We start from the raw sequence: 114,646 nt of genomic DNA, 5'->3' as shown, positions 1-114,646 counted from the left end.
GTTTTGCGAAGAAACAGCGTGGTTCAGACCCGAGAGAACTGATGAGTTGATTGAGAAACCAGCAAGGCATTCATTTACTGTGTTTTTTTCAAAGCAGTATACCTCTATTGAATAAATCATATGTAATAAAATAATATATAATAAAAAGGAATAAACAGAAAAGGAAAATAAAAAGACAACACCAAAAAGTCTAACAAAGATTTTTTTTTTTAAAAGCCTCTGTCCCACCACTGCCCAGAGAAAACACGGTCAACCTTATGCTGTACGTCTTTCCGGTGTTGTTGTTTTTTTAAGTTTGTTTATTTTGAGAGCGAGAGTGCGTGCCTGCGAGCAGGCGGGGGAGGGGCAGAGAGAGAGAGGGAGACGGAATCCCAGGCAGGCTCTAGGCCATCAGCACAGAGTCCAACACGGGGCTCGAACTCACGAACGCAAGATCGTGATCTGAGCCGAAGTCAAGAGTCCCGACCCTTCACTGACCGGGCCACCCATTTTCAAGGGGCCATGCCATTTTCCCACCTGCTGTACTGTGTTACGGACAGCTTATTGTATCAAAAGCAGAGTCCCACGTTAGCCTTTTTGCTTGCCGCACAGTTGGGGTGGACAGGCGCTCTGGGCCGTGGGACACGTGGGGCACGCCCCGCGACTGCGGCCTAGGTGAGGCCGCATGACCTGCCTCAGCTGGCAAAGTGCTTGCAGAAGCATGGGACTGCAGGTAAGCGGTTCAGCCCCCGTGGGTGGCCCACGGTGGTCGCAGAAGTACGTGTTGATGGAGAACGTCCCGTGGAGCCATTTGATGAGGGAAAAATAAATCCTTGTTCTAGTCCTCCGAGGTCGGGGGGGGGGGGGGTGCGCGTGTGCAGTGGAACATCGTCCAGCCTGGGCTGCAGTATCCCCCTTGTTCCATCATGCGGCTATTTAACCAATGTTTACCACGCTGGAGTTACGTTACGGATTTTTAGAATATAATTTTCATGAATACGCTATTTAAAAACTTTCAGGCACCTGGGTGGCTCCGTCAGTTGAGCATCTGACTTCAGCTCAGGTCATGATCTCGTGGTTCCTGAAGGTGAACCCTGCCTGGACCCTGTGCTGACAGCTCGGAGCCTGCTTCCTACATCCTCCCCCCCCCCCCCCCCCCCCCACTGGCTCACTCTCAAAAAATAAAACATTAAAAAAAAAAATACTAAACTCTGCACGCTTGTATGCTCGTTTTTGCCCACTTTTGCAAGTATTTTCCCAGGATAAATGCTTAAAAGTAGGAATTACTAGGTCAAAGAAGATGCATATATATTCTTTTAAGTTCACCTATTTTGAGAGAGAGAGCATGGGGGAGAGAGGCAGAAAGAGAGAGGGAAAGAGAGGGAATCCCGAGCAGGCTCCACGCTGTCAGCACAGAGCCTGACGTGGGGCTCAAACCCGCGAGACAGAAATCATGACCTGAGTGGAAACCGAGAGTTGGACACTTAACCTTGGCTGAGGCACCCGTGTGCCCCGAAAGAAGATGTAAGATTTTAAGCTTTTTATGCTTCTTTTTTAAGTTTGCTTATTTTGAGAGAGAGAGAGAGAGAGGAGGAGGGGCAGAGAGAGAATCCCAAGCAGGCTCTGAGCTGTCAGCGTGGAGCCCAACTTGGGGCTCGATCCCATGAACCATGAGCCCATGACCTGAGCAGAGATCAAGAGTTGGACACAACTGACTGAGCCACCCAGGCGCCCCGTTATTGTATTCCTATTGCTAATATCCTCACGCCATTGCCAACATTTGATTTTTTTTTCCCCTTTGAATAGGGAATAAAAACGTGTATCTTAGTGGCTTAATATGTGGAATTTCAGTTTGTTTACAATGAGAATTCTGTCTGCCAAGCAGACCATCTTTCTTTAGGACGGTCTAGTTAGAACCCACATCACCACTGAAGGCTGCTTAGCAGCCAAGGGCACAGAGGAAGAGAGGTCGGCCGGGATGACTGTAATGCCATCACGACAAGCTGATGTCACGGCTGCTGGGGAGTCGACTGATCTCTTAGCACTGGGAAAGTAGAGACACCAGCCCGTTTTCGTTGCTGGCCTCTTTAGACTTCACCTAGCTTACCGTTATGTCAAAAGCATTCTCAGGCAGGTAGTTCAAGTACTTGATTTCCGGCCTTCCTCTCCTTGACTCTTCAGGCCCTGAGTCTCCTTGGCCATACCTGAGATCTCTCTAAATCTTTGCGCTGGGCATACAAACCATCCCTCAGGAGGCTCATTACATACTGGCCCATACGGTTTCTCATGAAAGCGGAAAAGCACATTCTGGGACCACCTTCAGGGTCATCTGTGGTATAAAGTGGGGCCTGGGACGATGCCCCAAGGCAAACCCGAGTGCAAAACTGAAGGTTCCAGCCCAGTGTGTCTGGCCTCAAAGCCCAGGCTCCTTTTGTCTTACCCCATCTGGCTCTTTCAGATTTGAAGACATTTTAGATCCTGAATTCGACATTCTGGAGAAGGAGTAATGGAAATTTCTTTACAGCATCAGCAGGGCAATGTGGCATATCTTCCCACAGCCTAGAGTCCAAGTGGAACTCTATAACAGATAACGACATCTAATATTTTGCTTCTGGAGTTCTATCAGCTATTAATCTATCAAATGGATCCCAACTTGCACATGTGTGCTGGAAACATGGGCAAGTTTGCAAACGCAAACCTCGGTACAAGCTTATGGGCTGTACCTTCAGAATGTATCCCAACATGGCCCCTTTGCATCACTGAGCTGCTATTGCCATGGTTCAGTCCAGGGTCATCTGGATGATTCCAGCAGCCTCCTAACCAGTCTCCCTGCTCCTGCCCCGGCCCCTGTCGGCCTGTTCCCGACACACTTGTTAAAACGTGACAGATTTTATCATGCCATTCCTGTGCCCCAAACCCTCACAGCTCTTCACTCAGTAGAAGCCCAGGTTCTAAGTCCAGGTCCCGTCATTCCTCCCCCGGTGTCTGTGTTCTTGCTTACTCCTATCCGCCCCCACAGTTCTTGCTTTCCTCCTCGTTTCTGTTGGGACGAGGAAGTTGCTCATACAATAGTCTTGAGCTCAGTGTCAGGCGCATAGTAGGCACTTAGCAAAGGAATGCCCGTATGTGTACAATTCAGGAATTATGTGCAAAAATGAAAAGGAACGTGTGTGAATCATCCTCGTGAGTTTGTGGTGGGGGATGGCTGTTCCCTCCACCACCCTCACCTGTACCCACCCCATCCCATCTACCTAGCCACTGTTCAGTTTCCAGAGGCTGAAAGGAGCAGATGGAGAAAAGTGTAGCGAGGGTATAGTGGATATACACACAAGGGGTGCGATGCGATGTGCTTGTCTTCCTGAAACATCAAGCACTCGTTCTGGGTGTCTGATCATCCTAAGGCCTACTTTAAGACAGCCTCCTTCACAGCTTCATGGTTGATGGGTGTAGGGGTTTTAAATATTTCTGTAAATTTATCGAGCAGTGGGACTTATGTTCCCTCCCCTTGAATCTGGGCCAAACTTAGTGACCCACTAATAGAATATGGCAGGGGCATCTGGGTGGCTCAGTCGGCTGAGCGTCTGACTTCAGTTCAGGTCATGAGCTCATAGTTCGTGAGTTCGAGCCCTGCATCGGACTCTCTGCTATTAGCACAGAGCCCACTTTGGATCCTCTGTCTCCCTCTATCTCTGCCCCTCCCCGTCTCTCTCTCTCTCTCTCTCTCTCAAGGATAAACATTAAAAAGAAAATATGTCAGAAGTGACTCCGCAATGTCTTAGGCTAGGTCAGAAAATGCCAAGCAGCATCTACCTGGTTCTCTGTGGGAAACCAGCCGCCTGAGGGGTTCTGGTCAGCAGCTGCACTGACCTTGCTGTGAGTGCACCATCTTGGATGTTCAGCCCAGTTGAGCTTTCAGATGCCTGCAGACCCAGCCCACAGCTGTGAGAGGAGAGGCCCCGGGTGAGGCCCCAAGCTGCCCAGGTGAGCCCTTCCTGAATTTCTGACCCACCCAAATTCCAAACAAAATAAAATGGCTGTTTTAAGCTGCTAAGCTGTGGAATGGTTTGTTACATGGCAATGGTAACCTGAGCAGAGGGCCACCCACTGGACTCAACTCATCCGGGAGCCAAAGGGCAGAGCACAGCCCTTCCCCACCATCTCCAAGCAAGAGAAGTGATGTGAACACAAGGTGATATCCTACCAGTGAGCTTCTTCAGAAGCAAGTGATCTTTCCATAAGGGTACTCTAAGAGCCTATAGCCAATGGGTCACGGTCCTCATTATCCACTTCAGACTTCCTCCATGTTTCTGTCCACCAAGGCCACCCCCCCTACCTCCTCTACAAGTTTTTTTTTGAGCGTTTCCTTTTGGCCACATTGAATTTGGTTTGAACTAACCCAGTCTGGACTAAGCATATTAGATTCTTATTTTGGCCATATTTAAGGGTGCTCAATTTTTTCCACATTTCTGCCCATTATGCAGATGCAAGTTGTGTACCACGATTAGGGCACGGAAACTTCGGAGTTGTGGAAATTTTCAGCTTCCAAGCATTGATGTATATGATGTGTATTATTTCGTTTATAGTGCTTTTGTTGATGTAACGCCATTCATCGAAAGATTATCAAGGACTTCTATATAGGTACCGTTTGAGATTCGTAGAAGAACATCAGTGAACAAAACAGATCCTCATTCTGGTGGCGTTCGCATTCTTGCACAGGGAGGAGGGCGATACTCCATAAGCCTAGGGAAAAGACAAGTTATGTAGCGTGTCAGAAGGTTATGAGTGCTATGGAGAAAAGAGAAAGCAGGCTACCGTGAGTGGGGCCAGTTTGCCAAATAGAGAGATCGGGGTGATACATGCTCTCAGAATTTGGAAGAGGTGAAGAAGATAACTGAGTGAAAATCAAGGAAAGAGGTCCCAGGCGAAGAGAATAGCTACACAAAAATGCTCCAAGACAGGAGTGAGCTTGATGCGTCTGAGGAAAAACAAGGGGACCAGAGTGGCTATAGGAGAGTGAGGGAAGGCAAGAGTTTTAGCACAGAGTATGAGACCTCAGTGGGGGCTAGATCATGTAGAACCTGGTAGGCCATTGGAAGGACCTTGGCTTTTACTAAGAGTGAAGGGGGGAGCCATGCAAAGGCTGTGAGTAGTGGGGTGACATTATCTGACTTGCACGTTAGGAAGGTCCCTCTGCCCTGCTGTGCATACCTTGTAGAGGCAAGAGTAGAAATAGGATGCCCACTGGAGAGGCTGGGGGGGTAACCCAGGAGACATGATTGCAGCTTGGCCAGGAGTAGTGACGGTAGAGAGGGTGAGAAGTGGTCATCTTCTGGACATACTTTGATGGAAGAGCCAGCGTGACTATTCATGCCCAGGGTGTGAGGTACAGGGGAAATCAGCAAGTCAAAACCGATTCCAAGGTTTGCCCCAAGCACCTGGAAGGGTGGAGCCGCCATATAGCTCAGAATGATTACAAAGATCAGTTGTTGAGCTAAGTAGATGCCTTGGAACTCAGGTCTCAACCTGTACTAGGAAAAGAACCCAGCAAATCCAGAACCGATCAAACACCAAGCTGACATTCCACTTCTCCACATGCATTTTTTTTTTCTTTCTTTCACCCAATGAATGAATGAGGCTGGATCTACCATTTACAGTGAAGGAAAACTACATTTAGTGAGCTTCTGATACGTTCAAGCTCAGAGAACTTGCCTGACCTGGTACGTGGAGGGACCAGGACTCAATTCCATTTGTTCCCCAGCATCTGTTATTCTTCACTCCTTGTTACTATTTGCTTGTTTGTTTCCATAATATGTTACTTAACTGTCTAGCTGCTGTAGAAGACAAAATTATTGCTGTCTCTCAAAGAGTGTCACTGCTTTCTAAAGTTCCTCTCTCTTGAATCAATAGATACTTCAGTATCTTTATACCTACAAATCCACTTGACTTGGTTTTCCTTAGTCATTCAATCTGAATGGCCTCTGTTCTTTTGTTTATCATCTGATATAGCTTGAACACCGTTGCCGCCAAAGACTGTTAAGGCCGATAGCTTTCGGTCCTATCTATAGTTTTCTAATTATAGATACAGAATTTCTTTTTTTTTTTTTCAACGTTTATTTATTTTGGGGACAGAGAGAGACAGAGCATGAACGGGGGAGGGGCAGAGAGAGAGGGAGACAAAGAATCGGAAGCAGGCTCCAGGCTCTGAGCCATCAGCCCAGAGCCTGACGCGGGGCTCGAACTCCCGGACCGCGAGATCGTGACCTGGCTGAAGTCGGACGCTTAACCGACTGCACCACCCAGGCGCCCCTTTTTTCTTTTCTTTTCTTTTCTTTTCTTTTCTTTTCTTTTCTTTTCTTTTCTTTTCTTTTCTCTTCTCTTCTCTTCTCTTCTCTTCTCTTCTCTTCTCTTTTCTTTTCTTTCTTTTTTTTTCTTTTCTTTTCTTTTCTTTTCTTTTCTTTTCTTTTCTTCCTTCCTTCCTTCCTTCCTTCCTTCCTTCCTTCCTTCCTTCCTTCCTTCCTCTCGCAAGCAAGCGCAAGCAAGGGAGGGACAGAGGGAAAGAGAGAATCTTAAGCAGGCTTAATGGTCAGCACAGAGCCCCATGCTGAGCTGTAGAGGTCAGTTTCGCCACCATAAGATCATGACCTGAGCCGAAATCAAGAGTCGGATGCTTAACCGACTGAGCCAATCAGGTGGCCCGCAAATATACCATTTTAGATCCGAAGGGTCCCCGGTTCCTTGATCATTACTGACTGATAACTTAAGCACTCTTTGGTTCCTGGGGTGCACGCAATGTCACAGCTGCTCCAGACTGTGCCTGCGGGCTTTTTAATCTTGGTTCCCTGTTTCCAATTATAATTTAAATGAAATGGAAGCTTGTTGGCCTTCAGTCACTTTCTGGTGTCATTAAACAATGTGAGAGACGCTCACCCCCAGGGCCCGGCAAGTGCAGGATTGATACTTAACTTGGCCTTGACTCCTTAAATTTTCTGTCCACCAAGACTCACAGGCTGCACCCTAATCCCACCCCGAGTCACATTATCCTGATTTTCTTTGTATTTGTCGTCATCTGAAACTATCTGCTTCATTTATTCATTGATGTGAATAATGGGAAATAGTTCTCTCTCCCATCAGACTACAAGGCTCCATGAAAACATAAACTCTGACACACAGGGCCTCCAAATCCAGTAGGTTTCGGGGATACAGTGCACAGAGTGCGTGATGCTTTCAGGGGCTCACACGAGCATCTGAATGTTAATTTCTTCTAATATCAGAAACGCTATTTTCATACGGCTTCATTTTTGTTACACTGTTACGCTCCTTAATTTTTGTTTAATTCTTGTTAACCTAACAGGTGAGAAATGGCATCTCTGTAATTTTAATCTGCATCTCTCATGTTCTGAGTGAAGTTGAACATCTTTTCATATGTTTAAGGGTCACTTAAGCTTGTGTGTGCGCACGTGTGTGTTTATGCCTTTTGCTCATTTTTCTATCAAGTGTTTTGATCTTTTCCTTCTTAAATCTGAGTCCTTTGTATGTCAGAGAACTAGCCCTTTATCTATGGCATATGTTGCAAATATTTTTTCCCGTTTTTCATTTGTCTTTTGACTTTGACTAGTGGTGGTTTTTTGTTTCCTGTCATAACATTTAAAAAAAAATACTTATTTGTCAAATTTATCAATCTTTTCCTTGATCGACTCTAGCTCTTTTTAGAAATCCCTTGGGACGCCTTGGTGGCTCAGCTGGTTGGGTGTCCGACTTCGGCTCAGGTCATGATCTCACGGTTTGTGGGTTCGAGCCCAGAGTCCGGCTCTGTGCAGACAGCTCAGAGCCTGAAGCCTTCTTCGGATTCTGTCTCCCCCTCTCTCCGCCCCTCCCCCGCTCATGCTCTGTCTCTTTCTCAAAAATAAATAAAAACGTTAAAAAAAAGAAAAAAAAAAAGAAATCCCTTCCCTATACACAGGTTAAAGAGAAACCTCTATGTTTTCTTCTTTTATTTATTTATTTAAAACAATTTTTTTTTATTTCTGAGAGACAGAGAAATGTCTCTGTTTTTTAAATGTTTTTTTTAAATGTTTCTTAACTGTCCTTGCATGTTTATTTTACATATAAACTTTATTTCTACTTGTCCTGCTCCATAAACAATGTCTTGGTATTTTTATTGGAACTGACATTTTTATAATGTTGAGTAATCCTATGCAAAACAGAGTATTTGTGCCCTTTTGTTCAAATCTTCTCTTGTGTCTTTCAGGAAAAATTTTTTTTCTCCAATAAGGTTTTAAAACACTTCATGCTAGGGGCGCCTGGGTGGCTCAGTCGGTTGGGCGTCCGACTTCGGCTCAGGTCATGATCTCGCGGTCCGTGAGTTCAAGCCCCGCGTCGGGCTCTGTGCTGACAGCTCAGAGACTGGAGCCTGTTTCAGATTCTGTGTCTCCCTCTCTCTGACCCTCCCCCGTTCATGCTGTCTCTCTCTGTCTCAAAAATAAACAAACGTTAAAAAAAAAAAAATTAAAAAAAAAACAAAACACTTCATGTTAAATTTATTCCCAAGTGATTTTTCCCCCCGTTTTTGTTGCTGTGGTAAATAGAGGTCTGTATACTTGATATGATATGATATGATATGATATGATATGATATGATACTATGATATGATATGTGGCTCAGTCGGTTGGGTGTCCGACTTCAACTCAGGTCATGATCTTGCGGGTTTGTGAATTCAAGCCCTGTGTCCAGCTCTGTGCTGACAGCTCAGAGCCTGGACCCTGCTTGTCTCCCTCTCTCTCTGCCCCTCCCCTGCTTGCTCTCTGTCTCTCTCTCTCTCTTGAAAATAAACATTAAAAAGAATTGAAAAAAAAAAAGAAAGAAATGCACTTTCTTGAAAATAAACATTAAAAAAACTAAAAATCTCAAATCTTCATATTTAATTATGGTAAAAAGTTTCAAAGTCCTTATTATGCAGTGAAGTCAAATTTGTGGCTGGTATCTGGTAATGTGAGGTATACTTTTTTCACGTGTCTCCTTACCAGTTTTCTTAGAACAACTTGAAACATTGTTTATAAACATCAAGTCAATTACACTTGTGTAGCTATGAACCATTTAAAACTTTAGTGATGTATTTGTACACTTTTCTGATTTCCAAAAGCAATAAGTAGACGAAAGTAGCTTCAAAAAAAAAATCTGATGTTTAATGTATTGAAATGTATTAACTAAGGCTAGTACCCAATGAAGCACCTAACTGTGTTGAGAATGCAATTGCACATTTAGGAAAATTCTCCCAAGTTGCAAAGTTGTGTCTGTGCTCCCATAATCGTTTCAATTGCCCTTTAATCTCCTACTGAAAATATTCATCTCATTCCTAATGAACGCAGTGGAAGCTTCTAATTAAGTGCGTAATTTATTTACACCTATGGCCTGGGTCTCCGAAGCGAGTCACAGCAGGATCCACAGGGGCATATACATCTCACAACATAAAATACCATTATAGAACTGATGCCAGTTTGCACCTCGTGCCTGGAAATCGAATGTTGAAAGGAACACAAAAGGAAGGGTGAGAGCCTCGTGTAAGCCTTGCAGCCGCTGTCTTTCTTCTGGCATCATGGGCTTTCTTAGAGTTAATTCAATGAAAGAAATATATCTCGTTATATTTTTCTATGCATCTCTGGTGAACTTTAGGAAAATTGGGTTATTACTTAGAGCCGATTGGTTATTTCAACACAGTCAGATTAAGAGGTAGAGTATTGGGGCGCCTGGGTGGCGCAGTCGGTTAAGCGTCCGACTTCAGCCAGGTCATGATCTCGCGGTCCATGAGTTCGAGCCCCGCGTCAGGCTCTGGGCTGATGGCTCAGAGCCTGGAGCCTGTTTCCGATTCTGTGTCTCCCTCTCTCTCTGCCCCTCCCCCGTTCATGCTCTGTCTCTCTCTGTCCCAAAAAATAAATAAACGTTGAAAAAAAAAATTAAAAAAAAAAAAAAGAGGTAGAGTATTGAAGAACCGGTTTCAAAGAGGATAAATATTGATTCATTTGTTCATTTACGTATTCATTCGGGTATTTTCTTCACCGTTCTCGGTTCTGGTTTGAGGGGAAGGATCGCTTATACGCAGCGAGTGCCTATTTTTTTTCTGACCAAGGTGCTAAATTCTTCACCGGGGTTATTTGATTTAACCTTTTAAAAAATATTTTATTTATTTTGAAGAGAGAGAGGGCAGGAGGGGCAGAGAAAGAGTGGGGGACAGAGGATCCGAAGCGGGCTCTGTGCTGACAGCAGAGAGCCTGACGCGGGGCTCGAACCCACAAACTGCAAGATCGTGACCTGAGCAGAACACTTAACCGACTGCGCCAGCCAGGCGCCCCTGATTTAAACTTTTTAAGGGCTCTGTAGAAATGGTCCTCAAATTCCAGATTTTCTGCTTCTGAAACACACCCTCCCACTTCCTGCCCAAATGGTGATTACAGAACCCCCAGAGGAGGCCAACAGGAAGTGCTAATGAATGCCTTCAGGACAGCGTAGGGTAGAAAGAGCATGGACTTTGGCTCCACGCTTATCTGGGTTTGAATTCCAGTGTGGCTACTCACTGGCCAAGTTAACACTTGCAACTTACGCAAACATTCTGGGCACTCATTGCTTTCATTACCTGTCACATGAGTACAATGATATCGTGTATGTAAACATTAAGGTACTTAAAGCAGGATAGCCTAGTATCCACAGTAGATAAAAAAATATTAGTTCCTTCTTTCTGCCTCCCTTCAATTAGAAATGATGCAGATGAAGCAGGGATTGAACCCACTTTGGGGACGTTGATGGAGGAAAAGAGAGCGCTGTGTGGGATGTGCCCCTTGAGGCAAAGCTCACTGTGGGGTGGAGTTGGGGTGTGTGGCCTGATCCCATTGGAGTTCCTGGTTCACGGCTTTTAAGAAAGGCTGATACTGGGCAATACCAGTTCTCTGGCCCAGTCTCTTCGGCTCTTGTTACCGGTTAAAGAAGGAACTTACAAGAAGGTCTGAATGAGCAGGATTGGGGATGTGGGTAAGGCTGACTTCCCAAGGGAAGCAAAGAGTGCTCTGTAGTCAAGGAGGGGAAAATCGCCCCAAGGGCCAGGGATAGAGCTGCTGACCTAGAGTCTCCTAATGTCTAGAAAGGAAGGGAAAGTGCTAGAAGAATCTGCAGCCTGGGAATGTTTCTCAGTGGGATCTTGAAGTGAGTTCTATTTTGATTCATACAAGCCTTCACTGGACACTGATTCACTGAGCCTGTGTTCGTCGGGCACCCGCTGTGCAGCAGCTACTGGAATGACCCTTAGGAGCTGTGTGGCCCCTGAGCAGCCATTTAACCTCTGGATTCGGATTTGCTCTCTCTGTGAGGTGGGGAGAGTAGTGACCTCTAGAGAGTCTCATGGTGAAGATTAAATGAGTCCATGCGTACAACGTAACACGTACGCTGCCTGCCACATACTCAATGTCCAGTAAATTTGACCTATTTTGATATGTCAAGCTGGGCCAGAAAACGGAATTTCGAAGACTGGTAAGTTCCAGAGGGCTGCAAGGCACTTAGAAGTCCCTCATCCCAGCAGGGGGAATCTGGGTATCCTTGTCAAGGCAAAGACAGGGTCGGGCCGATGCCAAACCCAGTTCCCAGCCCTGCTTTGATGAGGTGCTGTTTGAAAAGCCCAGGTGGCACCCCATGGCTTCAGGTCAGAATCATTCTCCCCTGGTTCCTGACTGGTCTTTTGGACCCATATCTTTTCTACCGCACACAGTGTAATGGGAGGGCCGAGCTTGGGGGAGGCTATGGGCTTGGATGAGGTGATATGGTGACTCTTTCAAGCCTGTGAAGTTGGGTGGAAGTTTTGAAAGTTACGAGCTTAGGGGCGCCTGGGTGGCGCAGTCGGTTAAGCGTCCGACTTCAGCCAGGTCACGATCTCGCGGTCCGTGAGTTCGAGCCCCGCGTCAGGCTCTGGGCTGATGGCTCAGAGCCTGGAGCCTGCTTCCGATTCTGTCTCCCTCTCTCTCTGCCCCTCCCCCGTCCATGCTCTGTCTCTCTCTGTCCCAAAAATAAATAAACGTTGAAAGTTACGAGCTTAAAGTAGCTGAAAAGTGCCCAAGAGAGCCCTGAATCCTCTCCTGTGCCTCTTCTGTGACCCTGGAACCTGGTGATGGTCAGTGACTCGACCACCCAAGCCAAAGGCAAGGCCAGAAGCCAGTCCCCGGTTCTGATCCCAGTCTCCTGGGATTATAGAATTGAAAAGGCCCCTGGGCTGTGTACTGTCCAAACTTTCTGGTTTTTTGTTTGTTTTTTAATGTTTATTTATTTGAGAGAGAGAAAGAGAGTGAACAGGGGAGGGGCAGAGAGAGAGAATCCCAAGCAGGCTCTGCACTGTCAGCAAGGAGCCCTACATGGGGCTCGAACCCACGAACCATGAGATCATGACCTGAGCCAAAACTGAGCCAGACACTTAACCAGCTGAGCCACCCAGGCGCTCCCAAACTTTCTGTTTTTAGAGATGATAACGCTAAGGCTCAGTGATGTTGGAAGACGCTGCTTACTGGTCCAACTTCCTAGCTCCACTGAATCTAAGCTGACTTCTTGTTAATTAAGTTGCATTGGGAAAGGTGGCAACTGATTATAGAATAAATAAGTTCCTAAGAATGGGCCTGGTGCATAAAGGACATTTTCCCACTTAACACCTTTAGATAGGAGAAAAAAAGGTTCATTCTGGTAGCTATTACTCAGACTGAACACAGGGGGTCTCCACTGTCTGGGCCTACAAATAGCTCAGTTTTCTGGTCTTCCTTGAAAACCTTACTACACCTCTCACAAAACTGTTAGGATCTAGTCTTTAAGTCTGGCAGGGATAGAAGAGGTTACTTACTGCTCTGGGAGCTTCATGTTACCAGAAATGAAGCTCTGAGTTAACATTCAGACTTTTCCTTTTGCCTGAAAGTATATAGGTTTAACGCCAGAGGACTATCTAGGCAAATGTTCAATAGTTATTAAATGGGAGCAATGGAAAATGTGGAACACTCCTAATCCACCACATTCCAAGGAAAACGATTTCTGGTGTTGGGGGGCTCAGGTAAGCAGATACCACGCTGCCATGACCTGAGAAAGATGACACCATTTATTTGAGGGGTGGGGGGCACAGTGAGCAAAGGGCAGAGAGAGAGAGAGAAGCAGGGCTCACCTGAAGCAGGGCTTATGTTTACCCAAAGCAGGGCTCGAGCTCACAAATTGTGAGATCATGACCTGAGCTGAAGTCAGAAGCTTACCCGACTGAGCCACCCAGGTGCTTAAATGACACCATGGAACATAGGATTCAGAGAGGAGAGAAGGGAGTATTGAACAAGTGTTCTGTTCATTCATTCCTTAATATGGGGAGCTCATCAGTGCCAGTTTGCTTAGAAAGCTAAAAGACGGAAGGAGGTTCTTTTCCTTAAAACATTCCAAGTCTTTAGCAGAGCCGACAAGACTTGCCCCACCTGGAACCAAGATCTTCTGGAGTGCTCTGCTCCCCATATGCCAACCACTCACCTGTCCTCTCCCATCTTGGTCACCTGGCTGACTCCAATCCAAGTCTCTCCCAATCCCCTTCAGCCTTCAGATTCAACGCCCCTTCCTTTAGGCCCCTTCTAAGTAGATTCCCCCTTATTCTCCATCACTGGTCCCTGGTTTTATCCACCATGGAATTCCTCCTGGTTTCCAATTATGCTTTATTACTGCTTTTGCTGGGGTACTGGTTTCCTGCTGGTTACTTCTCACAACAAAATCTGAGTTGTGCACCTCCATTTACATATCACCTCCGTATCACCTCCATTTACAGCTCCTCTACTGGCCTCAAGGGAGACAACAGTCCGAGTGAGATCTTTGTTTTTGCCTCCGACAAAGGTTCACAAACTTTGGTATCAACAAAAACTGTTAAATTTTCTTAAGCACTTACTACGTATAGGCACCATGTAAATAATTTTTGGGTATTCTTAAATTTTTTTTTAATATTTATTTTTGAGAGAGACGAAGAGAGTGTGAGCGGGGGAGGGGCAGAGAGAGAGGGAGACACAGAATCGCAAGCAGGCTCCAGGCTCCGAGCCATCAGCACAGAGCCCCCGATGCGGGGCCCCAACCCACAAACCGTGAGATCATGACTTGAGCGGAAGTCAGACACTTAACCGACTGAGCCACCCAGGCGCCCCTTAGGTATTATTGTTGTGGTTAATTCTCACTACAAAACTTTGCATGTTAATAGTATCTCCATTTATAGGTGAGGAAAAGGCACAGAGAAGTTAAGTAATCAGTTCAAGGTTGCAGAGTTAAGAAGTGGTGAGGTTACTTATTAAATCAAAGCCCTGTAGTAGAATCTATGCTTGCACCTATCTCCTTAGAAGCCCTTGAAGAGATCTTCTGGATCAGCATTTCTCTGGGCAGGGCTGGGCGTGCCTATCTTTAGCATGCTCCTTGGCGATTCTGTGCGCACCCAAGTTTGAGGCCCCCCGGCTCTAGTGAGAGGGGTCTAGAATTCTAACAGCTCCCATGGTCTCGGCAGGACTTTTGTCTAATCAGTGGGACCCCAACCCGTGTCGAGGGTGGTGACTCTAAACGTCAGGCTGGAGGCAGAAGTGTGAACACTGTGTGCAGGACAGAGAAGCCTCTTCATCCTCTTTTTTTTTTTTTTTTAATGTTTTATTTATTTATTTATTTATTTATTTATTTTTAATGTTTATTTATTCTTGAGAGCGAGAGAGACAGAGCGTGAGTGGGGGAGGGGCAGAGAGAGGGAGACACAGAATCCGAAGCAGGCTCCAGGCTCTGAGCTGTTAGCACAGAGCCTGACGCGGGGCTTGAACCCACAAACTGCGGGATCGTGACCTGCGCCGAAGTCGGACGCTCAGCCGACTGAGCCACCCAGGCGCCCCTTCCCTCTTCAGACTCTTACAAATGTTGCAAGGTTTGGCCAGAATAAATGCAGCCCAGTAAGTTGGGAATGCAGAGGATGAGAATAAAGGAAAGTTTGATAAAGTCTAGCTAAAGACTTTAGCTAGGTCTGGGTGCTAGGGTGCTGGGTGCTGAACGACAACCATAGTGGAAAGACCATGGACTTCAGGGTCCAGATCGCCCATCTGAGTTCCAGCTTTGCACCTTACGAGGGGGGTGACCTTCACAAGCTTAACCCTTCTGAGCCTCGGTTTCCTCCTCTATGCAAGAGGGATAATGACTTGTACACAACATCGGCAGCAACCTCAGTATTTTCTTTCTTTTTTTTTTTTTTCAATTTATTTTGGGGACAGAGAGAGACAAAGCATGAACGGGGGAGGGGCAGAGAGAGAGGGAGACACAGAATCGGAAACAGGCTCCAGGCTCCGAGCCATCAGCCCAGAGGCGGGGAGTGGGGCGCCTGGGTGGCTCAGTCAGTTAAGTGTCCGACTCTTGACTTCGGCTCAGGTCATGATCTCACAGTGTGTGGGTTCGAGCCCCACATCAGGCTCTGCGCTGACAGCACGGAGCCTGCTTGGGATTCTCTCTCTCTCTCTGCCCCTCCCCCGCTCTCTCTCTCTTAAAATAAATAAATGAACATTTAAAAAAAAAAGTTTAAAAGAAAAGAACGAGAGGATAGACCTGCACAGAAAACCTCCACTGCTGAGTGAATTCCTGCCAATTGTTTGCAATTCTAGATCAAAAGGGCAGAATGTTTTGCTTTAAAGATAAGATTAACAGCTAGTATCTATTACGCATTAACACTGCTTTTAGAATACTGACCCATACTAGAGAAGAGCCAGTATGAAGCTGGATGTTTATGATGGCAAAGTATTTGTTAAGGACAGAAATAAGAAGGAAATAAAGTTCTTGAGCTTTCAGCAGCAAAAGAGGAAGTATTGTCTCACACAGGATTCTGAATGTAGGAGGCAGCTTGCTGTCATTTTCTCAGGTGACAATTTCTGCACCCGTGTGCATTCACATGACTCCCCCTGCAGAGCCTTGGGACCATCTGGTCACCCATGCCCCTTGCTAGTATGTGCAGATCACCGTTCTGCACCATTCACTTCTTTCTCGAGTTTCGTGTGCCTCCCCTGGCCTGTGGCATGCTGGGGCCATCAAGCTACCTTGCCTTCCCGCTCAGCTCTCTCCCTTGCTTTGAAACATGGGAGTCGCGTTTTAACACGCTTTGGAAAAAGTATTTAGGTCCGTGAGTATGCAAGGTTGCCTTCTAAAAAAAATTTTTTTGATATTTATTTTTGAGAGAGAGTGAGACAGAGCGCTCGCAGGGGAGGGACAGAGAGAGAAGGAGACGCAGAATCTGAAACAGGCTCCAGGCTCTGAGCTGCTGGCATAGAGCCTGACGTGAGGCTCGAACTCGGGAATGGCGAGATCATGACCTGAGCCGAAGTCAGACGCTCAACTGACTTGAGCCACACGGGTGCCCCAAAGCTGCTTTTGTAATAACGTTAACACAAATGAAAATTTACTACTAATAGTGAGAAGAGCTGTAATTATTCAGTAGTGACTTTTAAATCCTGGCAGCATCTTTAGGAAGCATAAGAATTATCATTTCCATTTTACCGGTGAGGAAACTGAGGCACAATGAGGTTAAGCATCTTGCCCAAAGTCACGTGGCTTGTAGGAGGAGGAACCAGACCGGCACTCAGGACTTTTGATCGTAACTCCTCTCCTCCTGTAAGTCAGTCCCAGCACTCAGGCAGGTCTGCGGCCACGTTTCCATGGGCAGGGGTGAACTCTCAAACTTTGCCTGTCCCAACTCACTCGAGGTCTAGGTTCTCCATCTGTTCTCCATAGCCCTTCCTGCTCCCTGCCCCAAGTTTTGAATCACCAGCCTAGAGGTTTAGTTCCCTTTCCCAACATATACATTTATCTAGGGACTCTGTACTTATGCTCAGTCTATGCATGGTCACAGGATTGCATGGGGAGTTTACAACTAACAGCTATAGAACCAAAGACTGCTGTTCATCAGGGGCACCAGGGCTAACAGTTCTCTGGTTGACGTTGAAATTTAAGTATCTCGCAGGGAGGGGCACCTGGGTGGCTCAGTCGGTTGAGTACCTGACTTCAGGTCAGGTCACGATCTCATAGTTTGTGAGTTTGAGCCCCGTGTCGGGCTCTGTGCTGACAGCTCAGAGCCTGGAGCCTGCTTTGGATTCGGTGCCTCCCTCTCTCTTTGCCCCTCCCCTGCTCATGCTCTGTCTCTCTAAATTAATTAATAAATTAATATCAACCAGGGAGTTCAGCATATTCTGTAGGAGTCCGGAGGCTGGGAACATAGGACACCAGTGTGGCCTCAAGTTTCGGACCAACCTGAAGGCTTCTCGAATACGAGGGTATCTCCTCCTACCCAGCTATAAATCAGGCCCCCTCAATGTCACATCTCTGCCTTGGGTAATTCATCAGTGTCAGCACTGCATATGCTGAGCAGCCGGGGGTGTGGCCATCGTTTGCTTGTTTGAATCTTCAGAATTCCAAAGTAGGGTGGATATGAGTAGGGAGGAAATGGTGGCAAAAACCAGACAAACGTGGAATGCACCAGCCAGGAATGATGCCAACCCTTTTCCGCCAGGACCCAGAGTGGGGAAGGCGAGCCTAAGAACCCGGACTGATCAAATCAAAGGCTAGCCCTCACGTGAACGTCTCGGTTCTTTCGGAGGTACCCAGTCTCACCCGTGCGCTGACGTAGTCTGCGTTTTTCATGGTGATTGTAACTGCCAGCCAGTATCAGGGTTCAGCTGGATTCCATTTTCTTTCTGGTGTAGCAACGATAACCATCAGCCTGCCTTGTTGAAGTATCTCATATCTGACAACACAAAAGAGAAACCCAGGAGCTGCCCCATCCGACCCATTTTAGTTCAGTTGGCCCTTAACCAGATAACCATTATGATTGGAGAGAAAGACCTTGTTGGCTTCCTAACATGCGTCGTCTGATATCTTCAGTGAGTCTTGTGTATTCCCAAAGACTACGGCTCAGAAGGCAAGAGCCATCAGGAAGCATTTTGCATAATCACACACACGAGATGCATGCTTCACGCTCGTTTTCTAAAGAAAATCTGGCGTCTACAGTGTGAGGAAGTAACACTTGAAGAGTATGCATTGGTATATACATCATCTGGATAGATGATTACAACTCTAAGGCGGAGACGCAGGTCACTGCAGAGACATTCGTCTCATTCTGGAATAACGTCACATATGGAGCGAGGTGTTGACGTGTCTGTATGAATCCTTCAGCGTGTCCAGAAAAGATGATAGGGAAGACCACTCTTGGTACTATGTGTGTAGTGATGCTTTTAAAGCCAATTTGTGGTCTCTGGAGATAATGGATATAATCTACTTATGGATGGACCAAAAAGGCTTGGCACTCCAGAGCTTTCCCCAAAAGAGGGCGGGACCTACTCAAGGTATCTGCCAAGAAGAACACGGAGGAGTGACGATAAGCCTGCAGCATTTGACTTGGTGGCTTTCCTACCCTCTCAAGGCTCTGTCCCGACCCTGCCACATCTCTGGGTCTGGGGTTCGCACCCCTCTTTCCATAAACCCCACTGCACGAAAACCATGCCGGAAATACGTTCATGTGGAGATGGAAACAATTTGACAGTTCCCATACTGCCTTTCCTGGTGATTCAGTAAGTGATAAAGCCCATAACGTAAACGAACTGCATCCTTGTGGAGTTTCTGCCTTAACAGCAACGTGTGGGCGTGTCTGTGCGCGTGCACACGTGTCCACGTGCGCGTCTGTGAATCAAGTGACACGCACACTCTGAATTTCTTGGCCAGATTACTAGCTTCTTCTCAAATCTCCAGAAGTACATTTAAAGTCCCACCTGATTGAGCATGTTTGAACAGTTCCTTCGGACAGCGTGCCCTTATGCCCTGCGCCCAAACACCTTCTCAGGTTAATCTCCTTCAAGCACAGCTGTGTCCCAGCCACACGCTAACCCTTTCCGCTACACTTCCCGCCCCCAACATCCTCACCCTGCCGGAAAAAAAAACCCAATAGCACCTCACTGCGTCTAAAAGTAAAACAAGTTTTAACCGGCGGGCACCGGTGCCCTTCAAAACTTGGTCCAAACCTCCATCAGCAGCTTTAAAACACCCACTATCCTAACTCATGCCACTTCTCGGCCACCCCGGGGACTGAGGGTGAACACCGACCCTGGGTGGGCCAATGCTGAGAGCACTGGAGGGTGAGGGGGATTTAGCAAAGGCAGAAGGACACGGCCAAGGAAGTAAGAGAGCAGAGCCGATGGTGTCCCGGAGGCCAAGTACACAGAGTCCGGGAGGGGGTCGTGAACAGTTTGATTCCACGTTGCTAATGGATGGACCTGAGTGAAGATCAGAGCTACCCCAGTGGGTTGGACACTCTGAGCTCACTGGCGATCTGGATCAAAGCCGCTTGGCCAAAACCCTAATGGAAGTCGGTTCAAAGGAATGTGGGATGAGTAGATAGGAAGACAGAGCAGGGGCGAACTGTTTGAGGCATGACTGCACAGAGGAGCAGAGACACAGGTGGAGGCTAGCAGGGCATGTGGGGCCAAAGGAAGTTTGGGCTTATTTTCAAAAGATGGAGTATATTACCGCATGTTTAAACATTGCATGGGAGTGCGTCCGTGGAAAGGGGGGATGTGTGACACAGAAGAGGGTGGCCGTTGCAGAACCGGATCCTTGCTCTGTTGGGTGGGGGGCGGGGACCTCGTGTCCCAGTGGACGCCCCCCGGGGGCCAGCCAGCCAGGTAGTCACAGAGGGATGAGCAGGTGGCGGAGGTGGGGGCAGGCGGGAAGCCTGGGATATTTGGTGTTTGAAGGATGAGGAAGTTCTCTTTTGATTGCTTCCGTTTTCTCAGCACAGTAGGAGGCTGAGAGGGAGGCAGGAGGAGAGGGTGGAAAACATTCCTTCAGGAAAGGGCAGCCGGGTGACAGGGGAGCCTTCTCTGGACCCCAAAGGCCTATTTACATTTGTGAGCAAGAATCGGAGGTGAGACCAGCCAGCCAAGTTGCGAGTTTTCTCCAGCTAAATTCAGCTGGAACTTTGCTTACACTGAAATTTATTCTTCATTCAAGAGTTACACTGGGTATTTATTATTGCCAGGAGTGCATATCAGTGTAAATTGATACAATCTTTCTTGATGTATGTATATATACATCGTGTGTGTGTGTGTGTGTGTGTGTGTGTGTGTATATATTTCCAGAGAGAGAGAGAGAGAGAGAGATTGAGAGTCCTGAAAAAAGGTTTACTCTTTCAACGAGTAATTTGAATTTTATGGATTTATCCGGATTTGACCAGAAGCTTGGACCAAATTTGTATGTGCAAGATTTCCATTGTGATATAAAAACCAGAAACAATGTCAGTATTTAGTTGTAAGGACTTAGATTCCGAATATCAGTATGTATCAGTTATAAGGAAATAGAATATAACTAGTCCAAGAATGGACTCTTTATATGTCCTCTAAGTATCGTTGAAAAAGATTAGAAATTGGTTTTGAGAAATTCTCACAAAATAACACGAAGTAAAAAAAAACCCACCATCCTGGTAGGAGTCACAATATCATCTCTCACCTGAAATATTGCAAAGGCTCTTAAACAAGCCTCCCTGCGTCGTCTCTTGTCTGCCTCCAGTGTTGTTCTCTACACCGTCACTGTAGCAAATGGGACTATTCATAAATATCTATTATTTTATTTTATTTTATTTTATTTTATTTTATTTTATTTTACTTTTGAGAGAGAGCGTGCACACGCATATGCATATGGGAGGGATAGAGGAAGACAGAGAAAGAATCTCAAGCAGCCTCTGCCCCTAACACAGAGCCCGACGCGGGGCTCCCTCTTAAGACCATGAGATAGTGACCTCAGCCGAAATCAAGAGTCAGATGCTTAACCAACTGAGCCAGTCAGGTGCCCCCAAAACATCTTTAAAAGGCAATCTGGACAGTTCTCTGCTTGTAAGCCTTAAATGGTTTCTCATTTCTTGGTCTCATATTCGGAGCCCCTAAAGTGACCTCCAGGGCTCTATGTGATCTGCCCCTCCCCACACTCAAGCTTTCTTGCTCCAATATCATCCAGCTTCACCTGCTCCAGGCCCCTTGGCCAGCCACATGCTATCCTATCTGCTTCAATTGCACGCCTAACCTCCCTCCAGGCTTCGGCCTGCTTAACTCCCATTCAGTCTTTAGGTCACACCTTACACCTCCTGGCCTCAGGAAAACCTTTATACCCCTAATCACCTTAATTACCCCAAACCCTGATAATCCAAACTAGCTCAGATAACTATAAAACCCAAGGTCAGTTTCAGGTTTGATTCAGGTCAGAAAAAGTCACCAGCACCTGATTATCTCCCTACCTCTAGGCCCCATTTCCTTAGCGTTGCCTTCATGGAGAAGCTCAACCTTCATGGTGGCAAGATGGCTGCAGCTGGTCCGGCCTCCTCATTCACCTTCAAACCCAGTAGGAAAAAGCTAATATACTGCTTCGAGAGGATTCCAAACAGTGTCCCAGAATTCAGTCTCATTGGCTTGGGTTACTTGATTCCAGGTATTTGCTTATATTAAAACTAAACATTGTCACTGTGACAATGCAATGCTCTGATTGGCTAGGACTGGGTCATGTGTCACCTCTAGGGCTACCAGCTCGTGTGTGGGAGTACAGAAGCAGAGGCATGGATCCAGAAGAGGCAAACAATATACGTCCGACAGGAATTTTTTTTACTACAGGTTTGCATAGCACCTTATCCTTTCCTTTCACAGGATTTGTGATAACGGTATATTTACTTATGGTATTATTTGTTCAGTATTTGTCTTTACTATGACCCTCTGCACTTGCTTTGAGAGGGACTGCGCCTCCTGTTCTAACTCTCTAATGCCTGGGAGCCAGCATAGTTCTTGGCACAGAGCAAATGCTCAATTAACATTTGTTTAATAACAATGTTACTAAACAACCCCCAAAACAGCAGACTGTAAAACAGTATATATGCTAGGATTCCATTTTTTGTTTTAGCAACTACGCCTTTCCCCTCCTCTGTCTCTACAGATTGCAAACCTGAAATACACCAGATATAATAGGAGTTATTTCTTGATACAAGAATGGGGTTTTAAAACAACGCTTTTCTTGATTTCCCTAATCTACAATGAACCTACATTATTTTTAGCTGAAAATTTTCCTGAAAATATTCTTTAGAAATACGTTGGGTAAGGTTCTTCCTCTTGGAATAAAAAATGTCCTGTTTTGACAAGAAAAGGGATTTTCCAAAGAACATAAGGCCTTAAACCAACTGTTTAAGGACAAGGTGAATTCCTGTACACTGCAGAAGGGATTATTGGAGATGTTGATTACTTAGGACATTAATAGGAGGGCACTGGGGACCAACAGGGCCAGGCTCCAATCAAGTTTGTGTGCTGCAGTGGAATTGTTACATAAGATGGCTTTGAAGTTGGCCTCTCTTTCATTGCTTCCTTTATTTTTTAACCTTGTAGCTTGACCCCTCCCAGTTTCTGGAAAGTTAGTATTTTGGCTTACGGACTATCATGGTTTTACTTTTATTTTCATGTCCCTAATTTCTCCCCCTCCCCCACCTCCCCGGTTGGTGGTGGCTTTTACTGCTTTCTCTCCATCTTCTGTCACCCTGTAGTTCCGGAGCGATCTGAGAAGTGAAACTCATAAATCGAGTCGATCTCTTGCCAGGGCATTGTGTTGTGAATAAACGTGCACGTACAGAATTGCGTTCGCCTGCTCTCAACCTCATCCGAAGCACGTTAGCACACTGTGCACGCTGGTCTCTTTCTATAACAGTAAATTTCGAATCTAAAGACCCCATCTGGATTGCAGCAGGGGGCCTCTTTCTACAGCGGAACGTCTTGAGCTATAGGCCTCTGGGTCGTCCTTGGGGTCAGTCTCATTGTTGGCAGACCTGATGTGGAGTTCAAAAGGGAGCAAAGATGGGATAGAGAAGCAAGACCCCCAAACGCAAGTTATTCCTCAGGGGCGCCTGGATGGCTCAGTTGGTTGAGCATCTGGCTCTCGGCTTCGGCTCAGGTCGTGATCTCACGGTTCATGGGTTCCAGCCCCACGTAGGGTCTGTGATGGCAGCGCAGAGCCTGCTTGGGGTTCTCTCTCCCCCTCTTTTCGTCGCTCCCCCACTCGCACGCACTCTCTTTCTCTTTCTCAAAATAAATAAGTCAGCCTGAAAAGATGCAAGTTATTCCTCTGAGACACGTGGGCGTTCTGAATAAACATCGCTTACCACCCACTGCTGTGTCCCACTGTCACGTATGAGGCTTCGGGGGGAACCAGCTTGAGGCTTGGTGCCGTGAGACCAGCCTTAGCTCTCCCTCTTCTTTGCCGCCTGTGCCTGCTTCGGTCTCACCACGTCTGTGTTCAGGCTCTCATCTGGACAATGGGCACAGTACCCCCCAGTCCCAAGCAGCATCAGAGCCTGACATGGGGCTCGATCTCAGGAACTGTGAGATCATGACCTGAGCCAAAATCAAGAGGCAGACACTCAACCAACTGAGCCACCCAGGCGCCCCAAGATGAGTTTTGAAGTCAAACTCCCCTCATTTTCTAATCAAACGTTCCCTAACACAGGCTACTCTGCGAGGGAGCTTTCTCTCGCTCTAATCTTTTACCTAACCCTCTCGGCAGGAGCACGGGGATTTATCTTTCATGTACACCATTGATACTCCAGCTCTTTCTACTAGCAACAAAACCCTCAAAGCAGAGGGCGCTGGGTGCTTTTCATAGGCTCAGCAAGGCAGGTGGGGTAGGGCTGTGCGCCGCCCTGAAGTCAGTGGAAGGAAAAAGACCCGCAAAGGTTATGGTTGAACTGGGTGAAGTCGAAAGGCCAAAGATAGGCGGAAAGCACACCTCGGGGTGACAATCAGAAGTTCGAAAGCAGCTCTCCTGAATTCACAGTAAATCGTGGAGCATCTGTCAGAAGGCACACTCACCCCATTGGGATGGGGCATAAATTGTTATATATCCTCTTCCAGAATCCTCTGGAAGATGCCACAACACCAGGGAAGGAAGCCAACAGGAGGCGTGAAGCGTGATGGAGGTGAGCTTTCTGAGAACTTTGCAGTTGCTGTCTTGGGGGCTGTAAGCCCTGTACGTGATGCCCTAAAGCAGAGAAGGCCCACAGGCTTGTGGTTCCTGCCATCTCTCTGACGTCCTATCACTTAAGTCCAGCCACAGAGGTCCCCTTTGGGGTCTTTCGAAAAGGACAACTCTCTTCTTTTCCTTCCGAGCACTGGCTTTTCACCTCCAGGTCTTACATCACTGTCTCAGGGGCATCCTTCACCTGCCCCCCTAGGCTCAAGGTACGTAGCCTTCCCTGAGCCCATCCCAGCCACCTGCACCCACCTTCCTTAGAATCCTTTCACCCACTTAACACTCATCTTACTTTATAATTATTATCTTGAATCATCATTATTTATTTACCAGTTTATTATGTGTTGTCCCACAAGAGACTATAAGCTTCCAAAGACTGGCTGGCTCAGTCGAAAGAGCAGGTGATTCTTGATCTTGAGGTCATTGAGTAGGAGCCCCACGTTGGGTGTAGAATTTACTTAAATAAATAAAAATAAAAATAAAAAGCTTCATGAGTTCACGAGCCCCACATTGGGTGTAGAGATTCCTTACATAAATAAACATTAAAAAAAAAAAAGCTTCAGAAGAAAGACAGCTTGTTTCTTCTCAGCTGGCCCCCCATGCTCCTTCTGTAGGACCTGGCACAGAGTTAGCACTGATAAATGTGTCACCAGTGCATGGACGGATGGAGCATGCCTTCTAACCCATCTTCCCAGCCCACACCCCGTGGAAATTACACAGTAAATCCTAGGAAGGTCTTTTGGCCTCCAGGGAGCACCCGGGCAAAGGTTTTTAACCTTTCCGCACGGATCTCTTCAGGTATTTGATAAAACCAACAGCCTCTCCCAAAAGAACATACACACACACTAAAAACTCTGCTTACAACGTGGGGGTCTGGACACTCCTACCGCCCCAGGTAAACACTCCAGGCTTAAGAAACATCAAGCGGGGAAGGGATGAGACTGGACATTCGACGCCACCAAGTCTTAGGAGAGACGTCCTAAAACCGGGCCTGTATAAAATGACCTATGTCCTTGGATTGCAGCATTAAAAAAATACACAAAGACGGGAAGAAATCGGGAATGGGTGGGGTGGGGGGTGGTGGCAAGCGATCGCTTCTAGTTCCGGCTCTGCCAGCCGCTCCCTCCCTTCTCGGTTTAGGACAAGCCAGCAGCGTCTGCCACAGTTCCCTAAGGGTATCTGCAAGTGCTGGGGGCAAATGCACATTTCTGGAATACAGGAATAACATATTCCCCGGGGCAGAATCTGGAAAGCAGCCCCCTCGGGGGGTCCCTGCTCAGGGGTTCCCAGTGGCCCAGGGTGCAGAGGCGGGGGCAGGTGCTTCTGCACCTGCCGCAGCCTGCGCGCCGGGCTGGGAGGGCTGGGGGGGTGGTGGGGAGGAGGGAGAGGAGGTGGAGGAGGGAGGGGAGGAAGTAGTGGAGAGACGGAAGGAGGGGAGGGAGAAAGCAGGGGAGGAGGGAGTGGAGGAGGGAGAGGGGAGGGGAGGAGGGAGAGGGGAGGGGCGGAGGGAGGGAGGGGAGCCGCGCGGGGAGGAGTCTGCAAACTTTCAGTTCGAGGGCATTGTGGGAAGCAGCCATGGTCTGAGGCGGGCGCCTCACCTGTCAGCCTCCGGCTCCTGCGCTCGCCTTGCGCCCTGGTGACCCCCGCTCCACGCTCGCCGCTCGCTCCTGGGCGGCCGGGGGGAGGGGGCGGCGGAGGCCCGGCCACCATGGTGAGTGACCCGGGGCGCGCGCCGGCGGGAGGCACCTGCGGCGGCCGCCTGGGGGACTCCGGGGTCCCGGTCCGCCGCCCGACGGTGCGGACGCGCGGGCCACCGGGACGCCGGCTCCGGACCCTCGGGGCCACAGGCGCGCTCCTTCATTCATTGGCTCGTTCGCTGAGCGCGGGGTCAGTGCCAGGCGCGCGCGGCCAGGTGCAGGGTGTCGCGGGGGACGCGGGGGACCTTCGCTGGCAAGGGGGTTACCTTCTCGGAGGAGGGTGTGGAGACGAGATGGGGAGCCGGGTGGCAGACCGGGGAAGTAAAGGTAACCGCCGCGAGTGAGTGCTCCCCAAGTCTCCAGTACCACCGGATGGCGGAGGGGAGAGGCCACTCGGGAGGAGATCGCGGAGAAGGCCCTTTGCGGGAGGTGACATCTCAGATGCCGGAGATCCCGCGGGGGCCATGCAGGTGGTGGGAGCCGAGAGAGAGCAAAGAGGAGCGAGAAGAAATCCTTGCTTGTGGCAAAAAGAGAGAGAGAGGGGCCAGGTCCAGTTGAGGCGGGTTGTTAGAAGCCAAGTTAAGGAGTTTGGGTTTTATTCTAACTTAGTTGAGCCCTGGGAGCCTTTTAGCGAGATTACTGGTCTCATCTCATCCCTTCTACACGCAAAAAAAAAAAAAAAGTGCCTGTGGCTGTTGGCGGAGAGTCGCCTGAAGGACACGTGTTCGAGGAGGGGTTTCCATCAAAGTAGAAACAAGGCGACCAGTTCCAGAGCCCCAGGTGAGAGGTCGTGACCTGCCCTCGGGTGGAAGCAAGAGCTTCAGGCGCCTCTTCCGTTGCCTTCTGTCCAGGGCTAGCGTTTTGACAGTGAGGTGGCCTGAACTGTGCCAGTGGCACTTCCCCAGGTGAGCTCAGGTCCCACATTTAAGTAGGAACAGAAGCGACCCCCAGTCTGAGGGCTTGAGGGCCCGCTGCGGGCTGGGCAGGAGATAGTCAAGGACAGTGTGGAATGCTAAGCCCCTGGACGCAAAGACCACAGATCCTGGCCCCAGGGAGAGGCCTGGCCGCACAGGCCGGAGATGCCTTTTGTTGTTTGTTGAGGATTCCTTGTAAATACAGCACCTTGTAAAAAGGAGGCTGTAAATAATGGAGCAGCTCTGTTCGTTTGCTCGGGTTTCCCAAGGAACAAGGTGACAGCGTGCGGAGCTCGCCAGCATCACTTGCCTGCTGGAGGGGTGGAAGTGGGAATGAACTGGGGCAGGGTCCTCACTCTAGACAGCACTTGCCGTGGAGTTTTGTTTTTTTTTTCTTGCTGGTTTCGTATGATCAGGTAGTCAGAAATGTGTGCAGAAATGTGTGGCTTTACCACCAGGCCTCGCCCACCAGAAATGCTCATGTGATTGAGCACTTCGGATAGGCCCAGTGGGATGCTCAACCCTACCATTCACCATCTCGGGCAAATCCTGATGAAAGTGAGTGTTCTGCTCTTTGCACTTTACCTGCTCCGACCTGTTTTTAGCAATGTGGCCCTGGACGGTCTCTTGACCTCTCTATGCCATTTGGCTTATTTGTAAAGTGAAGATTGTAAGTGTTCCCGACTTGTTAGAAGGGGTTCTCCACGTGCAGTCTGGGGACCCTAAGGAGTCCCTGAAACTTTTCAGAGATCCACAAGACCCGAGGAATTTCATAAGAGTTTATAACAGCACCATGATATTATGTGCCTTTTTCACATTCATTCCTACATGACCGTGTGTGGAGTTTGCTTGAGACTAACATGTCCCGGGATTATGTGACAGATTGAATACGGACACAGCTAGGAGAGTCCAGCTGTCTTCTACTGAGCCAGACATTGAGAAGATTCGAAAAAAATGTACAATAGGGGCACCTGGGTGGCTCTGTCACTTGGGCTCAGGTCATGATCTTAGGTTCGTGAGTTTGAGCCCCACATCAGGCTGTCAGCACAGAGCCCATTCTGGATCCTCTGTCTCCCTTTCTTTGCCCACCCCCCCCCCCCACCATGCTCTCGCTCTCAAAAATAAAGAGAAAACGTTTAAATTTTACAAAAGAAAAACTATAACCATACATAACCTACATAAATAAAAGGTCTTTGGAGCTACCTATTTTTAAGAGTGTGAAGGAGTCACAGGCAGGTTCTGTGAGTCAGTGCAAGTGAATGCATTTAGGGCAGTAGTTTTTTGCCCCCGTCCGAGCTCGGGGACTATAACGTCTGCTCTGTTATCACTGCCATGTGCTGGGAAGAACCTTCTTGGTGAGGGCCACTTTGTGACCCTCTGTCTTTCTCCTGCTCCGTTCTTGACTCCTGCCAACTCTTCCCTTAGGAAACTGAAAGGTGCTTACGCTATCCTACTTGCTCCCTCCGCACGGGAGATGGTTCTTCATCCCTGTGCCCGCGGGCCAGGTTTCTAGCACAGGGATTCTATACCTCCTGAATCTGGGGACTGTTTTTTTTATCCGAATTGTCTTGTTTGAATCAACTTTGTACCTCGGCACCCTGTCTTTGTTTTAGAAACCTCTGCCCTGGGAAGCAATGAGAGGGTTATTGTGTTCCAGGCATCCCCGTGGCTTCTGAGCACAGCGTATTTAAACATCTTAGTGGGAAGCCTTTACTGTTGGATGGTTGATAATGTTGGTGGAGGAAGGAGGATTTTCTTTTATTTGTTTGTTTATTTATTTTTTTCCCTGGCAGAAGATAGCAGTGAGGATTTAGAGGGTGAAGTTTGGGGGCGCCTGGGTGGCTCCGTCGGTGAGCCTCCGACTTCAGCTCAGGTCACGATCTCGTGGTCCGTGGGTTTGAGCCCCACGTCGGGCTCTGGGCTGATGGCTCGGAGCCTGGAGCCTGCTTCCGATTCTGTGTCTCCCTCTCTCTCTGCCCCTCCCCCGTTCTTGCTCTGTCTCTCTCTGTCTCAACAATAAATAAACGTAAAAAAAAAAAATTAGAGGGTGAAGTTTGAAGGGCTGTGGGGACGCCTTTACTAAAAATGCAAGCGGACCTTGCTTTATGCAGTCCACATGCTTCGGATGAGCTGAAATGGCTTTTAAAACCACGTTGCAAACAAAATAGAGGAATTACCCATTGAAAGAAACTCCAGGGGTGACCCATTTTTGAAATATGAAGAATCATCTTCTTGTGATGCAAATGATCATAATGGACGCTGCTTATATCTAAAGGGAGATCCGCTTACGCTAAAAACAAAAAGACCGAAGATTCTTTGGTGTGATTTTAAATCTTAGTTTAGAGAGAGACTTTCCCGAGCTGAACTGGGAAGCCAGTTCTTGATCAGCGTTGACGTCAGTCAGTTTGAAACAGCACGAGGGCACCTTCTCCTAAATCAAGTACATCAGAGTTCCCCGTGTTCGTCCTAATCTCACTGTATCGCCTGGAAACAGGAAGGATGAAGAGGGTTGCAGAGGGCTGAGGAGGGAGAAATCTAACTATGAACCTGTAGATCCTGCCACGATCCCGCCTCCCTACCCAGTATATCAATTTAATCGTCCAAGGCTTAAGTGAACTGTAATAAGCACGTAGTTATTTAGGCAATTTAAGTTCTAGTTCCAGGGTGAAGTAGTTTATTACAGCAAGGAGCACTTTCCTGCTCCAAAGCCTCGTGTGAGCTGCTGGGCAGCCATTCGTGTGGGGGGGAGGGGGTTGGGAAGAAGGGAGGGAGGGCAACGTGGCCTCGGTGGTGGCCAGTTATCCCCAGAGGCGAGACCACAGACAGCCCTTCCCCCAGGTCTCCCAACAACACCAGTGAGACTTGTGTTTACCCCACCCCAGGACTGTGATTCCTGAGTTCCCATTCCTGAGTTTCCCATTCCCATTCCTGGCCAATAGTGTCAACAGCTTATGATTTTTGTGTGACATTTTACAAACAGCTGGAAGGAAATGGTCAGCAGATTGTGTACTCGCCACAGGGTATTTTCGATGTGTGTCTGTTTGGGACCCATGAGTGATTTCATTATTGACTGAGACGTAACAGATAAAGCGAAGCCCATCCCCCAACACAAAGGACGAAAACTCCTTGAAGAGCCCCCAGAGATAAGCATTTTGGGATCTCCCCATGACCCATTCCTTTGATGATATTTTGTTGTTACTATGGCCAGGCCAGAGGTTCTTGCAGTGATCGGAGACTTCACTGGGGTTACTTCTTCCCTGGGGCCTGCCCGTGCCTATCCTAGCCATTTACCTGGGAGAAACTCCCTTTGGACCATCTGGAGCCCCCAGATCCTGTGCTGTGAGAGAATGCACTGGGAAACCAGAAGCCAAGCCCCTCAGGCCTCCCAGGGCAGCTCTGACCTGTCTCGCCAGCACCCTGACCGGCCAGAGGAACTGTGCTGATTACGTGGTTGCTGATAGCAGGATAAATGGTGACTTTTAACAATGAAAAGGAAGCGCTACAAATCATTTAAGTTAGAAACGAAATGCCGTTGAATGTTATGAGGAAACTGGCCTTCGAAAAAGCTCCGACCACGTCCCGAGCCCGGGAACTTTCCGACAGGTAGAAGTGAGTTCTGAAAAAGCTCTGACTAGTTTCTGCAAAGCGCCCGGGGGAAAATGATCAAGTGTCCGGGAGTCTGTCAGTGCGATGGGCCACTGACCTGCAGTACAAGAATAAGGGCACTCAGGATTTCCTATGTTCGTGTCCTTGTGGGATCCTCTCTTAGTAGGGCTTCCGGGCTGGTGACAAAGGATGGGTGTGTGGTGGGGTTCGCTGCGTACTTAAATGCTGCAGGAGGCTTCTGGCCGCCCTGGGTTATTAAAGACGAGAAGCTAAGGCCATGGTTTGCGAGCTGGGGCGCCTTGTACTTGGTCTTGTAGAGAGCGGACGTCAAGGGATAATCATGACTTGCACAGATCATTTTAGATTTAAAACTTCTTTGCACTAAAACACGAATGGGGGTGCCTGGGTGGCTCATTGGTTAAGCGTCCGACTATTGATTTCGGGTCAGGTCACCTTCTCACGGTGTGTGGGATGGAGCAGCCCATGTCGTGCTCCGTGCTGACAGCACGGACCTGCCTCAGATTCTCTCCTCTCTCTGCCTCTCCCCCACTTGTGCGCATGCGTGTGTACGTTATCTCTGTCAAGAATAAATAAACATTAAAAAAACTCACAAATGCGTTTGAGTCCACGCTGCAGAATTCATACACACTTTAAAGATAGAAAAAAAAAAAAACCTAAGAAGTAGCTTGTGTATGGCTAGTTGCTTAAGACTAGCACTCTACATCTCACGAGGCTACCTGCCTTTTTTGCTGTTTCGGTGATTTGGGTCGAAAAGGTTGAGATGGTGTTTGAAGACGGGGTCAGAAAAATTTTTCTGCAAAGGGCTGGATCATAAGTATTTTAGGCTCTGTGGGCCCTAAAGTCTCTGTCCCTGTCACTTAACTCTTCTATTATAGAGTGAAAGCAGCCATGGACGAGATGCAAATGGGTGTGGCTATGTTTTAATAAAACTTTATTTATAAACACAGGGGGTGGGCCAGAATCCGGCTATCGGCTGTAGTTTGTTGACTTACGTTCTAAAGTAACTTCCATTCATTCACTATATATTTGACAAGTGTATTGGGCATGTGCCCCAGGACAGGCAGTGCACCAGGTAGGACAGGCTATATAATTTGTCACACCTAATACAAAATGAAAATGTAAGGTCCCTTGCTCAAAAAACTGTTGAGAATTTCAAGATGACTGCAGAGCATTAAACTAAGGACTTGCTCTAGGCAAGAACCCTGTGTCCACGGAAACCAGCCCTGGGTCTAGGCCTCAGGGCTTGTGTTAAATAAACCAGAAGCTCCTTGCTGTCCTGGAGCCCATGTTCTTGGTAGAAAGTTCTTGAAACTTTCTAAATATTTTGTACCAATGACACAGAAGAGGATATTATAAAGCATTCATAAATCATCCTCTCATTTTTTTTACTTGATGGAAGTTGCAGGTGTTTCTGATGTGGGCAATGTGGGACCCTGTGGGAGCATGTGGAATTGGGGGCAGTCCTGGTGTAGGTGGCCACTTCAGGCCCTGCAATTTGACCCCTTCTCAGCCTGAGGAGGTGGGTCCATTCATCGGGCCAACTCAGCTGGCCCTTGGTCACTTCCTGAAGCAGTTGTGACTGGGCAGAGAGTTCAGGAACCATGTCCTTCTCCCATATCCCCTTGGGTACAGGATATCGAGGCTTCCCCAGCCCGTTCCAGGTTTGCCCTAAAAGTCCAGGTGTGGTGTAGTTTGTCAGTGTAAATCCTGTACGTTAGTTCCCCATTTGTGGAAAATGAGACCGATACGCCCATGTATAAACTGGAGACTTCCAGGAGGATATGAAAGAAACAGTGATTATTCCTGGGAAGGGCTCTAAGCATCCAGTGTGATACATTTTCACTTCGTATTGTATGTTCTATTAGACACTTCAGTTCTCTCTATTTGAATGTTAATTATCTTCTAAATTATATGAAAAATCACTTTTAAAAATTCTCCATTTACATTAGTCCTCCAGCAAGACTCTGTTTGGTTTTTCCCTGTGTTTTGTGACTTTTTCTTAAAGTTTATTTATTTTGAGAGAGAGAGAGAGAGCACAAGCAGGTGAGGGGCAGAGAGGAGGGGAGACAGAATCCTAAGCAGTCTCCGTGCCTAATGGCACAGAGCCTGATGCGGGGCTTGAACTCATGAATAGTGAGATCATGACCTGAACCGGAGATCAAGAGTCAGACACTGAATTGACTGATCCACCCAGGTGCCCTGCGTGTTTTGGAACTTCTTAAGGTTGGATGTGTCTGGAATTGGGATGTAGGCAGAAGTTTCCTGAAATCTCACACACACACACACACACACACACACACAGGCTTTCTCTCTGACTTGAGCTCTTGGCCAGCCTTCTGAGACTCCTATTAGTACCTGTTTTCATATGAGAACTGAGAAAACCTGAGGGGAAAAATGTGAACCATCTTTCTCACTTCAGTAACTCTGAAAACTTTTGGTAACGACGTAGAATAATGTTTCTAGTCACTTCATAGAGGACTGAACGATTCAAGTACAGAGATGGGTTGGCAGATCACCTAGGGTTGGCCTTCCTGCATTCAGTAAAGAACTGAACATTCCAGCAAGATTAAGAAGTCGCGTCCCTGAAAAAGTCAGGAAGGCCCCATCAAATGTGGCATCAGATAACGACTGTCACTGATTTGTTCTGCCCCTGATTTCAGTGTCTGCTGCATATCCCCAGCTTCCCAAGCCTTCCTTAAAAAAAAAAAAAAAAAAAAGGACAAAAAAAAAAAGGCAGCAACTTTTCGTTATATGGAGGTGAAGCTGTAAAAGGCTTGAAAAAAAGGTTTCTTTGAAGAGAAATGTCCGAATTTCATCAGGTGACAGAACGTGTTATTGGAAGACACATCTCTCTTGTGAAAACGTTCAGCTACTGGTTCCCTGTAGAAGTGACACGCGGGGCATTTTGCCCAGCTTCCCCCCCACCCCCTAAAGCCTTCATGTGTTCATTTCCAGAGGCAGGTGTCAGATGTCAGTGCAATGTGTCCAGGAGGAGCACATGATGAGGCCGACAGCCCCAAGCCCTGCATGTGTGCCCTGTGACCTTGACCACTTGGTTTATCCCTTTCACACGGGGCCCACTTCCTCGGTTTACCTGCAGATTGGATGAGATAATCCAGTTCAAGCCCTTTGCACGCGGTCTGGCACCTGGAACACATTCCATAAACGTTAGCTAGGCTATTTTTAAGAGAAACAGGAAAAAACCCTAACAAAATGTTTAAAAAGGGTTATAAGTTGATTCCCGCCTCCCCCCCACCCCCCCAGGAAACTTATCTGAACCAATGAAATGAAGAAACAAAATATCATAGACTGTAAACACTGGGGAGATAGGAGAAGGTAAGGGTTTTTGTAGTATCACAGTGTTTTTCCAATGTGATTCAAAACCCAGTGTATGTATAGGACATTTTTCTTTTATTTCCTAAACAAGTACTTTCAGTTTCTTTACTAAGAAGCCGAAACCTCAATTCTAAGTGCACTGCACATGCATCCAACCTTTTAAAGTTTATTCGGCCTCGTGACTTTTATACTTTAAGGATTCAGATAATCTAGTCTATGTCAACAGTCTTGGTAAAAAAAAAAAAAATAAGTAAGTGGGAGAGGGAAGACTTGACTATATAGCAAGCCAGGTCTTTCTCTCAGATTCAACCTGAGCTTTGAAAGAGGATGATGGATGTGCCATTGCCCACCTCCTAACAAATTTTGTTCACCGGTGTAGACCTTGTTGTCAAGGTATAAAGGCGCGAGGGACAGCTTTTTATTGAGTTCTGAATAGTCTCCAGTAGGAGGAATATGGAAGTTCTTAATAAACATTGAAGTGGTCATTACCATCGAGGTTAGCATATTAAGCATAGCCTCTTTTTTTTTTTTTCAACGTTTATTTATTTTTGGGACAGAGAGAGACAGAGCATGAACGGGGGAGGGGCAGAGAGAGAGGGAGACCCAGAATCGGAAACAGGCTCCAGGCTCTGAGCCATCAGCCCAGAGCCCGACGCGGGGCTCGAACTCACGGACCGCGAGATCGTGACCTGGCTGAAGTCGGACGCTTAACCGACTGCGCCACCCAGGCGCCCCAAGCATAGCCTCTTAAACAAAGTTCCTGATCACAAAAAAATTCACATTAAGAATGACTGAATGAGCATCACTATGAAATACGAATAGGGTCCAAAGTTATTCATGTTTCGCTGGACTTCAAAGTCATACTGAATGTTGCCTGGAATTTCTACCCACTATTTCCAGTTATCTTTTTGGTCCTTAAATGATTTGAAACAGAACCAAAGGCCGGTCTGCCTCTCAAAAGACTCTAGAAGAAAATCTAATGGGAGTTATAGTTACTCTATGACAAAAATGAAGCAATTAACAGGTATTGTTGGTGTGTTCTAAATTGATTACTCTGCCCAGAGGAAGTAATAAATGGAGAAATCATACGTGCATCACTTCTCAGGCTTTTTTTTTTTTCTCCTCACTTGTGAACCCTTGAGCTCTTTTAGCTGGGGAGGTTATTAGAAAAGAAAACCCAGGGACTCCTCGGTGGCTCAGTTGGTTGAGTGTCTGACGTTGGCTCAGGTCATGATCTCACAGTTCACAAGTTTGAGCCCCGCATCGGGCTCTGTGCTGACAGCTCAGAGCCTGGAGCCTCTTCGGATTCTGTGTCTCCCTCTCTCTCTGCCCCTCCCCTTCCCCCCGCCTCGCTTGTGCTCTGTCTCTCTGCCTCTCTCTCTCTCAAAAGTGAGTAAACATTAAAAAAATAAATACAAAAACAGAAAAGAAAAACCCACAAGTGTAGATCTGTTTCTTGATTGCAAGATATGTGTGTTGTGGGGAAGAAATTTCTCACATGCACAGGAGTGGATGATTAAGCACTGAAGTATATTGTTCAGATTATATAATTGCTGCAGAAGCAGGACACAGTACGAGCTCATGGGAGACATGGGCACTGGGCTGAGACCAGAAGGGCAGGACGATCCTGCCTGCAGCTTTTCAGAAGAGCACGTACTGTAGATATGCTGGATGTGCATGTGAGTGGGAAGGGTTCGTAAGCAGACCGTAGAGACAGGCAGTTTGAGGGAAATGCAAGTCCTGGAGGAGAGCCTGGTTTCTCATCGACTCCACCTTCTCCAACTTTGCTCGTCCATCAGCCCCAGTGGGACAGGATTCATCCAGTATCATCTGGGAATGAGTGGATTTTCCAGAGAGCAAAATGGACAAACTTTTTTTTTTTTTTTTTTTTTGGTTGTAGAGTTCAAAAAGTGTTAATACCCTCCTCAAGCATTTGGGGAAGTTCATCAGAAGTAGTTTGAAGCAGCCTCACTTCCCTGCTTGGTTTTGGGGATGAGTTAGTTGCCTTCTAAGCAGCCAAAGTACAATGGTACAGAAATTGCAGGTGTATTTAGGATGCATGTGTGTGCGTGTGTGTGCGTGCGCGCGTGTGTGTGTGTGTGTGTTTTATCTCCGAGTGGGTTAGTTCCTTTAAAATACTGGGGTGCCTGGGTGGCTCAGTCGGTTAAGCGTCTGACCGGCTGAGGGCATGATCTCTCGGTTTGTGAGTTCGAGCCCCGTGTTGGGCTCTTGTGCTGACAGCTTACAGCCTGGAGCCTGCTTCGGATTCTGTGTCCCCTTGTCTCTCTGCTCCTGCCCCATTCATACTCTGACTCTCTCTTTCTCAAAAATAAATAAACATTAACATACCAGCTGCTGTTCCTTCCCTCCACTACCCTGTATGTCTGCCCCCAAACTCTCTTCCTCCAATCACTTTCATGTATGTTTCAAGAAGGAAAGTTCATTTTTTAAAAAAGTTTGTTTATTTTAAGAGAAGGGAGGGGCGGAGGAGAGAATCCCAGGCAGGTTCTGCACTGTCAGCATAGAGCCCAATGTGGGGTTCCGTCCCATGAGCCAAATCATGAGATCATGACCTGAGCTGAAATCAGGAGTCGGTCGCTTAACTGACCAGGCCACCCAGGCACCCCCAAGACAAGGGAAGCTCATTATAATAGCAGCTTAAGACAGACATCACTAGGAAGACAGAAGAACATAGCACTGGTAGGGGTTGCCGCATTGGGAATGAGAGAGCTCAGGGCCGTCACCCGGCTATACCAATGACTGTGACCTTCACTGCTCTCCTGCCTTCCTGGCTCTGTTCCTGCTGTCACGTGAAGCAAGCTTGGACCTGAGGCATGATCTTAAAAACTCTTTCTGGCTCTCACAGTCTGTTACCTGCTGCAAGAAAATCCCATGTCTCTCTAAACCTAACGTACACTGTTTTCTGAATGTGTCAGAACCAGAAGCAGGGCGGGGGTGTGATGTTGAGTTGTTGATCCGTGTGTCTTTACGTTGCTGTTGATGCCTGACATGTCCTAGGTGCAACTTGCAGGTGCAGTTTCCATGTCGGCAGCTGGCCTGAAGGTCTGATGGCCATCCCAACACTGAGGGTACATAACTAGGTGGTGAGTCATTGCATTCCTCACACATCTGTCTGTTCACAGCGCGTAAACATCACGAGTGCATCGTTAAGTGCACGATCGTAAGTGCAATTTTGGCTTCAGTCAGCATAAGTGTAAAAGCACAGCGTTATTATTCTGCTTTAGGTACAAATTTACTGAATACCTACTGTGGTCTAACCCCGGAAATGGAGATTATTAAGCGCTATAAGGGAAACAGAACTGATGATGCTTCTGATCCCATGGGGAGGGAAACCTATACATCGAGCAGCTTGTACTGCTAAACCGTGGGTTTCTTCAAAGAACGTTGAAAAATGAAGATGTGGTCAGGAGGCACTAGGGTTCAGAGGGAAGTGTGAATCTGGAGAGAGGTTTTGAAAGGATGTTACAGATGTGCTTTGGTGATGAGTGTATTTCAGACACGGGGCTCGAAGGAGGAGCCAGCTGCTGAGGTGGGTCCCAGTAACACATGTTCTAGGGCCTGTAAGCAGATTGGCATGGCTGCATGGGGGAATGGGTTGGAAAACACACACACACACACACACACACACACACACACACCCCAAATACTTGGGAGCTAGATATCTCCCAAGAAAAGGTAGAGTACTTGGGTGCTTTGGTGGAGGGCATTGAAAGACAGGAGATTTTCTCTGTGCCATTCTGGAGGACAGTCCTGAAAGGTCTGTCTTTTCTGTTTTCTGTTCAGAACCATCATTTCACAGATGTGGAGTGTGAACAGTGGACAGGCACTGCTTGAGACAAACACCTAAACGAAATCTCCATCCCTCTGTAGTATTTTTAGATGGTAGGGGGTAGCGTGTGCACATATAGGTGTAACTGATTTGAAGTTTTAAAGTGAAACAAAGTTTTTTGTTCATCTTGTTTGTATTGGTAACCACACCCATTTCTGGGAAGAATTTGAGCCTATCTTTGCCAATGATCATTTAAAAAAGTTTTTTTAATATGAAATTTATTGTCAAATTGGTTTCCATACAACAGTCAGTTTAAAAGAAATTCAGGCAATAAATATTTATTGAGCAGCTGTTTGTCCATACCTATTAAAATTCAAGCCATTACACTTGCTCAAAAGTAAAAAAAAATGTAATTTTATTTATTTTTATTTATTTTGAGAGAAAGAGGGGGAGAGAGAGAGTGAATAGGGGAGGGGCAGAGAGAGAGATGGAGAGAGAGATTCCCAGGCAGGTTCTGCAAGGTCCATGCAGAGCCTGACATGGGGCTCGAACTCATGAAACCATGAGATCATGAGATCATGACCTGAGCCCAAGTTAAGAGCTGGATGCTTAACTGACTGAGCCACCCAGGTGCCCAGGCACATAAGGGACTGAAAGTGAAAACTTCAATTCTGGCTCCTTGTGTAAAGCTTTGGAAAGGACTTTTATTCTTTGTCAGTTGCAAGATAAGTAACTACTGGTCTGAGAAAAAAAGTTTTTTAAAGTGTCCTTCTTTAAAATAATGCGCTTGTCTGATTAAGTGATGTTTATCCATATTTATCAGTTTCAGGGTCAAAATGCTGATACTCTAAAGACCACGCAACTAAATCTTTCCAACACAGTAATGGTGAGACTTTTTTTTTTTTAAATAAAACTACCCTTTCAATCCCATTTTCCTGAGCTCCTTCTTATAACCAGTGAGTTTAATCATATTTTATCAGTAAGAGTTCAAAGAACAGAATATTTAAGATCAATAGGTTTGCAATAATTATTATATTTTTAGCAAATATTTACAACGTGAATGTTTCTAAAATATACTTCCAATTTAGAATTATATTCTGTACTACAGTCTTGACTATGGAAGCTAAAAATTTTAGACCTTGAGCAAAAGCGACCAAAAAAAAAAGGTCTAAACTTCTTTTTTTGTTAACTGTGAAATAAGATAGTCATAAACACAGTAGGATTTCCTTTTTCTTACAAAGCATCTTTTTTTGCTCCGCAGTTTTATTGAGCTATAATTGACCAAAGCATCTTGGGGTGGTATTTTTTTTGTAACATCATAGAAAGATTTATAATTAAATATCAGTTTTACTGAAAATGCACACAATTATTTATGGGAGCCAATGACTTTAGAGTTTATTCCATAGCTACACGTTGCTAAAATTGGGTTTGATTTCTGAATTTTAAAGTAACTATTTAAAATGTTGCACAAGAAAAAGAAATGAGAAAACAGACTGTACTTATCTTACATTGCCGGTTTCTCTACTGAGTGGTATAAGGAATGGTGATTTCCAGCAAAAGGGACCGCAAAACATCTATTGTATTCTCCCGTAATAAAACTTTATGCTACATGGGAAGTCTAATAAAAAAGAAACAGGTGTTCAAAATGGAAGATGTTAAGCCCATCTTCAGCCCTACCTGCACATGGCTGATTGCTATGACCCCAAAATGGGCCAGTCCAGTGCAGGCTGTAGTCTGATGCTCCCTTTTGGGTAGGGAACTGAAGGCCACCAAGTAGAGAATAGAAGCACTTTGGCCAATGCATGTGCGTATCACCATCCACCCTTAATTACTCACGTCTTAAGAATAGAAGGAACCCGGAGAGGAATCATATAATGAGCTCTGAGCAGAGGTCAGGTTCACTATCAAGTAATTAGCACTATCAGCAATTAATATAGCGTTAAACTATTTGCCTGTGACTGAAACTTAAATTGGTAACAATTAAGTAATGTCACCTTAATGCATGCAGCCTGCACAAAATACCGTGCTGGTGGTTCTTAAAGTTTTCTGGGATAAAAATCCTTCTTAAAATCTGCTAAAATTTCTGGACCTGATTTCTAGAGTAATTGCTCATCTAAAAGTTTGCATTTAAAAGTTTGCATAGACTTTCAAGTCTACCAACACTCCTTTCCCTTTTAAATTACCCTTAGTTAGACCTTGGGGATTTATTATAAAGGTATAGAATCCTACCTGAATTCAATACCTAGCCCTGCCACCTATATTTTGAAGACTCCACGAAAGTCTTTGAAGTGTCAATAACTAATTTTTTTTTGTATTCAATATGATACGTCACCTAGGTATGTGGATTAAACAATACAATAGGACACACATATAAATGTGCCCCAAACCGTGTCTGCCATGCAATGGATTGTCTTTATTGATAAATAAATAAATTTGTCATGTGGCATAGTATGTTCATATGGGTTGGTCTGTTAATAGACTGGAGTCTTCCTGGAGAAAAGGGACCCTGAGAAGTTAGATGGTGATCAGAAAGTTTCTTGGGAGAGTGCAGGATCAGAGTAGCCACATGGGGGGCCAGTGACAGTGTCTGTAGGGTGATCCCCCTCATAGCTGTCGTATCTACCTCCACTCTAGGTAAACAAGTCAACAGATGCTACTTGGAGAGGCCACACAGGTGCCTTTGTCCCTAGAGATGTGTTCACAGATTCTTCCAAATTGTCCTATTTTTTCAAGAACTCTGAGCAGACCACTGCTGCTAACACAGCTTTCTTCAGACCAGCTCCTGTAGAATAGGAGCTGGAGGCCCTTTCTGGTTGTCATCCCAGCCGTGTCATCCTGTGACCACACTGTGGCTGATTGAGCTGTGTCTTCTGTAGAGAGCTAATCTCACCACTATGGGCTATTTTATTTTCATTGCCAGATTATGAGGGTTACCTGTAGTCTTTTGTGAACAGGCTGCAGTCTTGTGGACCAGAGTGTTATGTATCTGTTTAACAGAGATTCAAAAGCATCATGTAGTATGTCCAGCAGTCTCACGGGCGCTGTGCACGTTTGAAGACTGCCTTTGACTGGTGGATTGTGTGAGAAAACCTCAGGCTTTAGAGTCGGACGTATCTGTGTGTTGGAATCCCTCTCTGCTATTTACTGGCCTTTGAGCTGAGTCCCTGACATAGGTATCATAGAACATCTATCCATGACCTCATATGAGTACTATCTGTTCCTTGCTGGTGGTTATCATGATTGTGATGGCTTGTGGCTACTCACATTTCCTGCTTCTCCTAGCAACACTGCATGTTCATGGCCCGGAACCCTGGCTTTGCTCGAAAAGGACCATCTGATCTCTTGATTTGTTTTTGATGGGTTATCAGTTGAAGTAGTTTTTTTCCAAATGTATGGGGATGAAAAGAATAGTCATCCACTCTCTGTCATAGAGGCTTATCACCACACACGTCACACTACATTCCTAATTTAACCAATTAACCTGAGATGATAAAAGTTCACTCTGACAGTATTGTGTTCTGTGGAATGCAAAGCGATGTACCTATAAGATTGGTTTATGTGCTTGGATTTGCTGTGGTGTTAAAACCGTTTCAGATTTCTTAGGAACCTAGGACCCATTGCTTTAGGTTTTCTTACAAGGTTCACATGTTAAGTTGGTTTTACAAATCTGTGCATCATTTATTTTAGGTTAGTACTGCAGTCCTTAGGAATCTGATGTCGGTTCATAAAGTTAGGGGGAAAGTGATTGTTATCTGACCCTTAAAGCAGAAGCTAAAGATCTGTTACTTTGGGTCTTTCTGGAGTTAATTAACCCAGTCTCTCTGCTTTCCTTGGGTTGAATCCAGCATCAGCCCTGGACGGTTTTTCCCAGACTTACCTTCCCCAGACTCTCCCTCCCGAGGAATACGTGTCTTACACTGGAGCCCAGGACTAAAATTTACCATGCAAGGTGAATCCGAGACTGTCCTTAGTTTTATAGCAGAAGATACCCAAATATTTTCCAATGTGGCTTATAGAACATTTACAGAATCAATGGTATTGTTTCACTAACTCAGTCAATCCCACTGGTAAAATGGTTTAAAAGTCCAAGTCAAAAATTATATTGATGTTCATTTAAAATAAAATTGGGGGGGGGGGCGCCTGGGTGGCTCAGTCCATTGAGCGTCTGACTTCGGCTCAGGTCACGATCTCGCGGTCTGTGAGTTCGAGCCCCGCGTCGGGCTGTGTGCTGACAGCTTAGAGCCTGGAGCCTGTTTCAGATTCTGTGTCTCCCTCTCTCTTTGACCTCCCCTGTTCATGCTCTGTCTCTCTCTCTCTCAAAAATAAACAAACGTTAAAAAAAAATTAAAAACAAAAAAATTAAAATAAAATCGGGTCTTTGTTATTACTGTCAGCCTGAAATATCTTGCACAGTCTTAGAATTCTTGCTATAGTTTTTAGTTTAATGTGCAAGCCTCATTTGGATTGAGGTACAGCTAGGAGTTGCTGTGTTTGAAGCCTCAGATTGTTTTGCAAACGGTGGATGTTCACATGATCAGTGAGAATTTTATTCATGACGTTTGTTGGGGTCTTTGGAGAATCCGTCCTGGGCACCTGCCTCTGATTATTTTGGCCTAGGATGGTGACCAGGGATGGTTTAAATGTGACTTTTCAAGTACATTTGGTTTCAGAATTTGGTAATGTCAGTCCCTAGGCTGTAGGCTGTGAACCAGACAGAATGAAAAACAAAAGCAGAGAAGGGCCATTTCCTATTGTTAACAGAGCAGAGTGTAAGATTCCAGCTATTACCAGCTGTACCCACCACAGCTTCTTATCTATGATTTTTCTCAAACTTAGCATAGCCTTCCTCCTAGCGAGAGTCACAGGGAGTCAGGGCATGGATTGCGGGGGGTGGGGGGGCACAGGAAACGCAGGCTACTTCCATATTCTGAAGCCACCTGCACATGAAAAGAGAGTGCCCGAACAAGGCTGTGAACATTGTGGCACCTTTTCAAGCCTTAGGCTTAGCCAGTCAGCACAGACAGCATGCATAAAATACCGCGCACTTTCGTCTTGCCTTTTGCAAAATGTTTGAGGGATTTGTAAACAAAACAAAACAAAATATATTGATTCACTGTGTATGCCAGGAGCTTGGACTGGTAATGGGCACAAGCTTATGTCCTTATGAAGAACGTCTCTGCCTTTTGACCTCAGTGGGCCTTTTCTGTGACATCCTGAGTAGTATCCAATTTTAAGTTTGAGATCCTTTGTGGATGTGAGGCCTGCCCCTTCCTTCTAACCCCTTTCACTGAGATGGGTACCTCTGATTCTGAGGATGACTTGTGTGTCATTGCTGCCCCACTCATTGCCACTTAGGGTCCATGTGTTAGAAAATGGCTTACAGGAGGTCAGAATGGCATACATGAGGCGAGGGTGGAAGACAAGGACACTTTTTCGTTGGCTTTTTTTTACTAGTTTTGATTCCAGTTTACTTGTTTTTGTGACTTTGTGGCACATTCCTGATTTCACTCCCCCTCCTTTCTCTGTTATTTGAACAAGTAGACAGTAGTGGTCAAGCAAGGCTCCATGGAGACCCCCGGAAGCCTCCCACATCTCTTTCACCATAGCTGCTCAGATTTCTCTTTGACTCTTTGTAATGAACTTTTATTTCGATCTAGACACTCTGTGTTTTAAATAAAAGCACTCATGGGGCGCCTGGGTGGCGCAGTCGGTTAAGCGTCCGACTTCAGCCGGGTCACGATCTCGCGGTCCGGGAGTTCGAGCCCTGCGTCGGGCTCTGGGCGGATGGCTCGGAGCCTGGAGCCTGCTTCCGATTCTGTGTCTCCCTCTCTCTCTGCCACTCCCCCATTCATGCTCTGTCTCTCTCTGTCCCAGAAATAAATAAACGTTGAAAAAAAAAATTTTAAATAAAAGCACTCTTGAAAACCCCTTCTCTAAGGGCAAAGGATAGAAGAGAACTAAATTTTGTTGCACTTGCCTTATACCAGGTCAACAATGGCTCACATACCTACATGCATAAATGAGGGAAGACTTTGGTCAGTGAATGGGAGACTTTTGTTTTTCTATAACATTTGATTTCCGAAAAGTGTGCAAATATGCTTTATGGCTGCTGGTCTGAGAATCACTTTCTGCATTCCATTGTTTTAAATAATGTATGGGTATCATTGCCTTGTGTGATAGATAGATATCTAACGTCAGACTGTTGGGGTTGAAGGGAACTATGGAAATTATTTTAGGTCTAGCACCCCAGAGATACTGGTCAAGTTGCATAATCACATGGGACTAGTTCTTGGTTAAACCTGGGATTGTAACCACATTTTAAGCCTCTAGGCCATGCTGTTTTTCCTAAGGCTAATTATTTTACTGGCTCAAGAGTAAATAGGTAGAGAATAAGCAAGCCTTAAACTACTTACAGGGCACCTAAAAACTACCAAATCATGTATTCCAATTCCTACCGCTTATGTCCAGGAGACCCCAAAACATAAACACAACTCCCAAGTCCCAAATAACCATTGAATCAGAATGCTCCCACCATCTACAATTATATGTAGGTGGAATTGTTAAAAATGGAGCCCAAACAACTCAATGAAGAAATAGATAAAGACCTTGAATAGACATGTCTCGAAAGATGACATCCACGTGACCAATATGCACATGAAAAAAATACTCAGTGTCATGATTCACTTCACACCCATTAGATGGCAACTATTAAAAACAAACAAAATACCAAGTGTTGGCGAGGATGCAGAGGAATTAGAATTTTTGTGCAGTGACGGTGGGAATGGAAAACGGTACAGCTGCTTTGGAAAACAGCACGGTGGCTCTGCAAAAAAATTAAACATAGCATTACCATATGACCTAGCAACCCCCTTCCTGGATATGTACCCCCGAAAAATCGAAAGCAGGGACTTGAAGGGATTTGTGCACCCATGTTTGTAACAACATCATTCACGAAAAAGTGGAAGCAACCCAAATGTCCATTGATGGGTGAATGGATAAAATGCACTGTATATAAATGCAATCGGAATGTTATTGAGACTTAAAAAAAAAAAAAAAAAAAGAAGGCAATTCTGACACATGCTACCACGTGGATGAGCCTTGAAGATATTATACGAAGTGAAATAAGCGAGTCACAAAAGGAAAAATACTTGGTAATTGCACTTATGTGACATCCCTAGAGTAGTCAGATTCGTAGGGACAGAAAGTAGAATGGTAGTTGCCAGGAGCTGGGGGAAGGGAGGAGTGGGAAAGTGTTGTTCAAGAGGTACGGAGTTTCACTCTGGGAAAATGAAAAGGTTCTGGAGGTGGGTAGTGGTGATGATGAATGCACAACATTATGGATGCATTTCATGCCGCTTGAACTATACATTTAAAAATGGTTAAAATGGCAAATTTCAGGTTAGGTATATTTGACTACAATAAAAAATTGTAGATCATTAGAAATGGAGCCCAAATTTAAGCCATAAGAAAAGGATAAGGTACTTCTGGAAAGCATATTGCAGTGAGTGGATCTGTAAGAGAGGAATCTTTAATGGTTTATTATAAATAATGGCTGTCTAATTTATTGGGCATTTTGTATTCATCACAAAGTATTTGTGGAGTGTTTTCTGCATAGTAGTTTTTTGGTAAGTGGAACAGCAGATCTTTGCATTTAGGTAAGTAGACATTACTTCATGGGCTATTTCTTCTTCTTTTTTTTTTTAATGTTTATTTATTCTTGAGAGAGAGAGAGAGAGAGGGAACGAGAGGGGGAGGGATAGAGAGAGAGGGAGACACAGAATCCGAAGCAGGCTCTAGGCTCTGAGCTGTCAGCACAGAGCCCAACGCAGGGCTTGAACCATAAACCTTGAGATCATGACCTGAGCCTAAATCGGACACTCAACCAACTGAACCACACAGGCGCCCCTTTCATGTGCTATTTCAAGAAAGGAAATTACAATGCTTCCTTGGGCCAGCTGCAAACTTAAGAGTAGTGTATTTCAAAAACTACGAAAGAGAGGAGTTGGGATGGGGTCAGGTATCATTTACTTTCCCTCTGTCATGTATAAGCCACGTAGTTTAAATTTTCACTGCCCCAGCTGCATTTTGCTTTGGTCAAAAGACAGCTGTGTACTGGAATTTAAAACACACACACACACACACACACACACACACACACACACAATGGTGTTTGTGGTCACGGTCTCCAGGCCATGATCCTGAATCATCAGCTTATTAGTGATGCAACTTTGGGCAGTGGCCTCTCCTCTAGAATTGAGTTTCTATTAGACTGTGTCCAATAGGCTATTCAGCTTTAGCATTTTGTGAACTCTGTGCGATTTTTTTGCGCATATACAAATTTTAAAACGTCTTGCCCTTGACTCTTGATCCATCTAACTCTTTTCTCATTTCGCAATCAAGAAAGTTCTTGAAGATTGCTTTTGAGTTAAATGTAGGACACCCAGTGGACTCAGCTAATAGCCCAGACCTGAGAAGAGGTATGGTCAAAGATGTAAAAGCATCTGGGTGTTAGGAGGATTCTCAGTGTTGTTAGAGAAACATTTTCGTGAAAACCCCTCTTAAGCCCCCTTGATGCTAGTGCTGTTGGGATCCATTATTAACTCCCTCTCGAGTCCCGTGGCGGGTGGGCCCTGCCACTTTTCTGCCATTCAGACGACACCTGGAAAATTCATAAGCAAAACATGAAGGGATGGATGGCGACAAAAGCTTGGCTCTCCATTCCGAAAATACTGGCTCGGAAATTGAAACAATTTTTTTTTTTCCAGGGAAACAGAAAAATGAAATGGCTACCTCTAATGAGTGGTTTTAAGAAAATTCTTTTATTTCCTCCTTAGCTAAATTTTCACATGTCCTTAGAGGCTTCCGTTGTGCTGGCTGTACAACGGTCATTCACACAATCTAGGTACATGTTAGACAGCACGGCCCAGTGTACTTTTGTGTTGTCAAGATATTTCCTTTGGCTGTTTAACTGTTTTTTTCTGATAGTTGATGTCTCATTTTCTGGGAAGGGTAACGTTGAATGTCCTGGAAGAAGAGATACTTGGTTTCCAGTTGAAAAGTTAAATGTTAATCAACTAAATGTTACATCCCTCTGGCGGTTACTCCATGATAGTCTCTCTCTCTCTCTCTTTTAAAACATTTCTTTATTTTTGAGAGACACAGAGAGACAGAGACTTGAGCAGGAGAGAGAGAGGGAGACACAGACTCTGAAGCAGGCTTCAGGCTCTGAGCTGTCAGCACAGAACCTGACGTGGAACTCGAACCCGCAAACTGTGAAATCATGACCTGAGCTGAGGTCGGACGCCCAACCGACTGAGCCACCCAGGTGCCTCTACTCCAAGATAGTCTTGTCAGTAAATGCACTAAGGGAGATTTTCTTTGACTATATGTGATGGATTCTTCTTTTTTTTTTTTAACTGTAAAATTTATAGGAAGAAAAATTCATAGTGTTCTCATGTTGCTTTCTCATCTGTTGTCCTAGGCTTATCCAAGAAGATTGGCACCAAATCTTAGGCTGGTTAGTAGATCAACATCCCCTAGAAGAAATTAATTTATCTTCTCTCCCACAGGCACAATTCTGCCATTAAAATGTGAAGCAATGATTGATTTAGACATAATTATATAATAATAACCCATCAATATTATACTAAGCATTAATCTTCTAAATCCTCACAGCTCTATTGCGAGTTAACCAGATAATTACATTTTACACGCTACCTTTTCTCTTTTGTATTACGGAACTACTATTGAGTGAATTACTGCTTCATCACCTACCTACAAGAGCAGATCTGCCATAATCACTCATTCATTCAAAAAGTATTATTTGAGGGCCTACTATGTGCCAGCCACTGTTCTGGAAGCTTGGGATACATCAATAAACAAAAGACAACATGACTACCTCATTGGGCATATATTGTATGATGCGTATTAAGTATAATAAAATAATAAAGTAAAATATTAAGTCACAAGTACTTTGAAAAATAATGGAGTAAGACTGGAGGATTAGGAGTATTGGGCCAGGCCAGTGATGGGGTAGTACGTTTCCTGTAGAGTGGTCAGGGTGGCTTTACTGAGAAGTAGATTTTTGTACGGATTTGATGGAAGTGAGGGAGTGACCCATGAAGATATGTGGGGGGCAGAGTGTGCTGGGCGGGGGGTACAGCTAGTGCCCTGAGGTAGGGTGTGCCAGCGTGGCTAAGGATAGGGCGAGTTAGGGGACAAGTGGCTGGTGACGTCAGAGGTAGAGAAGGCCTCATTGAGTAGGGCCATGTAGGTCACAGTGAAAACTTGGCTGTTTCTCGGAGAGAACATGTTGAGCAAGGGAGTGGCCTGTCCTACGATTGTAGTCTGGGTGCTTTATTAAGAACAGATGGTAAGGGAGCAGTGGATGAAGTCATTGTTACCACCTGGCTGATGAAGTCTCTTAAAACTTCACCAGCCTGTTAACATTTATTGAAAAGAAAATGTTGAGTATTCTAAGGAAAGGCAGCTGTATGGTTTTCCAGTGCTAATATTAGCCTGGTGCATTCTGGTTGATTGACCATCAGAGTATGAAAATTGAGGGCTCGTTTTTGGTCTGCCTTTTAATGAAAAGCTGAGCTATTTAAAAGTGGAAATTATACATCATGCAACTTTGTAATGTAAATGTGACTGAAAAGAGTCCTTCCTTCTGCAGTGTTTCGGGGGGCCTATGGAATAACCAGAAGAAAAAACATGCCCCTCACTTCCATGTAGTATTAGATTAAATTCTCCGTAATAGCCTAGGTTTTCAAATGTATCCAAAGGGAGGGGGGCGCAGAGCGGGGGGAGCAGAGACTTCATCCCATCCTGGGTATCCGGGGCCTTTGGGACGGTGTTGGCTCGAAGCTGCCAGTGAAGTCATCGCAGCAAGATAGGGGTCTCTGAATCCTTGGAGCTCAGTTCTAACTATGTCACCTCCCTGTGTTCTGAGGTCTTACTTGCCTCTGAGAAGAATTTACATTAACGATTTTTTCACTTCTTAATGAGGGGAATGCTTACAAATACTGGGTGGGCTATTTCTTGACCTAAAGCCCACATCAGCAAAGCCGTATTTTCTTGGGCAGGTGTGTTGGGCAGGGGTGGGGGTGTGTGTGGCAGAGTCCTTGCTCTGATGTCCCTGAATAACAGCTCTGCCTCCAGCTGCCCAGCACCCCAGGAAGCCCCTTCCCTTGTTAGAGTTGCTCCTGCGTTCTGTGTTTCCCTAGCAATCTTCACTTCAATTTTTAAAACTTAAAAATTTGGAAAAAGCAGAAATACAAAGGGGGAAATGCGAGCGAAGCTTGCAATGTTGTTTATACAATTACTTTTTCATTCAGATATAAAAAAAATAAAGATGAACAATATTTGATATTATTGGCTCCTCCCCAAAAGCACAATTACAGTCTCAATCACGTGTATGTAAATGAATACACGTATGTTCTAAATACTGAAAGTGTAAAGTCAACTTCCTTTTTTTTTTATTAAAAATTTTTTTTAATGCTTTATTGATTTTTGAGAGAGACAGAGAGAGAGAGAGAGCAGAGTGAAAGCTGGGGAGGGGCAGAGAGAGAGACACTGAGTCTGAAGCAGGCTCCTGGCTCTGAACTGTGAGCACAGGGCCTGACACGGGGCTTGAACTCACGAACCGTGAGATCATGACCTGAGCCGAAGTCAGATGCTGAACCGACTAAAAGTCAACTTTCAAAAGTAAGATACATAAAAGGGAGAATCTAAAATGATGTAAAACGATATGCAGCAAAAAGATATAAAACACGGGTAAATGATGTGATATAAAAATAATCAGCCAAGTGATATAAAATATCTAGGTAAAATGATATAAAATAATGCTTTGTTTATATCAGAAACTGAAATGTGACCGTGAATTTTACAAAGCGTGCATTTCACTTTCCTGGGGTGATTACCAGGAGTGGTCATTGGGGTTTGGCACATTTAGTAATGAAAGCATGTGGTCATTTGGAACCTGTCTGGTTTCTTTTTAACTTGGCAAGCATGCCTGCTGGAGAGCCATGAAGTTTTTTCTAGTGTTTGTAACCAAGTCTGTCTGTGTTTTTGTTTTTCTAGAAGTTAGTTTGACATTCTTTCTCTCTCTCCAACCTTTACTTGGAACAGTACCAATTCTCCTGTAACATTTGTGATTCGGTCCTTGATCAATCATTGTTAGAAATGGAGGTTTCTGGTGTACTCAGACTAGGGAAGGCACAGAAGGTGCCTTCAGATTTAATCTCAGAATCATCATCATTTGCAAAAGTTCTGAAAAACATTATAACTAAATTATGTATGCTGCTTGGGCAAAACGCATAAGGCAAAAGGGAAGGAAAAAAACAACCTCAACTCATCCAAGCTTGCAAGCAGCCTAGGTTAAGGATCAGCTGGCAAGATCAGACTACATTTTTTTAATGTTTTAATTTTTATTTTTTTATTGTTAAAGTTTTTATTTAAATTCTAGTTAACATAATGTTAGTTTATATATTATTATATATTTATTATATTTATATAATATTATTTTATATTTATAAAATACATATTATATATCTTTATAAAATATATATATTATATATAAATATATATTTATAAAATATATATTATATATAAATATATATTATAAACTATATATATTTATAGTTTATATATTATATTATATATTTATTATATTTATATAATATTATTATATAATATTATTAACATAATATTAGTGTAATATTAGTTTCGGGAGTAGAATTTAGTGATTCATCACTTACATATAACACCCGGTGCTCATCATACCAAGTACCCTCCTTAGTGCCGTCACCCATCTAGCCCATCCCCCCCCCCCACCTCCCTCCAGCACTTCTCGGTTTGTTCTCTATCGTTCAGAGTCTCTCTTAGGGTTTGCCCCTCTCTCTCTTTTTTTCTTTTCCCTGTGTTCATCTGTTTTGTTTCTCAAATTCCACGAGTGAAATCGTATGGTGTTTGTCTTTCTCTGACTTATTTTGCTTAGCATAATACACTCCAGCTCCATCCACATTATGGCAAAAGGCAAGACTTCATTCTTTTTGATGGCTGGGTAATATTCCCAAGTAGAAGAAGGGAGCTGTAATTCTGACCTACAACAAGGTATTAGCATATGCTTGTTCAAGTAACTTACAACGGTGCCGGATACACACCTGAAGCTTCTCGTAGATCGCTTACTTGGCAGAATAAACTTTGAGACCAAATGCTTTTGTCTTGACTTTAGCAATGTATGTTGGAAACGTAATGGTAGAGAACAAAACCATCCCGAAGCATTTCCGGAAATTGCTCGTAAACACGTGTTAAAGCTGTAGTAGTCACAATTGCCTTCTTCCTAAGCCCGCTGACAGGTGTCCAAGGCTTCTGTTCAATGCTGGCCTTTTCTTTGCTGGGCCATTCAGAGGCAAGTCCTTTCAGTGGTGGTTTCTCCTTGACTGTTTACTCCTGAGTTCTTTTTACGTGACTTGCATTTGACACGTGTTTCAAGCCTATATAATTTCAGGAGTTAGCGATTTCCAACTAACCAGCACCAGAGTGCCCATTCCTGCAGTGCTGCTGCAAAATTAAGTCTTCTAAGATGCAGTATTGAAGATGGACATACAAACACAAGTTGCAGATTTTACCATTAATATCCTTACTTTAAAAAACCTCTGTTTGTTTCATTTGATCCAGAAGATCCTGTTTTTTTCTGTCATCCCATAGTTTGGAATCAGTGGGCCGGGAAACTGGAAGAAAGGGAATTATGGAATTGGCAAAGCGGGCGTGTTCACTTGAGTGTGCATTGTGACGTTAATTAGTGCTTACACCTCCCAGTGGGCAGCTCAGATCCACAGCCGCTAATTTGGGGCACTTGGGACGTGTGCTCAGCCCCCACCTGACGGCTGTTCTGTCATGCTTGAGCCACAGATGGGACCTAAATTTAAGTGTGTGAACATAGACATCGATTGGGAGGCTCTAACTTTCCCTGGCTCTCATTGCAATAGTTTTTAGTTGTTTTGTTTGTTGTTTTTATTTTCTTTAAATGTTTATTTATTTTGAGGGAGAGTGCACCTGCACATGCATGAGCGGGGGAGGGGCAGAGAGAGGGAGAGAATCCCAAGCAGCACGGAGCCCAACTGGGGGCTTGGTCTCCTGAACCCAGAGATCATGGCCTGAGCCAAAATCAAGAGTCCAGATGCTGAATGACTGAGCCACCCAGGCACCCCTGTTTTGTTCTTAAAGGCTGTTGTTTAGCCTATAGGAAAGGGAGATGCAGAATAGGCATCCTATTTGAACTTGAATAATGACAGCCTTGCATCCCACGTTGCTTCTGTCCAGTCCTCCTTTCAAAGGCCGAGAAAATTATATCCATTATTAAATACCTTTTGGAGCTTTCTGTCATCATGGCTCCTCTCTCTTGTTTTAGTTACGTCAACTTTCCTACATGTTTTCTGAATTCAGGCACACAATTTTCACCCCAGTGGTAATAAGTGACCTGCCACCCTGGGACTTGCAAGAGCAGTTTTCTTTACGTACACAATATGGCTGGACCCATCACCTTTACCCTCACGCTAGGTGCCGTGCTGTTAGGATAAAACCAAGTAATTGTCGCACGAAGCGAAAAGCACTTACATACGGAATTCTGAGAGGTGATATTTAGTAACACTAAAACGCATCGTGAAATTGGCGCATTATAAACCTGATGGCATCGAATTTTTGTATGCCATTTTGGCTCCTCTTGACTCATCTTGGAGATAAGTGAAAAAACCCACTGGCTGCATTTGACTTTGAATAAAGCTTTGGCGCTCTGAAAGAGGAAGGTCTCTACCTGAGTTTGTGATCTCTCTGAGGCTAGATCTTAGAGGTGGGGTGAGTTGTCCACACCGAGCACGAGTGATTTACAAGAAAGAAGAAACTTGACGGCTGATAGATGTATTGGTTCACAGTTGATATCATTGCAGTTTCAAGTTGCTTTAAGCAGGGTTCAGGCAGTCATAGAAGAACATTGCCTTCTAGTGACAAATGTGCTTCAGTATCATATTGACTTTAAAAGTGGTGAAGGCCAGCCCAGTGGGTGCCCACGGATGTGTACTTGGTGTCTTCAGGGAGGCGATGTTGTAGAACCATTTAAGGGGTGAACTCTAGAATCAAGCCGAGCTCTGGAGTCTTCTAGCTGATTGACCTGGAGCTAGGCACTTCACTTTTTGGGGGGCCCCAGTTCCCTTATCAGTAAATGGGGGTAATAACAACATGCTGACGGGGATTAAATGAGGTGCTGCATGGAAAGTGCTTGGTGTGGTTACAACCACATGTTCCCACGTGTCAACCATCGTAAATAGGTTTCTGGTGTTAGCATGAGACTTGCTTGCTTGTCATTATTTGCACAAATAGAAAAAAAATGAAGAAGAGTAATAATTTTAGCTTTGCCGGAAACCAAAAGGGGTTGAATGCATCGAGTGCAAAGAGCCTTGGGAGGGGAGACAGGAGATCATTTTAACTCTGCTGCTCAGTAGCTACCCAACTGAGGGTCCAGCCCCCTAGCTCTCTGGGTCTGCATTTCCTCATCTTCAGAGGAGAAGGTTTGCCCCAGCCCAGCTGTGTTGTCCTTGCTAACGTCAGCATTTCGTGCGTCCAGGAATGAGCGATTATTTCATTTAAAATACCTCACTGTAGTAGACACTGAATAAATATTTGCAAAGTTGAGTGGAATCTGCCAACTTTATCTCTGGAATGTAGATGATGTGGTTTTAGGATAGGCATTATAATGGCGTAGAAAACAGCAGTCGTGCTTTTTGAGATTAAAAAAGAAGACATAAAATTCAAAGCCACAGAGAAGCTGCTGTAATCAAGTACCACAGACTGAGGGGCCTACACAAGAGAAATTTATCACCTCAAAGTTCTGGAGGCTAGAAGTCCGAAGATCAAGGTTTCCGCAAAGCTGGTTCCTTCTGGGGGCCCAGAGAGAATCTGTCCCACACTTCTCTCCTAGCTTCTGGGGGGTTGCTGGCCATCCTTGGCACTCTTGGTCTCTGCTGTATCACTCCCGCCTCTGCCTCCATCCCCCTCCCCCCTGCATGCTCTTTGTGTGCGTGCCTGTGTCCAAATCCCACCCCCCCCTGCCTTTTTTAGAATGGTGCCTATCGTGTTGGAGAAGAGGCTCACCCTCTTCAATACGACCTCATCTTAACTCGTGACATCTGCAGTGACCAAGATCACATTCTGAGCTACTGGGGGTCAGGACCTCAACATATGAATTTTGGGGTGATGCAGTCTACCCCCAATAGGTTACTTGTTCCGTCTTCTAATGCTGCTCCCCAGCCAGCCATCCTTCCATCCTTCCCCCCCAGTAAACACTACTGCTCAGTACAGGTGGGTGGATACCAGACAGTCTTATGAGGAATTTTCTTCACAGAAGGATCTTTAAAGTCCTACATAAATGGTCCCCAGCTAGTTCTCAGCAGTGAATCCTTTAATTCGCGGCTGACTGGTGACTTTTGTTTCTATCTCATTCCTTTTGCCTTTTCTCTGGCTGTCCCTCTCATTCTGCTCTTCCTGTCTCCTCCTCACCCCGTTCCCTTCTTCACCGAGCATGTCACTTGTCATAAGCAGACCATTCTGCCACCAGATGGTGTGCAAGGATTGGGAAAAGAATCGAAAGATGTTGGCCAACGTGGCCGCTTTTCAATATTTTGTTTCCAGGAAAAGGCTAGCACTGCCAGCCCCAAATGAGATTCTGAGATTGTGTAGATTTGACTTTCCGTGTAAATTTCATCTTCTTTTATTGTGGAGACAGAAACCAGAACTGGAAATCTTGCAGAAAAGAAGCCTGTATAATTTGATGAATTAAGTTCATAGGAGATTCTGATTCAGAATGGATTTGACAGTATTATTAGGCTGAGATGTGGGAGCAAGACTGTCGGGTCGGAGGGCCACCTCCTCAAACAGACAGATTCAGAAATCGCAAGGAAAGGGAAATCGATTGAGGGCACACATGCTATGGAACGACATTTGTGACTTGAGCTGTCCCCTCATTCAACAGTGTCACATGAGGCCTGCGGCCTGAATGCCATTCGAGACTGCAGCCACTCACAGTCTGCTTTGCTCAGCTTATATAGTATTTTCTTAGAATTATGATTATTAATCGCCAATGTGAAAATAATCACGGTATTTTCCATAATCACCCAGATTTCGGGCTTCTTTTGGAAAAGAGAAAATCTGAAGACCCAGTGAGACTGGCTCATAGTTTTTCTTGGCAATACTTTCGTATGGCTGAGTTATGCCTGTCCCTTTCGTCGGAATGTGTGATTTCCAGTTTCACTCTGTTTCCTCCACCCCCTCTTATGTTACCCTGAACCTTTACCTTTGTTTAAAATGTTACCTGCCTCTGCCCAGCCCTTGAAAGGTATTTGAATATGTGACCCTGCTCTCCTGTTCCCTAGGTGAAGACACGGGGCCTGGAGAGGGGAACGGATGGCTGACTCAGTGCCACACAGTTCTTGCTAACCCAGTCTGCCCCTGTGACTACCCGGCACAGAGGAGCCCTGCCTTTCAAACAAAGAGCTAGGAGAGAAGGCAAACACTAATAATTAAAACATGAATCGCCAGGGGCCCCTGGGTGGCTCGGTCAGTTGAGCATCTGACTTCGTCTCAGGTCACGATCTACAGTTCGTAGGTTCGAGGCCCGCGTCGGGCTCTGTGCTGACATCTGGGACCCCGGAGCCTGCTTCGGATTCTATGTCTCCCTCTCTCTCTGTCCCTCCCCTGCTCACGCTCTGTCTCTCAAAACATAAAATAAAAAATGTTAAAAAAGGTTTTTTTTACAACATGGGCTGCCATTACTCGGGTGTAGAAAAGGAACCTGGAGACACACACACACACACACACACACACGAAGAAATGGGGAACCCTAAAGTAAACACCTTACATAGAACTTGGAGAGAATGGGTAGATACACGATCAGAAGACCATCGGTCTCCAGAAAGAAAGGAGCTCTGAAGGATTTACATGCAAGTTTGGGCTGTCTTTGGGGCAAACTCATGATTAAGCATTAGGCAGGTTAATTAAGGAGACGAGGTAGCAAGTCAGCTAGAAACTGGATGGTTTATCATGACGCCAGGAATCAGCAGAATGCCTTTGTGGGTGCCTGGCAGAGACTCTCCATATCAACGTGGGGACCAAGGAGGGAAAATAGATGGGGTAGCAGTGATTCTAAAGGAGGGAGCAGAGAATTTTTGGCCCCAGTGAAAACCAATGGCAATATCAGCGGGTAGAGCTGACTCCTGGGTGATTTATGGCAATAGCAAGACTTATTGAGAGTTTACTCTGTACTAGACTCTGCACTGTGGTTGATACGTGTGTTATCGTTGCAGCCCCCGGAGGCTCGGCCTGGTGATAAATGCCCTTAATCAAATTTGGGCTGGCCGAGCCGTAAATGCACAGCATACGTAGGATGTGATCCCCAACAGTGGCTGAGACACATGGTTTTGGTTGGATGACAGGTCACAAGTTTTATTTATTTGTTTTTTAGATGTTTACTTATTTTTGAGAGAGGGAGGGGGGAGGGGATGAGTGGGGGAGGGGCAGAGAGGGAGGGGGAGAGAGGATCTGAAGTGGGCTCTGTGCTGACAGCCGAGAGCCCCGTGCAGGGCTCGAACCCACGACCACAAGATCATGACTTGAGCCAAAGTCAGACGCTCAACGACCAAGCCACCCAGGCGCCCCAACAAGTTTTAAAGAAGTAAAATTTTGGGGTGCCCAGGTAGCTCAGTCGGTTAAGTGTCTGATGCTTGATTTCGACTCAGGTCAAGATCTCGTGGTTTGTGAGATCGAACCCCATGTTGGGCTCCGTGCTGAGAGCACGGAGCCTGCCTGGGATTCTCTCACTCCCTCTCTCTCTGCTACTCCCCCACTTGCATGCATGCGGTCTCTCTCTCTCTCTCTAAATAAATAAATATACTTAAAAAAAGAAGTACAGGGGCACCTGGGTGGCGCAGTCGGTTAAGCGTCCGACTTCAGCCGGGTCACGATCTCGCGGTCCGGGAGTTCGAGCCCCGCGTCAGGCTCTGGGCTGATGGCTCAGAGCCTGGAGCCTGTTTCCTATTCTGTGTCTCCCTCTCTCTCTGCCCCTCCCCTGTTCATGCTCTGTCTCTCTCTGTCCCAAAAATAAATAAACGTTGAAAAAAAAAATTAAAAAAAAAAAGAAGTACAGTTTTAATTTCTGGCATGTAACAAATTGCCAAAGGGTCACTAAGCTGGAGGACTGACAGATTGTCAGTGAACCTTTATCCTGAAAGCACGATGTAGCTTTTGGGAAAGCGTAGTCTGGCAATCTTATTGCCACTCAGGGTGTGCTGGTAAAATCTGTAAAAAGGGCACCTCAGTAAAGAGCTAAGCAAATGACCTTTGTGGAGAGAGAGAGAAGATTGCTGGGCTTCTAGAAGAGGGAGCTGTGTGTGGCTGGAGCCCTTTTGAGGAGGGGAACGCATGGGGCTGGTAAAGAAACCGTGGATGTCCCGTCCCACCTTCCAGAAGCCCCTCTGATGCTTCAGAGGCGGCAGCTCTGAAGGAATGAGTGCCCAGACCCGTTGTGTGTAACGTGGTTATAATTGATCTAGAACAGTAGCTGGATCTCTCTGTTTGTGGATGCTGTTAAGCTCTTTGGACCAGAGGACTACTAAACCAGTCGGGAAAAGCTGCCAGAATTCCTGGAAGATACAAATCCTAGACGCATGTATTGCATCTGGAGAAGAGTGATTCCAGTTGTAAACTTACGATGCCCCATGAAACCCCAGGCTTTTAAAAGGTCCGCTCGAGAAAACCATAATGTTCTCTAAGCCTTAAGAAAACTCGGTTCTCAGAATATTACTACAGGACTAGTTGCCGTTTCTCAAAATCCAACAGTCCCACCGATAGGTATTGAGTCCCTGTTATGGGCACAGAATGGAACTGGACATAATTCGGGAAGAAACCTGCCAACTGATCTTTCCTCCTTGCTTTCTTACTGTGTCCAGTGGTTTGCTTTCTTTTTCTATTTGTTCTAAGGGCAGAGTCACACCCACGGCGGAGTGAGGCATTTCCCTCCATTTTACCTGCTGTTTTAGTTTGTCTGCATTAAGAAAAAAGAAGTTTGAGTTCACTCCTACTCCAAAGAGGGCATCTTCCTGTTGTCACAAGCGGACTTAGTTATTTGACCTTATGCTGCTCTTATCAAAAGTCGGCTTTCTCACTGTTTACGATATCATGGTTGCTACACCCAGAGATCCACTCCAAATGGCTGCTTCTCATATTTGGGGAAAAGAAAAAAAATTTTTTAATTTTAATTTTTTTAAATAATTTTATTTTTTAAAATGTATATCCAGGGGCGCCTGGGTGGTGCAGTCGGCTAAGCGTCCGACTTCAGCCAGGTCACGATCTCGCGGTCCGGGAGTTCGAGCCCCGCGTTGGGCTCTGGGCTGATGGCTCAGAGCCTGGAGCCTGTTTCCGATTCTGTGTCTCCCTCTCTCTCTGCCCCTCCCCCGTTCATGCTCTGTCTCTCTCTGTCCCAAATAAATAAATAAACATTGAAAAATAAACTAAACTAAACTAAACTAAACTAAACTAAAATAAAATAAAATGTATATCCAAATTAGTTAGCATCTAGGGCAACAGTGATTTCAGGAGTAGATTCCTTAGTGCCCCTTCCCCATTTAGCCCATCCCCCCTCCCACGACCCCTCCAGTAACCCTCAGTTTGTTCTCCATATGTATGAGTCTCTTCTGTTTTGTCCCCCTCCCTGTTTTTATATTATTTTTGTTTGCCTTCCCTTATGTTCATCTGTTTTGTCTCTTAAAGTCCTTATAGGAGTGAAGTCATGTGATTTTTGTCTTTCTCTGACTGACTGATTTCACTTAGCATAATACCCTCCAGTTTCATCCGTGTAGTTGCAAATGGCAAGGTTTCATTCTTTTTGATTGCCGAGTAACACTCCATTGTATGTATATCCCACATCTTCTTGATCCATTCATCCATCGATGGACATTTGGGCTCTTTCCATACTTTGGCTATTGTTGCTAGTGCTGCTATAAACATGGGGGTGCATGTGTCCCTTCGAAACAGCACACCTGTCTCCCACGGATAAATGCCTAGTAGTGCAATTGCTGGGATGTAGGGTAGTTCTATTTTTAGTTTTTTGAGGAACCTCCATACTGTTTTCCAGAGTGGCTGCACCAGCTTGCATTCCCATGGGGAAAAAAATATTTGTATGTGAGTATTCTTTCTGGTACCCCGCATTCTCTAAGAGCTTAAAATATTAATGATGAATAAAGGGCTATTTTTATGTTAACATTCCCTTACTGACTAGCCTCGCATAAAAATATTTTTTCCTTATGTTTTTACCTTCAGTGGACAACCTTTTCACTAGGCTCAGTGTCTTTGTATTTGTCTCCTCCTCCATTTCCTCCTCCTCCTCCTCCTCCTTCTCCTCCTGTCCCTCTTTTAGCCACAACCAATAGCAAGAAATGTACTTTACACGACTACTCAGTATAAGTATACACAATAGGAACAAGTTTCTTGAACCACAGACCTTTAAGATATGTGGTGGCTCTGCTATGTTCTGTTCTGTCCTTTTTCATTAAAAATATACTGATTGGGAACAAACAATCCCAAAGACCCCACAAGCAACCACAAAAGACCCCAAATAGCCAAAGTAATGTCGAAAAGGAAACCAAAACTGGAATTATCACGGTCCTGGACCTTAACCAGTACTACAAAGCTGTAATCATCAAGACAGGATGGTATTGGCACAAAAACAGACACATAGGCCAGTGGAATAGAATAGAGAACCTGGAATTGGACCCACAAATGTGTGGCCAACTAATCTTTGACAAAGCAGGACAGAGTATCCAGTGGAAAAAAAAGACAGTCTCTTTAGCAAATGGTGCTGGGAGAACTGGACAGCGACGTGTAGAAAAATGAAACTGGACCACTTTCTTACACCAGACACAAAAATAAACTCAAAATTGATGAAAGACCTAAGTGTGAGACAGGAAACCATCAAAACCCAGAGGAGAAAACAGGCAACAAACAACCTCTTTGACCTCAGCTGCAGCAATTTCTTGCCTGACGTGTCTCCTAAGGCAAGGGAAACAAAAGCAAAAATGAACTATTGGGACCTCATCAAGATCAAAAGCTTCTGTACAGCAAAGGAAACAAGCAACAAAAGTAAAAGGCAACCGATGGAATGGGAGAAGTTATTTGCAAATGACATCGTATAAAAGGTTAGTATCCAAAATCTATAAAGAACTTACCAAACTCAACACCTGAAAAACAAATAATCCAGTGAAGAAATGGGCAGAAGACATGAATAGACACTTCTCCAAAGCAGACATCCAGATGGTGAACAGACACATGAAAAGATGCTCAACATCACGCATCATCAGGGGAAATACAAATCAAAACCACAGTGAGATGCCACCTCACACTGGTCAGAGTGGCTAAAATGAACAACTTAGGAAACAACAGATGCTGGTGAGCATGTGGAGAAATGGGAACCCTCTTGCACTGTTGGTGGGAATGCAAACTGATGCAGTCGCTCTGGAAAACAGTCTGGAGGTTCCTAAAAAAATTAAAAATAGATCTACCGTATGACCCAGCAATAGCACTACCAGGAGTTTATCCAAAGGATACAGGAGTGCCGATTCATTGGGGCACGTGTACCCCAGTGTTTATAGCAGCACTTTCAACAATAGCCAAAGTTTGGAAAGAGTCCAAATGTCCATCAACTGATGAATGGATAAAGAAGATGTGGTTTATATATACAATGGAATATTACTCGGCAATGAGAAAGAATGAAATCTGGCCATTTGCAGCAGTGTGGATGGAACTGGAAGCTATTATGCTAAGTGAAATAAGTCAGTCAGAGAAAGACAGATATCATATGTTTTCACTCATATGTGGAATTTGAGAAAGTTAACAGAAGACCATGGTGGAAGGGAAGGTGGGCGGGGGGGGAAGACTTCAAACAACGATGGAGGCAAACCTTTGTATTAAGAGACTCTTAAATACAGAGAACAAACTGAGGGTTGATGAGGGAGGCGGGGGGAATGGGAAAATGGGTGATGGGCATTGAGGAGGACATTTGTTGGGGTGAGCACTGGGTGTTGTATGTGAGGAATTATGGGAATATATTCCCAAAGCCAAGGGCACACTGTATACACTGTATGTTAGCTAACTTGCCTATAATTATATTTAACATACATACATACATAAAACAAATGCTGGTTGGGTCCACTGAGTTTGTCAGCCTGTCGTAAAAGCAATATTCTCATTCGTGTGAGCAAAGCTTAACCTGTAGGTCCAGTTTTCTCCCTCTCCCTTTCTTCATTTCGTTGTCAGAGTTAAATAGCATTGTTTTGAAATTAGAGAAAAATAGCTATCAGGGCCCCCCATGTCAGTATGGCAACAATGATCATTTCGCATATTCCTTCCCTACCATCCTTGTCCTTATGCTTGTAAAGTTGTGTGGCCAGGACACCAGCTGTGAGCCCCACTTGTCTGATTACATAGTACTGCAGGGTCTCTTGAGTAGAGTACGGTCTCCTTGAGGTATCGTTGTATTTGTTGCAATCACCTTGACATTTATGTAGTGTTTGGCCGCCAGATAGAATGCTGACTGATTTTTATTGAATTTGCTAATATTCTTTGCATTATGCATTTTTTTTCTAATTATAAAATCACGCGTATGAATTTGGGAAATTCCAGGTGAGTACAAAGCAGAAAACAGCATTTAGAATTCCACTCTTCCAGGATAAACACCATGAGCCATTTAGTGTCTTTATATAATTTCTATGTGAGTATAGTTTGAGATTGTTGCTATAATACTTCATGTACTATCTTATATTCCTTTTTTAAGCTTGACATTGTACTATAGACAGTCTCACTTACTGAAATCATTTAACAAATACCACTTAAAAATTTCTCTATTATTGCTAATTTAGGTAGTTTATAGTTGTATTTGTTTTGTATGTATGTGTGTGTTTCTATAAAGAACTACAGTAAGCATTAGGACCTAAATACTTATCTGCATTTTAAGGCACATCCTTAATATAGATTTAAACAGTAGGCTTATTGGGCCAGAAGGTATGGGCACTTTCTGGACTCTTGACACTGACTGCTGAGTCCAGGTTGGGATTCCAGAGTGGACCACTGTGTTTTTAATTTTTTTTGGTAATGTTTATTTATTTTTGAGAGAGAGAAAGGCGGCGGGGGTGAGGGGGTAGCAGCAGAGACAGGGAGACACAGAATCCAAAAACAAGCTCCGGGCCCTGAGCTGTCAGCACAGAGCCCCATGCGGGGCTGGAACCCACGAACTGTGAGATCATGACCTGAGCTGAAGTTGGACACTTAACCGACTGAGCTACCCAGGTGCCCTGAGGATCACTGTTTTTTTTTTAAACATGAGAGGGAACTTGGAATTACTCAATATCTACGTGTAACGTGTCTCAGAAGGGAGGGCCAGTGTCAGAATGACGGATCCACACTCCTGAAGACATCGGTGAGGGTTGAAAGCCAGGGCAGAAGATGATGTCGTGTCCTCTGACCCAGGGAGAAAATAAGTTGGCAGGGGTGGGGGGTGACCGAGTTTGTGCATGTGAGTATACAGGTGTGTTGGGGGCGGGAGAGCTAAGGAAACCCTACAGAATGGTTTTTATCCTCTCGACTTTTATCTTCCCAGAGTCAGGGAGTAATGGTGGAAGTAGGGAATAGGAGGGGCATTAGGGTGACTTGCAATAACCCCCTTGAGAAATGGAAGGGGGAGTTGCCTAGCAACCCTTTATATGAAGAGGTGGATGGAGAGTTGCCAAATAACACTGGGGAGTTCACTGAGCCGGACCTTCATACATCTAAAGTAGTACCAGTCTGCAAAGTCCTCTGATTTTTCTATGATCGGGAGTGCCTGATGCTTCAGCAGGGAAGCAGAGAGGAGAGTGGATGGGCTGATCTGGGCTAGGAGCTTGTAGAGTGGCTGCCGAAGTTGGGAATGAGGCTAAGGAGGCAAGGACTGTAGCAATAGTGTTGTTTAAGTGAGGCATCATGGGATACAGGGCACTAGAGGGCCTATCAAGTTGATGGAATTGGAGGAAAGGAGCGTATTCTGTGTATTTATATTTGCAGCTCAGATCCTGAAATACAGGCTAGCCTGGGGTAACGGTGTTGGAGGTAGGAAGAGGTTCCTGGAGACCTCTCTCCTTAGAAGCTAGTTTTGAGTCTACTCCATGGGTTCAGGTCAAGAGCAGGGAGATTTGAAGACATTAAGAACTAAAGCTGCTATCAGATGCTTTTGCCTTTTATCTTCGACTAGAAGGAAAATGCTAACAGTGGCTCAGAACAGCAGACTAAATAGTTCGGTGCTGGTCTGCTTGGCGCATCCTTAAAAGGCCAAATGGTGCCTCCCTGGACATACTTCAGAAATAAAATTAAGAAAGTGCCCAGAGCAGTTTGCATTCTGGGTCAAAGTGAGAAATTCGGGCTATCTTCCATCAGGTCGAGGATTATACCAGTGGACACTCTGAGGACCGGGCATTCTTGGATTAACCTGACATGTTTGGATTTAAAGGATCGTTTGGGACAGAACCAGACCCCTCAGAAGGGCTTCTGGGGTAGGGATGAGAGATCTTGGTGAAGCAAAATGGCCACCCGCCAAGATATTTGGGCCAAATGTAGGAAGTCAACGTTGCTCAACACACTTCATTGGATTGTGTGGTTATTTCTGGAGTTGGCGTTTTCCGAAAGAGTATTATCAGTCTGCCTCTCCATTACTCTTTTTGTCTCAGCAGTATTAATGTCTGGGTATTGTATTCTGAAGTCAGATGAAGTTTGTTTATGACATTAACTGAAATGTCAGTTGGCTCTTTGTAAATATTGGAAAAAACCCTTCCAGCTGCTCTTTTTCCTGCTCTCAAGCTAATGCTAATCAATGAAGGTATTTGATTAACCTCTTGAAGCCTATTATTCAAATAGGCCTTGAATGACTAGACTGATAAATTGGACAAAATTAATTGCGGGAGGTGACGAACTCTTGTGCGTCACTACAGCTCATACAGCTCATTCTGCCGGTTCTCTCAAGCGAGACCATTAACTCTGGGGTGTGATAGACACCAGACACCGCAACACAAGCCATGTTTCGTTTCAGAGCAGAACTTGAGAGGACTAAACCTCTCAACACTGCCTTATGCAGTGCAATTATGGGATAAACTTGAATCAATTCGTTGCTTCTTTTGAGTTTGGAACGCATTTCCGTATTTTATACGGGCTTTATAGATGTGTGTATCACGTTCCTAATCATCCTTCTCTTCGAACTCATGGTTAGAGTAAGGAGTTGCTCTTTGTTCATTGTCCTACATCGGTGATCCATGTTTAAGAAGGCTGGCAGGGGCTCCTGGGTGGCATTCGACTCAAGTTATTTAATGTTTATTTATTTTTGAAGGAGAAAGAGACGGAGTGTGAGTGGGGGAGGGACAGAGAGAGAGGGAGACAGGGCATCCAGAATCCGAAGCAGGCTCCGGACTCTGAGCTGTCAGCACAGAGCCCATCACGGGGCTTGAACTCACAAACTGTGAGATTATGATCTGAGCCAAAGTTGGATGCTCAACCGACTGAGCTACCTAGGCGCCCCGCATCTGACTCTTGATTTCAGCTCAGGTCATGATATCATAGTCATGAGATCGAGCCCTGAGTTGGGCTCTGCTGGGCATGGAGCCTGTTTGAGATTCTCTCTTTCTCTCTCTCCCTTTGCCCCTCCTCCGCTCATATTCCCTCTCTCTCTCTGTCTCTCTCTCTCTTCCTCTCTCAAAGATAAAACAAAGGCAGGCACCCAATCTTGAGAGAATGTTGCAACGTAGAAGAACTAGAAGGGAATCCACAGTTAAACTCAGACCTAGTTCCAGCCTCTCAGCGGAACTTTGGACATAGATCTGAGCGCCCCCAGTTAAAAGTAACATTTAGCCTATGGGGAAATCTTGGAGGAATCACAAGAGTGATTTCGAGATCTGCAAATAGAACCAATATGAAGACAACATGAAACCAGACTTATTTCTTCTGGAAGGAAAAAGATTTATGGTAGACCAAAAGGCATCTTCAAATATGTGAAGGGTTAGCTATTACTCCTGGGATAGCGTGATATTGTGTTTTAATACACTCTCTGGATAAAAATCAGGGAAAATTGGTGTAAATGGTAACAGATGGGAGGAAAAGAATTTTCTGACGGGAAATGCAAAGTGAACACTAACAAAATGTGTGGATTTCATTTCTCTAGTGAAGGTCTGACCATTTTCTAGACATTGGATTGAATAGATTTTTCCATTGGTGGTGACCCACAGCTGAGTCTTGTTCTCAAGATGCTGAGGTTTTATGATTCTGTCACCATTCAACTTTGCCCTTTTAGAATGTCACTTTTACTATGATCTCTTCTTGGAAGTAAAAATATCTTTCTCAGGTTAATTCTTAGAAAACGGTAACGGTGTTCCATTATGGAGTTATTTATACCTGTGTTGACAGAAAAAGCTGTGTTCGGGGCGCCTGGGTGGCTCAGTCGGTTGAGCGTCCGACTTCCGCTCAGGTCATGATCTCGCGGTCTGTGAGTTCGAGCCCCGTGTCGGGCTCTGTGCTGACAGCTCAGAGCCTGGAGCCTGCTTCAGATTCTGTGTCTCCCTCTCTCTCTCTGACCCTCCCCCATTCATGCTCTGTCTCTTTCTGTCTCAAAAATAAATAAACATTAAAAAAAATTAAAAAAAAAAAAGAAAAGGCTGTGTTCTCAACAGATATTTAAAACTCCAGACTGAGGGTGACTTTTTTTTTTTAATTCAAATCCAAGTTAGTTAACATATAGTGTAATAATGATTTCAGGAGTAGAATTTAGTGACACGTCACTTACATATAACACTCAGTGCTCATCCCAACAAGTGCCCTTCTTAATGTACTTCACCCATTTAGCCCATCCTCCCACCCAACATCCTGAGGATGATTTTTCTTAAAGTTGCTAGATGAGGAGGGCTTTTACATTTGCTTTCTCCTCACTTGTGATGTCGTGGCCCTCAAGTCCTTGCTTTCAGAGATGTTTTCTTTGTAAGACAGAATATAACCTTATTAAGAAGACCTCAAATTCTATAGGCTGGGGGCAGGAGGAGCTCTGGGGAAAGAGCCTGGTTTCTTTTGGTCCTCAGCTATCACCACCTAGTGAGTTTTTATGACTTATGCCCTGACATTCAGAGCCAAACCCCTTCAATAAGAGAAGGTGAATGTTTTATTTATAAAAATTCTTTAAAATTATAAGAATTTTGGTTTCTAGTATATATTGTTCTTCCCTCCCTGACACAATTAACCTCCACAATGAATTTTATCAAAAAAGGATAAAGCAAAAAACATGATAAATTATGATTCTAAACTTCTTCTCATATAGTACATGGAGAAAACGTCATCTCCCATCAGATAAAGATTATATACCATGTGACAATTTCCAGGAAGCATAGTGACTATACCTCCAAGGTAGCAAAGTAAATTTCTACACGTTGTGGTGTTTTCTAGTTATTTAAAACTTTTAAAATTCATTGAAATGTGGGCATTTATTTAAAATTGAAACTTCACTGAAAATCAAGATTAGGTTGCTTCCTAACGTGGCCAACACACTAAACTGTTAACAGTCTATTGTGGTGACAAAGACAATTGTTACTTGAGATGGTTGATTCTAAAGCTCTCAGCCAAGTTACCCACAAAGTGGAGTAAAGAGCTTATATGTAAGACTTAGTTTGAGGGGCACTTGGGTGGCTCAGTTGGTTGAGCATCTGACTCTTGATTTTAGCTCAGGTCATGATCTCTTGGTTCATGGGATTGAGCCCCCTGTTGGGTTCTGCACTGACAATGTTGAGCCTGTTTGGGATTCTCTCTCTCTCTCTCTCTCTCTCTCTCTCTCTCTCCCCCCCCCTCTGCCACTCACACTCTCTATGTCTCTCAAAATAAATAAATAAGCTTAAAAAAACCAAACAAACTTAGTTTGATCTTCAACAAAGGTGCCAAGAACACACAATGGGAAAAGGACAATCTCTCGATAAGTGATGCTCAGAAAACTGGTTACCCATGTGGAAAAGAATGAAATTGGACCTTATCTCACTCCATTTAAAAAATCAACTCATGTTGTATGGAAAACAATTTGACAATAAATTATATTTAATATAAAAAAATCAACTCAAAATGGATGAAGACTTAAATGTTAAGATCTAAAACTGTAAAACTACTAGAAGAAAGCATAGAGAGAAAGCTTCATGACATTGGTCTGAGCAGTGATATTTTGGATATTGCCCCGAAAGCAAGGGCAACAAAAGCAAAAACAGACAAATGAGGTTACATTAAACTAAATAGCTTTTTCACTGCAAAGCAAACAATCAACAGAGTGAAGAGACAGCCGAGGACTGGAAGAAAATATTTGGAAACCATCTATCTGTTAAGAGGTTAATATCCAAAAAAATATAAGAAACTGAAGTCAATAGCAAGAAAATAAATATCCTGATTTAAAAATGGGCAAAGGCCTTGAACAGATACTTCTTCAAAGAAGATACACAGATGGCTAACAGGTATATGAAAAGATGCTCAACATCATTAATCATCAGGGAAATACAAATCAAAACCACGAGAGGAGATCACCCCCCACTGATTAGAATGACTGTTCTCAAGAAAACAAAAGATAACAGTGTTGGTGAAAATGTGGAGAAAAGGGAACCCTTGTACACTGTTGGTGGGAATGCAAACTGGTGTAGCCATTATGGAAAACAGTATGGAGGTTCCTCAAAGAATTAAAAATAGAACTACTATATGATCCAGCAATCTCACTTCTGGGTATATTTCCAAAGGAAATTAAGTCAGTATCTTAAAGGGATACCTGCAGTCCAACTTCATTGCAACATTATTCGCAACAACCAAGATACGGAAGCAACCTAAGCGTCCATTGATAGATGAATGGATAAAGAAAATGTGGTATATATGTGTGTGTTTATGTGTGTTTGTGTGGGAGGGTGGGTAATAATAGAATATTTTCAGTTATAAAAAAAAGAAAGAAATCCTGGCATTTGTGATATCTTGGATGAACCTTGCTCAGTGAAATAAGCCAGGCATAGAAATAGAAATACTGCACGATCTCACTTACATGTGGAATCTAAAAAGTTAAACTCATAGAGGCATATAGACTAGAACAGTGGTCACCAGGGGTGGGGAAATGGGGGAAACGAGGAGATGTTGGTTGAAGAGTACAAAGTTGCAGCTGTAAGATGAGCAAGTCTAGAGATCTGCTCTTCACGATGACGACGATAGTTAATAATGCTGGGCTGAATACTGGGAGTTTGCTAAGGGAGTAGATTTCAGGGTCTGTCGTCATACACACAAAATGGTAACTATGTGAGCAGGTGAAATGTTGATTAGCTGGACTATAGCAATCACTTCACTATAGACATGGATATAAAATCATGTTGTACACCTTAAATGTATACAATTTTTATTAAAAAAAAAAAAGACAATGTTGTCCCTTTCTTTCTTTCTCGCTCTTTATCCTCCTTCCCTTCTCTCCCCTTTTTTTTCTCTACTATCATTACATTGCTGTAGTTGTGATGGGCAACCGGGGTGTAATTTTTAGAGCAAACTCTTCTGCCATTTTTAACACTATTTTTGGCTTGGGAAGGAAGATTTTGTTGTTTTCTCAAAAGAGTTACATGCTTCCTCAGTATCTTTTTCTCCGTGTAGTACATTTGTGACTCCAGAAGGGAGTACTTTTTACAAATCCTATCTTTCCCCACGAATATAAGTAAGCCATGTCTGTAATGTCCCCATTTCTTTATTCTTTAATGGGTTAAATGTAATTTGCAGATGAGATCGTTTTCACGCTGGTGAGAATTTTTTCGTTTGTTCATAACTAGCATCCTTTGTAAGCCCTGCCGTTTAATTTCCAGTGTCTATGTAGAATGACATAGCTGATAAAGCTCTGTTTTTCTCTGTGCTTTATTTGTTCTAGATACATTTCATATTGCTTTTCAGTCGACAGGGGAAATTACGGCTGCAGAAATGGTACACGACTCTCCCTGACAAAGAGAGGAAAAAGATCACCCGGGAAATTGTCCAGCTTGTTCTCTCTCGTGGTCAGAGGACAAGCAGTTTTGTTGACTGGAAGGAACTAAAACTTGTTTATAAAAGGTGTGAGTAACTTTATGAGAATTGCCTTTCTCATTATGGCTTTGGATTGTTTTAAATACTGGGCGTTTTCGATTGCAACACCAATTCCATCATTGACTGAAAGTTTTGGAGGCTGGAGCCCAAATATTTATACCCATAGACTAACAAAAAAGAATTCTCATTTATTGAGAGGCTCTCCCTGTGCCAGGATGGCTTCTAGGTACTTAATCTACAAGTGGCTAATATACAGGTGCATTCAAGGAATAGCTTATGGGCACCTATTGTATTTCCAGCACTTCTAATGGCTGTGGGCTCAGTAACTACCCGGCAGGGCTCAGTGCCGCTCTCTTGGAGCTTACTCATTGGTCAGGTAAACAAAACCTCTGTTAATAACAGATGCTGCGGAAAAAAATGCAGGTTAACGTGATAGAGAGATGGACGGCTGTTATTATTACTCATATTTGCAGATGAGGAAACTGAAGCCACAGAGAATGCAAGTAATCAATTAGTCTTCAGCCACAGTAACTAAGTGGCAGTTGGTAGAGCCAGGCTTTATTTTTTTAAGTTTATTTATTTATTCTTTTGAGAGAGAGAGAGAGAGAGAGTGCGCGAGTGGGCGAGCATAGGTGCATATGTGGGGGAAAGGCAGAGAGAGAGAGGGAGAGAGAGAATCCCAAGAAGGCTCTGCACTGTCAGCTCAGAGCCCCATGCGGGGCTCAAACTCACGAATCATGAGATCATGACGTGAACCAAAGTCAGGGGCTTAATCAGTTGAGCCACCCAGGTGCCCCCATATCTTTCTGGCTTTAAAGCCTATATATTCTCTCCTGATAGCACCTGCTTGCCATAGCAAGACCATACTGGAAAGGGACCTCAGTTTATGGATGAGGAAACTGAAGCGCTAAGACGTAAAGCACTTTTGCCCATAAAGATCCAAATAACTGATGCCTAAGCCAGGGCCAGAACCCAGCTGACCCGACCCTGCATCCAACATCCCACTGCCACTCCCAGAAGGAAAATGCACATTAGGAAGGTTCTTGCACGGGGTGTTTATAAAACCTGAAAGGAAACGACAGAGGCGACCTTGTGGACCATATTTAATGAAGTCAGTTACCAGGAAGTGCCTGGGCAAAGCTTCTGCTGCTGAGTCCCAGGATTAAAGCTTTCAGTACTAGCATCCAGAGAGATGTCAGTGAAGGCCTCTTAAAATGAGCATCCCAGGGACAGTAAGGCAAAGTCCCAGGAAGCACTTGCCAACAGGAAGCTTGCCCTTACTCTCTGCCTGCTGGTTTTTTAAAACTTTAAGTTCATTTGTAATTGAAACCATTGTATAAAGAAAAGGCTTTAGCAGTTTTCTCAACAGATACTTGCAGCTCCTGGGTTTATGATGCTGAGCAAGGCAGACTGAGGACCTGCCTTTGGGAAGCCACTGACCTCGTGGGGCAGAGACAGGCCACTGAACGGGCAGTGCTCTGATGGGGGAGGCACAGGAGTGCATAGCAGGGCATCTGGTCCGGTCGGAGAGGTTGGAGATTTCCCAGAGGAAATGACATCCAAGTTCAGAGCTAAGGGAGATGTAGGGAGTTATCCACACAAACGGGATGGGGAAGAGTATTTTAGGGAGAAGAAAGAGTTGCAGAGGGTAGACTGGATAGACTAAAGGCGGGACACATACAGAAAGAGGGCAGCACAGTGTGAGGCGAGAGCCCTGGTCAGGGGGTTGAAGTTTAGAAAGGACAGTTCACAAGCGGGAGAGGGGCGTGAGCATACCCCCATTCCAGTGGGCCAAGGACTCTGTCCCCACTGGACTGTTTCCCAGGGGTAAAATGGTGTTGAGAGTCTTCATATAATTAACAGAAAGAACCCAATGGCCACCATGTTTTTACATATTCTATTTCACATTTTGGGAACATATTGGATGTGGTGAATGATGATTTCCTTTTTTGATTTGGATGGTTGGGGGAGACTCTCTGAAGAAGAGGTAACTTTGTGTATTCACTGCGGAAAACACCAACTTCAGGTTATTTGATGTGTCATCATATTTTACTTTTCTTTCTTTCTTTCTTTCTTTCTTTCTTTCTTTCTTTCTTTCTTTCTTTCTTTCCTTCCTTCCTTCCTTCCTTCCTTCCTTTCTTCCTTCCTTCCTTTCTTTTTTTCTCTCCAAGGTATGCTAGTTTATATTTTTGCTGCGCAGTCGAAAATCAGGACAATGAGCTCTTGACGCTAGAGATTGTGCATCGTTACGTGGAGCTGCTGGACAAATACTTTGGAAACGTAAGTGTTGTTCTCGTCTATTCAGAATCAGTCCCTATTTCAGTTCTTACACCAGTGCTATCTTTCCTTGCATTGCTTCTCCCTCTCAAGTCTAAAGCATGAATTGCATGGGTGCAGGGTCCAGAATGTGAGGCGTTCCCCCACTTCCCATGATTCTTTGTAAACAAAAGACCCACAGCTTTCAAGAGGCAGGCCGTGTCTCTGTCTTCAGACCACAACCGCACTAGAGACCCTGTTCAATGAACTGGAGTTTAGTGGTGAAGGATTCCTCGATCTTTTCCTTCTCATTCTTCATTGACTGTCATCTCCCTTCTGTTTTGACTTTTCCATCCCCTCTCCAGCTTCTTTTACTACGTTCCAAGTGTTCTTTTATATTCTTTATATGTTAAAAAAATGCCAAACAAATCAACAAGAGAAAACCCAAATCCCTTTCCTTCCTATTGTTATTTAGTCTCCATGCATTTATTGCCAAGTAGGATTCCATACACAAGGGGCAGCGTCCTCAGAACCCATGTGCTCTGGGGCCGCTTAGAGCTTGGGTTCCACCTTTCCTGCTCCAAGGAGATCACAGAGTTACCGCCGGCCCCTTCCTAATGGTCAACACCAGTGATGCTTCTTAAATCTTCACCTGCTCACCTCCCTGCAGTGCTGGATCCTTGCTCGTCACCACACCTCTTTATTTTGCCACAGCCCCGAGTTCTGATTCTCATCCCGTTTCTAAAGGCCCCTCCTTGGTTTCTGCCCCCAGCTCCCTTCCTCGCCCTGCCCTTTCTACTCTCCTTGAATGTCTGCCTGTCGCTTCCAGAATCCATGACCCTATGGCTCTCTTGCACTCTGCTGAGGACGGTCTTCACTGGGCTTCCCACAGCCGTCTCAGTCTTTTGTTTTCTTCTTACAACCATCTCAGCCTCAACACGTCAAGAACTACAGTCACCTTCTGCAAACCTGTTCTGTCTTGTGATTGAGTCTATTGTGTCCCGGGATCCTCCAATGCTTCCTTCTTTCTTCTTTCTCCACGCTTTGCTAAAGGCGGCCTTTGTCTATTCCGATTGGACTACGGTCCATCTCTTTGCTCCCACTCCCACCCGGTACAGGTTTACTTGGGATGGCAGTTTTCCTTTCCATTGAGACCTCACCTCTGGCCCTTTCTGCCTCTGGACTCATCTCTGCCTCCCTTTCCTGGCTTGTCAGTTGCCATCTTCCTTGCAATGCACAGATCCAGGGTGACAGACGTCCTCAGTCACTTTCCATCGTCTATAATGAGTAACAGCCAAACATTGGAGCCTGGCACGTGAGCTTTCTAAACATCCATCCCAGGCCACTTCTCTGACCTTCTTGCTTTTCTCTTTTTATCCCTGATGTGCTCAGTGCCCCAGCAACATGGAACAGCCCGGTATTGCCCGTAACTTGTGCAGGGTTTGTGTGGCCCCCAAACAGCACATCTCTTGAGATCATGACCTAGGACTTAGTCGTTTGATTTTTCTTTTTTTTAAAAAATTTTTTTTTTCAACGTTTATTTATTTTTGGGACAGAGAGAGACAGAGCGTGAACAGGGGAGGGGCAGAGAGAGAGGGAGACACAGAATCGGAAACAGGCTCCAGGCTCCGAGCCATCAGCCCAGAGCCCGACGCGGGGCTCGAACTCCCGGACCGCGAGATCGTGACCTGGCTGAAGTCGGACGCTTAACCGACTGCGCCACCCAGGCGCCCCAGTCGTTTGATTTTTCAACACGTGTAAGCAACTCTGGGCCAGATTTTAGCAAATGTTCCAGAAACATGTCATCCAGTTCACAGTCTCAAGAAATTAAGTCATTGGATTTGGAGTGTTTTCTCTCAGTAATGTTCTCTTCCCCATTCCCCTGCCCGCTGGTTTTTATTAAGCGTTGTTGGGAGAGTTTGCTTCCATAAGACATTTTGTTCTCTGTCCAATGGAATGAGTAGCGTGTGCGGTACTGGTTGGGGTTTTATCAGATTTCTTGCAACGATTTTCACCAGCGTGAGCACTTGAAAGGTTTTTGAAAGAATTTTCTCTCCCTCCCTCCCTGTATCCTTTTGACTCTCCTTTATTCCCTTTATAAATGATGTTAGAAGATGACCTTTAATGTTGCTTCAGAGATTCAGGTTGTTGGTCAGTATACAGAGTAAGACAGGCAGACCATTTTTCCTTCTCTTCCTCTTAGGTTTTCTCGAAGTTTTTATTTATTTATTTATTTATTTATTTTTCAATATGTGAAATTTATTGTCAAATTGGTTTCCATACAACACCCAGGGCTCATCCCCACAGGTGCCCTCCTCAATACCCATCACCCACCCTCCTCTCCCTCCCACCCCCCATCAACCCTCAGTTTGTTCTCAGTTTTTAAGAGTCTCTTATGCTTTGGCTCTCTCCCTCTCTGACCTCTTTTTTTTTTTTTTCCTTCCCCTCCCCCCATGGGTTTTCATTTTTTTTAAAGAGAGATTTGCAAACATATAATAGCATGTTTTCAAACTTGAGATTAGTTAAATCTATGCTTTCCATTATTCAAATGAAGTCTGACATTTTGAAATCCACTGCAGACCTGGCCTTTTGTAAAGGCCTGCAGGAGTTTTTGTGAGGCCCAGGCTTCCTTAGTTCCTTCTGCCCCTAATTTCTGCACTCTGGTTTGAACTATATGTTTTCCTAGATTTACCCAACTGTGATAACGTGAATTGGGGTTAAATCTCGGTCTTAGTCTTATCACGACACATTGCTTTCTTAAGACAATCTAAATCACCTTCACCAATGCTAAGCTCAGTTAAGATATAAGGAGAATCCGAATGAATTCCCATTTCTCTAACATTAATTTTTCATCCTATTGTGGCGTACCTTTAGAAGCTCTGTCTTTGCCACGGACCAAAATTTAATTCACTAAAAAATTCAATGAATCTTTTATTAAGCTAAGAGCAGCTAAGAGCAATTCAAGGCTATGTGCCCAGTAGGTGTTCAGTTCTTATTAATTAACTGTGATGAGCAAAGGCTACCAGTACTGATTCTCATTGACATCATCTCAGGAATAATCTATTTCTCTTTGGCACTCTTTTTTTCTTTGTTAATACTGAAGGTTTCCTTGAATTCTGCCCTTGATATTATCCAAGAGAAAACTTTGTACTGTGTTTCTCTTACAACAGTGGAAAATATTACCTTCCTATGGCAGATCAATCAAACTCTCTGGCTACTAACTTATGTATTTTTTGAGCATTTTTCCATTCCAGGGAGACTTACACGGATTAACTAGTTAATCTTTCAATCTTCCGTAAACAGCATTAACCCCAATTTACAGAGGCTACGAAGAGATGCCCCAGAGTCTTAGAGTAGATAAAAGTCTGTTTGAGGATTTAGCCACCTGCCGTATTTTCCCATTACAGGCTGTGGTGTGAGTTTTTGCTGATGTGCTCAGAGGGTATGGGTGTTGCTATGCCAAAGAGGCTTGATCTTGATTTAGGAAGTTTTCTTCTAGGAGGAGGAAGGCTCTGAGTCCTGCTAGTTCCTGAGTGAGTGGTGCCCAGTCACCCACTAACCAGACCCGTGATTGGGCTTGTGATAGATCTCTAATTTCACAGATAAGAAAATAACACTCCAAAAGGTCAACAGAAATATTTACTTTGCTAATCTCATGGGGCTGTTGTGGGGATCAAAGAGACAGTGTGATCGACAATACTTTATAAACTGTCAATTGCTATGTCGTTGTACCTTAAACTGTATTATTTTATATATGGTTTTATACATTTGCTATATGTAATTTAAACTTTTTGTACTTACTTTAGAACAGAATTCAGTAAGAGAAGGCTCTTCTTAGACTCTATCCAAAAGTATTTAGTTAATGAAATGTCAGAAATAATCTTACGAAGTCATGTATCCTGCTCTAAGAGAAGACCCTCAAGCCGAATTAAAGCACAGGCTAAGAGATCAAGGGTGAAATTAAATTATCACTGTTTCTGCCTTCTTAGAAGCTTTCTTCCAGAGTCTATATATACACAAGAAAATGTGAAAAAAAAATTCAGATGCTCACGTGTTTATAAGCACGGAAACCATTTATTTTTACATAATAGATGAAATGCGGTAATTTAAGCATCGAGGGCACATTCCTGATGTACTGGGACAGTACCCTTAAGTGGAATCACCAGTATTTGAGTAATTGGGCAGTTTGCTGAAGAAACCTGCATTTGGTCTAGGGTGCTCCGGGAGGTGTTTCCTATTTCTGCTCTCAGATACAGTAACCCCTTGCGGTTAGGCTCAAAGAATAACCATAGAAGTAGGATTTTGGAGTTGCTGTATACAAAATCGTTGCTCATATGTGACACTCCCTACAGTTCCCATAGAACTTGTACACCTGTTTCCTTATAACCTAGAGATAGTCACTGTACATCCAAGTTGCTGCTCTGTGTGTGTGTGTGTGTGTATGTGTGTGTGTGTGTGTGTGTGCCTGCGCGTGTGTGTTCTCTGTCGACTTTGCGTGCCTGCGACTTTATTCCCTTCCCTTGAAACTAGATGCAGTCAATTAACCACCCCCATGGCTGTCTGCGAGTGGGGTTTGAGACGTTCCTGAAAAACTTGCATTAGTATCTGCCAGGTTCACCTTGCAGGATCCCAGCTGCTGGTGTCTCCTAATGAGGCTCCCGTCTGTCTCCGATTCCTGTCTACGCCTGCCTTGAACTCTGAGGTTCCTCAGCTTTTGCTACTGTTACTCCTGACTTCCTGCCTCTACTGACCTCTGGTAACTGCTTGCTCCTTGTGTCTTCTTTAACCAGACATACGCAGTTTTATTTCTAAATGGGATTGCATTACGCATGGTAGTCTGCAACTTGCTTTCTTTTCCTTCCCCTCTCCAAATGTACCTTGGAGTTCTTTCCCCATTTGTCCATGGAAATCTCTCTCATTCTTTCCAACTTCTACGTGGAATTTCCACACCGTCACAACAGACAGAGAGGCGGACGGACTGTTGCGGGAGGGAGGAGGTAGACATAGATGTATACGCCCACTTGTTGTGGATTTACCCGCTTACTGCTGTTTTCTAGTGAAGGAGGAGACCAGGACCTTTGCAGGTAGTTGGAAGAGTTTTTCTGAGCTGGCCATTTATGGTGGTGATAGTTACCTAATGATTTACCTCGTAGAGTCTGCAACTTCATTGACCTAAGCCCTAAATACGTGAAGCAGTTTGCTAAAACGTTGACATCCGCTTCATGTAGCGTTATAGCCCTCAGTAGGATCAGAGAATCAGTGATCTGGGAACCCATTAATTCCCAGCCTCATAGAAACAAGGCCTAAATAGTGACTGACTCATTTATCCTACAGATATGTCCTGCATCCTATGATGTGCTGGATACCGGGGATATTAAGATGACTGAGGTCTGTGCCTGAGCTCACGGTGCTGGGGGAGAGATCGATAAGTAAGCATACACTAGTGCCCACAGATGTAAGAGAGAACACAGAGCAAGTGGTGTGAAATCTGAGTGGGGGAAAAGAGGCTTTGGTGGAATCTCTGGACCCCTGACTTTTGAGTTTGGCCTTGGAAAAGTGAGCTTCATTTTGCCAGCAGCGTAAAGAAAAGGACATCTGGGGTGTATCCCAGGACTCGCTCATATGTGCAAAGGTAAAGGCATAAAAGAACACAGTGGACCGTGGCTGTACCACGGGGGTGATGCTGACACAGGAAGCTAGAGAGAGGGGGGCCCAGGCTAGGTGGTAAAGAGTCCCAAAAGGCGTGTAGAGGAATTAAAACTTTGTTCTGGACATAAGACCTTACACAGGAGAGGAACGAGATCAGCGCTTTAGCAGAGCGTTAGTCATTGTTGGCCTTGAGTGGGGACCGACGCCACCTAACAGGTCACTGCAGTGGCCTCGGTGAGAGAGGTTGCAGGCCTGAGAGAAGGCGGCGAAAGGGTAGCAGACAGAAGAGGCGAAGGGGTGTCGTTTATTTACACGATGGAATCAACAGGAACTGATGACCAGACTGAGCGGCGTGAGACCCGAGGCGGGGGAAAAGAATGACGGGGAGGGAGAAATCAGTGGCGCTGTGGAGTGAATTCGGTCAAGCCCCAGATCGAACTTTCAGCTACTAAGCAAAATGGTCTGCGGGGAAGAGAATATGCTTAACTTCAGTTTGGCAGATGGTGACTTGGACTGAGGAATGTCCAGGCAGACATGTCTCCTGAGCAGGTGAAGATATTGGACTCGCTCCAGAAGGAGATCAGGGCTACACATCCAGGTGATGGGACCCTGGAGGCGAGACAGCCATAGAGAGTCTGTGAGGTTGTCTAGAGTATATGTATCGCAAAGAGAAGAAGCTCTCATGAAACACGCCAATGCCGAAGAAGAAGGTGGGTCACTAGAAGGTAAACGGCCTGAAGCAGCGGTGTTGATTTTGCTGGTGTCCCAAGCCCCCCTCCAGAAATACTTCTTCACCGAATGCAAAGTAGCGGGGGAGATAAATCATCCAGCGAGTCTGAGAAGGAATCACGAGAGATGTTGGGCAAGAACAGGCCTTGAATGGTATGGCCCAGGTCAGGGAGCAAGGGAGAGATTTTTCAAGAGGGACATGGTGGAGTGTATCCAGTGCTACTGAGAGGTAAAGGAGGCGGAGGGCAGAGGGCGAGAAACTGGCGGTTAGCAGCAACCTTCCAGAGCGTGTGGAATAAGAATGGGGATGTCGGGGAGTTGAGGAAAACGTGAGAAGGAAAACACCAGGAGAGTGCCAGCGTGGCCAATCAGGGAATTGGAAACAAGCCCTATTGGGATCCTGAGGGGCGGCTCTCTTGCCTCTGGCTTCACTTGAACCACGAAATCTATTAGGCTCTGCTTTGGTCTGTGACAGTGGTTCTCCCCCTGTGGTCCCCAGACCTCCATCATTAGCATCGCCTGGGAACCCCTCACACGTGCAGACTCTCGGGCCTTACCCAGACCCGCCAAATCCCAACGTTCAGGGTGGGGGCCCAGCAGGTGCCTTCCGTGTGGATTCAGTGCGTTCTGAAGTTTGAGGACCACTGGCTTGTGGCATAATTTTGAGAAAAATTAGCACAGGTGAGCTGATTTGCCTCTGAGGAGTGAGCTGCTGATAGTCCTGTAGCTAGGAGCCCAGACTTATGGACCAGAGAGCCGGAGGAAGGAGGCGAGGCCCTCGTGCCTGACATCACTGGGGACTCGGCTTCCATCGGGGCAGGTGGAAATAGGAGCCATGCTGCCCGATCCCTCTCCCGAGTTTCAAATTTCTTGTTGTGACGTCAAAGAATATTATTTAAGGACATGGTCTGCTTAATAGAATGTGGTTTTACTTTGGCTACAGGGCCTGGGATTCCCCACTTCTATTTTTCCGTCCTTAGAATACCATTTGATAGTTTTCCCTTTGGTGCGCCTCCTGGGTGTGGCTGCTGGAAAAGCTTGAGGCTGATACGTGTTTCCCCTGCTGCTCCTGCAAGTTCACCGACACGTTTGTTTTTGTCTGACCAGGTCTGCGAGCTGGATATTATCTTTAATTTCGAAAAGGCTTATTTTATCCTCGACGAGTTTATAATGGGTGGAGAAATTCAGGAAACGTCCAAGAAATCTGCTGTCAAAGCCATTGAAGATTCTGATATGTTACAGGAGGTCAGTACAACAGGGACAGATAACGATGGGGACGATGATGATTGTGTGCTGGCCGACACTTCTTGAGGCCTTGACGCTGTGCGGGGTGCGGTTTTTAAGCAACTTACCAGTGTTCGCTCTTTTAAGAAGCGAGTGAACGGAGACACAGAGAGGTTACACAACCTGCCTGATGTCACACAGCTGGGAAGTGTGGAATAGAGAGTTGAACCCAGGAACTTGGGCTCCAGAGTCTTGGCTTTTCGTGTGCGGCTGAGCTCTTTAGTGAGGGTCCCTCAACTGTCAACAAGGAACCAAAAGCTGGGTGCTATTTTTTTTTCAGACATTTAACGAGAGGTATAAAAAGACTTTCATTAAAATATCTGTGCTCCCCTGGGAAAGGAGAATAGCAGTGCATTGTCACTCCGTTTGCCAGGGATATTAGAAGTTTATTATCGAAGATGGCATCTATCATTGTAATTAAAATTCCTTACACCTCCTGGCGAGGCTGCACGTGTGCACCTATTTGCATACATAAATTGGGAATCCTGTGGTTTGCTTGCCAAGGTATAAATGGGCCCTGAAGCATCCATGTGGTCGTGCTCCTGACTCTGTGATATTTACATAAAATACAGTGGGTCTTTTATTTTATTTTTATTTTAGAGAGAGAGAGAGTGCCCATGAGTGAGGGAGAGGGGCAGAGGGGGGAAGAGAGAGAGAGAGAGAGAGAGAGAGCAAGGGAGAAGGGCACAGGGAGAGAGAGAGAGAGAGAGAGAGAGACTCTCAAGCAGGCTCTCTGCTCAGCACAGAGCCCAATGTGGGGCTCGATCCCACAACTCCGGGAAGGTGACCTGAGGCGAAATCAAGAGTCAGACACTCAACCGACTGAGCCACCCAGACGTCCCACGTGGGGCTTCTAGAAGCAGTGCAGATTTGCACCATACATCACACCTAATAAGGGAACTTACCTACATCGGCCCCTTGACTCCTCCCAAGGACACTGACGGGGAGCACGGCACCCCGCTGACCTTTGGCTTCCTAATGAGGTGATCCCACCAACCCCAGCACAGGCCACCTCTAGGCACTTCTTCCCACAGCGTCACTGGGTCTTTCCACCTGCCTGTCTCACAATGGCAGGTCATGAGATTCCAGAGGATTACATGCTCTCTTTTAAAAAATGGCGTTAAAGCCATTCTTCCTGCTGTTCAAGAAATAAGAGACTGGGTTAATAAAACAGCATCAGGCATGGTCTCCCAGCAACTTTTCTGGCACCTCGCTGAGCTGATGACTTATTCCAGCCCATCTGGGGGGAAGCAGAGCTCAGGTGAATGGACTCTGAGGAAGACACCTGTTGGAGTAGGTGCCCGGAAGCATCCGCGTGTGCCTTTGAGGAGACTGGTTCATCTCCCTCTGGAGGTGTCCTCACTGCAAGAAATGCATTTAAACCTTCTGATGTTTGCTTAGCTCTCTCCAAACGCCAAAGGAAGGGAATTTTACAAGGTGCTTGAGAAATCAGGGGTTTGGAAATTCCACAGGACAACCTTTCTTAAAATATGCCAAGGGTTATTTATAACCCTATCCTCAGGGCCCTTACTGTGGAGTCTACTTGCGGGAGAAAGAGACTTTTTAGCAGGGTCTCGGGCACTAACGGTAATTGCAGCTTTCTGAACTGGGGCCAGGACACAATCTGGGTTATTTTGAATTCCTGCTCTGGAAGAAATACAGGGTTTTAAAGAGCTGGGAGTGCATCTGATGCTGCTAGTTCCACAGAAATCTGGGAAGCAGGTTATTTCAAGAAAGAGCCCTTCCACAATTAAACGCTAACTGGTAGTTGGCGTTCTTGCTGATCGAGCGGAAGGTCTTGATGGGCAGGGCTCACGGGCCCCTCCGTTTAGCCTCTGTGTCCCCATGGTGACCAGGCAATGTCATGACTGCCCTCTAAATCTCTCTGGGTAGACTAACAGCACCTGCCAAATAGAGACAACGTTATCAGCATTCTCTTGGGCTCCGGGTACGTCAGCTAAGTCAGTGAACGTTTGGGGAGCTGGCTGAAAAATGGGCTGTGTATATATCCGGTCAGAAAAGTGTATAATGACTAGGCACAAGCCCTGTAATTACATAAAGAAAAAAAAAATACTGCTTCCTTTTTTTCCCTGTCCTTTGGACCTAAGCACATATTTTAGCTACTAAAGGTTAAGGGAGGCCTTTGTAACATTGCTTTCGCTTTTAGCCCCTAGAACTTTCCCTGACCCCTAATTAATAAAGGTTTCTTAGAATAAAAAGGCCATCCTCGCACATTTAGTAAGAAGACACAGAGTCTTAAATTTGCAAATGCTCAAAGATTATTCTGAGTGTCCTGGGGCTCGGTGTTAGTGATATGGATTAAAAAAGAACAGATTAGGGGACCTGGGTGGCTCAGTCGGTTAATGTCCAACTTCGGCTTGGGTCACGATCTTACGGTTCGTGAGTTCGAGCCTCGAGTTGGGCTGTGTGCTGACAGCTCAGAGCCCGGAGCCCGCTTCGGATTCTGTGTCTCTCTCTCTCTCTCTCTCTCTCTGCCCCTCCCCTGCTCATTCTCTGTTTCTCCCTCTCTCAAAAATAAATAAACGTTAAAAAAATTTTTTTTTAATAAAAAAATGCAAAGAACAGTTTAATTGGTTGGGGGTGACTTTTGGAGGTATCTTATTTTGTGGGTGACAACCCGTGGACAGTGGCTTGAAGTGATAAGAAAACAAACTGAAAGAGGAAGGTAGTTAGCTTATTACCTGCAGGGGTTGCAATTCCTGGCATCACCAGTGGGGGCGACGGACAGAAGAGGTTTCCCCACAAAATGAGGAGCCCGAGTCAAAATGGTGTCTCATTGGCTCAAGCGAGAGAATACCTTGCCTGTGTATGCGTGGAGGCATGAGAATGGCATAGGTGCATCCCCACATTGTCACCCTGAAAAGCACAACCCACGTTGGGGTACCTCGGTGGCTCAGTCAGTTAAGTGTCCTACTTCCGATCTTGGCTCAGGTCATGATCCCGGGATCCTTGGGCTCCACACCGAGCATGAAGCCTGCTTGGGATCCTCTCTCCCTCTCTGCCCCTCCCCTGCGTGCGCTCTCTCTCTTCTAAAACAACAACAACAACGACGAAAACAAAACCCACAACCCATGTTAACTGCTAAGCAAAGCCATAAAGCAGTAAAAACTTACAGTATGTACAGTGCGAAATCCACAAGAAACTTGGTGGTGCAAGAAGGGGTCCTGAGGGACAGATCCTGGTCCTCTTGTGAAACACAGAGCTCTTTAAGGTTGTGCCAGCCTTGAGTGTCTGTTCCAACGTTGAAAGCAGGAAGCTCAAGAAAATACCAACCTTGTACGCTATTGATTCATGTAACTTGAGTAACAGCATGGCCCAGAAAGGGCAGTCAGTGTCGTCTGTAGCCGACTGAGGTAGCCAGTGGTGGGAGGTGGTGCCAATAACTAGAAGCCGGCAAAGTGACAATTCCAGAGGCTTTTGCTGGCCCCAGCCCCTTCCGAGGCTGCAGGCTCACGTGGTGGAATTTATAAAGGTAAGATATCGTAGCCGCAAAGCACATGTTAGCCATACAGTGAATACATTATAGAAGCATGTCAGACACTTAATGAACGAAAACCTTAGGCTATGGTTCTGGATTTGGGGATGCTTGTCCTTTAAAAACGCATAATCTGTTACTGCCTTCCTCATTCTAAATCAACTTCATACCCAATTTTGTATTTGCAACTTTGTATTCCTTTTCAAATGGTATAAACTCTAGGTGCTAGAAGACAGGCGTGGGCCCCTGGCCAGTGTGATAGCCCTGCTAAGTTTGAAGACACCGGCAGCAATTGTAAGAGGAGATGCAGACAGGGCAGAGGGCTGGGGGTGTGGGCTTCTCTTGGCCAGTGCTCATCTGGAGGCGTAAGAGCTTTATAAGGAAGTGTGGGTGACCAAGCGCAAGTGTTTCAGCATAGGAGCCCTGGAATTCTAAACAGAGCTGGTGAAAGCCCGTTGGAACGCCTGATTTCTAACCTTGGTTCCCTCTGAGTGATATTGCTTAGCCATGGCCTTGCCGTTTGGCCCATGAGGATCAATTGTCTTCCCAGCCAGGTGCAAGTGAATTATGCACCTTGAGGTTCAAGGTTAAGCACAGTTTGATCACTACTGATGGAACTGACTGGGGCTTGCACGAAAGAGGCAGGAGCGTTTCCCCAAGGCTGCCCCCTTGAACTTTTGTATTGATTCGACACAGGAGCCATTGTGTTACACAAATATATAAGTCTACAATAGAAGAGAATGCAAGAGACAACCCATTTATCTTGCATAGTAAAGGGCTTGCCCATCACGGTGTATTTCAACTCTACCTGTAATTGTGAATCTGGCCGAACGTTTCTTCAAAAGTAGTGGCAAAAAAATTATGGCCTTCTGGCATGTTGACAAACTTGCTAACTGGTGAGGAGGATGAAGGAAGTTCGCATACTTTGGAGGAAAGCCTTTTCAAAATACATGGAAGAAATCCTTAAGAATCCTAGTTTGTGTGTGCTTTTTATATCTTGCCAACAAGCGTAGAAAGATGATTTGCACAGTATCTGTAGCAATTCTGACGTTACAGAGATACAGTCGAGATTTCTCTACTACGTGGGCCTGGAGGTGGGTGCTCATGATCATTTAGGCACGTTTACCCGAAGTCAACAGTGGCATATTGGCAGCTGTTGCTTTAGAATTTCTCTTATCGGACATTCTTTTATGGGATCAAGCGTAGCCTTTTCCGTGGAAAGTTATTAAGTTCCAGCCACATGGATGCGTATGCACGTTACGCTCAAACTTTGAACCGCCGTTCTTGATCAGAATGCAAAGATTGGTGTCCATCCCCGTTTAGATAACTTCTGTTCAAAAACCGCAAACAATAAGGAAGTAAACGAATGACAAAGGTTTCACATTCTGCTAAAGGCTGTCGAAGGGGCTCTTGTTCTAATTTCTCGTTCTCTTTCAGACGATGGAAGAATATATGAGCAAGCCTACGTTTTAACCGCGCGTCTACTTGAAGACTCCCGAGTCCCCCACGCTGTGAGCCTGTAAATTAGCAGAACCTGCCGTCCAGTTCCTTGACGAGCTTCTGGCAGCATGCCAAAAATAACCTAAAAGGGATCCTTCGTTAACTAGCAATTAAGTTGTTTCACATAACATATTTATCGTTATTACATATCTGTATTATGCTGTACGTAACTACTTACTGTGGCTCTGGATGTTCAAGCAACTGCTTTTATGACTCAGTAGACTGGGTATGTGTCTACAGTGCTTTAATTCCATGTGATATTTTTAAGCTAATTTAAGTAAAGGTGTTGCAATATGTTTATTGTTGCATTCCATTCTCTACTGACAGCTGAATAATAACCCATGGTTTTGAACGTGAAATACATGTTGTATTATGAGTAATTCTTTTCTAAATGTTCAACTTTTTAAATTGTATAATAATTCAAAATTATGTTAATAGTTCAGAGTTCATACATAATGCTAGACATTGTTTTGTTTTGTTTTTTTTGGATACACTTAGTAAAATGTAAATTTCAGTCCAGATACAATGTATCTGATTTTAATGTCCTGCATTCTTTATTTTTTCAGGGTTGGAATTAAGGAAAATAACCAAAGATAGTAAGGGACGTAAGTGGTTTTGATATCATGGAAGCTGCTATCTAGTCGAGATTTTCATTTTACCTTTTAATTGAATATAAAGGGCATTCCATTATAAGGTTATATTTTCCTATAAACTCTCTGTATTTATTAAGGATTTCAGACTTCTGGAGATACAGTGTCTATGACTTCCCTTATTATAACAATAGTATAATAAAGATGAATAACAGTAGCAGTAATTATAATAACTACTACTATTTTAATAAGTTTTAAGGTTCCAAGCACTTAGCTGCTTGAGAGATTTTGCTTCAAACATGTTTTAATGTGTATCTACTATGTTTGACGACTGATTGTTTATTAGACTTACTTATTATAACAGCCTATATAGTAGATGCCCTTCCTCCTTTTTTACTTCCTCATGCCCCGAATTAAATATTTGCTGCTGATCACTATTATTCTCAATATATTGCATTCCTGATTTGCCGGAATGAAACTTCTCTGTAACCAGGTAGTAAACGTGATCAGACATTACAGGAAATAGCTCGTAACACTCTGTGTTGATGCCCCACCTCTGATGTCCTACGTGTACATTTTCCATGTTCATTTTGAGGTCTGGTATCATTCGGGTTGGCGTGGTTAGGGATCCCTCCTGGCTTTTTCTAAGAGAGCAGTGTGCTGGCTGTTGTATTCTTTCCCTAGAAGATCCTATATGGTGGACCTTTAGAGAACATGAAGGAAAAATGCCCTCTCTGATTCGTCTTGCCAGATATATTGAAGGAAAAATAAGACATGAACAGAAGAAAAGCTTGGCCAATTCCTCAATAGAGCCGTTACTAAAAAGAAGGAACTCAGATTAGTATATGAAGGAATTATTGGGCTTTTAATATCTATTTACTCAGGCTAATCCTGTGATTACAATGATGGCTTGGATTGAAGTTTAACTGCCATTTTTGATCACTCTGTTTATTTGATGTCTTCCGATTTGTGTTGTCGATATGGTGGAACTCTTTTATCTTTAAAAAGGTTTGTGGGGCCCCTGGGTGGCTCAGTCGGTGACGCGTCCGACTTCGGCTCAGGTCATGATCTCACGGTTTGTGAGTTCAAGCCCTTCATTGGGCTCTTGTGCTGACAGCTCGGAGCCTGGAGCCTCCTTCTGATTCTGTGTCTCCCTCTCTTTTTCTGCCCCTCCCCAGCTTGTGCTCTTTCTCTCTCTCTCTCAAAAATAAACATTAAAAAAATAATAATAAAAAGTTCTGCAAAGGTAGACTTTATGTAAGTCATTGTGTTTTCCTGGTTCTTTTGAAGTTTTCGGCCATTTTTGGGTGAAGGTATTTATTCATGTATTCTTTCAAATGGGCTAATCCCACGTTAGACATTATCAAGCTGTATACTGGGCTTTCAGACTCCGTGTCGGTGTCTCACATAGAAAACGAGCATAGGGGCGCCTGGGTGGCGCAGTCGGTTAAGCGTCCGACTTCAGCCAGGTCACGATCTCGCGGTCCGGGAGTTCGAGCCCCGCGTCGGGCTCTGGGCTGATGGCTCAGAGCCTGGAGCCTGTTTCTGATTCTGTGTCTCCCTCTCTCTCTGCCCCTCCCCCGTTCATGCTCTGTCTCTCTCTGTCCCAAAAATAAATAAACGTTGAAAAAAAAAAAAACCGAGCATAATGATGGAGCACACTGGGTGAATATGAGGTATTTGGGGGACATTTTATGTGGGTCTCGGTGAAAGCAATCATTATATTTTCTTTATATTATACAATTATAATAGAACTACCAAGTGAAAGATAATAAATACTAAATTTGTATAAAACTTCCAAATAAAATGTTTTTACATTTTTTAACGAGGAATTCGAGTGTGTTTTTTTACGAATAGAATTGGTTTTTGATCAAATTTTATGCTAGAAGTTTCTACTCATAATTCCTGGTGATAGTCCCTTCAATGTGATCTCTGTGGTTTCTTGGCACTTACCGTCAGGAAGCAGCTTCGCAAGCAGGTGAGAGCAAATGGAGGGAAGAGTCTGAACTGCTTTGCTTCGACTGACTTCTCATCATTCACCCACATTTTGGTAATCTGATCTCTTGGCGTGTAGTCAATGATGCATTCTTTAAGTCTAGTAATTTCTTTCATGAGCAAACGTTAAGTTGGGACAAAGTAAGGGAATTTTTAATTCACTCAAACTTTTTTTTTTTTTTTTGCCAAATCAAGTCTCCTAGAGTAATGAAAATCCTTTTCATCAAACACACAGATGTTGTTCCACTAGGCCTAATCATACCTCCTTAAGATTCATATTGTAACACCTAGGAAACATCACTGAGGAACTGTGTTTACTTTTCTGAGATTGAATCAATGAACTTCGTTGGTAAATGTTACCGTAGTCTTTCACGTGGTCTCTGCAATTTTGGATGAAGTCCAGTCAGATGCTCTGGGAAGTAAGTAACATAAGCCAATGACTGTTTTTCAGTAATTAGCAAAGTGTGGGCCATTAAAAAATCTTTCTCTCCTTCCAAAAAATGGGGGGGGGGGAGTGCTCAAATTACTATTGAAGTAAAATAAGGGTTATCTCACATTTAAAATCAAGCAAACTCATAATTCCTTTTCTTCAGCATTAATGTCTTATTTACTTCCAAATATTATCAAGTAAATCACGCTGGCCTCTTTCTACTAAATATTCCTTTTACACACAAGATTAACATTTTAAACGTGCAAATTATCAAGTAAGAAGCAGCATTCCAAGTTAGAACAGTACCAGGTGTAGCTCGGAAAGTCAGTTGGAAGTCAATGCTAATAATAAAAAAAGCTCACAAACTCACACAGTGCAGAATCGCTCATTTTATCAGCCTCCGTGGAAACTCTCAACACTTTCCAAAGGAAAGACGAACGTGCTTTTTGAATAATACTATGAGTGTATGGATAAGAGGCCGTGTCAAACACATGGAAATCATTCTAATCTGGAAGATGGTTAGGCTCCAATTTTAAGAAATTTTTTTTTCATTATGGTGGGAAAATATCTATAAAATTTAAGACCATATAAATGTGAAGAATAATTAGTGTACTCGCAGGGGTTTGCGGTCCGAAAATGAAGTTTGAAAACAAAGTTAGGTCATTAGCAGTTTTGAGAATGGTATAAAACTAAATTGAAAAATGAAAGTATGATGATACAACTTTGCAAGTTAATGCAGTCAGAATTGGAAGTATTGGAACATTAGTTTTCATTAAATAAAATAATCAAACTTCTAAAAGCATCTTAAAATATAATTACTTTTACTTACTTATGAGTAAATATATTTTGGAGAAACTGTCCAATGAATTGATTAAATTATGGTTTTCTGGGTTTAGAAATAGGCATCTTTTTATTTCTGGAAACAAGTTTTTAAGGATACTTTATCAGGAATCGCACTGTGGCTAATTGTAGCAATTTCATTACTATGTATTCATCCAAAGGGTACAAAATTACTAATTTGATGGGCTACATGCACCCCAATGTTTGTAGCAGCACTATCTACAATAGCCTAAGTATGGAAAGAGCCCAAATGTCCATCAACAGATGAATGGATAAAGAAGGTTTTATATTATATATATAATATACAAAGTTGAAAAAATATCTCATGGAATATTATTCAGCCATAAAATAATGAAATCTTGCCATTATGCTGAGTGAAATAAGTCAGAGAAAGACAATTAACACATGATCGCACTCATACATGGAACTTAAACAAAACAAATGAGCAAAGGAAAAAAGAGAGACAACTCAAGAAATAGACTCTTAACTGTAGAGAACAAATTAATAGTTACCAGAGGGGAGGTGGGGGGGCGAAGGGTTAAATGGGTGATGGGGATTAAGGAGGGCACTTGTGATGAGCCCCGGGTGTTGTATGTAAATGTTGACTCGCTAAAGTCTACACTTGAAACTAATATTACACTGCATGTTAACGAATTGGAATTTAAATAAAAACTGAAAAAAAAAAAAGCCAACACTGACACAATGGATGGATGAATGAATAAACCAAAGCATATTATAAGAAGAATGAATAAAATCAATTATGTTCTACTTGGAATACCTAATCTCATATGAAAATAGTAACAGTTGTAAAGAAAGCAATTTTCACGTTCTTTCTGTAGTCATTGGAAACTTTACTTCAAATATAATAAGGGCATAGAACCTATTAAGTTGGAAGAAAATTTAAATCTTTAGCCTACACACCCTCCAGAATGATAAATCGTAAATGAGACTAAGTCATTAGTTTAGAACGTGCTACATGTGTGGACACTTCTTCCAGCCTTCTGCCTTCTGTCAGTGTGTTCTATATTCAAAATTGTAGGAGCCAAAATATACAATTGCTAAATTTCCCTGAAGTTGTTTTTCTGAGGCAGCCATCCAAATACTATTCAAATATAATTTCGACTCTTGGGAGCTTTTGAATCGGTGGGAAATAATGGCTTGATTTTTAAAAATCTCTCTCTCTCTAGATTTTCAGCCATCAGTCTCTGAGCAAACAAGTCGATCACCACTCGCTGACTGTGGACCACAACTCTCTGATGGGATTGTTTGAGCCACAAGACTGTCCTCATTTGTGGTCAGGGCATCAGAATGGACTAGAAACCGGGAACCTTTATGCTGGTCCCGGATGTACCGCTGAAAAGGCCCACAACCTTGCCCTTTGGAATGGATGGAAAGTTAAGAGTCAGAGGGGATTTTGGAAGTGAGCTAGTCTGCGCTGCTCATTATATGAAGAAGACGAGAGTAGTCAGTGCATTAACATTTATGCTTTGATCAAGTCTCAGAGCTAATGATTTGTTTAATTAAACCTTGTCTTGATCAAAGGTGTTACCTGATGAAAGTATTTGATGAGCTTGTTTTCCTGGTATGAACTACAAGCCTAATGACATTTAAACATGTTTTTCACCCTTTTAAATGATACAAATGAAGTACATTGCGGGCACTTTAAATAAGGGATGCCATTATAAGAGTAGAAAAAAAAGGTGGTGTTGTAACAGGTAAAGGGTGAATTGCCAAATTAGTGTTGTCGAATTTTAGAGGTGGGAGATCTTACATGTTTCAGAGGGAAGGGAGAACAGAGGAGGAATAGTTTTGTTTTTGTTTTGGGGGGTTTTTTGTTTGTTTGTTTTCTGCTGGTCTTGAATCAAAGGGACTGATGATCTGGAAAAATCCCTGAATTCAGTGACTGTTTCCTGCATGTAAGGAAGGTTTGTCGTTTCAACACTGTTTGTACCTAACTGTGAAAAAAGACCTTTCTTTGCGTTTGGTTGTGAGCTGTGAGGCCCCAGTGCTGGATGAAACCAAACGCCGCTTGAAAATGAGGCAGATCCCAGCTGTTCATTTACCAAATCATTTCCTGTTTCCTCCGGGGCACAAGGCTAGGCTTCATTCCCCAGCCTCTCTTGAAGTGTGGTTTACCCGTGGCGAAATCGTGGCCGGTGGAATGCGGGTTGAAATAACACAGGCCCCACCGCAGGTCTGGCTCATCAAACATTCCCCCACAGGACCCTCCATTTTCCGTCTTTCCCTGTTTACACCTGAAGGAAAACACGACAGCATCCAGACAAGGCAGAGCCATGAGACGGCAGGAACCTGAAAAAGGTGGTCAGGAAAGCCAACCAGGGAAGAACGGCCACACTGGGCCTTCACCTGCAACAGAAACAATTGCATTAAGCCGTGGAACGCCTGAGGTTGTTTCAGCAACGAGCCCACCCTGAAGCAGGAAACAATCCTGCTCCCATCAGGAGGATCAAGATATGTGTAAACACGTTTCTTTTCAGGCAGTGGAAAAACGTAGCCCCTTTAGAGCTAATACAAGCAACTAATTATCCGGAAGAGGGTGCCACCATTACACCTGCCCCCGTCACTGAGTTACAGATTCGCCTACCCAGGGGACATGTTCTTTTTGACCCCTGTACTAAATTTTCCCTGTGCTTCTGCGGTGGCTGATGCAGCTTCTTAGTCTGACTTTTGAGACCTCTCATGATCTGACCGCTTCTGGATTTTTAAGTCTCATATTCCATACTCTGATAACACAGGTCAGTGTGTTACTCTCTCTCTTCTTTGCTGAGGCTTGTTCCATTTATTTCTTCACCTGAATTGTTATTTGCGCCAATTGTATCCCGATTCTTTAACACACAACCCAAGGTGTCCCTTTCTTTATGGCTCTCGCCTCCTTCCACGCTTCCTCCCCTTCTCTGCAATCCCTTGCATTACATAGGTTCCCACGGGGCACTTGCCGCTTTAATATTCTATTGTAAATATTTAAATACATGTCTTATCGCTTGCTGAAAAATGCTAGAGAGCAGGATATGGGTGTGTGTGTGTGTGTGTGTGTGTATGAGGAAAAGAGAGAGAAAGATCACTTTTTTGGCTCTCCTAAAGGGCCTGTCAGGGTATTGCATACATGAACACAATTACTGACATCTACTGGATCAGGCTATGAAAACCTCCCCTTTAAAAAGGTACATATCCGGGGCACCTGGGTGGCTCAGTCGGTTGAGCGGCTGACTTCGGCTCAGGTCACGATCTCGCGGTCCGTGGGTTCGAGCCCCGCGTCGGGCTCTGTGCTGACAGCTCAGAGCCTGGAGCCTGTTTCAGATTCTGTGTCTCCCTCTCTCTCTGACCCTCCCCAGTTCATGCTCTCTCTCTGTCTTAAAAATAAATAAACGTTTAAAAAAAAAAGGTACATTTCCTGGGGTGCCCGAGTGGCTCAGTCGGTTAAGCAGCTAATTCTTGATTGTGGCTCAGGTCATGATCTCACAGTTCGCGAGTTCAAGCCCCAGGTCGTGCCCTGCACGCTGACCTGAAGGAGCCTGCTTGGGATTCTCTGTCTCCCTCTCTCCGTGCCTCCCCCACTCACACTCTCTCTGTCTCTTTCAAAATAAATAAAAAGGTACATTTTCCTTAACACTCCCTGACTGGAATGTTTTTGAAGAACCATAAGAAGTTTATGAGGCCAATGAGCAGTCTGCCCATTTCTAGAGTATATCCCCTCAATAGTTTATTTTTGGCCAAGAGGGTATGTACTATCTCGTATTGTCTTAAGTTCTGAAATAACATTAAAATCTTCTACTTCTTTAAAAAAATTTTTTTTTAAATGTTTTTATTTTTGAGAGAGAGACAGCATGAATGGGGCAGGGGTAGAGAGAGAGGGAGACACAGAATCCGAAGCAGGTTCCAGGCTCTGATCTGTCAGCACAGAGCCCGACGCGAGGCTCGAACCCATGAGCCACGAGATCATGCCCTGGGTCGAAGTCCGATGCTTAACTGACTGATCCACCCAGGCGCCCCTAAAACCTTCTATGTCTGATGTATGACTGGATCCCAAAACCTCAGGCGGCACTGTTCCAGGTGACTCTTTCAATCTCACCTACTGCTGGGTCCCCAATGCCCTTAGTGGTGCCCGACAGAGACTAAAATATCAATACATGTTTGCTGACTGGAAGCTTAGTGATAAAAGACTCCATGCAACATGGCAACGAATTGGCCGCGGCTGTTTCTGTGATAGCAGCAAAGTGATTAAAATTAAAACTGAGCACTTAGCGTTGGTGCCATATGGATCTGTTTTGTTTCTTGTGAAAGAAGAAACAAGAGAACTAGTGGGCTGGGACCGGGCCAGCCTTCACTCAATATACCACTTCCGTGAGGGGCACACAAAGATTTTATGTTGGGGCCACTCATCTGGTGGCAAACCTGTCGTCAACTCTTAACCGGGGTGATGAAAGAGAGCCACAAGGTTTGCTGATGTGGCTGTGCACAGAGGAATAACTTCTTGAAACATAGACGAATTTACTTCTACCCAAAGATGAGGACTTTCAATATGTTTATTTTATTTTATTTATTTATTTTATTTCATTTCATTTCATTTCACTTCACTTCACTTCATTTTATTTCATTTCACTTCACTTCACTTTATTTTATTTCATTTCATTTCACTTCACTTCACTTTATTTTATTTCATTTCATTTCACTTCACTTCACTTTATTTTATTTCATTTCATTTCACTTCACTTTATTTTATTATTTTATTTTATTTTTTTTTATTTCATTTCATTTCATTTCACTTCACTTCACTTTATTTTATTTTATTTCATTTCACTTCACTTCACTTCACTTCACGTTATGTTATTTTTATTTTATTTTATTTTATTTTATTTTATTTTATTTTAAGTTAACTATTTTGAGAGTGTGAACAGGGGAGCAGAGAGAGAGGGAGATAGAGAATCCCAAGCAGGCCTCATGCGATCAGTGCAGGGCCCAACATGGGGCTTGATCTCATGAACCGTGAGATCGTGACCTGAGCCGAAATCAAGTGTCTGACATTTAACCGACGGAGCCACCCAGGCACCCCAGTACTTTTTATATTTTTAACTGGGTCACGTGGATGATGACCCTGCTACATGATTATGCCAGGGCGTGGCTTTTTGTTAGAATGGAAGTTCCCTTTTCGATAATGTTTCCTACCTCATGAAGTAGAAGGCAGTGATGTGCTCGTCCCTCTCTGTCTCTTCACGTCCTTCCTCTGCCCTCTGCTACGAAAATGAGTTGGCCTGCTTTTTGGATCCTCTGTAAGATCTGCACGAATTCAAGCTATATGAAAAGAAAGCTATGAAGGCACACTTATAAACAGAAGTGAAAGAACGCCTTTTACAGACGCTTACTGTAGCAGAGAGCGGTATTTGCCATAGGAATGATTGACTACCAATTACGTTTCACAGCAAACCTAGCGAAGATAGTACTCACAAGGGACAAGAAAAGCAGTTTCTATTTTAACAGGATCTTTTAAGTTTAGGACAGATGAGGAAGCATGGGGGAACAGAGAGCGGTAGAAGAGAAAATGATCATTTTCTGCTGGCCAATGTAAAGATTCCTTATTTATTGAATCTCATTTCACGCTCCTGTTTATAGATGGAAAAGTAGCAAAACAAGAATTTAGAATGCACAGCCATTGTACAGGAGGTCTGAGAGCCAAATTGGATAATTTTTCATTAGTGCCATGACATGAAAAGGTTGGGAAACTCTGTCATAAACTACTTGGTAACAATCAGCCTTACAAACTTTCCCTTACGGAGAGGACTTAGGAAAGGAACCTTCGCAGTACGATGGTCCAGAAACCCCAAGGCACCTTGCAAATCCTGTCTCCAATGCGTGTGTTGAACCCTTGACCCGAAATATCCTACCTTTCTCTTTCCTGCTCTGAGAGTGCCCTGCTCCCTGTCGACCTGGCAATTCTTGGTCACCAGCCAGTCCCCAGTTCAGGTGGCAGACCCTGTGAGACTGTGTCCGTTACCCCCTTTCCCCAGGATCGATGGATTATGTGGGATGCTACAGAGCTGAGAACGTTGGGGCTTATCCGTATGTGACCGCACACTGACAGCACGGGGCCCCTTCTGCGCGACTGTGAGCTTGTCGGGGCAGAGGCTCTGAGATTCACGCTGCTATCTCGATAGCTGCTTGACGTTTGTTGCATAAATAAACACGTCACACTTTTCATACTCAGGTGGAAGGAAGAAGGTGGAAACCTTGGCCCACCCACCACATCCCCCCCGACACAGCTCCTGGAGAGTCAAGGTCCCACTGTTCCTTTTTATTCCTTGATATTATGGATGAGATCATTTTAGGAGGTATAACTTTTTCTCTGATCATAATGTGTACAGGAAAGGTTTAACTCAACAGGCCTGGGGTGCTCAACCCTTCACATTCTAAATAAAAACCTGCCTCCAGAATGGGCTGGCTCTTGGGGAATAACCTCGGACTCTTTGGAATGTTCTGCCTGATAAGAGTGGGTTTTTTTTGCACGTCTGAGAACTTGAACCATGCTTTACCAGTGTGGCCAGGTTGGTTTATCCTGACAGAGTGATTTACGGCGAACGCTTGTTTTTGCTCTGGGTTAAGGGCTGGAGCGTGAGTACGTGGGATCAGTCGCATGGGCCTTGCATACCAGCAGGACTGGTTCTCAATAAAACTGGCCACCACGACTTTGGGCGCTTCCCTGATTGGTACCCTTGGCACATCGTTGCTGGAGGACTGAGTGTGTCCCCGTGTGACACCACCGAGAGGGACACTGAGAAGCTTGCCCCTGGTTCCTCCTGGACTTTACCCCGTGTGCCTCGTCCCTTGGCTGATTCTATTCTACAACCTTTGACCGCAATAAGCTGTAACAGCGTTCGAGCCCCGTGAGTCCTAGGAAATCATCGCGGGGACTCCCAGCATGCCACCCATTCAGATGCCATCATCCGGGAGGATGGTAGGTGAAAATAAACAATTACGGAGGCGCCTGGGTGGCTCAGCTGGTGAAGAGTCTGACTTCGGCTCAGGCCATAATCTCACAGTTCAATAGTTTGAGCCCTCACGTTGGGCTCTGTGCTGACAGCTCGGAGCCTGGAGCCTGCTCCGGATTCTGTGTCTTCCTCTGTCTCTGGCCCACCCCCACTCATGTTCTTTCTCTCTCTCTCTCTCTCTCTCTCTCTCTCTCAAGAAAACAAAAATAAATAAAGAGATAAGTAAATAAATAAACAAGCAAATAAATAAGGAGACCAGAAAGGAGGAGAGTCCGGAAGATGTTTGGGAGGCCAAATGCAATGGGTTCTGTGACAAGTGGGTCTTTCCACTTTACTGGGATTACGTGCCTAGAGCCAGTGTGGACATGGCCGCGGTAAAGACTCTCCGCTGTGTGTCTTTTGACACAAAAGGTATCTCCATGTTCCCACGGGAAGGAAATGAAGCGAACAAACGGTACGTATCCACAACTGGCAACTCTCCCGATTTGGGGGGCTCTAAGTCCGCCCAGGACAGCTTGTCCATCTAGCACTGGTCTGTCCAGGGGGCAGGAAGGGCAGACAGACGTGCATGGGAGTTGAGGGCACAGGTGGCCAGTGCTCTAAGACCAGGGAAATGTCATTTCACAGTCCTTTTTATCAACCCTTGAAATTAGCACCCAGAATCCCTGAGTTGATTAACAAGGTGGGTTTTGCACCCGGAGTCTCAGAGCTCCTCCCCCGATGCTGTTGCTCGCCTGTTGTGTGACTTTGGCAGGTAACTTCTGCCTGCCTCAGTTTCTTCATCCGTGCTCAGGACAGGGTCAGGAACCTAGGAAATGTTCATTACATGGTAACCGCGGTCTCTGGCTTCTCTTCTGGATCTCTCTGAGAAGAAGCAGAAGAGCTCTCCTAATGGTATTGTTGGGAAGAGGGTTTGTGGTTGTTTAAGAGAGCTTTCTGGGGCGGGACTGGAATCGAGTCAGCATTTTTTTGAGTTGATTACAGAGATTGCACTTGAATACTATTTCTTCCTTCCTTCCTTCCTTCTTTTTTTGGAGAAAGAGGGAGCAAATAAGTGAGGTGCAGAGAGAGATAGAGAGGGAGAGAGGGAGAGAGAGAGAGAGAGAGAGGGGGAGAGAGCTATCTCAACTGGGGGCTCCAACTCACGAGCTGTGAGATCATGACCTGATCATGATCTGAGTCGGTCAGATGCTTAACCGACTGAGCCACCCAGGAGCCCCGGAAGAGGATTTCTTTATGACAAATCGGTTGGGATGTGTTCCCCTGGTGACCCTTCCTCCTCCCCTCTCCCCTAAGGCTCCTTTCCTGACACCCCCCCAGCAGCAGTGATGGGACCTTGGGCATGCAGCTGGCCAGGACGAATTTCTTGCTTCACCAGACAAAGCAAGTAGGAGGCTAATATCACCCCGGAGGCCAAGAGGGCAAACTGACAAAATAAGAACTTTAATCATGGGGCGCCTGGGTGGCTCAGTCGGTTGAGCGTCCGACTTTGGCTCAGGTCATGATCTCGCGGCTCGTGAGTTCGAGCCCCGCGTCGGGCTCTGTGCCGACAGCTCGGAGCCTGGAGCCTGCTTCCGATTCTGTGTCTCCCTCTCTCTGCCCCTAACCCACTCGCATTCTGTCTCTGTCTCTCTCAAAAATAAATAAACGTTAAAAAAAAAAAAAAAGAAGAACTTTAATCACAAACAGGTTTAAAATAGTCTCTTTCTTTGACATATCCAGGATAATCCCCAAATGATAAAACTTATTTTCTGCACACATTTGAAAGGCCACAGGTCAACGTTTTCCGGAGCATAGTACCCTCAGCGTGCTGAGGGTCTGATGTGACACGATGCCTTAGGTGACCTGGCGAGGCTGTCCCTCCACAGGACAGGAAAACAAAACGAAACAAAAGGCATAATGAGGCATTTTAATTCTCTAGGGTTATGGGCTCCGTTTCCAAACCTCTTCAAAGTTTCAGTAAGAGTGGCATGTTTAAAGAAGTGAATAAGAATTCCTAGCAAATCCTGCACACAAATTCAAATTATATTTGGCGGAAAAAGAAAAACCAAACATAATACCCAATATTGGATGACACAGGTTACCAGCATAGACTGCTACAAAAGAGGTTGCTAGTGTGTGTAAATGACACCGTAATGATCGTATCCCTTGACCCGGGGACTCTGAGAATCGAATGCAGAGTTTGGCACGTGGTCCGTGGGCCAAATCCAGCCTGCGACCCGTCTGGGTATGGCCAGCCACGTAATGATGGTCTGTAGGGTTTTAAAGAGATTTCAAGGGGAAAGAGAAGAAAGGGAAGGAGAATGAGCTGGAGGAAGAGGAGACAGACCGCGTGGCTCACAAAGCCCGATATTTTTACCTGGCCCTTCGCACAGCCACCTTACCTTAGAAATAACCCCAAACGTGGAAAACCTGCACGAACGAGGGTGATCTCTGCGGTGGTTTTACGGTAGTTCAAAAGACCGGGAACAATCTCCGTGCCCAGGGATAGAATAGTTCCACAACTAGTAGGTACTTTGAGTAAGAGGATATTTTTCCACTACTAACGTGATGCTTCTCCAGGGCCACGGGTCTGTGATTATGTATTTGCCCCCTTTTGACGAAGGCTTTATGGACTTCTGGGCTCACAGACGCCTTTCTCACTCCTAAACGCTCAGGGCAGATATTTTATAAGCTGCACATTTTAAAACTTCATGATGTTCTGCCTTGAGTAAGGAGGTCCTGGCTTAAGAAGTCCACCCTGACTGGGGCTCCTGGGTGGCTCAGTTAAGCATCTGACTTCCGCTCAGGTCATGATCTCAGGGTTCGTAGGTTCTACCCCGCATTGGGGCTGTGCTGTGCTGACAGCTCGGAGCCTGGAACCTACTTCAGGTTCTCTGTCTCCCTCTCTTTCTGTCCCGTCCCCCACTCGCGCGCGCTCTCTCTCTCTCTCTCTCTCAAAAAGATAAATAAACATTAAAAAAAAATAAAAGAAAGAAGTAGACCCTGATGGCTCTTGATACCCAGACTGTTAGGAGGGAGATTATGCCCAAGGTCACTTGGGAACATGTTCTAGCTCAGGCCACTCTTTTCTCCTCACTTAAGGAAGCTTCTCTTTTTCCTGGCAGCTCCCAGGGCCCCTTCCTCTATATTTCTGCAGACTATGGGGTGGGTGGTGGGATTCTCATACTCTTTAATTGATTTATATGTCCTTCTGAAGGACATATATAATATATATATAATTATAATATATACATAGATAAATATATAATTATAATATATACATAATAAATATATTTATAATTATATATATTAAATATATATAATTACATGGAACTTTTGTGGTTATTTCTCTAAGAATCTGGCTTCAGAGCCTTGGCCAGGAATATAATCAGGGTCACATTTTTGTTGAAAGACATCAGATATCATTTACATTGTTTGCTCTTTTCAGAGAGAGAGACAAGTGTTGATTGTGTCTGTCTTTCTAATGAAGATTTGAGAGGAATTCCCGAGCCCAGGCTCTGCCCGGGCCATTTCTTTGTGATTGAACAAAGCACAGCTGAGCTCCAGGTCAGATCCATGTCCTGCATTGCCCTTAATCCTGCTGTGGGTCCCTGGTGCCCGTAAGATAACGTTCAAGCTCCCCGGTGTGGGGCTGGGTGTTACCACGGTCCCTCCAGCCTCACCGAGTGCTCTACCCCTCATTCGCCTGCGCCCCCAACGTGTGATGCACTCTCGCTTTCTTCTGCAATCTTGGATGTTCAGAAACTACAACTTCTGTGTCCCCTCCGCAGAGTCCTTCACAGATCACTCCAGTTAGGTGGCAACCTGTCTCCCCCACCCTCGTCACGTTGCTCCCATGGTCCCGTTTTGTTTTCTTGCATGCTTTGCAATTATCCCAGTGCTTTGTTCGGTTGTTTGCCTATTTATCTACCTGTGTTTGTAGGTATTCATGCATTTACTTTCCCCCTCTTCTCCCTCATGAGAACGTATGCTTTTTGAGGGCAGGGACTCGTGTTCCCAGCCCCTAGAGCACATCTTCGAAGAGAGCTTGGCACGCAGTGGGTTCCCTAAATTTCCATCTTCCGTCGTGTACCAGAGGACATCTTCTCATCTGTCGGGTCACCCTCCTGGACCTTCCAAGGTCGAGGAGGGTGCCTCGTCCTCTGCATTTCTGCCAACACCGTTGGCACGGTCAAGATATGCATCAGATCCCCCACTAAACTCTGAGGAGCCCGGGAAGGCAAAGATTGGCTCTTTGAGCCCATAGCTCACAGTCTGGCATCAAACAGGGCCAGGTTTTTATTTCGTGACTGGGCCGTGAATAAATCCATAGTAGTTTCCCGATGCTGAGTTGACTTGAGTCTACAATTTCTTGGTTCCCTTTTCTTGAAAAGAAATAAAAAAAAAAAATAAAAAAAACACACCTTGCTGTACCTGTTATCCTCATATCGTGCTGTATTTATTAACCTACCATTATTTTCACTCACGTTTAAAAATATGTGCCTTCGTGGAGAATGCTAGCTTGGTTTATATTTGGCTTAGCCTTTGTCTACCTCTGCCTCTCCTCATTTGACGGACAACCAAAAACTCTAGAAGTTATGTGGAGGCATGATACTTCCGGTGATTATTTCGCCATGTTCCCCTCTTTCTCCCATTTACAGTGACGTAGAAAATAGAGTCCGTGAAGCAGCTTCGTAGAGTTCATTTCATGATTCCATGCGACGAGACTGTATTCGGGCCGGATACCTCCCACACAAAGAAAGAGGAATCAATCACAATCAGGGCTGCATAGTGGTGGCATAAGGAGCACACGTTGTCCAAGTGTTTTAGATCCCGGAAATATGGGAAGACTGTCCACTGATTCATTTCTTTGTTCGTCCTTTCGCCTCTTACTTAGTAGCGCCTCACCTGAATACGTAACGAACTTGGAGCGAATTATGTTCGTGGACAAGAATCAAGGAGCTTGAAACAGAGCAACTAGCTTGGGCTAGGAGAGATCCATGGGGGACCCAGTTCAGATCAGAACTGGTCCCAAGGACACAACCACAGAGCATTCATTCTTCCCTCACTTGCCTGACGGCTGGTAGGGCACAACCGGAAGAACAAAGCCAGCTCAGGTGAGAGGTTCAGCAGAACCGGGCTCAGCAGCCACTCTGGGCGCCTCTGAGTTTCTGGCCGCTTTTAAAGCTGAAATGCCAGGGCCTGAGATCCAAATGAACACTGGCCTCATGCGGAAGAGATGTGCGCTTAGTCCAATCTGCTGCCACTGCTCGCACCCACATGGGAATCCTCTTCCGGAACGCCCCTCCGGAATGCCACATTTTCAGCCACTTGAGAACTGAATGAATACGGAGCTCCCACCACGTGAAAGCTGTTTGTGTTCTTACTTGCTGAGTAGGTATTGTTCCAATTTTACCGCCAAGAAAACTGAGGCACAGAAAGTGATCGACTTGAGCCTGGCACCTCGGTATTAGGAGGAAGAACTGGGACTTCCGGCCAAATCTTCTGACTCAGAATCACTGGCCAGCAATTTGATACCTGGAAGTTTTGGGATGTCAGGTCTGGTGACTGTGGAGGAGGGTTGGCTTGGGAGTAAACCATCTAGGTGAAAATAAGGCATGCCGATTTGATGAGACTGGTTTTGTTGTGGGAGTTATAAAGTGAGTTCGAAGGCAACTTCAAAAGGGTCGTTCATTCAGAAAGAAAAAGAGTGAGAGAGGAAGGAACAGAAAGAAAAGTGATAGAACCGGAAGGAAAAGGAAGGAAAAGGAGAGGAGGGAAAATGATTGGCCGGTCATCCAAGAGCACACCGTACTGATGGGCAACACAGGAAACCAGCCTGGGGAAAGACAGAACCCAACAGGAAGAAGCGGCCGCTCAGAAGCACCCCCACTACCCAGACTGTGCCCGGGGCCACGTGTGGCAGAGTAGGAATTGCCCACAAAGAAATGGAGAGACCTTTGGAGAAGGGGAACGAATCCTGGGCATGCAAGGGCAAGGGACGGAAGGGCTCCAGCGAGATGTCCAAGACTGCCTCGAAGGGATGAATGGGGAAAAAACATCCAGAGCATTCAACTGCAAATATTTTCAGGAAGAAAAATGCCATGAGTTACGCTTTTATCTATGGATTAAATTTGGAAACACCAAGCACAAGGACTACAGACTTACAGTTGATAGGATTTTGAATACGATCATCTCGTAACCCCTTGTCTGTATTATAAATCAATTTAAAATAAATTTATTTTCAGCAAGTGACTTTCCCATTTAGGTAATGAATTGCAGAGTTAGAATTGGACTCCGCATCTCCAGATTCCTACTTTAGTGCTGGGGTTAGGCTAGGGTTTCTTGTTCAATGTCATATTCAAGGCTGTTGAGTTGGAGCTGGTTTGAATCCCAGCTCCGCCACTTACTCTCAATGGGACCTTGGATTTTGCCCAACTTCTCAATTCTTTTCGTCAGTAAAACTAGGGGGCAGTGGGGGCAAATCCCCTCCCCTTTGTTAAGATTCTTGTGGGAGTTACATTAAATAAATCTTGTAAAAGCTTGGTTCAATGCCTGACAATTAGAAAGCGCTCAATTACGGGTGCCTGGGTGGCTCAGTTGGTTAGTGAGTGATCTCTGTGATCTTGCGGTTTGTGAGTTCAAGCCCCGTGTCGGGCTCTGTGCTGACACCTCAGAGCCTGGAGCCTGCTTCGGATTTTGTGTCTCCCTCTCTCTCTGTGCCTCCTCTGCTCGTGCTCTGTCTCTCTCTCTCACTATCTCAAAACTAAATAAACGTTAACAAAAATTAGAAAGTGCTCAATTAATGTTAGTTGAACCCAGTTATGGGGACTTGAATGAGCGGGATTGATCTGTTGCAGTGACATCGTCCTGAGATATCCATTCCGCAGTCAAAAAATAAATTGATTCGTGATACTGGTGAGTGGGTGGATGATAAATGTGTTAAGGAACTTGCCAAAGAAACAGCTGAGTGAAAGACCAAATTCCTGGCTTGTGATGGTTTAAAAAATGGCCAAGAATATGTTCCAAACAGAAGAATGGAACTTCGAACGTAGGAGGAGGACAAGAGAGGAATGGGGCTATGTTTTTTTCAGGTGCTTCAGAGTTCTGGATGTTCTTGGAGATATCCAGGTGCTACACAGGGCTCCTCTGTGAACTTGTGACCTAGAAATGGGAGCAATCACGACGGGCTCCAGCTGAGCCTGTACAACACGGGGAAATGAGCTCTTCACCCTTCGAGCCCATCTCTGGTTCCTCTCTGCACCATCCTGCTTGGAGCCCCGCCCCCCAGCCCTCTTTATGGGCCTCTACACGTTCGCTGCTCCAAAAGACGTAGCTGCTTTGCACCTGCCTTGACCCATTTCTGTCCATCGACAAATCCATGCGAGCCTCCTAATCGTCTGATCTGTCCTTGCCTCTGAAAGACCTTGCCGTCGGTGCAAATAGAAAATACCAAGTCAGGGCCACCTGGGTGGCTCAGTTGGTTAAGCATCCGACTCTTGATTTCAGCTCAGGTCATGATCTCAGTTTGTGGGTTCAAGCCCCACTTGCTGGCAGGACAGCGTGGAGCCTGCTTGGGATTCTCTCTCTCTCTCTCTCTCTCTCTCTCTGAAAATAAACATTAAAAAAAAAAGAAAATGCCAAGTCAAAGATAGGGCATGGGCCACAGTTTCATGGTCACGAAGCTCGCTGTGAGATGCTGCCCCCATCTCTGATGCCCTGTATTCAACACTCCTCCATTCTCCCTCTTCTCTTAACTTTGGGGCTCTTAGAGGTGGGGGTTCCACCTCTGACCTCTGACCTCAGACTCCCTGGTTGCATTCCCCTCCCAGTTCCATGTGGCCCCAGTACCTGCTCTGGTATTTGGCCTCTTGGAATTAGCCTCAGAATCTGCTCCTCGGAAGCGCCTGCCCCTCCCTCGTCACACCCACTTCCCTCCAGAGAGTGAGTGGGTTAATGGCTATTTCTGCCGAGTGTTTACCAGGGGTCCTTGGGAGAGGACTGCTTTTATCCCAGTGCTTCCCAGGGTGTGACACATCCAAGTCATTGCAAAAGATATTCAAGAAAATAAGGTCCTGTGCTGAAAGCTGCTTTAAAAGTCACAGTACAAGGCTCCTGGTGGCTCAGTCGGTTAAGCCTCCGACTTCGGCTCAGGTCATGGTCTCATGGTTTGTGAGTTCGAGCCCGGTGTCAGGCTTTGTGCTGACAGCTCAGAGCCTGGAGCCGGCTTCGGATTCTGTGACTCCCTCGCTCTCTTCCCTTCCCCCCACTTGCGCTTTGTCTGTCTCTCTCTCTCTCAAAAATAAAGATTAAACAAAAATGTTTTTTTAAAGTCACAGTGCATCTTATTCTATTGTAGGCTCTGGAAACCCCAATTGTGAAGAGGCTTTTTTTTTTAAGTTTATTTATTTATTTTGGGAGAGAGGGAGAGAGAGAATCCCAAGCAGGCTCCGAGGTGTCAGCACAGAGCCTGACGTGGGGCCCCCATCTCACAAATTGTGAGATCGTGACCTGAGCCGAAATCAAGAGTTGGACCCTTATCCGACTGAAACACCTGGGCTCCCCGTGAAGACACCTTTTAACTTGGTGTTTTATAGCAGTATTTGAATATAGGAACATTTTCCCAGAAAGTACTTACCAACAACCCAGAGAACTAGTTTCCTGGAGAATGCTGCCTGCACTTCCTGTAACGGTGGCCCTCCGAGGGGAGGATGTTGCCCCATGGAAGGAGCTCGCCCTTATAGTTTTTTCCTTTGGTCTCACAGCAACCCTGTAGGGTGGATGTTATTGTCCTCGTTTTATTTTACTATTTTGTAAGAACTTATTTTATTAGAGCATTTTCAGGATTACAACAAAATCTATGGTGTTTTCCACATACTCCCTACCCTGACGCAGGTATAGCCTCCCGCCTAAATTAGGAACATTACTCACCAGAATGGTATGTTCTTTTTTTTTTTTTTTTAAATCAAGGAGAAACCTATATTAATACATCATAATCACCCCAAGTCCATGGTTCACCTTAGGGTTCACCCTTGGTGTTGTACACTCTGTGAGTTTGGACAAATTTATAATGAGACGTATCCATCATGATAACATATAGAATATCCTCATTGCCCTGAAAATTCTGCCCCGTGCTCTGCCTATTCGTTTCTCCCCCACCTCAACCCTGGCAACCGCTGATCTTTTACCGTCCCCATAGTTTCACCTTTTCCAGAATGTTGTATGGTTAGAATCACACAGTACGTAGCTCACATTGGCTTCTTTCACTTAGTAACGTGCATTTAAGAATCCTCCGTGACTTCGTGACTCGACAGCTCGTTTATTTTTAGTACTGAATAATCGTCTGTTGTCTGTATGTACAGTTTGTGTACCCCTTCGATTACTGAAGGACGGTATACTTAACTTTGTTTAAAATAATTTTTTTAATGTCTACTTATTTTTGAGAGAGGTAGAGAGACAGAGCACGAGCAGGGAAGGGGGCAGGACAGAAAGAGGGAGACACGGAATCTGACGCAGGCTCCAGGCTCTGAGCTGTCTGCACAGAGCCCGACGCGGGGCTTGAACCCACAAGCCACGAGATCGTGACCTGAGCCGAAGCTGGACGCTTAACCGACTGAGCCACCCAGGCGCCCCAGTATGCTTACTTTTTAAAGAAACTGCCAGACTGTCTTCCAAAGTAGTTGTACAATTTTGGATCCCCCATCAGTGATGAATGAGAATTGTTGGTTCACATTCTCACCAGCATTTGGTGCTGTTAGTGATTACTTCCATTTTATTTATTTATTTTTTAAAATCACTTTCCTGAGGTAGGATGGACCTATGAAAAGATGTGTACGTTTCATGCATACAACTGAATGAGTTTGTAGGTAAGTATACACCCATGAAGCCATCACCACAACCTATGCCAGAAACATCTCCATCACCTCCCAACGTTGCTTCAAATTCTATTTATTATTACTATTTATTTATAGTATGAGATAAGAACACAGCATACAATCTACCCTCTTGGCAAAATTTTTTTTTTAACATTTATTTATTTTTGAGACAGAGAGAGACAGAGCATGAACGGGGGAGGGTCAGAGAGGGAGACACAGAATCTGAAACAGGCTCCAGGCTCTGAGCTGTCAGACAGAGCCCGACACTCATGGACACTCAGGGCTCGAACTCATGGACCGCAAGATCATGACCTGAGCTGAAGTCGGCCGCTTAACCGACTGAGCCACCCAGGCGCCCCACTCTTGGCAAATGTTTAAGTAGACAACACAGTATTGTGTTTCTTTAAATTTTATTTTTCATTTTAAAAAAATTTACATCCAAATTAGTTAGCACCTAGTTCAACAGTGATTTCAGGAGTAGATTCCTTAGTGCCCCTTCCCCATTTAGCCCATCCCCCCTCCCACAGCCCCTCCAGTACCCCTCTGTTTGTTCTTCATATTTATGAGTCTCTTCTGTTTTGTCCCCCTCCCTGTTTTTATATTATTTTTCTTTCCCTTCCCTTATGTTCATCTGTTTTGTCTCTTGAAGTCCTCATATGAGTGAAATCATATGATTTTTGTCTTTGACTGACTAATTCCACTTAGCATAATACCCTCCACTTCCATCCACGTAGTTGCAAATGGCAAGATTTCATTCTTTTTGATTGCCAAGTAATATTCCATTGTGTGTGTGTGTGTGTGTGTGTACCACATGTTCTTTATCCGTTCATCCATCGATGGACACTTGAGCTCTTTCCATACTTCGGCTATTGTTGATAGTGTTGCTAGAAACATGGGGGCGCGTGTGTCCCTTCGAAACAGCACACCTGTATCCCTTGGATAAACGCCTAGCAGTGCAATTGCTGGGGCATAGGGTAGCTCTCTTTTTAGTTTTTTGAGGAACCTTCATGCTGTTTTCCAGAGTGGCTGCACCAGCTTGCATTCCCAAGTATTCTTAACCATAATCACTAAGCTGTGCGGTAGAGCTCTAAGACTTACTCATCGTGGGCAGTTGGAACTTTGTACCTAATACCTCCCCATTTTCCTCTCCCCCCAGGCTCTAACCACCACCATTTTACTCTCTGCTCCTATGAGTCTGACTCTTTTAGATTCCTCATACAAGTGGTACCATGTAAGACTTGTCCTTCTATGTCTGGCTTATTTCACAAAGCATAGTGTCAAATGGGAGGATGCCTTTCTTTCTCTGAGGCTGAACAATATTCCACGGTACGTATGCACCACATTTTCTTTACCCATTCATCCAGTGGGGAGCATTTAGGTGATTTCCATGTCTCTGCTGTTGTAAATAATGTTGCAGTGGACACGGGAGTGCAGCTGTGTCTTTGAGAGCCTAATTTAAGTTCCTTTGGATGTATAGTTGAGAATTGGAGAGGTGAGGTTTTACGGAGCTCATGTTTAATGTTCCCACTGGCAATCAGGGGTGAGGAGCACACCATCTTACGTCGAATCTGCCGGTGCCACGAGAGTGGCAGAAGAGGGGTAGTGTCACCTCCCTGGACACGTGTCTGGGGCAGCAGGCGGAGTGGTTAGTCCAGCTTGCAGAACCTGCCTCTAGAGCTTATCTCCCTCTCTTTCATTGACCCACCTCCATCCTGTCCATCTGTAAGACATGTTGCGTCATCTTCGAAAAGATTTTCAAAAATCTTCCTTCGCTACCCCAGATCAAGCCACCAGAATTTATGGTCAGGAGATCGTAAAGGCTCCTTAGCCAATCCCTTCCACTCTTGCTTCACTACAGTCTACCCTGCAGTCGCGAGTGATCTTTTTCAAATAATAATCACATCGTGGCACTTCTCTCAAAAGCCTCCAAAAGCCGCCCATTACGTCTTCTATCAAATCTGTGTGAATCTGGCCCCTGCCAGCATCTCTGTCTTCAGGTTGCTGTCTTTTCGCTGTGGCCACGTGGGACTTCACTCCCGGTTTGTGAGCCCAGCCAAGGTCAGCGGAGCCACCTAGGCAAACCCCCAGATGTGTGGGCAGCACTAGCCCAGTGCGGTGTTCCGGGTGACTGTTCGTGATTTGTTACAGGCACCGTTTGGCAGGAAAGCCAGTTGTCTGGCTTCCTCACTTTGCTCATTTATATTTGGATGCCTGCTGCTTCGAGTGGCTGTTCTTGTCTATGGGATCACTTTCTATTTCTTTATTTTTTTATGATTTTATTTTTTATTAAAACAAATTTTATTTTGTGGTGGTTCACTGGGTTGGGCATCCAACTTCAGCTCAGGTCATGATCTCGCGGTTCGTGAGTTTGAGCCCCACATCGGGCTCTGTGCTGACAGCTCGGAGCCTGGAGCCTGCTTCGGATTCTGGGTCTCCCTCTCTCTCTGACCTTCCCCCATTCATGCTCTATTTCTCTCTGTCTCAAAAACAAAGAAGCATTTAAAAAATTTTTTTAAAAATAATAAATTTTATTTTGTGCTGGTTCAGCGGGTTGGGCATCCAACTTCGGCTCAGGTCATGATCTCTCAGTTCATGAGTTCGAACCCCACATCAGACTCTGCTGACAGCTCAGAGCCTGGAGCCTGCTTCAGATTCTGTGTTTCCCTCTCTTTCTGCTCCTCCCCCACTTGTGCTCTCTCTCTCTCTCTCAAAAATAAATAAATAAACATTTAAAAAATTAAAATAGGGGTGCCTGGGTGGCTCAGTCAGTTAACTGTCCTACTTCACTCAGGTCAGGATCTCTTGGTCTGTGAGTTCGAGCCCCGCGTTCGGCTCTGTGCTGACAGCTCGGAGCCTGGAGTCTGCTTTGGATTCTGTATCTCCCTCTGTCTCTTTCTCTCTCTGCCCCTCCCCTGCTCACGTTCTGTCTGTCTCTCTCTCAAAAGTAAATAATTAAAAAAATTGGTTTAACAACACAAAAAATTAAAATAAATTTTATTTTAGGCATATGATCACTGTATTCCTATTTCTTCATTTTCTTTGCTTTAGTTTCTGTTAGCAGTTATCACTACCTCAATCAAGACTTCGTATCTGTCTCCCTATTTATTGTAGGTCTCTCTCAATACGCTATGGGAGGGCAGGAGTTTTGTATTATGCATCACTGTCTCCCCAGGATCTAGAACAATGCTTGTGCAGATGGGGCGCTCATTAAAGATTTGTGGAATAAAAGCTGATATTAAAGTCTTTATCTCAGCGTATACGTCACCTTTAGAGGCCTCCTCTTATCCCCGCCTGCCCCCATTCAGTGCTGACTACTCAGGTTTGGTACTTTTCTCCTCTCTACTACTTTCTTATCTTAGCAGTTTCATTTTGCTCGCTTATTCATCTGTATTTCTCTCTAGACTCTACGTTCCTGAACACCAGGGTCTCTGTGTTGGTCATCTTATTCTTAGAGCTTAGTATAAGGGCACACTCCATGGCGAGGGTCACTAAATACTTTCTTTTTTTTTAAATTTTTATTTATTTTTATTTTTTTTAATGTTTTATTTATTTTTGAGAGAGAGAGAGACAGAGTGCCAGCGGGGGAGGGGCAGAGGGAGAAGGAGACACAGAATCGGAAGCAGGCTCCCGGCTCCGAGCTGACAGTACAGAGCCCGTCACAGGGCTCAAACTCACGAACCGTGAGATCATGACCTGAGCTGAAGCCGATGCTTAACCGACTGAGCCACCCAGGCGCCCCGGTCACTAAATATTTTCTGAAGGTGTAAGCATATATTCAGCACATACTCAGCCCATTCTGGGATGAATGACTTTGGCTATTGCGTTGACAGGAAGCAAATAGAATAAAAATACCCCCAAAGAAGAACAGGATGTTTTTATGGCCACTTGTTTTATTTGTACAGGATCTGTACTTTATGAAAATTTAAAAATTTTACTTGCAGTTGGCTGAACCGTCTACCCACAGATAATTTAAAGCTGCCCCTGGAGAGGGAATGACGCAGAAAAATAAGAATAACTGGGGTTGACGTGTGAATTACACCCCTGGAAGGCAACAGCAGCCTGTATATCAGTTACATCAGGCATCAGCCTCCTCTTAGTGACTGTATTTATGATGTGGACTTATTCGGAAGGCTAAATATAGAGGCGACAGCCCCAGGCAGTTTATAGGAGCCTTGGCCAAAAGTTTATCTCATGTTTTCCATCAAGCTCCCACTTGAGCTCGTCCCTCTTGTTTTGGCTTTTTATCTGGTTTTATCTGGATAAACCAGGAGCAAGGAACATTTTATTCAAGATACCCTATTTAAGGTTAAAAAGCACCCCTGCCTGTGACATATTCAAAGCAGGGTTTGATTTTTGTTTCTTGTCGCTCTTTCTTTTCTTTTTACGCTTTCACTTTTTCCTCCCTTCCTTCCTCCCTTCCTTCCTTCCTTCCTTCTTTCTTTTTCTTTTTTAGGCTTTGTCAGCTCACCTACTGTCTGCTGGAGTGTAATCCGCAGAGATGTTGGTCATCTTGACGCTCCACAGAATAACACACTAGTCTATGACATTGATGGCATCGTGTTGATTGGACTCAGGGAAGCCACCAACCTCTTTAGGTGCCTTACTCGGACACAAGTGAGCCAGGGGATGGGAAAGATTCCTATGTCTGGTATCAATTACTGTGTCTTTAGACAAGACGGAGGGTTGAAAAGGCTAAAAGGGAATTCCGATGAATTGCAGAGGCACTAGCTGCAGGAAGCAGTTCTCACTCTCAGAGAACAAAGGAGAGACATTGGAGTTATCAGAATCTAGAGTATTGGAGAAGGAACCTTCCAGAGCTGGGCCTGGTCCTCTGAGGAGTTTCAGAAGAAACTCCTTGGAAGGAGGCCCTGCAGAGTCACTGACATTCAGACCTCTGACGAGACAAGAACGAGAGAGAGAACAGTAGGAACTATGTTGGATGAATTGTGTGGCCAGAAAATGAAAATTCGTTCAAGGATGTAGGAACATCAGTTTCTTCTTAACATGTTGGTTAACTTATTTGACTGGATCTATTTTAGGAATGGGCTAAGGAAGTAAACGTGTAAGATGGGATAACGTTCAATAAAATTTGGGATATATTGCATGCAGGTACCTCTGACTTTCACTATTCACTTTAAAATCAGTATTAGCAGAGATGGAAAGCATATAGAAAACCAGTAGAAAGTCAACAGAACTATAGTGGCTGAATCCCGGAGCTGAGAAACAGAAACATTTGGGCTCAGCCTACAATGGGAAGCTCAGGGAAGCATGAGTCAGAGAGAATGTAGTTCAAATCTCAGCTTTATTGCAAATTGTAAAATCACTCAGGTTATTTCACCTTGGGTTTCTTTTTATAACTGGGATTATAATTATACCATTGTACCTTGACTTCTATAGAGTTAAAATCCAAGTGTCATTATGCCTCCTACATTATTACATACTTCCTTTTAGGCCTTCTCCTCCCCACCCCCCCCACCTCCCGCTGCCCCCCATTAGGGCTCTGTACTTAATAACCATAAACCATTTGTGTATTCTGATCTCCACCGATTATTTATGATGCTCCTTTTCTTCTCCAATAGAAGCCTGGAGTTTGGATCTACTAGGAACTGCTTCACTTTCTTGATGTACCCCCCAAATTGGGAGATTCAAGACTGAACATAGAAAGAGAGGGCTACCAGGCAGGGGTCCTCCAAGTGTGAAATAGACAGAGTCCCACTGAGAGTGATGGTAACAACTAGCACAGAAAGGCTGCCCTGGGGACAAGGGAGAAAGGCAGAGAGTTTTGAAATAGGATGAAGATATAGTATTCAGAGGATGCAGCTTCCCATAAACTTTAGAAAAGAAAGTCAGAGAATAAGAATTTGTCATGGTGCCTCTAGGTATTTCCCAAAGGATTGGGGTTCCAATCCAAGAGACCACAATGTGATCCTTCTAGAGAAGGGAAGGGCCATGCAACAGCTGTCCAAAGTCCGTTTATTGAACGTTATCCCATCTTACATATTTACTTCCTTCACTCTTCTCCAGTATTCACCGGGCATCTACTTCTCAAGCAATTTGCTTTCCTTGGCAGACTTGCGCCATAGGAAGGAAGCGCCCTCTGCTAGTGTCAAGTTCATAGGCCAGGTCCTTCTCACTATAATTTGGTGAATTTCTCATTTGTTTCCTATTACACACCTGTGTGCATGTGGGTGATGATGTCACGCTGAGGCAGTAAAAAAAAGCGAGACAGTGATAAAGTCAGTTGATCTTCCTCAAGAGCCACAAAACAAATCATAAGAGAGGATGGAAAGTTACTATATCAAAAAATGTTCAAAGAGTAATAATGCTTATGCAATAAAAATTCGAGGAACAAAGAGATCGGTGGATACGGCAGTGGCCAGACACATGACTTGAATGGAGACATCACAGGAAAACCAAGAAACCCATTGGTGGGCGTGAACATTTTGGGTTAGGGAGAGATCCAGTCTCCTTGGAGAGAAGGTACTGCCCAGGGGATAAAGCCATGAGACAAGCCCGGATGGGAAACACTAGGACAAACACCTTGGAAGCAGAACTACTACATAGCCAGAACGTTTCTAAGAGAGTATCTGTTTGACTATTTGCACAGGGATGTCAGAGCGTTGTTGGATTGTGACCCAAAGGTCACCTAACACACTTGAAGCTTTGCGTAAGTGTCAGGGTGAGTGGTGGCATGGCCCCACGCGTAAGCTGGTAAAGTCCTTGGAAATCTTGCCGTGAAAAGGCACACTGAAAGTGATCACTGTTACTGTTGTAAAGAAATCGTTGTCGACTGCATGTTTGGTCTCCCCCAAATCATATGTTGATACGTGATGGTATTTAGACATGGAGCCATTGGAGGTCAGTTAGGCTCAGATAAGGTCATGATGGTGGAGCCCTCATGATGGGATTAGTGTCCTTTAAGGAGAGAAAGAGACCAAGGGGCGCCTGGGTGGCTCAGTCAGTCGAGTGTCGGACATCGGCTCAGGTTGTGATCTCATGGCTTGGGAGTTTGAGCCCCACATCGGGCTCTGGGCTGACAGCTCAGAGCCTGGAGCCTGCTTCAGATTCTGTGTCTCCCTCTGTCTGTGGCCCTCCCCTGCTTGTGCTCTCTCTCTCTCTCTTTCAAAAGTAAATACGCATTAAAAAAAAAAAGAGAAGAACAAGAGAAAGAGACCAGAGCTTGCTCTCTACCTTGTGAAGACACAGCAAGGAAGCAGCCATATGCAAACCAGGAAGAAGGTCTTCGCTAGACGAGAAATCTGCCGGCACCTTGATCTTGGACTTCCCAGCCTCTAGAACTGTGAGACAGAAAACGTTTGTTGTTTCGAATACAGTATTTGCTAGAGCAGCCAGAACCAAGACACACGTCAGTACAAAACACTGTATGCCTTCAGCATTTTCCGAAGGAAAAGAACTCACAACACAGACTGGGTCTTGCTTGACAAGGAGAGACATGCCTTTTGCCAGTTTTTCAGTCAACGTGACGTTGAAATTGTGGAAGGTTCACAGTTTAAACTTTCTTTGGGTTGAAATCATCATCGCCGGGCGTGGGGAGGAGGAAGCTGTTATGACCCACAGGGGACTCTGGAGGGCATCTGGGTCATTCTACCCGGGACGTTACTGTGCTTTTCCTACTCTTCTGAAAGAAGCAGAAGCTTGGCGTCAGGTGCTGGTGAGTCATCTCTCCTCACAGGGGCTCTGACTGGGATTTGCAGGCTGCCTTTGCCGCAGCCACTGTTAGTCATTCACCAAAAAAAAAAAAAAAAAAAAAAAAAAAAAAAAAGCATATTGGAAAAGCTGAAGGGAAATGCTTGGGTGAACAAGTGATTAAATTTCTATTTTCATGGCAGTGAATCTGCTTGCTTGCTCACAAAAGCAGCTTCATCCAGTACCAGGCGCCCTGAGGGCACCCAGTAAATACTTGTTGATTGACTGACAAAAGGATCTTCTGGGTCCTGGTAAATGGGGGTGCTGAACTGAATTGTCAGATATGATTACGTGGTTGGTACACAGAAGTTTGTGCCTATTCGCTTCTCCGTGGAACGTCAGCTCAGATTGATCAGATTTACATAAAGAGGTTAGTAACCCTGCTGGCCCCGCTATCGTGAACTTCCTGAAAGGAAAATGGATCGGGCCCTTTCTGGAGATTCATCTACAAGGGGATTTATACAGGTGGGATTCCCATACAGGCAGAAGGAAGGTTGAATTGTGCTCTAAGTATTATGCTTTGTTTTGCTCTAGGAGGCACCGCGCCTCCTCCCCTCCAAATCTTTCAACCAACTTCAGAACCTGCGAGGGAAAAGAACAAAAATCTCTCCTTCCTTGCCAGGAATGTAGAGGAACAATCAAGAACGAAGGAAAAGAAAGAGGGTTAGTCCTGGATTCCTTCAGCCCGAGGCAGGAAATACCATTATGGCTTAACTGATAGAGAATCTGACAGCCATTCAGAGAGCGAATCTGAGTTAGCCAACAATGTCTAATAGCCAACAGTGTCTAAGAACTATGGCCCGTGCCTTTTTGTTTCTTCCCTCTCTTAGGTGACCTCCATGGCTTTCTGCATCGCCTGCGTGTCGGTGACCCTTGCGTTCCCCTCCTCTAGCCCTAAGCTCCAACCTCACAGGTGCAACTTTGTGCTTCACACCTTCATAGGAAAGTCTGAAAGGTAGTTCAGACGTCACATTCACGCTGGAGCTTGTGACTTTCCCCTCCGAATTTGCACCTCCCTTCCCTCCCTGGGGAGGGACCACCATTTGCGGTCCTCTGAGCCAAAACGTCTAGGAGTCATCCTTGGTTCCTCTGTTTCTCTCATTCTCTACGCCCAATGCATTAGCAAGACTTTTCATTTCTATCCCTTCTCTCTCCCCCCAATGTCAACACCCTACCATAAACCACGGTTATTTCTGTATTGATAGAAGTCACTCTGACCTAGTCTCTCTTCTTTCACTCTTGACTCCTATTATCTATTCTCCAAACAGAAGTTCATGGGAAAAATTAAAAATATTAATCAGATCCTTTTTATTCTGGTCTTTGCTTTAAAAAGCCCACTGGCTTCCTGTTCCCCTTCAAATGACACTCAGACCTCCTGCCGGGCACAGGGTCTTACCTGATCTGCTTTCTCTCATTCCACTTCATCTCCTTGCTCTGGCCTCTCTTGGTTCCTCCCACATGCATCTTGCCCTCCCTCAAGATCTGTGCACTTGCCTCTTCACAGAGCTCTCGTCCACATTTGAGATCTCAGCGCTAAGGCTCCTCGCCCGAGAAGCCATTTTTGAAAATGCTTTTGTAAGTGGTATCCCTTGATCACTCCCATTCCCTATGCATCACATCACTGTTTAATTCCTTTGTAATGTTAATCACACACCCTAATTATCCAGCATATTTATTTACTGGTTCATTGAATTTCCACCATCATCCTGCCTCTTTGTAAGTAGGTTGTAAGCTCTATGGGAGCAAGGACTTTTGTCCTTACAAGATACAGGATGGGACAGTGGTTAAACTCGCACAGTCTAGAGATAGATTTCTTTTCTTTTCTTTTCTTTTCTTTTCTTTTCTTTTCTTTTCCTTTCCTTTCTTTTCTTTCTTTCTTTCTTTCTTTCTTTTGTCTTTCTCTCTCTCTCTTCTTTCTTTCTTTCTTTCTTTCTTTCTTTCTTTTTTGCGAGAGAGAGAGAAAGCATGATGAGGGGAGAGAGAGAGAAAGAGAGAGAGAGAGAGAGAATCCCAAGCAGGGATGACCGTGAACTCAAGACCTGAGCCACAATCAAGAGTCAGATGCTTAACTGACTGAGCCACCCAGGCGCCCCAGATTTCTTTTTTTTAGTTTATTTTCCCCAGTTTTATTGAAAAATAATTGACATGGATCTGTGTATACTGAATTAAAAGCCCACTGGGAAATTGTCTAACCTCTCTTTCCTCCTAGGTAAAATAATAGCAATAAAAGGACCTACCTCCCGAAATTGTTGGGAAGAGGCCACTATCCACACAACACTGAGGACACAATGGTAGGTACTCAGCAACTGTTAGCTGTCACTACCGTTAACTCCAAACCTGCCTAACCTGTATTGGTTGAATGGCCAATACATTAATTTTACGTATTCAAGGACCCCTTCTGCTGTGTCACAGATCAGATTTTAGAACATTCATTGAAGGCGGCCTGCTGGAAGCCGAGCTATCCCAGCCTGAGTGGCAGGGCCCAGGCTGTGGACGGATTGGTGACTGCAGGGCGGCCTGTGGACCGCGAAGCTTCTGGTCCTCCCGCTTTTAGGTAATTTGGCCTTAATAAGAGTACCTGGGGTATTGTCTGTTGGGGAATTGCCCTCGGCAGGCCCCCTGGGAAAAGAACCATTAGGGAAGAAAATAAGGCTCGGTGAGAAATTGTGCGTCCTTACGTTTAGCCCTTGCCATCCCCTAGGGAGACCCCTCCACTTACAGGAA

At 44.9% G+C, this 114,646-nt stretch overlaps 1 protein-coding gene across 2 annotated transcripts; it reads left to right on the top strand.

Annotated features, from left to right (window-relative positions):
* The first annotated feature begins 25,618 nt into the window (after positions 1–25,618).
* AP1S3 (adaptor related protein complex 1 subunit sigma 3) lies at positions 25,619–84,526 on the top strand. 2 transcript variants are annotated; one of them, XM_043577978.1, is made up of 5 exons: positions 25,619–25,768; positions 68,437–68,615; positions 70,760–70,868; positions 78,330–78,467; positions 83,440–84,526. In XM_043577978.1, the coding sequence occupies exons 1-5, from the start codon at positions 25,766–25,768 to the stop codon at positions 83,473–83,475; spliced, it is 465 nt and encodes a 154-aa protein (XP_043433913.1). In that variant the 5' UTR covers positions 25,619–25,765; the 3' UTR covers positions 83,476–84,526. The 2 variants fall into 2 exon arrangements, with proteins under 2 accessions (XP_043433913.1, XP_043433914.1); XM_043577979.1 differs by lacking the exon at positions 25,619–25,768 and adding an exon at positions 38,148–38,307.
* Positions 84,527–114,646: the final 30,120 nt, after the last annotated feature.

Source organism: Prionailurus bengalensis, chromosome C1 (assembly GCF_016509475.1).
Source record: "Prionailurus bengalensis isolate Pbe53 chromosome C1, Fcat_Pben_1.1_paternal_pri, whole genome shotgun sequence".
NCBI classification, from domain to species: Eukaryota; Metazoa; Chordata; class Mammalia; order Carnivora; family Felidae; genus Prionailurus; species Prionailurus bengalensis.
The sequence above is the reverse complement of the archived record's forward strand: the minus strand, read 5'-3'. Positions and strand labels throughout refer to the sequence as shown.

Bases quoted from the DNA above. Each gene is read 5' to 3' on its own strand.
- AP1S3 (XM_043577979.1), top strand. From the start codon at position 38,224: ATGTTTATCCATATTTATCAGTTTCAGGGTCAAAATGCTGATACTCTA. The intron at 38,308-68,436 runs GTGAGACTTTTT...TATTTGTTCTAG, and splicing joins ATCTTTCCAACACAGTAATG to ATACATTTCATATTGCTTTT. The intron at 70,869-78,329 runs GTAAGTGTTGTT...TTGTCTGACCAG, and splicing joins TGGACAAATACTTTGGAAAC to GTCTGCGAGCTGGATATTAT.